The sequence below is a fragment of the Mustelus asterias genome, unplaced genomic scaffold (genome assembly GCF_964213995.1).
Source record: "Mustelus asterias unplaced genomic scaffold, sMusAst1.hap1.1 HAP1_SCAFFOLD_495, whole genome shotgun sequence".
NCBI classification, from domain to species: Eukaryota; Metazoa; Chordata; class Chondrichthyes; order Carcharhiniformes; family Triakidae; genus Mustelus; species Mustelus asterias.
This window is the reverse complement of record NW_027590447.1, coordinates 1-123,447: the sequence shown is the minus strand read 5'-3', so window position 1 is coordinate 123,447 and position 123,447 is coordinate 1. Positions and strand designations below refer to the sequence as shown.

At 50.3% G+C, this 123,447-nt stretch overlaps 4 protein-coding genes and 1 long non-coding RNA gene across 6 annotated transcripts in view; all 5 read left to right on the top strand.

Annotated features, from left to right (window-relative positions):
* Window positions 1-3,706, top strand: part of LOC144486867 (proteinase-activated receptor 4-like) — a 22,810-nt gene extending 19,104 nt beyond the window's left edge. The window contains exon 3 of the mRNA XM_078204889.1: window positions 3,689-3,706. Within this exon, the coding sequence (XP_078061015.1) occupies window positions 3,689-3,706 (18 nt within the window). The remainder of the gene's footprint in view (window positions 1-3,688) is intronic.
* Window positions 3,707-8,136: 4,430 nt separating this feature from the next.
* On the top strand, window positions 8,137-17,920 carry LOC144486859 (proteinase-activated receptor 3-like). 2 transcript variants are annotated; one of them, XM_078204877.1, is made up of 2 exons: window positions 8,137-8,305; window positions 16,691-17,920. In XM_078204877.1, exons 1-2 carry the CDS (start codon window positions 8,230-8,232, stop codon window positions 17,767-17,769), a joined length of 1,155 nt encoding a protein of 384 aa, XP_078061003.1. In that variant the 5' UTR covers window positions 8,137-8,229; the 3' UTR covers window positions 17,770-17,920. The 2 variants fall into 2 exon arrangements, with proteins under 2 accessions (XP_078061003.1, XP_078061004.1); XM_078204878.1 differs by having other exon boundaries at window positions 8,138-8,305; window positions 16,709-17,920.
* An 822-nt stretch (window positions 17,921-18,742) lies between these two features.
* Window positions 18,743-19,754, top strand: LOC144486858 (uncharacterized). The gene is made up of 2 exons (XR_013496345.1): window positions 18,743-18,940; window positions 18,972-19,754. It is a non-coding gene; the product is annotated as an uncharacterized LOC144486858 (long non-coding RNA).
* Window positions 19,755-46,133: 26,379 nt separating this feature from the next.
* On the top strand, window positions 46,134-78,124 carry LOC144486860 (proteinase-activated receptor 3-like). Its single transcript, XM_078204880.1, has 2 exons — window positions 46,134-46,353; window positions 74,712-78,124. The coding sequence occupies exons 1-2, from the start codon at window positions 46,272-46,274 to the stop codon at window positions 75,839-75,841; spliced, it is 1,212 nt and encodes a 403-aa protein (XP_078061006.1). The 5' UTR covers window positions 46,134-46,271; the 3' UTR covers window positions 75,842-78,124.
* An 11,526-nt stretch (window positions 78,125-89,650) lies between these two features.
* On the top strand, window positions 89,651-105,458 carry LOC144486866 (proteinase-activated receptor 3-like). The gene is made up of 2 exons (XM_078204888.1): window positions 89,651-89,725; window positions 104,509-105,458. Exons 1-2 carry the CDS (start codon window positions 89,698-89,700, stop codon window positions 105,456-105,458), a joined length of 978 nt encoding a protein of 325 aa, XP_078061014.1. The 5' UTR covers window positions 89,651-89,697.
* The last annotated feature ends 17,989 nt before the right edge of the window (window positions 105,459-123,447 follow it).

Below are 123,447 nucleotides of genomic sequence, written 5' to 3'. Positions count from 1 at the left end.
AAAAATCCGATTCGGACGCTCCAGTTAGTGAGGAGCTAAGTGCCGAGCATCCGATGGCTCTCTGCTTGAGATCGGGGGGGGGGGGGGGGTGGGGGGGGGGGGGGGGTGTGGAGGGGAGGGGGAGGGGGGGTCTGCTGCCACTCTGCCTGAGATCGATGTGGGGGAAGGGCACTGCGATTGGTCTGGGTGGTGGGGGTGGGGGGGAGGGTAAGGGGGTCAGTAATGTTGTGAGGGTGGGGCAATGTCTGTGGGGGTCAGTGGGAGGTATTATCCGACCCGGGAGCGATGTGGCAGGGGAGCCGCGTTTTATCATTTTTTTTCTGCGCGTGCGCAGTTGGAGGCGCCGATCGGAGCTGCAGGATTTCGGGCACGTTAAGCCCCGCCCACAGGCTTGTGCAGCGCGATTCGGAATCACTGATATTTTTTCAGGCAGAGTGCGTATTGGGGTGTCTGAGAACGGGACTAAAAGTCGGATCTGAAACACTCCCAGATTCAAGTCCGCCCAGAGCTTAGAATTAAAATGGTAAAACAGGGCCCACAGATTCTGACAGTTCAGTGAATCTCACCGCAGAAAATCAAACTTTGTCTTAATGTTTAATTTGTTCATTTTGTAACGGAATCTAATGTTATTCAATGTCAGACTGTAATGGAAGATGATCATTTCTGATCCAATGTCCTGACCCTGAGCTTGACTCTCTGTAAATAAGACGGATCGATGAATAAAATATACTTTATTCAAACTAGAAATGTGATTAAAATGGATTTGAATATAGTGTAAATTCTGAGCAGACTGGGTGCGGGTCTCCAATGCGTGAGGCTTTGTCAAAGGGAGGGGAGGGAGGAGGATTTGGGTTTTAGCATTATTACAGCACTGACCAAGTCCATTCAGCCCATTTTTCACAGTAGCACAAAGCTCCTTGCTCTGCAGCCAGTTAACCTGGCCAGGGAACAGAGAGATAGTGAAATTTGACATGTATGGACTGGTGGAGGTGGATGATGGATCGGAGGCTCTCCGGTGACTGGCAGTCAGTCTGTGTTTACCAGTCAGCTAAACATTCAACTAAATCCTGTCTCTCTAATAATCCCTTGGCAACGGTTACATCACCTTCTGACTGCACTCCTGATTGATTTTAAATCCTTCTGAAATTCTAACTATTTTATTCACAATGAAACTTAATTTTTATTCTTTCCTGGGATGTGGGGTCCTTGCTGCAGCAGCATTTATTGCCAATCCCTAATTGCCCCCTGTCCCGAGGGGTTTGAGAGCATTTCACTCCGAGAGGATACATGTCAGGACTGGGGCTTTCCTTCCTATTAATCATTTGATTGCAGCAGTGCTTCTGTCATTTAGAACGGTGAAGATATTAATTCAATATCTGCCTTTAACCATTCACACGCTGATTGCAAAGAAATTGAACTTTCCCGAGTTTAGACAAAAGGGAACCATCTATGGGTGCAGCATCAATGTTCCTGCCATTGCTGCTGCGCACGTAATCAAGAGACACTCACTCACAGACACACACTCATACAGACACACACAGACACACAGACGCATATACACACACAGACACACACACAGAATTACAGAAGATGGGAGCAGGAGGAGGCCATTTGGCCCTTCAAGCCTGCTCCACCATTGTCCAACTCAATAGCCTAATCCTGCTTTCTCCCCATAACCTTTGATCCCATTCACCCCAAGTGCTATGTCCAGCCGCCTCTTGAATACATTCAATGTTTTGGCATCAACTACTTCCTGTGGTAATGAATTCCTCAGGCTCACCACTCTCTGGGTGAAGAAATGTCTCCTCACCTCCGTCCTAAATGGTCTATCATGAATCCTCAGACTGTGACCCCTGGTTCTGGACTCCCCCACCATTGGGAACATCCTCCCTGCATCTACCCTGTCTAGACCTGTTAGAATTTTATAGGTCTCTATGAGATCCCCCCTCATTCATCTGAACTCCAGTGAAAACAATCCTAACCTAGTCCATCTCTCCTCATACATCAGTCCCGCCATCCCCGAAATCAGCCTGGTAAACCTTCGCTGCACTCCCTCGAGAGCAAGAACATCCTTGCTCAGAAAAGGAGACCAAAACTGCACACAGTCCTCTCGGTGTGGCCTCACCAAGGCCCTGTATAATTGCAACAACACTTCCCTGCTCCTGTACTCGAAACCTCTCGCAACGAAGGCTAACATACCATTTGCCTTCTTTACCGCCTGCTGCACCTGCATGCTTACCTTCAGTGACTGGTGCACAAGGACACCCAGGTCCCACTGCACACTCCCCTCTCCCAATTTACAGCTATTCAGGTAGTAATCTGCCTTCTTGTTTTTGCTTCCAAAGTGAATAACCTCACATTTATCCAAATTATACTGCACCTGTCCAGATCATTCTGAAGGATCTCTGCATCCTCGTCACAGTTCACCCTCCCACCCAACTTGGTTTCATCTCCAAACTTTGAGATGTTACATTTTGTTCCCTCATCCAAATCATTAATATATATTGTGAATAGCTGAGGTCCCAGCACCGATCCCTGTGGCACCCCACTAGTTACTGCCTGCCAATTTGAAAAGCACCCATTAATTCCTACTCTTTGTTTCCTCTCTGCCAACCAGTTTTCTATCCATCTCAATACACTTCCCCCAATCCCATGCGCTTTAATCTTGCACGATAATCTCTTGTGCGGGACTTTGTCAAAAGTTTTCTGAAAGTCCAAATATACTACATCTACTGGTTCTCCCTTATCAACTCTACTAGTTACATCTTCAAAGAATTCCAACAGATTTGTCAAGCATGATTTCCCCTTCATAAATCCATGCTGACTCTGTCTGATCCTGCCACTGCTTTCTAAATGCTCCGCTATAAAGCCCTTGATACTCCAGGCACACACACACACAGACATACACACGCACACACACATACACACACACACACAGACACACACACACACACACACAGATGCGCACACATATATATACATGCATCTATATCCAGGCATACACAGACACACACTCATCCTGTCTTTGTTTGAAGGATAACTTTATGGAAATTCAGATGCTGAGGTTTGCTGCACGTTCAGTAAATCCTTGAGCTAGTTCTTGACATCAGTGGGAGTAAAGTTCCATAGGGAGTTGTTGAAGTGGAAACTTTCCTGCTTCTTGACTGTGATAGAAAGACTCAACAAACTTCGTTTCGACTAAATAACTTTGTCTTTATTTACGAAAGACTGCATGCAGTATTTGGCTGAAACTTGAGTTCAGAGAGCAGTTGGTACAACTTGCTAATTCCTCCTCAAGTCCGCAATTACATAAAGAATCAGTTCAGTATTTATACATAATCATTATCAGTTTGCGTGACCAGAGCATATTCAGGAATTCGGTTAGTAATAGAATCATAAGCAATGTCATTAATCATGTCATAACTTGCTGACCTCCTAGAACTCTTTGTCTCATTATTCATACCCTTATCTTGTCCTTTGATGGAACAGAAGGAGGTCGGTGACTCCTTCATCCCTGACCTTATCTTGTTTTATTTACTCACACAGTCTTAAAGTTATGCAGAGTCGGCCTTGCTTATATTGTACCAAATAGCTGACCAATTTCCCCATCATGCTATTCCTTAATTCATACAACTTCACAGAGTGACTTTGGCATGTCTTAATTGTAATCCATTTTGGAAATTTCCAGAAACTGGTTAACTTGTAACACCAGACATCAGGTGACTTGCTGCAGTGTTCTAGATATAACTATCTTCATTTGTTACCTTCCTTCTAACAGAAGGTCAAAATTGGGGATGTTCGCTGATGATTGCACAATGTTCAGCACCATTCACAACTCCTCAGATACTGAAGCAGTCCATGTCCAAATGCAGTGAGACCTGGACAATATCCAGGCTCGGGCTGACAAGTGGCAAGTAACATTGATGCCACACAAGTGTCAGGCAGTGACCATCTCCAACAAGAGAGGATCTAACCATCACCCCTTGACATACCATGGCATCGCCATCGCTGAATCTCCCACAATCAACATCCTGGGGATTACCAGAAACCGAAATGGACCAGCCATACAAATACTGTGGCTACAAGAGCAGGTCAGAGGTTGGGAATCCTGTGCCAGGTTACTCACCTCCTGAAATAGAAATAGAAATAGAAACCCTACAGTGCAGAAGGAGGCCATTCGGCCCATCGAGTCTGCACCAACCACAATCCCACCCAGGCCCTACCCCCACATATTTTACCCGCTAATCCCTCTAACCTACGCATCTCAGGACTCTAAGGGGCAATTTCTAACCTGGCCAATTAACCTAACCCGCACATCTTTGGACTGTGGGAGGAAACCGGAGCACCCGGAGGAAACCCACACAGACACGAGGAGAATGTGCAAACTCCACACAGACAGTGACCCGAGCCGGGAATCGAACCCGGGACCCTGGAGCTGTGAAGCAGCAGTGCTAACCACTGTGCTACCGTGCCGCCCCTGACTCCCCCAAGCCTGTTTGTCACCAACAAGGCACAAGTCAGGAGTGTGATGGAATACTCCCCAGTTGCCTGGATGGGTGCAGCTCCAACAACACTCGGGAAGCTTGATACCATCCAGGAAAAAGTGACCTCCTTGATTAACGTCCCTGTCATTAACAGCCACTCCCTCCACCACTGCCCTACACCGGTAGCTATGTGTACCATCCACAACAGTGAGGGGCAACCTAGACCAGTGAGTGGCCCTCTGCCATCTCAGTGGGTCAAAGATAGAAACTGGGCTTGTTCACCAACCGTGACCCCCATGAATCAAATTAAATACGTTTAATACACGCTGAATACTTCATTACGAGTTATAGAAAATGCTTAATCATTTATACGTTAATAGAACTCTCATCAACTTTAAATGGTAAAAACAGAAGAAATATTGACACTTTGGACACAGAGGGACCGCATGGCTCTCACACTCAATGTTATGAGCAATCAGCACCCACCTCACTTCACTCACTGCTGGATAAAAGCAAATTACTGCGGATGCTGGAATCTGAAACCAAAGTGGTGCTTCTAATATGTGCTCCTTTTTCCTCAACCGTGGATTCCCATCTACAGTTGTTGACAGGGCCCTCAACAGCGTGCGGCCCACCTCCTGCACCAAGGCCCTCACCCCCTCCCCTCCCTCCCAGAACAAGGACAGAGTCCCCCTTGTTCTCACATTTCACCCCACCAGCCTCCGCATGCAAAGCATAATCCTCCGCCATTTTCACCAACTCCAGCGTGATGCCACCTCCAAACACACCTTCCCTTCACTCCCTCTGTCAGCATTCCGCAGAGACTGTTCCCTCCGGGATAACCTATTCCCCTCATCCACTATACCCAACACCTCTCCGTCACCCATGGCACCTTCCCATGCAATGGCAGAAGGTGTAACTCCTGTCCCTTTACCTCCCCCATGTTCACCATCCAAGGCCCAAAACACTCATTCCAGGTTAAGCAGCGTTTCACCTGCACCTTTCAATTTGGTGTATTGCATTTGCTGCTCCCAATGTGGTCTCCTCTATATCGGAGAGACCAAGCGTAGACTGGGTGATCGCTTTGCTGAGCACCTTCGGTCTGTGCGCAATCAGGATCCTGACCTTCCGGTTGCTGCCATTTTAACACACGATCCTGCTCCCACGCCCACATGTCTGTCCTTGGCCTGCTGCAATGTTCCAGTGAAGCTCAACGCAAACTGGAGGAACAGCATCTCATCTTCCAGCTCGGCACTTTACAGCCTTCCGGTTTCAACATCGAATTCAACAACTTCAGATGATTCGCTCGACCCCACCTCGATCTCTTTGTTTTCATTCTATTTTATTTAATTTTTTTCTGTTCTCTACTTTTATTTCTTTATTGTCTTTCTTCATTTCTCTTTCCCCCCCCCCCCGACTCTTTCCCTAAACTTTACCCCCCTTTCCTTACCTTGTCCCCCCTTTGCTTCTCCTTTTCTAAATTTTATCTCTGTCCCATCCATTCCCTCCCCCCCACCAAACATCTCCATTTTAGCTTCTCTGCCGTTTGGCCATTCACACCCTTTATTCTCTCTATGGGTTGCCATTAGCAGCCTTTCCCCTGGTTTCTGTGGCTATGACTCATCTTTCATTCCCTCCCCCTGCAGTATAAATATCTTCCACTTTCTCTGCCTTTTAGCTTCGACAAAGGGTCCTCTGGACTCGAAACGTCAGCTCTTTTCTCTCCTTACAGATGCTGCCAGACCTGCTGAGATTTTCCAGCATTTTCTATTTCACTTCACTCACCCTTGCTTTTCGTGTGAATCATTTCACAGAGACACCGGTAAGAAAAACACTACATGGATGGGAATCAGCGGAATGTGCCAGCCCTGCGCCAGGGCAACGGCCAACACAATGTCTGGTGGGGCCGCACTCCAAACCCAGATGGGCCACATGTGGTCCCGGGTTGCAGGTGGCCCGCTGGTGGTCTCCAAGATGTGCTGCAGGAACTCATCAAGAGCAGGCTTGTCCACCCTCTTTGCTCAGGGGGGGACAGGGGGAATGTTTACATATTTTTCCCACTCAAGGGGTCAATCAGCTTTAACGTGGACCTCTTAGAACACGAGCTCCCTGATTGAGGCAGTAATGTGTTGGCCTATCAGGGAGCCCTGTATAATGCAGAGTGACGGGGTTTATATTCTGTACAAGGAAACTCTTGTCTGAGTGTTGCTAACTATGTAAATAAATCTAAACTTGGTGAAGGGACACCCGCCTCGGAGAAATTATTTCATCAGCGAGTTTTGGAAAGATGAGGTTCAGCACGACGATAAACGGAATCTCAACAAATTGCGGAGGTTTTAAGGAAAGAAACAATTGCTGAGCAAAAATACAACAAAATCAAACCAATAAACAGTTCCCTTCAGAAAGAGAAACTAATAAAAATCAGCTGGCTGCGAGAGGAAGCTTTTGAGGGAGTGGGAATCCCTGAGAGTGGACAAGTCGCCGGGGCCGGATGGATTGTTCACTATGAGGCTGATGGAGGTCAGGGAGGAAACAGCAGATGCTCTGAGGATTATTTTCCAATCTTCACTGGACACAGGGGAGGTGCCGGAGGGCTAGAGGAATGCAAATGTGGTTCAGTTGTTTAAAAAGGTGCGAAGGAATTGCCAAACAATTACAGGCCGGTTAGTCTAATATCAGTTGTTCGGATCAATCCTGTGAGATTGGATAAACTGTCACTTAGAAAGACATGGACTAGTCAGGGACGGTCAGCACTGCTTCGTTAAGGGAAAGGCAGGCTGTACAAATTTGATTGAATCCTTTGAGGGAGTGACAAGAAGGATTGATGGGGGCAGTGCAGTGGAAGTTGTCTACATGGATTTTAGTTTGGCATTTGACAAGATCCCACATGGCAGACTGGTCAGAAAAGCAAAAGCCCGTGGGACGCAGGGTAATGTGGCGAATTGGATCCAAAGTTGGCGCAGTAACAGGAAACAGAGGATAACGGTCGATGGCGCCCTTGCGAATGGAAAGCTGTTTCAAGTGGCCTTCCACGTGCTTCTATAAGTGAGTGAGTCACACTCACACACCCTCACACACACCCTCACACTCACACACACCCTCACACACACCCTCACACTCATACACCCTCACAAAGACCCTCACACGCACCCTCACACTCACACACCCTCATACACACCCTCACACACACCCTCACACAGATCCTCTGTCCAAACCTCTGGATTCCTCGTCCAATGACAGCATCTTCTGTGGCCAATGCACCATGGGTACTGGGACACCCAGGACAGGAAATTTGGAGAATTGTTGCCCTCAGCAATGTCTGGGTGGAGTCATTCAGGCTCCTATTGGCCTCAAAAAGCCCCGTCTGAGTCCAGTCCCTAAGTGTTTAACCTGGTAACTCAGTGTCACACTCATTTCATTTCTTCGTTTTTAACCAGTACATTTCCGTTTCTGCAAAAAATGTGTAAATTAATTAAAAGCTAAAGTGTAAGAACAGGGAGATTTGTGGGTTAATTTTCCCACTGCTGCTAATTGATGATTAGAACGAGGCAGAATTTGTGGCTTCTGGAGTTGCTGAGGGTTTGTGATAAAGAGCAGCGTTAATGCCTGAATATGACGCATGTTCCCATCTGAGGGTGACAGATTTCCCAGAGTCTCATCATCATCTCCCAGAATAAAAGACCTTGGAACCAGTCAATCCAGAGCCAGCTGGTGTCCCGAGAATGAGCTGTGTGGTTCGGGAACTATGGACTTCACTGGAATATTCCACACACTCGCTCTCTCAGTTTTCACATGTGCAGGCCTGGCTCATTCAGACGAAGGTAAGACTTTCTGTTTCCCAGGGTCAGGCCAGGCAGTACGTAAATCTGCATCCAAAACAGCAGAAACAAGAAATGACCGTTCCTCTTGATGTTTAATCTGTGCCTTCCCCTGTTCCGAAATTCTCAATCACTCTCCATGATACGGAAAATAGCCGTCCTCAATTCAACATTGAACTCACACTACACCCAACCTGTGCTCAAACTGAACAGCATGCAGCCCCTGGAAAGTGTTGAACTATACAGCGTAGAGGGAGCTTTACTCTGTATCTAACCCCCGTGCTGTCCCTGTCCTGGGAGTGTTTGATGGGAAGTTCCGCACACATGAGGACGGCCTCAACCAGGATATTGGGTTCATGTCACACTATCTGTAACCCCCACAGCTTGCCTGCACTTGCAGAGTCTCACTGGCTGTCCTGTCTGGAGACAATACACATCTCTTTAACCTGTATTAATGCTCTCTCCACTCACATTGTTTGTACCTTTAAGACTTGATTAGCTGTAAGGATTCGCATTCCAACCATTATTCTGTAAATTGAGTTCGTGTCTTTATATGCCCTGTTTGTGAACAGAATTCCCACTCACCTGGAGAAGGAGCTTAAGGCTCCGAAAGCTTGTGGCTTTTGCTATGAAATAAACTTGTTGGACTTTAACCTGGTGTTGTTAAACTTCTTATAGTGTTTGATGGGGACAGTGTAGAGGGAGCTTTACTCTGTATCTAATCCCGTGCTGTACCTGTCCTGGGAGTGATTGATGGGGGACAGTGTAGAGGGAGCTTTACTCTGTATCTAACCCCGTGCTGTACCTGTCCTGGGAGTGTTTGATGGGGGACAGTGTAGAGGGAGCTTTACTCTGTATCCAATCCCATGCTGTACCTGTCCTGGAAGTGTCTGATGGGGGACAGTGTAGAGGGAGCTTTACTCTGTATCTAACCCCGTGCTGTACCTGTCCTGGGAGTATTTGATGGGGACAGTGTTGAGGGAGCTTTACTCTGTCTCTCATAGAGTCATAGAGGTTTACAACATAGAAACAGGCCCTTCGACCCAACTTGTCCATGCCAACCTTTTTTTTAAACCCCTAAGATAGACCCAATTCCCCGCATTTGGCCAATATCCCTCTATACCCATCTTACCTATGTAACTGTCTGGATGGTTTTTCAAAGACAAAATTGTACCCGCCTCTACTACTACCTCTGGCAGCTTGTTCCAGACGCTCACCACCCTCTGTGTGAAAAAATTGCCCCTCTGGACACTTTTGTATCTCTCCTCTCTCACCTTAAACCTATGCCCTCTAGTTTTAGACTTCCCTACCTTTGGGAAAAGATATTGACTATCCAGCTGATCTGTGCCCCTCATTATTTTGTAGACCTCTATAAGATCACCCCTCAGCCTCCTACGCTTCAGAGAAAAAAGTCCCAGTCTATCCAGCCTCTCCTTATAACTCAAACCATCAAGGCCCTGTAGCATCCTAGTAAATCTTTTCTGCACTCTTTCTAGTTCAATAATATCCTTTCTATAATAGGGTGACCAGAACTGCGCACAGTATTCCAAGTGTGGCCTTACCAATGTCTTGTACAACTTCAACAAGACACTCCAACTCCTGTATTCAATGTTCTAACTGACGAAACCAAGCATGCCGAATGCCTTCTTCACCACTCTGTCCACCTGTGCCTCCACTTTCAAGGAGCTATGAACATGTACCCCTCGATCCCTTTGTTTTGTAACTCTCCCCAACGCCCTACCATTAACTAAGTATCTAACCCCGTGCTGTACCTGTCCTGGGAATGTTTGATGGCGACAGTGTAGATGGAGCTTTACTCTGTATCTAACCCTGTGCTGTAACTGTCTTGGGAGTGTTTGATGGGGGACAGTGTAGAGGGAGCTTTACTCTGTGTCTAACCCCATGCTGTATCTGTCCTGGGAGTGTTTGATGGGGACAGTGTAGAGGGGGCTTTACTTTGTATCTAACCCTGCGCTGTAACTGTCCTGGGAGTGTTTGATGGGGACAGTGTAGAGGGAGCTTTACCCTGTATCTAAACCCGTGCTGTATCTGTCATAGAACATAGAACAGTACAGCACAGAACAGGCCCTTCGGCCCATGATGTTGTGCCGAGCTTTATCTGAGACCAAGATCAAGCTATCCCACTCCCTATCATCCTGGTGTGCTCCATGTGCCTATCCAATAACCGCTTAAATGTTCCTAAAGTGCCTGACTCCACTATCACTGCAGGCAGTCCATTCCACACCCCAACCACTCTCTGAGTAAAGAACCTACCTCGGACATCCTTCCTATATCTCCCACCACGAACCCTATAGTTATGCCCCCTTGTAATAGCTCCATTCACCCGAGGAAATAGTCTTTGAACATTCACTCTATCTATCCCCTTCATCATTTTATAAATCTCCATTAAGTCTCCCCTCAGCCTCCTCCGCTCCAGAGAGAACAGCCCTAGCTCCCTCAACCTTTCCTCATAAGACCTACCCTCCAAACCAGGCAGCATCCTGGTAAATCTCCTCTGCACTCTTTCCAGCGCTTCCACAACCTTCTTATAGTAAGGTGACCAGAACTGCACACAATATTCCAAATGTGGTCTCACCAAGGTCCTGTACAGTTGCAGCATAACCCCACGGCTCTCAAACTCCAACCCCCTGTTAATAAAAGCTCACACACTATAGGCCTTCTTCACATCTCTATCCACTTGAGTGGCAACCTTCAGAGATCCGTGGATATGGACCCCAAGATCTCTCTGTTCCTCCACAGTCTTCAGAACCCTACTTTTGACCCTGTAATCCACATTTAAATTTGTCCTACCAAAATGAATCACCTCACATTTATCAGGGTTAAACTCCATCTGCCATTTTTCAGCCCAGCTTTGCATCCTATCTATGTCTCTTTGCAGCCTACAACAGCCCTCCACCTCATCCACTACTTCACCAATCATGGTGTCATCAGCAAATTTACTGATCCACCCTTCAGCCCCCTCCTCTAAGTCATTAATAAAAATCACAAAGAGCTGAGGACCAAGCACTGATCCTTGTGGCACTCCGCTAGCAACCTGCCTCCAGTCTGAAAAATTTCCATCCACCACCACCCTCTGTCTTCGATCAGATAGCCAGTTACCTATCCAATCGGCCAACTTTCCCTCTATCCCACACCTCCTCACTTTCATCATAAGCCGACTATGGGGGACCTTATCAAACGCCTTACTAAAATCCATGTATATGACATCAACTGCCCTACCTTCATCAACACACTTAGTTACCTCCTCAAAAGATTCAATCAAATTTGTGAGGCACGACTTGCCCTTCACGAATCCATGCTGACTATCCCGGATTAATCCGCATTTTTCTAAATGGTCGTAAATCCCATCCCTAAGGACCTTTTCCATCAATTTACCAACCACCGAAGTAAGAATAACTGGTCTATAATTACCAGGGTCATTTCTATTCCCTTTATTAAACAGAGGAACAACATTTGCCATTCTCCAGTCCTCTGGCACCATCCCCATGGGCAGTGAGGATCCAAAGATCAAAGCCAAAGGCTCTGCAATCTCATTCCTTGCCTCCCAAAGAATCCTAGGATATATTTCATCAGGCCCAGGGGACTTATCGACCTTCAGTTTATTCAAAACTGCTAGTACATCCTCCCTCCGAACATCTACTTCCTCCAGCCTATTAACCTGTAACACCTTCTCTTCCTCAAAAACATGGCCCCTCTCCTTGGTGAACACTGAAGAAAAGCATTCATTCATCACCTCTCCTATCTCTACTGACTCCATACACAAGTTCCCACTACTGTCCTTGACCGGCCCTGACCTCACCCTGGTCATTCTTTTATTCCTCACACAAGAGTAAAAAGCCTTGGGGTTTTCCTTGACCCGACCCGCCAAGGACTTCTCATGTCCCCTCCTAGCTCTCCTAAGCCCCTTTTTCAGCTCATTCCTTGCTAACTTGTAGCCCTCAATCAAGCCGTCTGAACCTTGTTTCCTCATCCCTACATAAGCTTCCCTCTTCCTTTTCACAAGACATTCCACCTCTTTTGTGAACCATGGTTCCCTCACTCGGCCATTTCCTCCCTGCCTGACAGGGACATACCTATCAAGGACACACAGTATTTGTTCCTTGAAAAAGTTCCACTTTTCATTCGTGCCTTTCCCTGACAGTACACTGTCCTGGGAGTGTTTGATGGGGACAGTGTAGAAGGAGTTTTACTCTGTATCTAACCCCGTGCTGTACCTGTCCTGGGAGTGTTTGATGGGGACAGTGTAGAGAGAGCTTTACTCTCTATCTAACCCCGTGCTGTACCTGTCCTGGGAGTGTTTAATGGGGACAGTGTAGAGGGAGCTTTACTCTGTATCTAACCCCGTGCTGTACCTGTCCTGGGAGTGTTTGATGGGGACAGTGTAGAGAGAGCTTTACTCTCTATCTAACCCCGTGCTGTACCTGTCCTGGGAGTGTTTGATGGGGACAGTGTAGAGAGAGCTTTACTCTCTATCTAACCCCGTGCTGTACCTGTCCTGGGAGTGTTTGATGGGGACAGTGTAGCGGGAGCTTTACTCTGTATCTAACCCCGTGCTGTACCTGTCCTGGGAGTGTTTGATGGGGACTGTGTAGAGGGAGCTTTACTCTGTATCTAACCCCGTGCTGTACCTGTCCTGGGAGTGTTTGATGGGGACTGTGTATCAGGGAAACATATAAAATCGGAGCAGGAGGCAGCCATTCAGACCTTTGGACCTGCCCCACTATTCATTATGTTTATGGCTGATCATCCAACTCAGTAACCTGAAGCAATCTTCCCTCCATGTCCTTCGATCCCCTTCGCCCCAAGAGCTCTATCTAACCGCTTCTTGAAAATATACTATGTTTTGGCTTCAACTGCCTCACCACTCTCTGGGTGAAGAAATCTTTCCTCATTTTCCTAAATCAGTTTACCCCGTATTCTCAGACTGTGACCCCTGACTCTGGACTCCCTCACCATCGGGAACATCCTTCCTGCATCTACCCTGTCTAGTGCTGTTAGAATTTTATAGGTTTCTGTGAGATCCTCCCTCATTCTTCTGAACTCCAGCGAACATAATCCAAACTGACTCAATCTCTCCTCATACGTCAGTCCCACCATTCCAGGAATCAGCCTGATAAACCTTCACTGCTCTCCCTCTAGAGCAAGAACATCCTCAGGTAAGGAGTCCAAACTTGCTCACAATATTCCAGGTGTGGTTTCACCAAGGCCTTGTATAATTGCAGCAAGACATCCCTGTTCCTGTACCCAAATCCTCTCGCTATGAAGGCCAACATAAAATTTGCCTTTACTGCCTCCTGCACCTACATGCTTACTTTCAGCGACTGATGCATTAGGGCAGCAAGGTCCCATTGCACATCCTCTCTCTCAATCTATAGCCATTCAGACAATAATCTACCTTCCTTGTTTTGCTGCCAAACCTCACATTTATCCACATTATACTGCATCTGCCATGCATTTGCCCACTCACTCAGTCTGTCCAAATCACACTGAAGCATCTCTGCATCCTTCTCACAGCTCACCCTCCCACCCAACTTTGTGTCATCTGCAAATTTGAAGACATTACATTTAATTCCCCCATCTAAATCATTACTATATACAGTGAATAGCTGGAGTCCCGGCACCGATCCCTGCGGTACCCCACTAGTCACTGCCTGACATTCGGAAAAAGACCCATTTATTCCTACTCTTTGTTTCCTGTCTGCCAACCAATCCATCTCAGTACACTTCCCCCAATCCCACACACTTTAATTTTACACACTAATTTCTTATGTCTAAATTAGCCACATCCACTGGCTCCCCCTCATCAACTCTACTCGTTACACCCTTGAAGAATTCCAGTAGATTTGTCAAGCATGATTTCCCCTTTGTAAATCCATGCTGACTCTGTCCGTTTCTGCCACGGTTTCCAAATGCTCTGCTATTAAATCTTTTATAATGGATTCTAGAACTTTCCCCACAACCGACATCAGGCTGACTGATCTATAGTTCCCTGTAATCTCTCAAACTCCCTTTTTAGATATGGGGTTACATTCGCTACCCTCCAATCTGTAGGAACTGTTCCAGAGTCTGTAGAATCTTGAAAGATGACCACCAATGCATCCACTATTTCTAGGGACACTTACTTAAGTACTCTGGGGTGTAGAATATCAGACCCTGGGGATTTATCTGCCTTCAATCCCATCAATTTCCCCAACACCATTTCTCTACCAATACTGACCTCCTTCAGTTGCACCCTCTGAGACAGCCTTGACCCGAGCACCAGGGAGGCAACGTACCATCCTGGAGTCTCATTTGCAGCCATGGAAACGCCTGTCTATTCCCCTTACAAATTAATCCCCTGTAACTATTGCACTGGCACACGTTTTACCCCTCCCCTCTGCAGCAGAACCAACCATGGTGCCATGGATTTGGTTGTTGCTGTTTTCCCCTGAAAGGCCATTCCCTGCAACAGTATCCAAAGCCGTATATCTGTCTTGCAGGGGAATGGTCACAGGAGCTTCCTGCACTGCCTGCCTAGCTCTCCTGCTCTGCCTGGTGGTCGCCCATTCCCTTCCTGCTTGTGGAGTCTGAGCCTGTGGTGTGACCACCTCTCTATTCATGCTATCCACGATACTCTCCACCTCATGGATGCTCCACAGTGTCTCCAGACACCGCTCCAGCTCCGAAATGCAAGCTTCCAGGAGCTGCAGCTGGAGACACTCTTGCACACATGTTGGCACTGGGCACTGGAAATGTTCCTGGCTTCCCACATACAGCAGGAGGCACATGCCACAACTATGAGCTCCCCTGCCATGACTTATTGACAGGCTTCAGGACAATAGATTCAAACGTGTCCAGGCTCTTGGAAGCTAAAATGTGTTGCAGGGAAAAGTGAGGTATTGCATCGCGGGGCGAGGAATGAGGAGAAGTGGTAGAATTCTAAAGGAGGTGCAAGAAGAGTGAGACCGAGGGGGGTGGTACTAGGGGGTGGTACTAGGGGGTGGGGCTAGGGCAGGGGGCTAGGGGGTGAGGCGAGGGTGGGGGGCTAGGGGGTGGGGCTGGGGTGTGGGGCTAGAGGGTGGGGCTAGGGGGTGGGGTTAGGGGGTGGGGTTAGGGGGTGGGGCTAGGGGGTGGGGCTAGGGGGTGGGGCTAGGGGTGGGGTTAGGGGCTGGGTTAGGGGTGGGGCTAGGGCATGGGCTAGGGGGTGGGGCTATGGGTGGGGTTAGGGGTGGGGCTAGGGGGTGGGGCTAGGGCATGGGGCTAGGGGTGGGGCTAGGGAGTGGGGCTCGGGGTGGGGTTAGGGGGTGAGGTTAGGGGGTGGGGATGGGGGCTGGGGCTCGGGCGGGGGGCTAGGGGGTGAGGCTAGGGTGGGGAGCTAGGGGGTGGGGTTAGGGGGTGGGGTTAGGGGGTGGGGCGACAGGGTGGGGCTAGGGGGTGGGGCTAGGGGGTGGGGCTAGGAGGTGGGGCTAAGGGGTGGGGCTCGGGGTGGGGTTAGGGGGTGGGGCTAGGGAGTGGGGCTCAGGGTGGGGTTAGGGGGTGAGGTTAGGGGGTGTGGCTAGGGGCTGGGGCTCGGGCGGGGGGCTAGGGGGTGAGGCTAGGGTGGGGAGCTGGGGGGTGGGGTTAGGGGGTGGGGCGACAGGGTGGAGCTAGGGGGTGGGGCTAGGGGTGGGGCTAGGGGGTGGGGCTAGGGGGTGGGGCTAGGGGTGGGGCTAGGGGGTGGGGCTAGGGGGTGGGGCTAGGGCATGGGCTACAGGCTGGGGGTAGGTGGTGGTGCTGGGGGTTGGGGCTAGGGGGGTGGTTGTGAACATAAGGAGTTTGAGGTGATTCGACAGGTTAAGAATGTTAATAAATGATCCTCAGATCTCACTAGATTCACATTCAGCTTTCACCAAATGATTGAGTTTGTCCTGAGCCTGTCCTGAGCCTGTCCTGAGCCTGTCCTGAGCCTGTTATAAATGAGGTCGAGATTAGCGCTCAATCTGCCACACTGTCTTGCTCCGTCTCCCTCTCTCTCTCTCTTTGCTCTCTTCCTTCAGCAGTCTGTGACGCCTTGCAATCTCCAACCCTTCACCTTTCCAGTGTGATATCATTGATCATTTCAGCCTTGCACCGGTATGATGGGCTGAATGGCCTCGTTGTATCATTGTATGATTCCAGCATCACTGCTGCCTTTGCAAAAACACTCATTCCCCTCAACCCCTTGATTTTTATTCACTGAATCTTCCAACATGGAAGTGATTCCCCTTCCCTGTTAAGGGTCGTGTTATTGATGGTGAAAGAGACTTCAGACTCTGAGAGGTCAAAGTAAAGAAATGGAGCGGAGAAGAATCTTTGAAAAGATTGGGGAATATTACAGACTAACAGCAACCTCTCATTCTAATCCTTCAGTTTCTATTCTCTGCATAGAGTCCTCGGGATCCAGTTCACTTGGAAGAGTGCTTGTGCTTGAAACAATTACAGCAAAGTTCTCAGAAGATCCGAAACACTTTGTCAATAAATCGGGGAAGTATCACCTACACAGCAGCCTAACCACAGCCGTCACCCCAGCCCTTTACATTATCATCTTTGTAATTGGCCTTCCGACCAATGGGATGGCCTTTTACAATCTCATTACTGAGGTCCAGCGGCTGCCAACCACCATCTTCCTGATCAACCTGGCCACTGCCGACCTTCTCCTGACCCTCGTGCTGCCCTTCAAGATCTCCTACCACCTCCTGGGCAACGACTGGCTCTTTGGCGAGGGTCTGTGCCGGACAGTGACCGCCTTCTTCTATGGGAACATGTACTGCTCCATCCTGCTGCTGACCTTCATCAGCATCGACAGATACTTTGCTCTGGTCCATCCCTTTCTCTCCAAGCGTTTCAGGGACAATCGCTTCGCTGTGTGTTGCTGCTCAGTTATTTGGCTGCTTGCTCTCATCTCCATGTTACCCTTCCTTCTCCAGAGACAGACATACCCAATCCAGGATCTGAACATCACCACCTGTCACGATGCTTTGCCAAGGAACTTGCAGTCTGGTTATTTCTTTTATTACTTTGTGTGTTTGGTTGTGTTTGAGTTCCTCATTCCGTGTCTTGTTACTATATTCTGCTACGTGTCGATAATCAAAACACTGGTGGCCAATGATAGTAAATATACAAAGGCTATCAGAGCGATGTTGTTGGTGCTGACCGTGTATTTAGTCTGTTTCACTCCCAGTAATATAATTCTGCTGATCCATTACTCAGAGTTTCGGCTGACAGACAGCAGTGAGCTGTATTTAGTTTATATGCTGTTTCTGGCGCTGAGTGCTTTCAATTCCTGTATCGACCCGTTTATTTACTATTACATCTCCGATGAGTTTAGGGCGAAGGTGAGAAGCTCTAGATTGTTTCGGAAAGTTAAAGGTGAAGGCTCCAGGAAAACACTGATTCACACAGACACCTCGTCAGCATCCAGGACCTTGGGAGCAGCGAGGCGAGTTTAACTGGAATGGGAATGAACGGGAATGTGTGAACGGTTCAGATCCAGAGAAACCCAAGGATTCAGATAGGGAATTTCCTGAGAGTCAAAAAAGCAGTGGGATTAGTTTGGGATTCATACAGGGCTGTGGGGAGAGAGCGGGGCAGAGGGATTAGTTTGGGGATTGATACAGGGCTGTGGCGAGAGAGTGGGGCAGTGGGATTAGTTTGGGGATTGATACAGGGCTATGGGGAGAGCGCGGGGCAGTGGGATTAGTTTGGGGATTGATACAGGGCTGTGGGGAGAGAGCGGGGCAGAGGGATTAGTTTGGTGATTGATACAGGGCTATGGGGAGAGCGCGGGGCAGTGGGATTAGTTTGGGATTGATACAGGGCTATGGGGAGAGAGTGGGACAGTGGGATTAGTTTGGGATTGATACAGGGCTATGGGGAGAGCGCGGGGCAGTGGGATTAGTTTGGGGATTGATACAGGGCTATGGGGAGAGAGCAGGGCAGTGGGATTAGTTTGGGATTGATACAGGGCTATGGGGAGAGAGCAGGGCAGTGGGATTAGTTTGGGGATTGATACAGGGCTATGGGGAGAGAGCGGGGCAGTGGGATTAGTTTGGGATTGATACAGGGCTATGGGGAGAGAGCAGGGCAGTGGGATTAGTTTGGGGATTGATACAGGGCTGTGGGGAGAGAGCGGGGCAGAGGGATTAGTTTGGTGATTGATACAGGGCTATGGGGAGAGAGCGGGGCAGTGGGATTAGTTTGGGATTGATACAGGGCTATGGGGAGAGAGTGGGGCAGAGGGATTAGTTTGGGGATTGATACAGGGCTATGGGGAGAGAGCGGGGCAGTGGGATCAGTTTGGGATTGATGCAAGGCTAGAGGGAAAGTGTGGGGCAGTGGGATTAGTTTGGGGATTGATACAGGGCCACGGGGAGAGAGCGGGGCAGTGGGAATAGTTTGGGATTGATACAGGGCTATGGGGAGAGAGCGGGGCAGTGGGATTAGTTTGGGATTGATGCAGGGTTAGTGGGATCAGTTTGGGATTGATGCAAGGCTAGAGGGAAAGTGCAGGGCAGTGGGATTAGTTTGGGATTGATGCAGGGTTAGTGGGATCAGTTTGGGATTGATGCAAGGCTATAGGGAAAGTGCGGGGCAGTGGGATTAGTTTGGGATTGATGCAGGGTTAGTGGGATCAGTTTGGGATTGATGCAAGGCTAGAGGGAAAGTGCGGGGCAGTGGGATTAGTTTGGGATTGATGCAAGGCTAGAGGGAAAGTGCGGGGCAGTGGGATTAGTTTGGGGATTTGGGATTTGCCTACATTTGTCCTGTGATTACCTATAGTTTGTACATTTCTATGTAACTCACTGTTTCACTCCAGAATCTGTCTCTCTTTCTCCCTAACATTTGAAAATACTTTCTGGAATTATTTTGGTCTCTCTCCAGTTCTGTTCTCAGCTTAATATTTCAGCCTCTCCTTCACTTCAAAGGGAGATGAATGCAGCAGTAAACCACATTCCACATCCACTAGATGATCCCAAACTCCTGGAGCCTTCTCCATTTTAGTCATATCTCAGACTCTCGTTCTCTACTCAATGTCTTACCCCAAAGAACTTCTGAACTGCGTTCAATCTCCTCACTGCTGATAAATATCTGAGGGTAAATTCTCGTGGGAATTTCTCTGCTGGCAGCTTTCCAGGGAGCCTTGGTGAAATGGAATGTTTTCCTTGACTAACTAAGAATCTTTTCTTTACCACAGTAATGAGAAAGGGACTTCCTTTGACCCCTTGTCCAAACTGCAATCCCAAATGAAAGAGCTGTGAGTCTGAAAGTTCCAGAGTCCCGGCTGAGTCTAAATTACTGAATTTATCTCCCTGCTTCCAATTCCTTCCTCACCAGTATTCCGAAAGCTTTATATTTTTACAATGTTTGGACAATATTTTACTGTTAATGTGACAGTTGATTTGTAATTTGATTTATTAAACCAAATTTGCTCATTGTGTCTTTTCCTTGTAACTTTAATCAGTGGAGTCTGTTGTGACATTCCAGAATCGTCAAGTGATTGTCCGGAACAAAAGGTCGTTATTGATCAGAGAAACTTGCAGTCCTGGGCTGCCCAGGAGCACAGCTCCGGTCTCTATGATGTTAACTACATGGCTGCTCGATGACTCTGCCCGAGAGAGGCCGTCACCCTCTGGGGCGACCGCCCATTCTCAGTTCTCATTGGCCCCTCAATTCAGGTGACCCTCTTCTGCTGCGCTCTCTTAAAGAGACAGGCACGACATACGCAACATCCCTCCCCCTTTATCTTTCCTATGCAATCTTCAAACTCTATCCACTCCACACGCATTGTAAATAAACATTATACAACATTTGTCAATTGATGTGCTGATTATTCAATGGAGGGACCTTGAGGTTTGTATTTAACATAACACTACTGGAAAGCTTCAACTATGCAATGTTCCAAATATAACCTTGTGTGGGATTCTCCTGTACCCCAGGCTTGTTGCTTCCTGAGTTCCGTGCTAGATTGTGCGCTGAGCAAAAATTACGTATTTTACTCTGGACGGTGTCATTCTCCAATCAACTGTTGATCCTTGTCTCCTTCACACACCTCACTCTACAATACACGTCATCACAGTAGAACACAATCTTACAGTTTTTACACAATCTCTATGTGCCGTTTGTGAAGGAAGCCCTCGGTGTATTCTAGTTCTGGTATTTTGGCCATGTGCGAAAGTATCTTCTCTTCCTAACATTTCTATTTGACATCTTTACTGTTGACCATTTTATCAGATTGGTTCGTGTGCATTTCCATTAGTGTAACCATTGTTCTGGAATGTAGTTTCAATCTCTTTCTCTGATTGAAAACTCATCTGGGTCACTAATGTCCTTTAGGGAAAGAAATCTGCCGTCCTTACCCGGTCTGGCCTACACGTGACTCCAGAGCCACAGCAATGTGGTTGATTCCGAACTGCCCGAGGGCAACTAGGGATGGGCAATAAAGGCTGGCCCGCCAGCGACGCCCATAATCCACTAAATTGCTGCTCTGTCTAGTTCTCTTTAGCTCATCGCAGTTGAATGGCTTCATTTACCACCCTGGTGAAGACACCAGCCGGCCAAGGTGACTAAGAAGGCATTTTGCCTGCTTGCCTTCATCAGCCGGGGCACTGAGTACAGGAGTTGGGAAATCATGTTGTAGCTATATAAAACCTTGGTTAGGCCGCATTTGGAGTATTGCGTGCAGTTCTGGTCACCACACTACCAGAAGGACATGGAAGCTTTGGAGAGAGTATAAAGAAGATTCACCAGGATGTTGCCTGGTCTCGAGGGTGTTGGCTGTGAGGAGAGGTTGAATAAACTAGGATTGTTTTCACTGGAAAGATGGAGGCTGAGGGGAGACCTGATAGAGGTCTGCAAAATGATGAGAGGCACAGACAGGGGTGGATAGACAGAGGCTTTTTCCCCAGGGTTGAAATGTCAATTACAAGGGGGCACAGATTCGAGGTGAGAGGGGGAAAGTTTAAGGGAGATGTGTGGGGGAAGTTTTTCATGCAGAGAGTGGTGGGTGCCTGGAATGCGCTGCCAGAGGGGGTGATGGAAGCAGGCACATTAGCAACATTTAAGAGGCATCTGAATGGGTACATGAATAGGGAGGGAATAGAGGGATACGGACCGAGTAAGGGTAGAAGGTTTTTTTCAGTTAGGGCAAAATGATCAGCACCGGCTTGGAGGGCCGAAGGGCCTGTTCCTGTGCTGTACTTTTCTTTGTTCTTTCTGCTGCTAAAATAAAACCTTACTAATAAACGTAACTCATACTGATAAATCTTACTAATACTTAACACATGTCACTAGCTATAATAAACTTTACCTGAAAATAAAAGATTAAGGGTAATACTCACCAACTCCTCCCTTGTTATTGATTAATACTTGATATTTTTATCAGTTCTCCTGGTTGGACGGAAGGTTAGCTGCCTGGATAGTCAGTGTGTGTTTATCTGTCTACTGACAGCTTCCTGTGCTCTGCTAAAGTGCACAGTTTATCCTCCCCAATTATCGTGTCAGTACTTCAGCCTGTGTGGAACCCAAATTCATTGAACTCATCACCTTTCACCTGTGTTCTTAAACCTTTCATTTCTGGCTGCAGTTTTTAATCTTGTTTAAAGGTTATCAATTGGCTCTGAAGCCTTGAAATTGATTTTTGTAGATCCAATGATTCGGTTCAGGGTGGACTTTTCACAAGTTGTGTTTCGGTCCTCTTTAGGAAGATCCCAGCCGCTGAATAAATTGAATCTGAAGTCTCCTGACGACGGGAGGGTCAGAACCAATCTTATCTTTGTCGATACCTTTCAGATAACCACTGTAAAGTTTGGAAATGTCCCCGTGACATAACCAGCCTCCCAGTGCATCGTGGGCTGTTGCTAAGTGGTAATTTCTCTGCTGGTCAGTTTTTCTTTTTGTCTGTTTTAAGTTTCTCTTCTGGTGCTGATGTGGGTCAGTTTTCCAAATCAGCTGTAAATTAACGATGAATTCTTTCGGTTTACTCACAGGCACTCGCTGCCACCGTGCTGTGTATTCTTGCTGCCTTTTGCTCCCGGAATGTTGGTAAAAATTGGACTTTAATCTTGGAAAGATCAAAAGCTCTTCATTTTCATTCTGCTGCTTGGTAGAAAAGAGAGAGCAGATTGTTCTGTGCCACTTCACGTGAGTTTCTTACACAGCTGTGAACTGTGACCCCCTGGAGTATTTACATTAGTTCCTCTAAGAATATATGACAGGAATTTCCCCTCACTGCTGGATCGGGGTAGAGGGATGGGAGGGTATCAGTCCCCTGTTTACATTGGCTGCCTTCTGTCCACACTGACACATGAGAAAGTACATTTTTATTTCCGAAATCAGTCAAAAACAATGGAAAAACAATCAGTGCGAATCCAGGGCTGCAAATGCGTGCGTGAGAAATGATTGTCTTTGGGACAAAGTTTTTCATAATCTCCGATAACAGAACAGGGAGGGAATGATCGCAAAATCAATCTGTAACTCGCATTGTTTAAATTTGGTCGTTAAAGTTAGTTCTTCCCAAAATATTGTTTCAAATGAGTTCAGATATTTGAAGCTTGATACAGACAGAGCTCGGATTTAATATAAAAAGAGTTCCTATTATTCTCAATTCTCTTTCCTGTTTCTGAATCGAGATGTTTCTCTCTAATTTATCTAAACTTGGTCTTCACCAGAAATTACCCTCTCACAGGATGTGGGTGTCACTGGAGAGAGCAAAAACATAAATAATTGCCCATCCTGAATTGAGAAGGTGGCAGTGAGCCGCCTTCCTGAACCAATCCATGTGATGTAGGTACACCCACAGTGCTGTTAGGGAGGTGGTTCCAGGGTTTTGACTCAGTGACAGTGAAGAAACGCCTGATATATTTCCAAGTCAGGATAGTGAGTGCCTCGGAGGGAAATCTCCAGGTGATGGTGTTCCCAGGTATCTGCTGCCGTCCTCCTACTAGATGGCTGTGGGTTTGGAAGGTGCTGCCCAAGGAGCTTTGGTGAGTTGCTGCAGTGTGTCTGGTAGACGGTACACGCGGCTGGCACCGTGTGTCGGTGGTCAGGAGATGAATGTTCAGGTGCTGGACTGCGCTGCACTGTTGCTGCCCCCACTCCGCCTCCCCCCTCCCCACCCCCGTCACCCACGACCCCCCCCACCCCCGTCACCCACGACCCCACCCACCCACACCATTGCCCCCTCCTGTCACCCACACCCTCTCACCTCCCCCATCCCCCCGTCATCCGCACCCTCCCACCCACACCATCCCCCACTCCCGTCACCCACACCCTCCCACCCTCATCATTCCCCCTCCCCCCACAAGAACCTTCACACTGTCACCCTTAAACCCTCCCCAGCAGCTTCCTGTTGGAGTCTGAACAATATCCCCTTTGTGATCGACAACCGCCACCTTCACCCCACCCACCCCCACAATCCACTCCACCCCGCAGCCCGTCTCCCGCAGCCCCTCCCCTGCAGCCCCTCCCCTGCAGCCCCTCCCACGCAGCCCCTCCCCCACAGCCCCTCCCCTGCAGCCCCTCCCCCGCACCCCCTCCCCTGCAGCTGTGCCCCCAGCCCCTCTCCCGCAGCAGCTCCCCCTGTGGGCCCTCCCCCCTGCAGCCCCTCACCCCTGCAGCCCCTCCCCCACAGTCCCTCCCCCGCAGCCCCTCCCCCCACAGCCTCTCCCCCACAGCCCCTCCCCCACAGCCCCTCCCCCTGCAGACCCTTCCCTGCAGCCCCTCCCCCACAGCCCATCCCCCACAGCCCCGCCCCCTGCTGCACATCCCCCACAGCCCCTCACCCGCAGCCCCTCCCCCACAGCCACTCCCCTGGAGCCCCTCCCTGCGGCCCCTCCTCTAGCAGCCTCTCCCCTTCAGCCCCTCCCCTGCAGCCCCTCCCCTGCAGCTCCTTGCCTTCAGCCCCTCCCCTTCAGCCCCTCCCCCGCAACCCCTCCCCCACAGCCCCTCCCCCGCAGCCCCTCCTCCACAGCCCTTCCCCCACAGCCACTCCCCTGGAGCCCCTCCCTGCAGCCCCTCCCCCCACAGCCCCTCCCCTGCAGCCCCTCCCCCAGAGCCCCTCCCACCCTCCCGCGCAGCCCCTTCCCCGCAGCATCTTTCCTCTCACGCTGCGACCCTCCTCTAGATGTCCACACCCTCACATCCTCTTCATTCCTCTCCTCCTTGTCTATTACCTCCCCCCCCCCCCCCCCCACCCCCAGCACAGAGCCTCTGCAGCTGGATTCCAATCCAGATGTTCCCACTCCGAGATCTTCTCTCTCTCCTTTTGCCTCCCTCTCACTCAGTGCCACACCCCGGGCCCCCTGAGGCTCTGGAAGCTGAAGGCCACCATCGTCCCCTCACCCCCACGAGCTTCCCCAGGCTGGACCGATGTGAGTCCCCCTGGTAGTACAGCCAATCAGGCGGGGCGGTGTGCGGGGGCGAGCGGAATTGGTTTCGGGTTGGTCGATGAAGTGCTCAGATTCTCCTCCAAATGTGGAACTTGAGGCAGAGAACAGAATCCAGGACCGACCTTCCCATCCCTTTCTTAAAGACAGGAGCCCGGATTGTGGCTCTCAGTCGGGTTCAAGCCTGGTCACGGCTGGTAAATGGGAAGGGCCTGCGCTGATTAGGTGTTAGATAGAGCGAGGATCGGCAGCTACAGCTCACTCCCCACAGGGGGCCCAATGCAGTTAACCTAAGGACAGAGCGATAGAAACAACCTAGAGGCAGCCATTTGGCCTTTCAAGGGTTAGAATCATGGGGGAGGGTCAGTTTAAAAATGAGGGTGTGCCGTTTATAGCTGAGATAAGGAGATTGTCTCTCCTGAGGCTGATGAGTGTTTGGAATTGCTTTCGCCAAAGGGCGGGATCACTGAATCTATTCATGGAAGAGTTTGGAAATTGTGAATAGATGGGGAATACAGGGTCATGTGGGACAGGAAAGAATGTGCAGCTGAGGCCACAGTCAGACCAGACATAGAATCACAGAATCACACAGCACAGAAAAGGCCCTTCAGCCCATCGAGTCTGCACCGACACATTAGAAACACCTCAACTTCCACCTAATCCCATCTGCCAGCACTTGGCCCATAGCCCTGAATGTTATGATGTACCAAGTGTTCATCCAGATACTTTTTAAAGGATGTGAGGCAACCCGCCCCCACCACCCTCCCAGGCAGCACATTCCAGACCGTCACCACTCTCTGAGTAAAAAGGTTTTTCCTCACATCCCCCCTAACCTCCTGCCCCTCACCTTGAACCTATGTCCCCTTGTGACTGACCCTTTAACTAAGGGGAACAGCTGCTCCCTATCCACTCTGTCCACGTCCCTCATAATCTTGTTCACCTCGATCAGGTCACCCCTCAGTCTTCTCTGCTCCAACAAAAACAACCCAAGCCTATCCAACCTCTCTTTATAACTGAAATGTTCCATCCCAGGCAGCATCCTGGTGAATCTCCTCTGCACCCCCTCCAGTGCAATCACACCCTTCCTATAATGTGGCGACCAGAACTGCACACAGTGCTCCAGCTGTGGCCTCACCCAAGTTCTATACAACTCCAACATGACTTCCCTGCTTTTGTAATCTATGCTTCGATTGATAAAGGCAAGTGTCCCAGATGCAATGTTCACCACCTTATTAACACGCCCTTCCGCTTTCAGAGACCTGTGGACAAACACAACAAGGTTCCTTTGTTCCACAGAACTTCCTGGTGTCCCACCATTCATTGAATTCTTCCTTGTCAAATTACAGGATCTTGGCTTTACTAAACTGTCGCGCCCGCCCCCACTACCGGAGAAGCAAGAAATGAAAAGAGAGGATCCCAGATGAAAAGAAAGAAAAGTTTTTGAGTCTTCACCAATCTGGAACAGTAGAAATATCTTGTTGTCCGCGTGTTAAACTGGTTCCGACAGGCCGGGCTGAATCTCTCCCTTTAGTGGAGATGTCTGATTGGTCTTGCCGGGGCTGAGGATGACAAGAGGTGATTTGGATAATCAGCTGCTCCGGACCTGGGGGAAGCAAATGTTCTTCCTGGGGTGGAACTGGATTGACGGGCCCAATGGCCTCCAGCTGTTATTATATGTGAAGTATTTGACACAACCAATGGGGGAGGATGTAATTAAGTGGGAATGATCAGGTGGCATGGTGGCACAGTGATTAGCACTGCTGCCTCTCAGTGCCAGGGACCTGGGTTCGATTCCAGCCTCGGGTCACTGTCTGACCTGAGTTTACACATTCTCCCCGTGTCTGCATGGGTTTCCTCCTGATGCTCTGGTTTTCTCCCACAAAGACCTGCTGGTTAGGTGGATTGCCAAGTTAATGCATGGGGGCGGAGGGGAGGGTCTGGGTGGAACGTGCTGCCTGGGGTGGTGGTGGAGGCAGATACGATAGAGGCGTTTAAGGGGCTTTTAGATAAGCACATGAATCTGCAGGGAATGGAGGGATATGGACCAAGGACAGGCTGAAGGAATTAGTTTAATTTGGCGTCATGTTTGGCACAGCATGGTGGGCTGAAGGGCCTGATCCTGTGCTGCACTGTTCCATGGTCTATGTTCATAGCTATAGTGTAAGGATTTGATGATTCCGTGGACTGTACTGGGCAAGCAGTGATAATGGGACAGTTTATCTTCCATATAAGTCTCAGTGTAACATCTCTGACACTGCAGCACTCCCTCAGTCACTGCACTCGCTATATCAGCTTGTGGCTCGGAAACCACAACTTTCTGACTACAGAATGAGACAAAACTGGGCTGGAATTGTGGAAAATTACAGTATCAAAGAATTGTATTTTTAACTTTAGCCCATGACACACAAATGTCCATTTCTGAGAAACAATTTGTTCAAACTAACACGGAACACGGAACACGGAACACAGGAAACTGTGAAAAGTGATAAGAATTCCAGCAGACCACAAACAACCGGGCAGCCAATAGAAACGCAGCCAAAAGAAAGTAAAATGTGTGTCAGATGAATTGTTGGTTTCAACCAGTTGCGTCTGTGAGTGTGTGAGTGTGAGTGAGTGTGTCTGTGCGTGTGTGAGTGTGAGCGAGTGTGTCTGTGTCTGTGTGAGTGAGTGTGTCTGTGTCTGTGTGTGTGTGTGAGAGTGTGTGTGTGTGAGAGTGTGTGTGTGTGTGTGTGTGTGTGAGTGAGTGTGTGTGTGTGTGTGAGTGAGTGTGAGTGTGTGTGTGTGTGTGAGTGAGTGTATCTGTGTGTGTGTGTGAGTGTGTGTGTGTGTGTGTCTGTGTGTGTGAGTGAGTGTGTGTGTGTGAGTGAGTGTGTGTGTGTGTGAGTGAGTGTGTCTGTGAGTGTGAGTGCGTGTGTGTGAGTGTGTCTGTGTGTGTGTGTGAGTGAGTGTGGCTGTGTGTGAGTGAGTGTGTCTGTGTGTGTGTCTGTGTGTGCGTGTGTGAGTGAGTGTGTCTGTATGTGAGTGAGTGAGTGTGTGAGTGTGTCTGTGTGTGTGTGTCTGTCTGTGTGTGAGTGTGTGTGTGAGTGTGTGTGTGAATGTGTGTGTGTGAGTGTATGTGCATGTATGTCTCTGTGTCTGTGCGTGTGTGTGTGTGTCAGAGTCATAGAGGTTTACAGCATGGAAACAGGTCCTTTGGCCCAACTTGTCCATGCCGCCCAGTTTTTAAGCTAGTCCCAATTGCCCACGTTTGGCCCATATTCCTCTTTACTCATCTTACCCATTCAACTGTCTAAATGCTTTTTAAAAGACAAAATTGTTGTATCTCTCCCCTTTCACATTAAACCCATATCTTCTGGTTTTAGACTCCCCTACCTTTGGGAAAACATTGAATGTATTCAAGAGGCGGCTGGATATAGCACTTGGGGTGAATGGGATTAAAGGTTATGGGGAGAAAGCAGGATTAGGCTATTGAGTTGGACGATCAGCCGTGATGGTGATGAATGGCGGAGCAGGCTCGAAGGGCCGAATGGCCTCCTCCTGCTCCTATCTTCTATGTTTCTATGTTTGACCATCTACCTTGTCTCTGCCCCTCATTATTTCATAGACTCTATAACATCACCCCAAAGCCTCCTACGCTCCTGGGAAAAGAGTCCCAGTCTATCCAGCCTCTCCTTATAACTCAATCCATCAAGTCCCAGTAGCATCCAAGTAAATCTTTTCTGCACTCTTTCTAGTTTAATAATATCCTTTCTATAATAGGGTGACCAGAATTGCACACAGTATTCCAAGTGTGGCCTTACCAATGTCTTGTACAACTTCAACAAAACGTCCCAACTCCTGTATTCAATGTTCTGACCAATGAAACCAAGTATGCCGAATGCCTTCTTCACCACTCTGTCCATCTGTGACTCCACTTTCAAGGAGCTATGAACATGTACCCCTAGATCTCTTTGTTCTGTAACTCTCCCCAACACCCTACCTTTAACTGAGTAAGTCCTGCCCTGGTTCAATCTACCAAAATGCATCACCTCGCATTTGTCTAAATTAAACTCCATCTGCCATTCGTCAGCCCACTGGCCCAATTGATCAAGATCCCGCTGCAATTGGAGATAATCTTCCTCACTGTCCACTATGCCACCAATCTTGGTGTCATCTGCAAACTTACTAACCATGCCTCCAAATTCTCATCCAAATCATTAATATAAATGACAAATAACAGTGGACCCAGCACTGATCCCTGAGGCACACCGCTGGTCACAGGCCTCCAGTTTGAAAAACAACTCTCTACAACCACCCTCTGGCTTCTGTCATCCAGCCAATTTTGTATCCATTTAGAAACCTCATCCTGAATCCCGTAAGATTTAATGTTACGCAACAGCCTACCATGCGGTACCTTGTCATAGAGCCATAGAGTCATAGAGGTTCACAGCATGGAAACAGGCCCTTTTGCCCAACTTGTCCACGCCGCCCTTTTTTTTTAAACCCCTAAGCTAGTCCCAATTGCCCGTATTTGGCCCATATCCCTCTGTACCCATCGTACCCATGTAACTATCTAAATGCTTTTTAAAAGACAAAATTGTACCTGCCTCTACTACTGCCTCTGGCAGCTTGTTCCAGACACTCACCACCCTCTGTGTGAAATAATTGCCCCTCTGAACACTTTTGTATCTCTCCCCTCTCACCTTAAACCTATGCCCTCTAGTTTTAGACTCCCCTACCTTTGGGAAAAGATATTGACGATCTAGCTGATCTGTGCCCCTCATTATTTTATAGACCTCCATAAGATCACCCCTGAGCCTCCTACGCTCCAGACAAAAAAGTCCCAGTCTATCCAGCCTCTCTTTATAACTCAAACCATCAAGTCCCGGTAGCATCCTAGTAAATCTTTTCTGCACTCTTTCTAGTTTAATAATATCCTTTCTGTAATAGGGTGACCAGAATTGCACACAGTATTCCAAGTGTGGCCTTACCAATGTCTTGTACAACTTTAACAAGACGTCCCGACTCCTGTATTCAATGTTCTGACCGATGAAACCAAGCATGCCAAATGCCTTCTTCACCACTCTGTCCACCTGTGACTCCACTTTCAAGGAGCTATGAACATGTACCCCTAGATTTCCTTGTTCTGTAACTCTCCCCAAGGCCCGACCATTAACAGAGTAAGTCCTGCCCAGGTTCAATCTACCAAAATGCATCACCTCGTATTTGTCTAAATTAAACTCCATCTGCCATTTGTCAGCCCACTGGCCCAATTGATCAAGATCCCGTTGCAATTGGAGATAACCTTCCTCACTGTCCACCATGCCACCAATCTTGGTGTCATCTGCAAACTTACTGACCATGCCTCCTATATTCTCATCCAAATCATTAATATAAATGATTATCTTTATCCTTGGATAATATATGGACGCAGCACTGATCCCTGAGGCACACTGCTGGTCACAGGCCTCCAGTTTGAAAAACAACTCTCTACAACCACCCTCTGGCTTCTGTCAAGAAGCCAATTTTGTATCCATTTAGATCCCTCACCCTGGATCCCATGAGATTTAACCTTTTGCAACAACCTACCATGCGGTACCTTGTCAAAGGCCTTGCTAAAGTCCATGTAGACAACAACAACTGCGCTGCCCTCATCTAACCTCCTGGTTACCCCTTCAAAAAATTCAATAAAATTTGTGAGACATGATTTTCCACTCACAAAGCCATGCTGACTGTCCCTAATCAGTCCTTACGTCTCTAAATGCCTGTAGATCCTGTCTCTCAAAATACCTTCCAACAACCTTCCCACCACAGATGTGAGGCTCACTGGCCTGTAGTTCCCAGGCTTTTCCCTGCAGCCCTTTTCAAACAAAGGCACAACATTTGCCACTCTCCAATCTTCAGGGACCTCACACATGACTATTGATGATTCAAATATCTCGGCTAGGGGACACACAATTTCCTCCCTAGCCTCCCACAATGTCCTGGGATACACTTCATCAGGTCCCGGGGATTTATCTACCTTGATGTGCTTCCAGCACCTCCTTCTCTGTAATATGTACACTCCTCAAGGCATCACTATTTATTTCCCCAAGTTCCCTAATATCCATGCTTTTCTCAACAGTAAATACTGATGAGAAATATTCATTTAGGATCTCACTCATCTCTTGTGGATCCGCACATAGATGACCTTGTTGATCCTTAAGAGGCCCTACACTCTCCCTTGTTACTCTTTTGCCCTTTATGTATTTGTAGAAGCTCTTTGGATTCTCCTTTGCCTTATCTGCCAAAACAATCTTGTGTCCCCTTTTTGCCCTCTTGATTTCTCTCTTAACTATTCCTACACCCCCTATACTCTTCAAAGGATTCACTTGATCCCAGCTGCCTCTGCATGTCATGTGCCTCCTTCTTCTTCTTGACCAGGGCCTCAATATTCCGAGTCATCCAGGGTTCCCTACTTCTGCCGGCCTTGCCCTTCACTCTAAGAGGAATGTGTTTACCCTGAACCCTGGTTAACACACTTTTGAAAGCATGCCACTTACCAGACGTCCCTTTGCCTTCCCACAGACTCCCCCAATTAACTTTTGAAAGTTCCTGCCTGATATCATCAAAATTGGACTTGCCCCAATTTAGAATTTTAACTTTTGGGCCAGACCTATCATTCTCCATAGCTATCTAAAAACTAATAGAATTATGGTCACAGGTCCCAAAGTGATCCCTCACTAACACTTCTGTCACCTGCCCTTCCTTATTTCCCAAGAGGAGGTCAAGTTTTGCCCCGTTCCAGTCGGGCCATCCACATACTGAATGAGAAATTCCTCCTGAACACACTCAACAAATTTCTCTCCATCCAACCCTCTAATACTATGGCTGTCCCAGTCAATGTTGGGAAAATTAGGATAATTAGGGAGGCAGAGGTGGCCATAGACAGACGCTTCATGGATATAGTTACTCCAGGAAAGGAAAATAGATGAGTGACAGTGAGAGGGGCTGGGAGGAAGCAGTCAGTGCAGGGATCCCCTGTGGTCGTTCCCCTTAGCAACAAGTATTCCGCTTTGGATACGGTTGAGGGGGACGACATACCAGTGCTGAGCCGCAGTGAGCGGATCTCCAGCACTGAGTCCATCCCTGTGGCTCGGGAGGGTAAGGGGGAGAGCGGGAGGGCAATAGTTATTGGGGACTCGTTAGTCAGAAGGATAGATAGGAGGTTCTGTGGCAGCAAAAGAGACTCACGGATGGTATGTTGCCTACCAGATGCCAGGGTCCGTGACGTCTCGGACCGTGTTTTCCGGATTCTTAAGGGGGAGGGGAAACAGTCACAAGTCGTGGTCCACATTGGCACCAACGACGTAGGTAAGAGAAGGGATGGGGATTTAAAACAGGAATTTAGGGAGCTGGGCTGGAAGCTGAGAGCCAAGACAAAACATGTGGTCATCTCTGGTACGTTGCTGGTGCCACGTGATAGCGAGTTGAGGAACAGGGAGAAAGTGCAGTTAAACATGTGGTTGCAGGGATGGTGTAGGAGGGAGGGTTTCAGCTATGTGGATAATTGGAACACATTCTGGGGAAGGTGGCACCTGTACAAACAGGATGGGGTACACCTGAACCAGAGGGGCACCAATATCCTGGGAGGGAAATTTGCTACGGCTCTTCAGGGGGGTTTAAACTAATTTGTCAGGGGGGTGGGAAAAGGAGTTGTAGTCCGGAAGTCAGTGTTGAGGGTAGTGAGGTATTGGGGAAGATATCAAGGTCAAGGGTGGGTACCAGTAGGCAGGAAGGTGGGTTGAAGTGTGTCTACTTCAATGCAAGGAGCATCCGGAACAAGGTAGATGAACTTGGGGCGTGGATTGGTACTTGGGACTACGATGTTGTGGCCATTACGGAGACATGGGTAGAACAAGGACAGGAATGATTGTTGGATGTTCCGGGGTATAGATGTTTCAGTAAGTGTAGGGAAGCTGGTAAAAGAGGTGGAGTAGCAGCATTGTTAATCAAGGATAGTTTAACGGCTGCGGAAAGGCACTTCGAGGGGGATCTGCATACTGAGGTAATATGGGCTGAAGTTAGAAATAGGAAAGGAGTGGTCACGTTGTTAGGAGATTTCTATAGGCCCCCAAATAGTAATAGATATGTGGAGGAAGAAATTGCTAAGCAGATTATGGATAGGTGTGGGGGTCACAGGGTAGTTGTCATGGGGGACTTTGACTTTCCAAATATTGATTGGAACCTTTATAGGTCAAATAGTTTGGATGGGGCAGGTTTTGTACAGTGTGTGCAGGAGGGTTTCCTGACACAATATGTGGATAGGCCGACAAGAGGTGGGGCCACATTGGATTTGGTACTGGGAAATGAACCGGGCCAAGTGTTAGATTTGGTTGTGGGAGAGCACTTTGGAGATAGCGACCACATTTCGGTGTCTTTTGTTATTGCAATGGAGAGGGATAGGGCCGTACGGCAGGGCAAGTTTTATAATTGGGGGAGGAGTAATTCGGATGCGATTAGGCAAGAATTAGGGGGCATAAGATGGGAACAGAAACTGTCAGGGAAAGGCACGAATGAAAAGTGGAACTTTTTCAAGGAACAAATACTGTGTGTCCTTGATAGGTATGTCCCTGTCAGGCAGAGAGGAAATGGCCGAGTGAGGGAACCATGGTTCACAAAAGAGGTGGAATGTCTTGCCAAAAGGAAGAGGGAAGCTTATGTAGGGATGAGGAAACTAGGTTCAGATGGCTCAATTGAGGGTTACAAGTTAGCAAGGAATGAGCTGAAAAAGGGGCTTAGGAGAGCTAGGAGGGGACATGAGAAGTCCTTGGCGGGTCAGATCAAGGAAAACCCCAAGGCTTTTTACTCTTATGTGAGGAATAAAAGAATGACCAGGGTGAGGTTAGGGCCGGTCAAGGACAGTAGTGGGAACTTGTGTATGGAGTCGGTAGAGATAGGAGAGGTGATGAATGAATACTTTTCTTCAGTGTTCACCAAGGAGAGGGGCCATGTTTTTGAGGAAGAGAAGGTGTTACAGGCTAATAGGCTGGAGGAAGTAGATGTTCAGAGGGAGGATGTACTAGCAGTTTTGAATAAACTGAAGGGCGATAGGTCCCCTGATGAAATACATCCTAGGATTCTTTGGGAGGCAAAGGATGAGATTGCAGAGCCTTTGGCTTTGATCTTTGGGCCCTCACTGTCCACGGGGATGGTGCCAGAGGACTGGAGAGTGGCGAATGTTGTTCCTCTGTTTAAGAAAGGGAATAGAAATGAGCCTGGTAATTATAGACCGGTTAGTCTTACTTCGGTGGTTGGAAATTGATGGAAAAGGTCCTTAGGGATGGGATTTACGACCATTTAGAAAGATGCGGATTAATCCGGGATAGTCAGCATGGATTCGTGAAGGGCAAGTCGTGCCTCACAAATTTGATTGAATCTTTTGAGGAGGTAACTAAGTGTGTTGATGAAGGTAGGGCAGTTGATGTCATATACATGGATTTTAGTAAGGCGTTTGATAAGGTCCCCCATGGTCGGCTTATGATGAAAGTAAGGAGGTGTGGGATAGAGGGAAAGTTGGCCGATTGGATAGGTAACTGGCTGTCTGATCGAAGACAGAGGGTGGTGGTGGATGGAAAATTTTCGGACTGGAGGCAGGTTGCTAGTGGAGTGCCACAGGGATCAGTGCTTGGTCCTCTGCTATTTGTGATTTTTATTAATGACTTAGAGGAGGGGGCTGAAGGGTGGATCAGTAAATTTGCTGATGACACCAAGATTGGTGGAGTAGTGGATGAGGTGAGGGGCTGTTGTAGACTGCAAAGAGACATAGATAGGATGCAAAGCTGGGCTGAAAAATGGCAGATGGAGTTTAACCCTAATAAATGTGAGGTGATTCATTTTGGTAGGACTAATTTAAATGTGGATTACAGGGTCAAAGGTAGGGTTCTGAAGACTGTGGAGGAACAGAGAGATCTTGGGGTCCATATCCACAGATCTCTGAAGGTTGCCACTCAAGTGGGTAGAGCTGTGAAGAAGGCCTATAGTATGTTAGCTTTTATTAACAGGGGGTTGGAATTTAGGAGTCGTGGGGTTGTGCTGCAACTGTACAGGACCTTGGTGGGACCACATTTGGAGTGTTGTGTGCAGTTCTGGTCACCTCACTATAAGAAGGATGTGGAAGCGCTGGAGGGAGTGCAGAGGAGATTTGTCGGGATCCTGCCTGGTTTGGAGGATAGGTCTTGTAAGGAAGGGTTGAGGGAGCTAGGGCTGTTCTCTCTGGAGCGGAGGAGGTTGAGGGGAGACTTAATGGAGGTTTATAAAATGATGAAGGGGATAGATAGAGTGAACGTTCAAAGACTATTTCCTCGGGTGGATGGAGCTATTACAAGGGGGTATAACTATAGGGTTCATGGTGGGAGATATAGGAAGGATGTCCGAGGTAGGTTCTTTACTCAGAGAGTGATTGGGGTATGGAATGGACTGCCTGCAGTGATAGTGGAGTCAGACACTTCAGGAACATTTAAGCGGTTATTGGATAGGCACATGGAGCACACCAGGATGATAGGGAGTGGGATAGCTTGATCTTGGTTTCAGATAAAGCTCGGCACAACATCATGGGCCGAAGGGCCTGTTCTATGTTCTATGTTAAAATTAAAATCTCCGACTATTACCACCCTATTTTTCTTGGAGCTATCTGTAGTCTCCTTACATATTTGCTCCTCAATTTCCCGCCGACTATTTGGGGGCCTATAGTACAACCCTATCAAAATGATTTCCCCCTTCTTATTTCTCAGTTCTACCCATATAGACTCAGTGGCCGAACCCTCGGATATTTCCCCTCTCAGTACGGCCGTGATGTTTTCCCTGATCAAAAGTGAAACTCCCCCTCCTCTCTTATCTCCTGTTCTATCTTTCCTATAGCATCTGTACCCTGGAACATTGAGCTGCCAGTCCTGTCCCTCCCTTAGCCATGTTTCAGTCATTGCTATAATATCCCAGTCCCACATACCCATCAATGTCCTGAGTTCATCTGCCTTGCCCGTCAGGCCTCTTGCATTGAAATAAATGCAGTTTATTCTGGATTTCCTTTGCTCTCTGTCTTGCTTTTGCCTGATCTGTCTGGCACTAGGACTACTGACACTGCCTTCACTACTTAATGCGCTCTCTTTAACTTCCGTGCTGTCCTTAACCTTCTCTTCTGTCTCCCTACTGCTTTGGATCCCACCCCCCTGCCAAACTAGTTTAAATCCTCCCGAGTGGCTCTAGCAAATCTCTCCACCAGGATGTTAGTCCCCCTCCAGTTCAGGTGTAACCCGTCCCTCTTGAACAGGTCACCCCTTCCCAAGAAAAGATCCCAATGATCCAAAAATCTAAATCCCTGCCCCCTGCACAAGCTGTCAAGACACGCATTCATCTGCTTAATCTTCCTATTCCTACTCTCAAAGGCCTTGCTAAAGTTCATGTCAACAACGTCAACTGCACTGCCCTCATCTACCTTCTTGGTTACCCCTACAAAATACTCAATCAAATTCATGAGACATGATTTTCCACTCACAAAGCCATGCTGACTGTCCCTAATCAGTCCTTGCGTCTTTAAATGCCTGTAGATCCTCTCTCAGAATACCTTCTAACAACTTACCCACTACAGATGTGAGGCTCACTGGCCTGTAGTTCCCAGGCTTTTCCCTGCAGCCCTTCTTAAACAAAGGCACAACATTTGCCACGCTCCAATCTTCAGGCACCCCATCTATTACTATCGATGATTCAAATATCTCTGCTACGGGACCCGCAATTTCCTCCCTAGCCTCCCACAATGTCCTGGGATACACTTCATCAGGTCCCAAGAATTTATCTACCTTGATGCGGTTTAAGACTTCCAGCACCTCCTTCTCTGTAATATGTACACTCCTCAAGACATCACTATTCACTTCCCCAAGTTCCCTAACATCCATGCTTTTCTCAACAGTAAATACTGATGAGAAATATTCATTTAGGATCTCACCCATCTCTTGTGGATCCGCACATAGATGACCTTGTTGATCCTGAAGAGGCCCTACTCTCTCCCTTGTTACTCTTTTGCCCTTTATGTATTTGTAGAAGCTCTTTGGATTCTCCTTTGCCTCATCTGTCAAAACAATTTTGTGTCCCCTTTTTGCCCTCGTGATTTCTCTCTTAACTCTACTCCTACACCCTCTATACTCTTCAAGGGATTCACTTGATCCCAGCTGCCTATGCATGGCATGTGCCTCTTTCTTCTTCTTGACCAGGGCCTCAATATTCCGAGTCATCCAGGGTTCCCGACTTCTGCCGGCCTTGCCCTTCACTCTAAGAGCAATGTGCTTACCCTGAATCCTGGTTAACTTTTGAAAGCCTCCCACTTACCAGACATCCCTTTGCCTTCCCACAGACTCCCCCAATTAACTATTGAAAGTTCCTGTCTAATATTAGTGTGAGTGAAAGTGAAAGTGAGCGAGTGTGTGTGTGTGTGTGTGGGGGGGGGGGGGGGGGGTGTGGGTGTGTGTGTGTGTTAATGTGCGTGTGTGTGTGTGTGTATGTGGGGGGTGGTGTGTTAGTGTGTGTGTGTGTGAGCATGTGGGTGTGTGCGCTTGTGTGTGTGTTAGTGTGTGTGAGTGTGTTTGTGTGTGTGTGGGTATATGTGTGTGTGGGTGTGTGTGTGTGGGGGGGGGGTGTATGAGAGAGTGGGCGTACGTGTGTGTGGGTGGGTGAGTGAGTTTGTGTGAGTGTGTGTATGTGAGTGTGTGTGTGAGTGTGTGTGTGAGTGTGTGTGTGAGTGTATGTGTGGGTGTGGGTGTGTGTGTGGGTGGGTGTGTGTGTGTGGGTGTGTGTGTATGAGTGAATGTGTGAGAGTATGTGTGTGAGTATGTGTGTGTGTGAGTGTGGGTGTGTGAGAGTGCGCGGGTGTGCGAGTGTGTGTGTGGGTGTGCGAGTGTGTGTGTGTCTGTGTGTGTGCGTGAGTGTGTGAGAGTGTGTGTGTGGGTGTGTGTGTGCGTGAGTGTGTGAGAGTGTGTGTGTGGGTGTGTGTGGGTGTGTGCATATTGTGTGTGGGTATGCGTTTGTGTGTGTGGGTGGGTGTGAATGTGTTTGTGGGTGTGTGTGTGGGTGTGTCTGTGAATGCATTTGTGGGTGTGTGTATGTGTGTAGGTGTGTGTGTGGGTCTGTGTGTGTGTGAGTGTGGGCGTGTGTGTGTGTGGTTGTGTGTGTGAGTGTGGGAGCGTGTGTGTGGGTGTGTGTGTGTGGGCGTGTGTGTGGGTGTGTGTGTGGACGTGTGGATGTGAGTGTGGGTGTGTGTGTGGGTGTGTGTGTGTGGGTGTGTGTGTGTGCGTGTGTGTGTGTGCGTGTGTGTGTGTGCGTGTGCGTGTGTGTGTGTGCGTGTGTGTGTGTGCGTGTGTGTGTGTGCGTGTGTGTGTGCGTGTGTGTGTGTGCGTGTGCGTGTGTGCGTGTGCGTGTGTGGGTGTGTGTGTGTGGGTGTGTGTATAGGTGCGTGTGTGTGTTTGTGGGTGTGTGTGTGTGAGTGCGCATGTGGGTGTGTGTGTGGGTGTGTTTGTGTGTGTGTTTGTGTGGGTGGGTGTGTGGGTGGGTGTCTGTGTGTGGGTGTCTGTGTGTGGGTGTCTGTGTGTGTGTGCGTGTGTGTGTGCGTGTGTGTGTGTGCGTGTGTGTGTGGGTGTGTGTGTGGGTGTGTGTGGGTGTGTGTGCGTGGGTGTGTGTATAGGTGTGTTTGTGGGTGCATGTGTGTGTTTGTGGGTGTGTGTGTGTGAGTGCACATGTGGGTGTGTGGGTGGGTGTGTGGGTGGGTGTGTGTGTGTGGGTGTGTGTATGTGTGAGTGTGTGTGTGGGGGTGTGTGAGTGGGTGTGTAGGTGTGCGTGTGGGTGCGTGTGGGTGTGTGCTTGTGGGTGTGTGTATGTGTGTGTGTGTGTGGGAGTGTGTGTATGTAGATGCTTTTGAGGGTGTGCGTGTGTGGGTGTGTGTGGGTGTGTATGTGTATGGGTGTGTGTGTGTGTGTGTGGGTATGTTTGTGGGTGGATGTATGTGTGTGCGTGTGGAGGGGTGTGGGGGTGTGTGTGTGGGTGTTTTTGTGTGTGTGTGTGTGTGGGTGTGTAGGTGTGTGTGGGTGTGCGTGTGGGTGTGTTTGTGGGTGTGTGTGTGTGTGTGTGGGTGTGTGTGTGGGTGTGTGTATGTGGGTGTGTGTGTGTGTATGGGTGTGTTTGTGGGTGTATGTGTTTGTGTGTGTGTTTGTGGGTGTGTGTGCGTGGGTGTGTGCGTGGGTGTGTGCGTGGATGTGTGCGTGGGTGTCTTTTTGTGTGTGTGGGTGTGTTTGTGGGTGTGTATGTATGTGCGTGTGTGTGTGTGTGCGGGTGTGTGTGTATGTGGGTGAGTATGTGGGTGTGTGTGTGTGCGTGTTTGTGGGTGTGTGTGTGTCGCTGTGGGTGTGTGTTTGTGGGTGTGTACGTGGGTGTGTGCGTGGGTGTGTGTGTGGGTGTGTGTGGGTGTGTTTGTTGGTGTGTGTGTGTGTGTTTGTGGGTGTGTGCGTGGGTGTGTGCGTGGGTGTGTGCGTGGGTGTGTGCGTGGGTGTGTGTGTGCGTGTGGGTGTGTGTTTGTGGGTGTGATTGTGGGTGAGTGTTTGCGTGTGTGGGTATGTGTGTGGGTGTGTGTGTGGGTATGTGTGTGGATATGTGTGTGGGTATGTGTGTGGGTTTTGGAGTCAGTCAATATTCGGAGACGAGGAAACAAAGGGGAAATTGTTGGAAATATTAAAAAGTGGGAATAAGAAACAGGAGGTGTGAGGCCGTGTCGCCGCTGCTTCTGAGTCACAGCTTTCCTCATTCCTCAACAGAAATGAAGAAAGGAATTCCTCTCAAATTACTTTAAATGGGCATAAATTAATAAATTGCTTTGAGAAATGTTTTGCTGTGCTATCAGCCAATGAGGCTGTGAGACGCTTGTTTACCAGGATAGTGGGATTGTAAACCTGGTCAAGTCTGAATGCTTCAGTGTGTGACCACCCCGGGGACCAGCCCTGGGTCTCACTATCCGATACCGGAGAAAGCCATTCCAGATCGATGGCAGCGAGGAAGTTTAGAAAAGGAGCAGAATCCAACGAGTATTTCAGATGATAAAATGGTCAATATTCTGGGTTTGATTTATTCTCTTGAGGGTGAGGGTGAGGGGGGCGGGGGGGGGGGGGGTTGAGTTGAGCGCACAGTGGGATCACGCCGACTCCCCACTTGTTAATAGAGAGTTTTAAAATTTATTCATTCAAGGATCTGGGCGTCGCCGGCTGGGCCAGCATTTATTATCCATCCCTAATTGCCCCTTGAGAAGGTGGTGGTGAGCTGTCTTCTTGAACCCGCCGCAGTCTCTGTGGTGTAGGTACACCCACTGTGCTGTTAGGGAGAGAGTTCCAGGATTTGGACCCAGCGACTGCGAAAGAACGGTGATATATTTCCAGCGTGGGGTCACTTAAGGAATCTGTCTATCACTTGCTGTTTATGCTGTTTGGCACACAAGTAGTCCTGTGTAGCTTCACCAGGTCGGCACCTCATGTTTAGGTATGCCTGGTGTTGCTCCCAGCATGCCCTCCTGCACTCTCCATTGAGCCAGGGTTGACCCCTGGCTTGGTGGTAATGGTAGAGTGGGGGATGTGCCGGGCCATGAGGTTACAGATTGTGGTTGAGGACAATTCTGCTGCTGCTGATGGCCCACAGTGCCTCATGGGTGCCCAGTCTTGTGTTGCTGGATCTGTTCAAAGTCTATCCCATTTAGCACAGTGACAGTGCCACACTGCATGTTGGAGGGTATCCTCAATGTGAAGACAGGACTTTGTCTCCACAGGGACTGTGCAGTGGTCACTCCTCCCGATACTGTCATGGACAGATGTATCTGTGACAGGCAGGTTGGTGAGGTTCAGTATGTTTTTCCCTCTTGTTGGTTCCCTCACCACCTGTCGCAGTCCCGGTCTAGCAGCGATGTCCTTTAGGACCCGGCCAGCTCGGTCTGTGGTGGAACTACTGAGCCGCTCTTGGTGATGGACATTGAAGTCCCCACCCAGAGTGCATTCTACACCCACCACCCTCAGTGCTTCCTCCAAAGTGGTGTCAACATGGAGGAGCTGATTCACCAGCTGAGGGGACGGTGTGTGGTAATCAGCAGGAGGTTTCCTTGCCCATGTTTGACCTGGTGCCTCAAGCTTTGAACATTTCCAGAGCTCCTCCCACCATCCCTCCCTCCCTCCGTCCTTCCTCCCTCTCTCCCTCTCTCCCTGCCGCCTGTATGTCTCCATGCTGTTGCCACCTATGCTGGGTCAGTCCTGTCAGTGGGACACAGAATACCAGGAATGCTGGTGGAGGTGTCTGGGACATTATCTGTAAGGTATGATTCCGTGACTATGTCAGGCTGTTGCTTGCCTAGTCTGTGAGATAACTCTCCCAATTTCAGCACAAGCCCCAGATGTTAGTAAGGAGGTCTTTGCAGGGTCGACAGGGCTGGGTCTGCCCAGATTGATACTCAGTGCTCTTACCAGGTTTGATTTTGTCAGCTTGAGTGGCTTCTTCAGCCACATTGCTGTGGCTCTGGAGTCACATGTAAGAAGGATGTGGAGACACTGGAAAGAGTGCAAAGGAGATTTACCAGGATGCTGCCTGGTTTGGAGGGTAGGTCTTATGAGGAAAGGTTGAGGGAACTTGGGCTTTTCTCTTTGGAGCGGAGGAGGTTGAGAGGAGACTCGATAGAGGTTTATAAGATGATGAAGGGGATAGATAGAGTGAACGTTCAAAGACTATTTCCTCGGGTGAATGGAGTGGTAACTAGGGGGCATAACCGTAGGGTTCATGGTGGGAGATATAGGAAGGATGTCCGAGGTAGGTTTTTTACTCAGAGAGTGGTTGGGGTGTGGAATGGACTGCCTGCGGTGATAGTGGAGTCAGAAACTTTAGGGACATTTAAGAAGCTATTGGATAGGCACATGGAGTACTTCGGGATGATAGGGAGGAAATAGCTTGATCTGGGTTTCAGACAAAGCTCGGCACAATACCGTGGGCCGAAGGGCCTGTTCTGTGCTGTACTGTTCTATGTTCTATGTAGGCCAGACTGGATAAAGATGGCAGATTTCCTTCCCTAAAGGAGATTGGTGAATCAGATGAGTTTTTCCAACAATCAGTGATGGCTCCATGATCACCATTATTGAGACTAGATCAAATTCCAGGTTATTTTGTTCCACCAACTGCTGCAGTGGGATTGGAACCTGTTATATATTTAAAGGGTTCCAGGTTGCTTTAAGAGCTGATCACATGATTTGATGGTGGTGTCGTTGGGGTGTTGCAGAGATACTTTCAGTTTGTCCTCTGTACAGGCACGAGGTTCTAGAATAAATCTGTTGTTGTTAGTTTGAATGGATGTGTGTGTAAACCATGCCTTTTCTTTGTGAAACCCACAACCCCGAACATCATTAGGACATTACAGAAAAAAAACTGGCGACGAGTTTCATCGACAACATGGAGAAGAGAAAGTGAAGCAGTTGAGGCTACCTCATTGAATGTTTTTAAGGCAAGGATAGATAAATTTTTGAACAGTAAAGGAATTAAGGGTTATGGTGAGTGGGCGGGTAAGTGGAGCTGAGTCCACGAAAAGATCAGCCATGGCGGAGCAGGCTCGAGGGGCCAGATGGCCCACTCCTGCTCCTAGTTCTTATATTCTTAAATGTACGTTCCTCACACTTTGAATATTAGAAGGCTGGGGAAAGGTCAACAACAGGATTAAAGTGTCAGGAAGGTCAGGTAAGGTAAAAGCTGTCTATGGGGTTTTAAAAGAGAATGGTGAGATCTCAGGCAGCATCTGGCATATTTGAAAAGAAGCTGGAGTTGTTTAAAAAAAATACAACAAGTCAACAGCCTCCAGAGTGAAAAGGGAAGGACTGGAAAGACAGTAAGAAAAATAAAAGTGTATTCTGAGCAGTCTCGAGTTGCTGGTGCCTGCATGAGAAATGATTGGTCAGTTAGGATGTGTGGGGCCTTTCAATGAAGGAAATGAATCATGGGGTTCCTATTCAGAGCGGTTTCAGGGCTTTGTACAAGCGAATAAAATCGCAAACAAGTTGCTGGTACCAGCTTTTCTCAGTACAATAGGAAGTAAAGCCTACAATTTGCTCTGGAAGCTGGTTCATCCGGCAAAGCCTGGAAGCAAAACTTAGATGACTTGACAAATATCCTTGAAGAGCATTACTCTGCAAAGCCACTGATCATCACGGAACAGATCAATCGGGCTGCCCCCATAGGACCCACACCTTAGGCCCGCCCTGACATGGTCCCGCCCCTTCAGGCCACACCCCTCAGGTCTTGCTCCTCAGACCCGCCCTGCAAACTCCGCCCCCAGGCACTACCCGGTGGGCAAGTCCAGGTGGGCAGTGCCAGGGTGCCAGGCTGGCACTCCCCAAAGGGCACCCTCCTTGCCCTTGACCTCTTGGGGGCCTCAATGGCCTTCAGTTCTATGGGCAAGGCCCCATTCTGGGGGGACCATAGGCGATCCTCGCCGGAGAGGACCTCTCCCAGGGAGGCCACAGCGGCAAATCAGTCCAGGCATCACAATTGCTCACTTATCACATGGAAATGAGAATGGATGTGTGTAAACCATGCCTTTTTTTCAGCCACTCACGGAAATAGGCGGGAGGCTGAATGCGTCGGAAATCCAGTGCCGGTAAAATCGCGAGAGGCGAGGAATTGGGAATGAAAATCACACCCGGAATAATTTGACCTGTGTGGTAAAGGAGAGGGACGCTGGATATTTTAATGGTTGCCTGGTTACTTTTTGAGTTGATTATATGAATTGATGGTGATGTCATTGAAGTATTTCAGAGATTCCTGCTTTTAGTTTCAGTTTGTGTTCTGCACAGGACAGAATCTCCGTGTGCAAACCACGGGGCGATTCCCCCATCCTGCTGCGCATGTGGGGGACGGGGTCTTGGGGGCGGTGTCTAATGGAGCGGGCCCCAGGGGGCGATCGGTGGGAGTGGGGGTTACCGCTGTCATTTTGCCATCGGGATCGGTGGGGGAAGGAGGGAGGCCAGCAGTCTGGCTGGGGCTGGTGTTAGCCGGGGGTGGGGAGCGATCAGCCAGCTGCGGGGTCGGCACTGCGGGGAGAGGGGTGGGTAACTGTCAGGGGGGATTGTGGGAGGTGTCTGGAGACCAGGGCTGGTTGGGAGGTGGGGCGGGGGGCGGGGGGGTGGGGGCGGCGGTCAGGGTTGGGCCAAGAAATGTTCGGGGGGGGGGTCCAACGATTCGGCCGTGATGGGGGGGTGGGGGTGGCAAGCCCGCGCCGTGTGGGTCGCGGGCCTGACCAGCGATTGGGAGGCCGGTAGCGCGGGGTCACTGCGCTGCGCCGATCCCGGCACTGACAGATTTCAGCCTCTCCATGGTGAATACACCCACCCCCTGAAATCTAATGAGATTCTGGCTGGGGATCTCTGCAGTGCACAGAGTGCGGGAGATTATAGTCTGAACTCCCAATGGAAAAAACGTGATTAACTGGCAAATGGAGTTTAACCCTGATAAATGTGAGGTGATTCATTTTGGTAGCACTAATTTAAATGTGGATTACAGGGTCAAAGGTAGGGTTCTGAAGACTGTGGAGGAACAGAGAGATCTTGGGGTTCATATCCACAGATCTCTGAAGGTTGCCACTCAAGTGGATAGAGCTGTGAAGAAGGCCTATAGTGTGTTAGCTTTTATTAACAGGGGGTTGGAGTTTAAGAGCCGTGGGGTTATGCTGCAACTGTACAGGACCTTGGTGAGACCACATTTGGAGTATTGTGTGCAGTTCTGGTCACCTCACTATAGGAAGGATGTGGAAGCGCTGGAAAGAGTGCAGAGGAGATTTACCAGGATGCTGCCTGGTTTGGAGGGTAGGCCTTATGAGGAAAGGTTGCGGGAGCTAGGGCTGTTCTCTCTGGAGCGGAGGAGGCTGAGGGGAGACTTAATAGAGGTTTATAAAATGATGAAGGGGATAGATAGAGTGAACGTTCAAAGACTATTTCCTCGGGTGGATGGAGCTATTACAAGGGGGCATAACTATAGGGTTCGTGGTGGGAGATACAGGAAGGATATCAGAGATAGGTTCTTTACGCAGTGAGTGGTTGGGGTGTGGAATGGACTGCCTGCAGTGATAGTGGAGTCAGACACTTTAGAAACATTTAAGCGGTTATTGGATAGGCACATGGAGCACACCAGGATGATAGGGAGTGGGATAGCTTGATCTTGGTTTCAGATAAAGCTCGGCACAACATCGTGGGCCGAAGGGCCTGTTCTGTGCTGTACTGTTCTATGTTCTAACTTCAGTTTTCCCGCAAAACAAAGAACAAGAACAAAGAACAATACAGCACAGGAACAGGCCCTTCGGCCCTCCAAGCCCGCGCCGCTCCCCGGTCCAGGATTGAATCCTGAATCCAGGATCCCCGCCCAATTTTCCAGCCTATCTACATCCTAATATCCTATCCACCGAGCTGTCCCTCACAGCTACGATGTTTTGTTCATCACAACCTATTAACTCACCCCCACCCCCCCATTCTAGACCATGTGATCTCCAGGGAGAGGCGAAAACCCAGAGCAAATTTGACACTTAGGATTTTTTTGAGAGAATCCTGGCCCACATCCTTTTCTTTTGGTTTATAACCCACAACCCCGAACATTGTTAGGACATTCCAGAATCTTTGCCCGGGTTCTCGAGTTCCAGTCCAGTGACATCACCAATGCACTACTCTGGGGTTTGGAGAATTAAATTATCTTTTCCCATGCTGGTTTTCTCCCGTGTTTGGATCCGATTTGCTGAAACTCCCTCCCAGATAATCTCTGGTTTCCAGAATTAAAGGTCAGCAAATGGTATCAAATATGGATACGTGTGAATATCCCAGCCAGGATGTCGGAGGGTAATGAATGTTGCCTATTTTGGCAGCTTTTTGCATTGTGAATCTCTCTCTCATTTCCCCGCCGTGTCCAATAGTTCTGAGCTCTCTGAGTAAGTAAATGTGTTGAACAGAGATAAAAGAAAATAAATTTAACCTCTTGCAGTTTGTTCATGTTTCAATTCTCTCCAGTGCTGGGCAGAGCTGGACTCACAAAAAACCCTCTTCAGTTGGGGAAGTGTTTGGAGTTCTATTAAATTCCTCTTCATTCTGTGCTTCAGAAATGGATGAGGTTTCGGGACTTGCATTCGTTGCTGAGTTAATGAGGAACATTTAACTCAGAATGATTCTTCTTGGCATTCCAAAGCCCACAATAAACATAACTCTTGTGCTCCAGCCTATAGAACCCGGAGCATGAGAGACAGGACAGACCCAAACCTGACTCCAACATTTCAAAGATGGACATTGTGGAAAGAATGTTTATAATGTCAGCCCTGTGTTTAGTGGCCACTTCAGCCGAAACCCTGACAGGAAACCAGGATCGGAGAGATAAACTGTATCAAGTTGACCAGTTATGTTTATACAAGTTGAGATCGTTCATTAGTTCCGTGCCTTTTCCAGTTTCCTCCCCGCTCGCTAGTCTGAGACATCTCACATTATCAGCTGGGAACCTGTACTGGAGACTCGGAGGAATCGCTCGGTGAAATGAATTATCATTTGCTGTTTCTGATTCTCACTGTCACGGCTTTGAGCAGTGAAACAGTTTGTTATTCTGTGGATTATGACGGTAAGAGTTTTCCCATTTCATCACTCTGTAACAATGTCAGCGATGGGGCGGCTGGGTTTGGGATCTTTAGCGGATCTTTTGTTTTTTGTGGCAGGAGAAGAACTTCTGAAATGCTTCAGGATAAATATCTTCACAGCAACACTGTCAACATCAAAGCACTGAGGACATTCCCAGCACTTTACACAGCGAAGCAGCAGAGGGGATAGAGCCCCCCTTTGGGGGGCGGGGGGGGGGGGGAGTGATTCAGGAAAGAGGTTTTTGAGGAGAGTTAGAATCTGGTAATGAGGAGTAGCTCAGATTGAGGGATGCTGGGATGGAGGAGGTGGAGGGGGCAAGGGGGTGGAGGGGGAGAGGGGTGGAGGGACTGAGAGGTGGAGGGGGAGAGGGGTGGAGGGGGAGAGGGGTGGAGGGAGTGAGGGGTGGAGGGGGAGAGGGGTGGAGGGGGAGAGGGGTGGAGGGAGTGAGGGGTGGAGGGGGAGAGGGGTGGAGGGGAGAGGGGTGGAGGGAGTGAGGGGTGGAGGGGGAGAGGTGTGGAGAGGGGGAGAAGGGGTGGAAGGGGAGGAGGGGGTGGAGGGGGTGGAGGGGGCAAGGGGGTGGAGGGGGTGAGAGGTGGAGGGGATGAGGGGATGGAGGGGGCGAGGGGGTGAGGGAGTTGAGGGGGTGAGCAATGGAGGGGGTAAGGGGGTGGAAATGGTGGAGGGGGTGAGGGCTGGAGGGGTAGAGGGGGCAAGGGGGTGGAGGGGATGGAGGGGGCAAGGGGGTGGGGGGGCAAGGGGGTGGAGGATGGGGGTGAGGGTGGGGGTGAGAGTGAGGGTGTGGCTGGGGGTGAGGGTGGGGCTGGGGGGTGTGGGTGGGGGTGGAGTGTGGGGATGGGGGTGGGGGTAGCGGTGGGGTTGTGGGGTTGGGATGAGGGTGGGGGTGAGGGTGGGGGTGGGGGGTGGGTGTGAGGGTGGTGGTGGGGGTGAGAGTCAGGGTGTGGGTGAGGGTGGGGGGTGAGGGTGGGGGTTGGGGGTGAGGGTGGTGGTGGAGGTGAGAGTCAGGGTGGGGGTGAGGGTAGGGGTGGGTAGGGTAGGGTTGGGGGGTGGGGGTGTGAGTGGGGGGGTGGGTGAGGATGGGTGGGAGGATGGGGTTGGGGTGGGGGTGAGAGTGAGGGTGGGGATGGGGGTGGGGTTTGGGGTGGAGGTGTGGCCACGGTTGGGTTTGAGGGATACGGTTGGCTCGATTGCGTCGGTTTGGAAACTCTGGGAAGCAGCTGGAACCGGGGGCAATTTGCAAAGTTTGGGGGAATCGGCCCTTGGGGAGGTTTCGGGAAATTTATTCAATGAAATGAGGGAGAGAAGAGAATGAAAATCGAGTCCGAACGAGCAGCTGGGTGAGATTCAGAAAGGGGAGAAATCGATCCTGGATATCTTTAAACTGAGAGATAAAAACATTCCATGTGGCAAAGATCAGCGGGAAGCCCGAGGATTGGGGAAGTTTTAGAAGCCTGGATGGAGAATTTGCTCACTAAACAAAGGCAGAGAGTTGGGATAAGGGGGATTTTCAGGGTTGTAATTAGTGAAATCCCGAAGGGGTCAGTGCTGGGGTCACAATTATTTACAACGTACGGTAATGACCAGGTCGAGGGAAGTTAATGTACTATTGCCCAGTTTGTGGATGACACAGAAATAGGTGGGAAGGCGAGTGGTGAGGATGATACAGAGTGTGCAGAGGGATAAAAACAGGTGAAGTGAGTGGGCAAAACTTGGCAGGTGGGAGATAATGTAGGAAAATGTGGAGTGATGCACTTTAGTGGGAAGAATAAAGGAGCTGGACATTATTTAAATGCAGAAAGACTGCAGAAAACTGTGGCACCGAGGGATTGGGGGGTCCTTGTGCTTAAATCAAGGGAATCGAGGGTTATGGGGATAAAGTGGGAAAGTGCAGTTGAGGATTATCACATCACATCAGTGATTATCTCATTAAATGTGGAGCAGACTCGATGGGCCGAATGGCCTACTGCTGCTCCTACAGCTTATTACTAAAAAGAAAGTGACATGGGGCAGGATTTTAAGGCCTCGCTCGAGCGAGACCGGAAATTCCTGCCCGAGGCCTACGGACATTTCCATTGCCCGCCCCTCGCCCGCTCTGATTCCATGGTGGGTGAGGTGCTAGAGTTCCGACGATGCTGTCAAAACTTGTTATCCTGAACTCATCAGGACTGATTCATAAGAGTACCAAATCTCAAAGGGAACAGCAATTTATATTATGTGAATGATTGACAAGTGGACACTGATTGGTGGAGGCATTGCCAGATAGAATGCATCAGGAAACAGTTAACTGCCAAGCTTTTGTTAAAATTCAAACTAAGCAAGTTGACTGATTACTCAAGGCATTGCCATGGGAAATGAACAAGGGAATGTTTGTCTGCCAAACTTCTGTTTAGTTGAAGAAAGCGCAATGTGTGGATCTGTTCCATCTGCCTGCCAAGAACAGGGCCCTGTGTGTGAATATATGTCGATTTTAGCATGGGTAGGTGAGTCACACTGTGAGCCTGATTGATAATCTTAAATTGGTCATCATTGTAATTCTTAGCACAATTCGGATTGTTCATTAAATATTGTCCAATCGTGGAATCACATCGAATGTTGGACGCTACGAGTGGAATTTTTCTGTCCCGGCCGCCATGGGAATTGTAATGGGCGGGGGCGGACCATGCAAAGGTCTGTTGACCTCAGTTGGGAATTTCTGGCCTTGGGGCGAGCACAGTTGGAAAATCCCACCCTACATGTGGTTGATGTAATTTATATGGATTTTAGCAGAGCCTGTGACAAGGTCCCACATAGGAGACTGATTGAGAAAGTTGAAGCACACGGAATTCAGGGAAACTTGGCGAGATGAATTCGAAACTGGCTCAGAAGTAGGACACAGAGGGTGATGGTAGAAGGCTGGTTGAGTGACTGGAGTCTGGTGCCCAGTGGTGTACCACAAGGTTCAGTACTGGGACTCTTGTTTGTTATATATATAAATGATATAGATGAGAATGTGGGGGGACTGATAAGCAAGTTTACAGACAACAGTGAGATTGGCCGGGTAGTTAATAGCGAAGAAGGTCATAAGTTACAGGAAAAGATATAGATGGGTTGGTCAAATGGGCAGAGCTGTGGCAGATGGTATTTAATCCTGATAAGTTCAAGGTGATGCACTTTGGAAGAAGCAACAAGTCAAGGGAGTATTTAATGAATGGCAGGACACTGGGAAGCTCAGAGGGACAGATGGATCTTGGGGTACTTACTCACAGATCCCTGAAGGCGGCAGAGCAGGTGAAGAGGATAGTTAAGAAGGCACATGGGACACTGGCCTTTATCAGTTGAGGCATAGAGTATAAGGGCTGTATTGGAGCATTGGATAGGCCACAGCTGGAGTACTGTGTGCAATTCTGGTCACCACTCTACAGGGCGGCACAGTGGCACTGCTGCCTCACAGAGCCAGTGACCCGGGCTCGATTCCGGCCTCAGGTGACCGCCTGTGTGGAGTTTGCACGTTCTCCCCGTGTCTGCGTGGGTTTCTTCCGGATGCTCTGGTTTCCTCCCACACTCCAAAGCTGTGCAGGTTAGATAGATTGGCCAGGGATAGGGTTGGGGGTGAGAGAAGGACAGATATTCTATCAGAGATTCGGTGCAGACTTGGTGGGCTGAATAATCTCTTCTTTACTGTAGGGATTCAATGATTCTCTGAAGAAGGATGTGATTGCTCTAGAGGGGGTACAGAGGAGGTTCACCAGGATGCTGCCTGGGACGGAGCATTTGAGCTATAGGGAGAGACTGGATAGGCTTGGATTGTTTTCTCTGGGGCAGAGAAGGCTGAGGGGGGACATGATTGAGGTGTATAAGATTATGAGGGGCATGGACAGAGTGAATAGGGAGGGGTCAGTCACGAGGGGACAGAGTTTTAGGGTAAGGAGATTCAGAGGGGATTTGAGAAAAACATTATCACTCAGGGGGTGGTGGGTATCTGGAAAGCACTGCCTGAGGAGGGAGTGGAGGCTGGAAACTTTACAACCTTTAAAAAATATTTGGACGATCAAAACATTGAAGGATTTGGGACAAGTGCAGGAAAGTGGGATGAGTGTGACTTTAGCGATAGATATTGTCGGTGCTAACTCGTTGGGTTGAAGGGCCTATTCTGTGCTGTATGACTGTTGGGAAAAGCAGTCTGTAGCTTGCTGGTTGCATTACTTCCAAAGATTCAGGACCCTCTCTCCCCAGGGACGACCCCCAACCCCCGCTCAGGGAGCCCTCCCCCACTCCAAGCCCCCTGTATGGCCACTGTCCCTGACACTGTACCAGAGGGAGTGTCCCTGCTGCCAGATCCCTGTTGTAACCCCCGTGGATGTGACGCCATGCCGCTTGGTTGTGGGGGAGGGAGGGGAATCCTTATGGGGTGTAATACAGCGGGGACGCCCATTACTGGTATTTCATGAGGTTCCTGAGCTTTCATGGTGGGAACCCCATTATGTCATGCAGACTATTGAATAGCAAGATCCCGCCAGTGTGAAAGCCGTTTGGGACTCTGCCCTCCAATCCCAACATCTGGCACCATTCCTGCCCCTGGGAAAACAGGGCTGGAATATCACCCCCCACCCCCCCTCCCCTCCCCCGGTTTTGAATTCTGCCGGCAGGGGGCGGGCTGGGGGTGGGTCTGTATTCTGTAACCATTTGGTTAATTTGATTGGCCAATCGGGGGAATCGATGTGGAATCGGATATCGATGAGTTAAAAGCAGGAAGGGGGAAAAATTCACAAAGTTCCACCAAAGGCCACTTTGAATAACCTATAAATAGTCTGAAATGATTGAAATTTCAATAACCTCTGCTGACAGATTGTAATCCTGGATTTGAATACAAAATACACACAAACTCACAGTGCAATGATGCAAATTAGCCACAGCTGCTTTTTACACAGATTCGAAAGATTTATTTGCTGAATTCTGAAATCCTTTAATTATTTTAGACTTGAATCTTGATTTTATTTCTATCCCAGCTGCTGTCTGTATCTCAGCAATTACCACAATTTGTTTTATTTCTGCAACCACAGCTGATCAAACATTCCTCTCTCCCTTAATAAAACAATTCAAACAAAATGAGACAGCGTCTGAGAGAGGAAAGGGGAAGAGTTAGGGGGAGGACTGAGATCCGTGAATGGACACAGGATTGGCTGGGCTGCTCTTTCTATCCTGAAGGAAATGTTTAAAATTCAGCAGCTCCGAGAAACTATAGAATGTTCCAGAGCAGCAGGAGGCCATTCGGTCCATCGAGTCTGCACTGACCACAATCCCACCCCAGACCCTAACCCAGCAACCCCACACATTTACCCCACTGATCCCTCAAACCTCCTGCCCTGAGGTTTCCAGATTCCCGGAGCTCAAATCAGCCAAATCCTTAAAACCAGTGACCAAGGTAAACAGAACTAACAGAGGTTGGCACTGACCGAGACTGGCACAGTCCGAGACTGGCACTGACCAAGATGGACACGGTCTGAGACTGGCACTGACCGAGACTGGCACGGTCCGAGACTGGCACTGACCAAGATGGACACGGTCTGAGACTGGCACTGACCGAGACTGGCACGGTCTGAGGCTGGCACTGACCGAGACTGGCACGGTCCGAGACTGGCACTGACCGAGACTGGCACGGTCCGAGACTGGCACTGACCAAGATAGACACGGTCTGAGACTGGCACTGACCGAGACTGGCACGGTCCGAGGCTGGCACTGACCGAGACTGGCACTGACCGAGACTGGCACTGACCAAGATGGACACGGTCTGAGACTGGCACTGACCGAGACTGGCACTGACCGAGACTGGCACTGACCGAGACTGGCACTGACCAAGATTGGCACGGTCCGAGACTGGCACTGACCAAGATGGACATGGTCTGAGACTGGCACTGACCAAGATGGACATGGTCTGAGACTGGCACTGACTGAGGCTTGCACTGACCGAGACTGGCACTGACCGAGACTGGCACTGACCGAGACTGGCACTGACCAAGACTGGCACGGTCCGAGACTGGCACTGACCGATGCTTGCAATGACCGAGACTGGCACTGACCGAGGCTGGCACTGACCGAGGCTCGCACTGACCGAGACTCACACTGACTGAGACTGGCACTGACCGAGACGGGCATGGACAGAGACTGGCACTGACCAAGATTCGCACTGACCGAGACTGGCACTGACTGAGACTGGCACTGACCGAGATGGGCATGGACAGAGACTGGCACTGACCGAGACGGGCATGGACAGAGACTGGCACTGACCAAGATTCGCACTGACCGAGACTGGCACTGACTGAGACTGGCACTGACCGAGACGGGCATGGACAGAGACTGGCACTGACCAAGATTCGCACTGACCGAGACTGGCACTGACCGAGACTGGCACTGACCGAGACGGGCATGGACAGAGACTGGCACTGACAATGTCAGCACCATGACCCTGTTTTTTACACTGAAAGCAAAGATTCCATCTCAGCGGATCCACACTGAGTTCCACTCAGAATTCCCCCGTCTCCTACAACAAAGTAACTCGAGACAGACAGTGCCAGACTTGGGGTAGACAGTGCCAGACTCGGGGCAGACACAGCCAGACTCGGGGCAGATAGTGCCAGACTCGGGGCAGATAGTGCCAGACTCGGGGCAGATAGTGCCAGACTCGGGGCAGACAGTGCCAGACTCGGGGCAGATAGTGCCAGACTTGGGGCCAACAGTGCCAGACTTGGGGCAGACAGTGCCAGACTTGGGGCAGACAGTGCCAGACTGCCCTTGAGACATGACTCATTTTGATCATTGTTACTACAGTTGTGTTGCTGAATTGTGCCACAGAGTCGGTGGCACAGTGCTCAGCGCTGCCGCCTTGGAACATAGAACATTACAGCGCAGTACAGGCCCTTCGGCCCTCGATGTTGCGCCGACCAGTGGAACCAATCTAAAGCCCCTCTAATCTACACTATTCCAATATCATCCATATGTTTATCCAATAACCATTTGAATGCTCTTAATGTTGACGAGTCCACTACTGCTGCAGGCAGGGCATTCCACGCCCTTTCTACTCTCTGAGTAAAGAACCTACCTCTAACATCTATCCTATATCTCTCACCCCTCAATTTAAAGCTATGTCCCCTCGTGCTAGCCATCACCATCCGAGGAAAAAGGCTCTCACTATCCACCCTCTCTAATCCTCTGATCATCTTGTATGCCTCTATTAAGTCGCCTCTTAACCTTCTTCTCTCTAACGAAAACAACCTCAAGTCCCTCAGCCTTTCCTCATACGATTTTCCCACCAGACCAGGCAACATCCTGGTAAAAGCGCCAGGGACCTGTGTTTGATTCCCGGTTTGGGTCACTTTCTGTGTGGAACATAGAAACAGAGAAAAACTACAGCACAAAACAGGCCCTTCGGCCCCACAAGTTGTGCCGAACATATCCCTACCTTTAAGGCCTACCTATAACCCTCCATGTGGAGTTTGCATGTTCTCCCCGTGTCTGCGTGGGTTTCCTCCGGGTGCTCTGGTTTCCTCCCACAGTCCAAAGATGTGCAGGTTAGGTGGATTGGCCATGCTAAATTCTCCCTCAGTGTACCCGAACAGGCGCTGGAGTGTGGCGACTTGGGGATTTTCACAGTAATTTCTTTGCAGTGTTAATGTAAACCTTATTTGTGACTCATAAATAAACTTTAAGCTACAAAGCCCCGGGTGCAGTGTTTGTAAAAACAGCAGACACCAGGAAGATGACTCAAATTCCCCGGTGTGAATGGAGGTCCACAATAAATCCCACCTGAACCCAGGCTTTTTAAACAAACGATGGAATTATTCATCACACAACCAGACAACGAGGCAGCAGCAAGAAAGATAACCATCGGAAACGAGGTGTTACCCACAGTCAACACACCGATTCCCTCTGAGGAATCCCAGGAGGATGGTACCAGTCTGCTCAGTGACCAGCTCTTTGTAAAGGTGAATTTCAGAATGAAGCATTTCGAGTTAATGCCGTGTGGAGAATCTGTCCGTGCCGAGAATGTGACCTCTCGGAAGCGGAGATCTCTGAAAGGTAGGGGAGCTGCTTTCAGCAACAACAACTGAATCTTTCCAAAAAGTCTTTTGATTCCAAAAACCTGTCACCAGCGCGATGCAGCTATTTGGTTGTACAGCCCGAAGGCACGCGTTCTGGTGGTCAGCGTCACAAGGTTCCACACGGAGCTGGTGGAGATCCTTTGTGGAGGGTGACCATTGGAAATGATTTGGTGCCGGATGAGTCTGTGAGCCAACCAGCCGACAACGACTTCTGGGAAAATGGACAGAGCTGTGCCTTGGAATCTGCTACAAACCTGGCAGCAAATTGGTTCCTTCAGACGCACGGAATGGGTTCCCCAAGCTGAGGGAAGCTGTGGCCACCTCGCGGAATCTACAACGTAAAATGTGCAGATATCGGTGGAGATGATGTCCAATCAACACAATGTAACCAACTTCAGGAGGAAGCAGCGAATGATCCACCACTGGAGGTATCTTTGGCAAAGGCTGGATATCCAATACAATGGCTGGGATCTTACCACCGTCCATACCGGCAGGATTTTCCCATCCCGCCGCGGGGAACAGGGATTTGGCTGTCCGCCAAATTCTCTGCCTTGGCCGCAGTGGGAGCGTGGCGAGAACAAAGAACAAAGAACAAAGAACAATACAGCACAGGAACAGGCCCTTCGGCCCTCCAAGCCCGCGCCGCTCCCCAGTCCAGGATTGAATCCTGAATCCAGGATCCCCACCCAATTTTCCAGCCTATCTACATACCAATATCCTATCCACCGAGCTGTCCCTCACAGCTACGATGCTTTGTTCATTACAACCTATTAACTTACCCCCACCCCCCCATTCCAGACCATGTGATCTCCAGGGAGAGGCGAAAACCCAGAGTGAAAAACCCCAGGGCCAATATGGGGAAAAAAAAAATCTGGGAAATTCCTCTCCGACCCCCTGAGGCGATCGAAACGAGTCCAGGAGATCACAATGGCCCCGATCGGAAAATGCTTCCCAACCCTAGTCATTTCCACTTCCACGAACACCATATGAATCCCCTGCCCCCTAGACAGGTTCCCAACTATCCGCAGTATCACTCTGTACTGGCACCAGCAAGATGATCGTAGAATGAAGCCTTGAAACGAGAAACCAGGAACAATTAGCCCGCGCCGCTCCCTGGTCCAAACTAGATCACTCTTTTGTATCCCTCCATTCCCACTCCGTTCATATAGCTGTCTAGATAAGTCTTAAACGTTCCCAGTGTGTCCGCCTCCACCACCTTGCCCGGCAACACATTCCAGGCCCCCACGACCCTCTGTGTGAAATATGTCCTTCTGATATCTGTGTTAAACCTCCCCCCCTTCACCTTGAACCTATGACCCCTCGTGAACGTCACCACCGACCCGGGGAAAAGCTTCCCACCGTTCACCCTATCTATGCCTTTCATAATTTTATACACCTCTATTAAGTCTCCCCTCATCCTCCGTCTTTCCAAGGAGAACAACCCCAGTTTCCCCAATCTCTCCTCATAACCAAGCCCCTCCATACCAGGCAACATCCTGGTAAACCTCCTCTGTACTCTCTCCAAAGCCTCCACGTCCTTCTGGTAGTGTGGCGACCAGAACTGGACGCAGTATTCCAAATGCGGCCGAACCAACGTTCTATACATCTGCAACATCAGACCCCAACTTTTATACTCTATGCCCCGTCCTATAAAGGCAAGCATGCCATATGCCTTCTTCACCACCTTCTCCACCTGTGACGTCACCTTCAAAGATCTGTGGACTTGCACACCCAGGTCCCTCTGCGTCTCTACACCCTTTATGGTTCTTCCATTTATCGTGTAGCTCCTCCCTACATTATTCCCACCAAAATGCATCACTTCGCATTTATCAGGATTGAACTCCATCTGCCATTTCCTTGCCCAAATTTCCAGCCGATCTATATCCTTCTGTAGCCTCTGACAATGTTCCTCACTATCTGCAAGTCCTGCCAGTATTGTGTCGTCCGCAAACTTACTGATCACCCCAGTTACTCCTTCTTCCAGATCATTTATATAAATCACAAACAGCAGAGGTCCCAATACAGAGCCCTGCGGTACACCACTAGTCACAGGCCTCCAGCCGGAAAAAGACCCTTCCACTACCACCCTCTGTCTTCTATGACCAAGCCAATTCTCCACCCATCTAGCCACCTCCCCCTTTATCCCATGGGATCCAACCTTTTTCACTAGCCTACCATGAGGGACTTTGTCAAACGCTTTACTAAAGTCCATATAGACAACATCCACGGCCCTTCCTTCGTCAACCATTTTGGTCACTTCTTCAAAAAACACCACCAGGTTCGTGAGGCATGACCTCCCTCTCACAAAACCATGTTGACTATCGTTAATGAGTTTATTCCTTTCTAAATGCGCATACATCCTATCTTTAAGAATCTTCTCCAACAACTTCCCCACCACGGACGTCAAGCTCACCGGCCTATAATTACCCGGGTTATCCTTCCTACCCTTCTTAAATAACGGGACCACATTGGCTATCCTCCAATCCTCTGGGACCTCACCTGTGTCCAGTGACGAGACAAAGATTTGCGTCAGAGGCCCAACTATTTCACCTCTCGTCTCCCTGAGCAGCCTTGGATAGATTCCATCAGGCCCTGGGGATTTGTCAGTCTTTATATTCTCTAACAAACCTAACACTTCCTCCTTTGTAATGGAGATTTTCTCCAACGGTTCAACACTCCCCTCCGAGACACTCCCAGTCAACACATCCCTCTCCTTAGTGAATACCGACGCAAAGTATTCATTTAGGATCTCCCCTACCTCTTTGGGCTCCAAGCATAAGTCCCCACTTTTGTCCCTGAGAGGTCCGATTTTTTCCCTTACAACCCTTTTGTTCCTAACGTATGAATAAAATGCCTTGGGATTCTCCTTAATCCTGTCTGCCAAGAACATTTCGTGACCCCTTTTTGCTCTTCTAATTCCCCGTTTGAGTATTTTCCTACTTTCATTATACTCTTCCAGAGCTCCCTCCGTTTTTAGTTGCTTGGACCTAACATACGCCTCTCTTTTCCTTTTGACCAGTCCCTCAATTTCCCTGGTTATCCACGGTTCTCTAATCCTACCCTTCCTATCCTTCTTTTTTACAGGCACATGCTTGTCCTGTAGCCCTAACAACCATTCCTTAAAAGACTGCCACATACCAGATGTGGATTTACCCTCAAACAGCCTCTCCCAATCAAGAGCTGCCAATTTCTGCCTGATCCCAATAAAGTTAGCCTTCCCCCAATCCAACACCTTACCCTTGGGACACCACTCATCCTTTTCCATCACTATCCTAAAGCTAACAGAATTGTGGTCACTATTTGCCACATGTTCCCCGACCAAAACTTTGAAGACCTGACCGGGTTCATTCCCCAGCACCAGGTCCAGTATAGCCCCCTCTCTAGTTGGGCTGTCCACATATTGTTCCAACGAACCCTCCTGTACACATTTTACAAATGCCTCACCATCCAGAGTCCCTGCCCTCAGCGATTTCCAGTCTATACCAGGGAAATTGAAGTCTCCCACTACAACAACCCTATATTTCCTGCACCTATCCAGTATCTCCTGACATATCCATTCTTCCACTTCCCTTGGGCTGTTGGGGGGCCTGTAGTACACCCCCAACATAGTGACTGCGCCTTTCCTGTTTCTAAGCTCCACCCAGAGTGACTCGCTACACGACTCCTCCGAATTGTCCTCCCTCTGCACCGCTGTAATATGCTCTCCAACCAATACCGCTACTCCCCCACCTCTTTTGGCCCCTCCTCTGTCTCGCCTAAAACACTTGTACCCTGGAATATTCAGCTGCCAGTCCTGTCCCTCTTTCAACCAAGTCTCCGTCACCGCAACCACATCCAAATTCCTCGTGCGCATTAAGGCCCCAAGTTCGTCTGTTTTACCTGCTACGCTCCTTGCATTGAAGTATAAGCACTCCAGACCCCCAGGCTCAGTGAGGTCGTCCTCCCCCAGAGTGCTCTTCTTCTTTGCCAGCCTTGTCCCAGCCCCAAGCTCGTCCCCAGCCACCACACTTATAGACCTAATAGTTTGATCCCCACCCCCCTGCCACACTAGTTTAAACCCCCCCGAACTGCATTAGCAAAGCTCCCAGCCAGGATATTTGTGCCCTTCCAACTTAGTTGTGACCCCTCCCTCTTGTACAGGTGCCATCCTCTCCTGAAAACCTCCCATTGGTCTATGAAAATAAAGCCCTCCCTCCTGGACCAGTCCTTTAGCCAGGCATTCATTTGAACCAACTCCCTATTCTTATCTTCACTGGCACGAGGCATTGGGAGCAGCCCAGAGATGGCCACCCTAGTGACCCTACTTTTTAACCTATTTCCCAACTCCCTGAATTGCTCCCTTAGGACCCCCCTACTCTTCCTATCTACGTCATTTCCACCAATGTGTATAATGACATCCGTTTCTTTATCTTCCCCTTTTAAAATGCCTCCTATCCGCTCGGAGACATCCGTGACCCCAGCACCAGGTAGGCAGACTACCATCCTGGAGTCCCGTTCGCCCCCACAGAATCGCCTGTCTGTCCCTCTAACTGACGCATCCCCCACCACTATCGCTCTCCTAACCCCTCTCTTCCCTTTCCGGGCCACAGAGCCTGACTGTGTGCCAGTGACCTGGTCACTGTGTCTTACCCCTGGAGAGGCACACTCCTCCACACTATCTAAAACAATGTACCTGTTTTGGAGTGGGACAACCACAGGTGACCCTTCTTCTAACTGTCCACTCCCCTCCCCTCTCACACCTGTCACCAAGCCCTTCCTATTTTGAGACACCTCTGGAGACCTCCCTTGTACTTTACCCTTCTGCCCTTTACTCCTCCTAACTGTGACCCACGTGTCATTCTCCCGATGCCCCGGTGTAACTAGTTGCCTATAACTGCTGTCAATTTTTCTCCCATTTTCCCTGATTAGGCTAAGGTCAGCGATCTGCAGCTCCAGTTCCCTAACACGGTCTCTCAAGAGCTGCAGTTCCACGCACCTGGCACATATGTGAACCTCTGGGAAGCTCGGTGTTTGCAGAAACTCCCACATCCCACATCGGAAGCACTGAACTGGCCGATCACTCATACCTGCCCTTATCCTTTATAGGGTTGGGTAAAAAATAACTAGCCTTGCCTTGCCCTTTTAGCCCAAGCCCTGTGAGCCAAAGCCCTTATAATGCACACTCTGCTCCCCACTCACTCCACTGCCCGCTCCCGACGCTGCCCGCTGTATAGTGCAGACGGCTTTTTATGCTCCCGGCGAACCCCCCAGGTAACTGCCTTTTATACTCAGACTCAACCTCCCAGAATCCCCTTCAGCTGACCTCACTTCCTCAATTCAAAACCCTGAAAAAAGCCCGCGAAATATACTAGGAATACCCTTAAATGAATAAATGAATAATTAAATCTCTTCTTAGCTTACTCTCAGCACTCCTGCTAAGACTCTCTCCCCCACTCTCACTCCAGTTAAACAAAGAGATCGAACCCCCCAGGTAACTGCCTTTTATACTCAGACTCAACCTCCCAGAATCCCCTTCAGCTGACCTCACTTCCTCAATTCAAAACGGGCGATAAGATCGCACCCAAGGAGTTTCACAAACCCTCGGGCGGTTTTGGCCATTCAGAGATGATTAGATATTTCAGAAGACGTAACTTTCAAGGGAAAACAAGTGTTTGTATTGGATTCTTTTCGAAAAGACACATTGTCACGGTTACACCGGGGAGTGAACGAGGTGTCTGGCAAAGTATACTGTGTATTGACCAAAGAGCAACAGGGATATTGGGAGACAAAGTGAGGAAGCGTGAAGCACGTCAGCCACATCGATGGAAAAGCCTCACAAACTTCCATCAGAGTCTTGATCTAAAATCGCAACAGATTTACTCAAGCTCCATCCTGACGCTTTCCTCTCGTTACTAATCACTTTGCCAAGTTTCCAATCATCAAGTACATCCATGGCAGAGACACCGGGCGGAATTCCCAGCCACGCTCGCCTCAAAACCAGAAAATTCTGCCAAGGTCAATGGATGTTTGTATGGACTGTCCCCCTGCCCACGGGTGGCATGGGAAATCTCCCCCACTGAGCTCAACCTTCAACTCCTTTGGATGCCTGAGGAGAGATATCGACAATCGGCCTCTGGATACTGGCAGACATTTTACAGGCACGTGAGTTTAATGGGGCATAAAGCATGTGACAACTTCACAGGCTCCCCCAGATCCAGAGCTCGTAATTACCGAGTGACTGCTGTGAACTTTCAGGTCAGTATCACCCTGAAACACCATCATCAACGGAAACCATGTTCAAAAGGCAGCTTAAGACAACATTACAAAGCCATTGCCCGTCCCGTTTCTCAGAGGGGAAATTTCTAGAAATACAAGAGATAATGAAAAGGTTGTGCAACCAATGTCCAGGTGTCCAGGCTGCACAGAGGACACAGGGTTCAAGGCGCACCTCCTAGCCAGGGAAGGTGGTTACCTACGGATGTACCCAGAGTCTGCAATCAGCCTCCAGCCTGTGAAGACACAACCCTGATTGGACAGCATTAAGATGGATCAGAAGCCAGCAATGGGAATTGTACCACAGTGTAGCACCCAGCTATCAAACTGTGTCTAGAACTGTCCAAAGGCGGACTTGGAGAGGACATTGTGGAACATCACCATGGAAACAATCTCTGACAATACTGTCACTGAAAGCCAACATGTGACCAGTGATCAGTAAGTTTGCGGACGACACAAAACTGGCAGGACTTGCAGATAGTGAGGAACATTGTCAGAGGCTACAGAAGGATATAGATAGGCTGGAAATTTGGGCAAGGAAATGGCAGATGGAGTTCAATCCTGATAAATGCGAAGTGATGCATTTTGGTGGGAATAATGTAGGGAGGAGCTACACGATAAATGGAAGAACCATAAAGGGTGTAGAGACGCAGAGGGACCTGGGTGTGCAAGTCCACAGATCTTTGAAGGTGACGTCACAGGTGGAGAAGGTGGTGAAGAAGGCATATGGCATGCTTGCCTTTATAGGACGGGGCATAGAGTATAAGAGTTGGGGTCTGATGTTGCAGATGTATAGAACGTTGGTTCGGCCGCATTTGGAATACTGCGTCCAGTTCTGGTCGCCACACTACCAGAAGGACGTGGAGGCTTTGGAGAGAACAGAGGAGGTTTACCAGGATGTTGCCTGTTATGGAGGGGCTTGGTTATGAGAAGAGATTGGGGAAACTGGGGTTGTTCTCCTTGGAAAGACGGAGGATGAGGGGAGACTTAATAGAGGTGTATAAAATTATGAAAGGCATAGATAGGGTGAACGGTGGGAAGCTTTTCCCCGGGTCGGTGGTGACGTTCACGAGGGGTCATAGGTTCAAGGTGAAGGGGGGGAGGTTTAACACAGATATCAGAAGGACATATTTCACACAGAGGGTCGTGGGGGCCTGGAATGTGTTGCCGGGCAAGGTGGTGGAGGCGGACACACTGGGAACGTTTAAGACTTATCTAGACAGCTATATGAACGGAGTGGGAATGGAGGGATACAAAAGAGTGGTCTAGTTTGGACCAGGGAGCGGCGCGGGCTAATTGTTCCTTGTTTCTCGTTTCAAGGCTTCATTCTATGATCATCTTGCTGGTGCCAGTACAGAGCGAGACTGCGGATAGTTGGGAACCTGTCTCGGGGGCAGGGAATTCATATGGTGTTCGTGGAAGTGGAAATGACTAGGGTTGGGAAGCATTTTCCGATCAGGGCCATTGTGATCTCCTGGACTCGTTTCGATCGCCTCAGGGGGTCGGAGAGGAATTTCCCAGATTTTTTTTTCCCCATATTGGCCCTGGGGTTTTCACTCTGGGTTTTCGCCTCTCCCTGAAGATCACATGGTCTGGAATGGGGGGGTGGGGGTGAGTTAATAGGTTGTGATGAACAAAGCATCGTAGCTGTGAGGGACAGCTCGGTGGATAGGATATTGGTATGTAGATAGGCTGGAAAATTGGGCGGGGATCCTGGATTCAGGATTCAATCCTGGACCGGGGAGCGGCGTGGGCTTGGAGGGCCGAAGGGCCTGTTCCTGTGCTGTATTGTTCTTTGTTCTTTGTTCTTTGTTCTTTGTGACTATAACAAGTAATTAGGAAGGCAGATGGCCTTTAACACACGGGGATTTTGGTACAAGAGTAAACATATCTTATTGCAAATATATATCGCCTGGGTGTATTGGGTACAGTTTTGGTCTCCTTACCTAAGGAAAGATAGACTTGCCATCAAGGGATTGCAACAAAGGTTCACCAGACTAATACCTGGGCTGGAGGGGAAGGGGTTGCCCTATGAGGAAACCTGGGCCTTTATTCTCTGGAGTTTAGAAAAATCAAAGGTAATCTCATTCCAACGTTTAAAAACCTGACAGGCTGGCTTGGTTAGATGCAGGAAGGATGTTCCCCCCTGTCTTGGAGGGAGCTAGAACCAGGGGGGGGCACAGTCTCCGAATAAGGAGCAGGCCATTCCGAGATGATGAGGAATTTCTTCATTCAGAGGCTGGTGAATCTTTGGAATTCTCTGTCACAGAGGTCTGTGGAATCTCAATCATCCAGTCTGTTCTAGATAGAGATCGATCGAGGAGTGTGGGGGTAATGCAGGAAATGGTGTTGAAGATCAGCCGTGATCACATTGAATGGCAGAGTGCATTCGAAGGGCTGAATGGCCTCCTCCTGTTCCCATTTCCTATGGTCTTAATACAGGATCCCAACATATCGACCAGTCAAGAACACTCGTGATAAATCTCAATCTCAGGAAGGTGAACCCATTACAAGACTGCGGAGGATTGTTAAAGGGGATGTTGTGATATCGCTTTAAGAGGCAATATTCTAATGAGTAATTAGCCAAGATGTAAAGCATGTGACCATTGGAGGTTGTTCCGCGGAGCTTTGTGTCTAGTGAGCAGTGAGGGAATTATAAACGTACTTTCCGATTAATAGCTGTGGAATCTTTATAAAATCTGTTTGTGGAGAAATTCTGTATGAAATCTTCAAATAAACCAAAATAGAAATCCGGGTGGTGGGATTGCAGTGACAGCGGATACACTGCAGTCAGAAACTCAGCCCCTGGCTGGGATATTCAGACCCACTGACCTTGTTCACACAGAGGGAATCTTCCTCCTGTACCGTCAGGTGGGATCTGAGCACAGGGGCCTAATTGAAAAGAGTGGAGTGTAGGTATCGCTCTCAAACACAGCTACCAAGTGGTGCGGCACGGTGGCACAGTGGTCAGCACCGCTGCCTCACAGTGCCAGGGATCTGGGTTCGATTCCCAGCTCGGGTCACTGTCTGTGTGGAGTTTGCACATTCTCCCCGTGTCTGCGTGGGTTTCCCCCGGGTGCTCCGGTTTCCTCCCACTCTCTGAAAGACGTGCTGGTTAGGTGGATTGGCCGTGCTAAATTCTCCCTCAGGGGGACTAGTAGGGTAAATACGTAGGGTTATGGGGATAGGGCCTGGGTGGGATTGTTGTCAGTGCAGACTGGATGGGCTGAATGGCCTCCTTCTGCACTGTAGGGTTTCTATGGAGTAAAGACTTCCATCTATACCACACGTCTCAGAAGCACCACATGTTTAAAATGCTTCAGAGGCAATGAAATCCTTTTTGAAATGCAGTCACTGTTGTAATGCAGGAAATGTGACAGCCAATCTATGCACAGCAAGATCCCATAACAGACAAGGTTACAATGAGCAGATCATCAGTTTTATATCATGTTGATTGAGGGATAGATGTTGTCTCGGACACTAAGGAATACTCGCCCTCTCTTCACGATAGTGGCCAGGTGATCATCTTTACCTCATTGGCAGCTGGGGCCTGAAACAACAACAGCTCGTCCTTCAGGACTGCACTGGAACATCAGCTTTGAATGTTGTGGTGGAAACCTACAGTGAGATTTGGAAACCCGCAGTGAGATTTGGACCCGATTGTTACTCACTGATGCTCACAATGCTGTGTGAAATTCCATTGGTTCAGAGCTAGGAAGAGCATCAAATCCTCGCTCTAAGCTGATATTGGGATTGAATCATTCGAGGTTCCAGCGCCGCTTCTTATTGTAGGACAGAATGAGACTTGGATTTAAATCTGGAAATGCTGAGATTTCTACTCCAGGAGTCTGGGAATGTGTTAAAATCCAGAATAGGACCAGGATTGTGAGAGGAATGTTTTCAGAAAGTGCATCGTACCACAATTCCAGATCTCGGCACCTGAGTTTACAGAGAGATCCGCAATAGGGAATTCCATTTACAAACCAACCATTTTCCATTTTTACAGAAGAATTTATCTTTGGTTGTTTTGTAATCGTGTCACAGAAAAAATCTGCAAACAATATTCTCCATCCTTCTCAATATTCTAAAGTTCTAAAAATCAAACTGCACAAATTTCCTGAAAATAATGACATGAAGAATGTTGGTGTTAGTGCACTTGATAATTTTCACATTATACAGCCAGCAACTCCCCATCAAACAATCCCAGGACAGGTACAGCACGGGGTTAGATACAGAGTAAAGCTCCCTCTACACTGTCCCCATCAAACACTCCCAGGACAGGTACAGCATGGGGTTAGATACAGAGTAAAGCTCCCTCTACACTGTCCCCCATCAAACACTCCCAGGACAGGTACAGCACGGGGTTAGATACAGAGTAAAGCTCCCTCTACACTGTCCCCATCAAACACAGTAAGAAGTTTAACAACACCAGGTTAAAAAACCTGTTGGACTTTAACCTGGTGTTGTTAAACTTCTTACTGTGTTTATGCCAGTCCAACACCGGCATCTCCACATCATCAAACACTCCCAGGACAGGTACAGCACAGGGTTAGATACAGAGTAAAGCTCCCTCTACACTGTCCCCCATCAAACACTCCCAGGACAGGTACAGCACGGGGTTAGATACAGAGTAAAGCTCCCTCTACACTGTCCCCCATCAAACACTCGCAGGACAGGTACAGCACGGGGTTAGATACAGAGTAAAGCTCCCTCTACCCTGTCCCCCATCAAACACTCGCAGGACAGGTACAGCACGGGGTTAGATACAGAGTAAAGCTCCCTCTACACTGTCCCCCATCAAACACTCGCAGGACAGGCACAGCACGGGGTTAGATACAGAGTAAAGCTCCCTCTACACTGTCCCCATCAAACACTCGCAGGACAGGTACAGCACGGGGTTAGATACAGAGTAAAGCTCCCTCTACACTGTCCCCATCAAACACTCGCAGGACAGGCACAGCACGGGGTTAGATACAGAGTAAAGCTCCCTCTACACTGTCCCCATCAAACACTCGCAGGACAGGTACAGCACGGGGTTAGATACAGAGTAAAGCTCCCTCTACACTGTCCCCATCAAACACTCGCAGGACAGGCACAGCACGGGGTTAGATACAGAGTAAAGCTCCCTCTACACTGTCCCCATCAAACACTCGCAGGACAGGTACAGCACGGGGTTAGATACAGAGTAAAGCTCCCTCTACACTGTCCCCCATCAAACACTCCCGGGACAGTTGATCAGAAGCTCAGTCCATCAGGGGCGCTTCACAGTCCAGCTGGTTGTGATTCAGCAGCAAAGGAAGACTGGTTTCGACTTCCCTGAGTCTGACTCTCTTCTTGTACAGACACATCACTTCCCATATTTCCTGACTTTCTCTGAGATCAACACTTGGTTCTGCAATCGGCTGACTTGCCTGTTCATTACTTTGAGCAATGAGAACCCTTGCAGCTGGCCAATTGCAGTCAGCTGCGGCACTTACTGTCGAGACAACTCACACCTCCTTCAATGATCCAAGTGCGTCTTTAGAATCTTATCTGAACTTACACTTTGGTTCTGGCCACAACACCCCAGACCCAACTCGGTCCATTGCCAAAATATTTTACAAAGACTGGACCATCTATCTGGAATGTTCTCTCAATCCCCGACTGATCGCGGGTCCTTTTCTGCAGACTCTGCCTTGACTCTACCCTCCTGGCAAACCTGGAACCACCAGGACCACCCTATCCCCAAACTCCGACCGTCAGCAGCTTAGCAGGAACTATTGCCATGGCTGAACCCAGGGTGGTCTACCCGGGGTGACCTTCCCGGGCTGGTCTACCCTGGGTGGTCTACCCGGGGTGGTCTACACGGGGTGGTCTACCCGGGGTGACCTTCCCGGGCTGGTCTACCCTGGGTGGTCTACCCGGGGTGGTCTACACGGGGTGGTCTACCCGGGGTGGTCTACCCAGGGTGGTCTACACGGGGTGGTCTACCCGGGGTGGTCTACCCGGGGTGGTCTACATGGGGTGGTCTACCCGGGGTGGTCTACCCGGGGTGGTCTGCGCATGGTGGTCTGTGCCAGGTGGTCTGTGCCGGTTGGTCTGCACGCGATGGTCTATAGGGGTGATCTATGGGGGGGTGGTCTATGGGGGGTGGTCTGTGCAGTGTGGTCTGTGAGGGGTGGTCTACGCGGGGTTGTCTACGTGGGATGGTCTGGGGGTAGTCTATGGGGGTGGTCTATGGGGATGGGATATGGGGTGTGGTCTATGGGGTGAGATATGGGGGGCGGTTGATGGGGGTGATCTATGGGGTGAGATATGGGGGGCGGTCGATGGGGGTGATCTATGGGGTGAGATATGGGGGGCGGTCGATGGGGGTGAGATATGGGGGGTGGTCTATGGGGGTGAGATATGGGAGGTGGTCTATGGGAATGGGATATGAGGGGTAGTCTATGAGGGGTGGTCTGTGCAGGGTGGTCTGTGTGCGGTGGTCTACAGGCAGGGTGGTCTCTGGAGGGTGGTCTGTGTGCAGTGGTCTATGGGGGGTGGTCTATGGGGGGTGGCCGATGGGGGTTGGTCTACGTGCAGTGGTCTTCCCAGGGTGGTCTATGGGGGTGGTCTGTGCAGGGTGGTCTATGGGGGTGATCTATGGGGGGTGGTCTTTGGGGGTGGTCTATGGGGGTAATTTATGTGGAGTGGTCTTTGGTGGGTGATCTACGGGAGATGGTCTATGGGGGGTGGTCTTTTGTGGGTGGTCTATGGGAGATGGTCTATGGGGGGTGGTCTTTGGTGGGTGGTCTATGGGAGATGGTCTATGGGGAGTGGTCTTTGGTGGGTGGTCTACGGGAGATGGTCTATGGGGGGTGGTCTTTGGTGGGTGATCTACGGGGGGGGTGGGGTGGGGGGGGGCGGTCTGCACCGGGTGGTCCTGTAGCAAGCAGGAATCTTGCTAACTTTGCCGGTGATCATTACTTCACATCACTGAAGGTTTTACCGCGTGTTTGTGAATTGATTGGACAATGGGTGACACAGTGCTGTTTGGCTGCTTACCATTGGATGTCAGGGACGTTTGGAGCTCGGCTGCTCCATTGTCCAAAACAAGCACTCCTGTTAATCAGTGGCTGGCAAAGCACTGCCCCAGTTTCCCAGTTGTTGCACAGGAAGTTGTGGATTTATCTCGGGTTCCTCTGTCCATTCCTAACAGGTAGTCATGATGTGGAGATGCCGGCGTTGGACTGGGGTAAACACAGTAAGAAGTTTAACAACACCAGGTTAAAGTCCAACAGGTTTATTTGCTACCAAATAAACCTGTTGGACTTTAACCTGGTGTTGTTAAACTTCTTACTGTATTCCTAACAGGGACATGTGTCAGTGAGCAGATCAGAAACTCCGAGGTATTTTATGAAGTTAGCCAAGACTCCAACTTTTACTTTTGATTTTGACAGTAGGGTGAGCGTAATGATTCCAGTGACCCACTAGGGAGCTTTTAACAAAGCAAACTTTATTTAAGAACTCAGTTAGAATATCACAGATTATTCATTCATGGGCATCGCTGGCTGGGCCCAGCATTTATTGCCCATCCCTAGTTGCCCTTGGAGGGCAGTTGAGAGTCAACCACATTGCTGTGGCTCTGGAGTCACATGTAGGCCAGACCAGGTAAGGACGGCAGATTTCCTTCTCTAAAGGGGACATGAGTGAACCAGATGGGTTTTTCTGACAATCGACAATAGTTTCACGGCCATCAGTAGATTCTTAATTCCAGATATTTTTATTGAATTCAAATTCCAGCACCTGCCGTGGCGGGATTCGAACCCGGGTCCACAGGACATGAGCTGAGTTTCTGGATTAATAATCTAGCAATAATACCACTGGGCCATCGCCTCTCCTAAATATACGAAAAGATGAGTTAGGAATGCAAAGTGGACATTGCAGAAAACAGACAGGAGGGAGTTTGTCTGTGAGAGAGGACGAAGCTTTCTGATTCCAGGAGAAAATGTGAAAAGTGTTCAGAACCAGAAGGATTTGCAAAGTTTAATGAGGGGGGGACACACTTGTGCTGCTTGGTGGAGGGGGGGACCAGCAGCAATCAGTGTTTATAATCCATATACTTGCAGATGATACCAAGTTGGGCGGGAGGGTGAACCGTGACGAGGATTCAGAGATCCTTCAGAATGATGTGGACAGGTTGGGTGAGTGGGCTAATCAATGGTGGATGCAAATTGCCACTGCGCCTCTGGATGCAAAAGTACAGAAAGGTTGATTTGTGGCTTCTCAGAATACAGACACAGAATGGAGTGGCAGTTTATGCAACGTGGACAACCAGAGCAACCCTACTTAGCTTTGCTATTGTACTAACTTACAGTGGAAGTATCACAACTGTAACATCTGGTATAGTTTCGCTTTCCATCCTGGCCTTTGAAGTAGTTTTATGGTTTTGTTTAGAAAACAGATGCAGTATAAATTGGATAAATGTGAGGTTATTCACTTTGGAAGCAAAAACAAGGAGGTAGATTACTACCTGAAAGGCTGTAAATTGGGAGCGGGGAGTGTGCAGCGGGACCTGGGTGCCCTTGTGCACCAGTCACTGAAGTTAAGCATGCAGGTGCAGCAGGCGGTAAAGAAGGCAAATGGTGTGTTGGCCTTCATTGCGAGAGGTTTTGAGTACAGGAGCAGGGATGTGTTGTTGCAATTATACAGGGCCTTGGTGAGGCCACACCGAGAGTATTGTGTGCAGTTTTGGTCCCCTTTTCTGAGGAAGGATGTTCTTGCTCTCGAGGGAGTGCAGCGAAGGTTTACCAGGCTGGTTCCGGGGATGGTGGGACTGATGTATGAGGAGAGATTGATTAGGTTAGGATTGTTTTCGCTGGAGTTCAGACGAATGAGGGGGGAATCTCAGAGAGACTTATAAAATTCTAACAGGACTAGACAGGGTAGATACAGGGTGGATGTTCCCGATGGTGAGGGAGTCCAGAACCAGGGGTCACAGTCTGAGGATTCAGGGTAGACCATTTAGGACGGAGATGAGGAGATATTTCTTCACCCAATAAGTGGTGAGTCTGTGGAATTTATTATCACAGGAAGTAGTTGATGCCAAAACAGTGAATGTATTCAAGAGGCGGCTGGATATAGCACTTGGGGTGAATGGGATCAAAGGTGCTGACCCTCTGACAGTGCAGCACTCCCTCAGTATTGACCCTCTGACAGTGCAGCACTCCCTCAGTATTGACCCTCTGACAGTGCGGCACTCCCTCAGTACTGACCATCTGACAGTGCGGCACTCCCTCAGTACTGACCCTCGGACAGTGCGGCACTCCCTCAGTACTGACCCTCGGACAGTGCGGCACTCTCTCAGCACTGACCCTCTGACAGTGCGGCACTCCCTCAGTATTGACCCTCTGACAGTGCAGCACTCCCTCAGTACTGACCCTCTGACAGTGCGGCACTCCTTCAGTACTGACCCTCTGACAGTGCGGCACTCCCTCAGTACTGACCCTCTGACAGTGCAGCACCCCCTCAGTACTGACCCTCTGACAGTGCGGCACTCCCTCAGTACTGGGCCTCTGACAGTGCAGCACTCCCTCAGTACTGACCCTCTGACAGTGCAGCACTCCCTCAGTACTGACCCTCTGACAGTGCGGCACTCCCTCAGTACTGACCCTCTGACAGTGCGGCACTCCCTCAGTACTGACCCTCGGACAGTGCGGCACTCCCTCAGTACTGACCCTCTGACAGTGCGGCACTCCCTCAGTATTGGCCCTCTGACAGTGCAGCACTCCCTCAGTACTGACCCTCTGACAGTGCGGCACTCCTTCAGTACTGACCCTCTGACAGTGCGGCACTCCCTCAGTACTGACCCTCTGACAGTGCAGCACCCCCTCAGTACTGACCCTCTGACAGTGCGGCACTCCCTCAGTATTGACCCTCGGACAGTGCGGCACTCCCTCAGTACTGACCCTCTGACAGTGCGGCACTCCCTCAGTACTGACCCTCTGACAGTGCGGCACTCCCTCAGTACTGACCCCCTGACAGTGCGGCACTCCCTCATTACTGACCCTCTGACAGTGCGGCACTCCCTCAGTACTGACCCTCTGACAGTGTGGCACTCCCTCCGCACTGACCCTCTGACAGTGCGGCACTCCCTCAGTACTGACCCTCTGACAGTGCAGCATTCCCTCAGTACTGACCCCCTGACAGTGTGGCACTCCCTCCGCACTGACCCTCTGACAGTGCGGCACTCCCTCAGTACTGACCCTCTGACAGTGCGGCACTCCCTCAGTACTGACCCGCTGACAGTGCGGTGCTCCCTCAGGAGTGACCCTCTGACAGTGCTGCACTCCCTCAGTACTGACCCACTGACAGTGCAGCACTCCCTCAGTACTGACCCTCTGACAGTTCGGCACTCCCTCAGTACTGACCCTGACAGTGTGACACTCTCTCAGTACTGACCCTCGGACAGTGCAGCACTCCCTCAGTACTGACCCTCTGACAGTGCTGCACTCCCTCAGCACTGACCCTCTGACAAAGCAACACTCCCTCAGTACTGACCCTCTGACAGTGCGGCACTCTCTCAGTACTGACCCTCTGACAGTGCGGCACTCCCTCAGTACTGACCCTCTGACAGTTCGGCACTCCCTCAGTACTGACCCACTGACAATGCAACACTCCCTCAGTACTGACCCTCTGACAGTGCGGCACTCCCTCAGTACTGATCCTCTGACAGTGCGGCACTCCCACAGTACTGACCCTCTGACAATGCGGCACTCCCTCAGTACTGACGCTCTGACAGTGCGGCACTCGCTCAGTACTGACCCACTGGCAGTGCGGCACTCCCCCAAAACTGAACCTCTGACAGTACGGCACTCCCTCAGTACTGACCCTCTGACAGTGCAGCACTCTCTCAGTTCTGACCCTCTGACAGTGCAGCACTCCCTCAGTACAGACCCTCTGACAGTGCAGCACTCCCCCAGTACTGACCCTCGGACAATGCAGCACTCCCTCAGTACTGACCCTCTGACAGTGCAGCACTCCCTCAGTACTGACCCTCTGACAGTGCGGCACTCCTCAGTACTGACCCTCTGACAGTGCGGCACTCCCTCAGTACTGACCCTCTGACAGTGCGGCACTCCCTCAGTACTGACCCTCTGACAGTACGGCACTCCCTCAGTACTGACCCTCTGACAGTGCAGCACTCTCTCAGTTCTGACCCTCTGACAGTGCAGCACTCCCTCAGTACTGACCCTCTGACAGTGCAGCACTCCCCCAGTACTGACCCTCTGACAATGCAGCACTCCCTCAATACTGACCCTCTGACAGTGCAGCACTCCCTCAGTACTGACCCTCTGACAGTGCGGCACTCCTCAGTACTGACCCTCTGACAGTGCGGCACTCCCTCAGTACTGACCCTCTGACAGTGCAGCACTCCCTCAGTACTGAGCCTCTGACAGTGCGGCACTTCCTCAGTACTGATCCTCTGACAGTGCGGCACTCCCTCAGTACTGACCCTCTGACAGTGCGACACTCCCTCAGTACTGACCACCTGACAGTGCGGCACTCCCTCAGTACTGACCCTCTGATAGTGCGGCACTCTCTCAGCACTGACCATCTGACAGTGCGGCACTCCCTCAGCACTGACCCTCTGACAGTGCGGCACTCCCTCAGCACTGACCCTCTGATAGTGCGGCACTCTCTCAGCACTGACCATCTGACAGTGCGGCACTCCCTCAGCACTGAACATCTGACAGTGCGGCACTCCCTCAGCACTGACCCTCTGACAGTGCGACACTCCCTCAGTACTGACCCTCTGACAGTGCAGCACTCCCTCAGCACTGACCCTCTGACAGTGCGGCACCCCCTCAATACTGACCCTCTGACAGTGCGGCACTCCCTCAGTACTGACCCTCTGACAGTGCGGCACTCCCTCAGAACTGACCCTCTGACAGTGCGGCACTCCCTCAGCACTGACCCTCTGACAGTGCGGCACTCCCTCAGTACTGACCCTCTGACAGTGCAGCACTCCCTCAGAACTGACCCTCTGACAGTGCGGCACTCCCTCAGTACTGACCCTCTGACAGTGCGGCACTCCCTCAGCACTGACCCTCTGACAGTGCGGCACTCCCTCAGCACTGACCCTCTGACAGTGCAGCACTCCCTCAGTACTGACCCTCCGACAATGCAGCACTCCCTCAGTCCTGACACTCTGACAGTGCGGCACTCCTTCAGTACTGACCCTTTGACAGTGCAGCACTCCCTCAATACTGACCCTCCGACAGTACGGCACTCCCTCAGTACTGACCCTCTGACAATGCAGCACTCCCTCAGTACTGACCCTCCGACAATGCAGCACTCCCTCAATACTGACACTCTGACAGTGTGGCACTCCCTCAGTACCGACCCTCTGACATTGCAGCACTCCCTCAGTACTGACCTTCTGACAGTTCGGCACTCCCCCAGTCCTGAGGGAGTGCTGCACTGTCAGAGGATCAGTGCTCAGGGAGTGCCGCACTATCGGAGGGTCAGTGCTGAGGGAGCGCTGCACTGTCAGAGGGTCAGTGCTGAGGGAGTGCCGCACTGTCAGAGGGTCAGTGCTGAGGGAGTGCTGCACTGTCAGAGGGTCAGTACTGAGGGAGTGCCGCACTGTCAGAGGGTCAGTGCTGAGGGAGTGCCGCACTGTCAGAGGGTCAGTGCTGAGGGAGTGCTGCACTGTCAGAGGGTCAGTGCTGAGGGAGTGCTGCAATGTCAGAGGGTCAGTACTGAGGGGGTGCCGTACTGAGGGAGTGCCGTACTGTCGGAGGGTCAGTGCTGATGGAGTGCCGCACTGCCAGAGGGTCAGTACTGAGGGAGTGCCGCACTGCCAGAGGGTCAGTACTGAGGGCGTGCCGCACTGTCAGAGGGTCAGCGCTGAGGGAGCGCCGCACTGCCAGAGGGTCAGTACTGAAGGGGTGCCGCACTGCCAGAGGGTCAGTACTGAGGGCGTGCCGCACTGTCAGAGGGTCAGCACTGAGGGAGTGCCGCACTGTCAGAGGGTCAGTACTGAGGGAGTGCTGCACTGTCAGAGGGTCAGTACTGAGAGAGTGCTGCACTGTCAGAGGGTCAGTACTGAGGGAGTGCCGCACTGTCAGAGGGTCAGTACTGAGGCTATGCTGCACTGTCAGAGGGTCAGTACTGAGGGAGTGCTGCACTGTCAGAGGGTCAGTACTGAGGGAGTGTCACACTGTCAGAGGGTCAGTGCTGAGGGAGTGCTGCACTGTCAGAGGGTCAGTACTGAGGGAGTGCCGCACTGTCAGAGGGTCAGTACTGAGGGTATGCTGCACTGTCAGAGGGTCAGTACTGAGGGAGTGCTGCACTGTCAGAGGGTCAGTACTGAGGGAGTGTCACACTGTCAGAGGGTCAGTGCTGAGGGAGTGCTGCACTGTCAGAGGGTCAGTACTGAGGGAGTGTCACACTGTCAGAGGGTCAGTGCTGAGGGAGTGCCGCACTGTCTGAGGGTCAGTGCTGAGGGAGTGCCACACTGTCAGAGGGTCAGTGCTGAGGGAGTGCCACACTGTCAGAGGGTCAGTGCTGAGGGAGTGCTGCACTGTCAGAGGGTCAGTACTGAGGGAGTGTCACACTGTCAGAGGGTCAGTGCTGAGGGAGTGCCGCACTGTCAGAGGGTCAGTACTGAGGGAGTGTCACACTGTCAGAGGGTCAGTACTGAGGGAGTGCCGCACTGTCAGAGGGTCAGTGCTGAGGGAGTGTCACACTGTCAGAGGGTCAGTGCTGAGGGAGTGCCGCACTGTCAGAGGGTCAGTACTGAGGGAGTGTCACACTGTCAGAGGGTCAGTACTGAGGGTGTGCTGCACTGTCAGAGGGTCAGTGCTGAGGGTGTGCTGCACTGTCAGAGGGTCAGTGCTGAGGGAGTGCTGCACTGCCAGAGGGACAATGAGCTGCTTTTGTAAAACCTTTGAATCCGACTTTTAATCATCTAATATGATCGCAAATTCGATAAATTTGATGTCTTTAATCTTTCTATTTTCTGCTTTAGATTACAATGAGAATTCCAGTGATCATTCCCAGGGCAGCAGGGCAAATTGTCAATGCTCCAAAATGGACAATTATACGAGGAGCTTTCAAGGTATCACAGAACGCTTGAATGGCTCGAATGAGACACTGCAGACTGTGGGCAAGAGAGCCAAGATGTTCCTGACCGGTCCCATCACCACAGCTGTCATCCCTGCCCTCTGCATCCTCGTCTTCATCACTGGCCTCCCGGCCAATGGGCTTGCTCTCTGGATCATGATAACCAAGATCAGGAAATTACCGTCCACCATCTTCCTGATCAACCTGGCCACTGCCGACCTTCTCCTGACCCTCGTGCTGCCCTTCAAGATCTCCTACCACCTCCTGGGCAACGACTGGCTCTTTGGCGAGGGTCTGTGCCGGACAGTGACCGCCTTCTTCTACGGGAACATGTACTGCTCCATCCTGCTGCTGACCTTCATCAGCATCGACAGATACTTTGCTCTGGTCCATCCCTTTCTCTCCAAGCGTTTCAGGGACAATCGCTTCGCTGTCTGCGGTTGTTGTGTGATTTGGGTCATTGCTGTTCTCTTGGTTTTACCCTTTCTTTTTGTGGAGCAGCTGTACACAGTCCAGGATCTGAACATCACCACCTGTCATGATGTATTACCGTTGGAACGGCAGACTGTTTATTTTTTCTATTACTTTTTGTGCCTGGTTATTGTGGGATTTCTAATTCCTTGTTGTATTACTGTCTTCTGCTATGGGTCTGTAGTCCAAACATTGATAGTTACTGAAAAGAGGTACATTCGAGCAGCGATTGTGACTGCTTTAATCTTGCTGGTCTACGTCCTTTGTTTCACTCCGAGTAACATCATTTTACTCATTCATCATTCTGAGTACCACCTGACGGACCGCAGAGATCTGTATATGTATTACGTGGCCTGTCTGGTCCTCAGCTCTTCCAGCAGCTGCATTGACCCTTTCATTTACTATTACCTTTCGGATGAATTTAGAGCCAAAGTGAGACAGGTGATCTTCTGTCAGAAAGGAAAAGGCAGGGAATTCTCTGGGAAAACATCCCAAGAACTTCTCCGCACGACCATTACCTACTCATCACACTCACAGCACCGAGTGTCGATGGGCAACATCTGAGATCAGAGAGAAACCGCCAGAACTCAGGATAACCTGCTGATTGGATAACCCAGCTGAGAGATTATTTTCCCCCTGTCCAACTCAGTAATCACCAGATGTGCGGGTTAGGTTGATTGGCCGGGTTAAAAATTGCCCCTTAGAGTCCTGGGATGCGTAGGTTAGAGGGATTCGCAGGTAAAATATGTGGGGGTAGGGCCTGGGTGGGATTGTGGTCGGTGCAGACTCGATGGGCCGAATGGCCTCCTTCTGCACTGTAGGGTTTCTATGATTCTATGATTAGAAAATGTCCAAATCTCCAGTGACGTTCCGAATTCCAGTTTCCCCCCCAGTGTCATCAATTTGGAATTCTGAAAAGGGAAATGTTTCTTTCTTTTCAGTTTGCTGGAAGTTCACACAGGCCAAGGTTAAGGAGGGGGTGGGGGGGGTGGGGGGGGGGGGGCGGGGGAGGGGGAAAGGAATCCAACCTCCAGACACAAGCACTGGTGTGTACCCCATGTCCCACCCTCTTTGCAAAACCCCTGCTGCAAGGTCTGTGCTTCAATCACTCAGTTTGATTGTTCATCTCACAGTCTCAGCAACTTCTGACATTGTCCTGCTCTCCTTTGCTTCAGACCCCTGACCTTGAATGTTATCTCGGTGTTCCCACACGCTGGACCCTCCAGACACCAGGTTCAATCTGTCTCCATCTACCCTCGCTTACACCTTCAAGGTTTTAAATATTTCTATCGATCTCTGTGTCAATATATCTTACTGAGGGTTTAATGTTTTGATGTTGTCCCCTTGATGTGTAAACACTAAATCAGAACACCCTGAACCACTCAGATCAGCAGCTTGAGGAAGATGATCATTGGTAGAAAGGTGGGTTCCACGGAACATGTCTGTGGACGTCCGTCACTGACTGGACATTTGTGTCAGAGCACTGTGATGGTGAGGGAAATTAGCCAAATCTTCAACATACTTATCTGATCAGAGTTGCGGAATGGCTCAACAGCCAATCCTTAGTTTGTACACGCTTTTAGTTCATGATCTGTCCCTTTGGTATTTTTGCTTTTGGCTGGAGATAATAAGCTGTTAGTTAATCAAGCCCCAGCAAGCCTATAGCTGGAAGAAAACCCCCCGTGTTTAACAGGATGAACATAACGAGATTTCATCAAATGTCCCGGCAGTCGGGATGGCACTGCTTCCAGAATGGGAAACGGAGGAGTAGCTTGTGAACCATAGAATACCCACAGTGTGGAAGGAGGCCATTCAGCCCATCGAGTGTGTACTGACTCTCCAACAGAGCATCTTACCGAGGCCCTACTCTTGTAGCCCCACATATTTACCCCGCTAACCCCTCTAACCTACACATCCTGGGACACTAAGGGGCAATTTAGCATGGCCAATCCACCTAACCTGCACATCTTTGGACTGTGGGAGGAAACCCACGCAGACATGGGGAGAATGTGCAAACTCCACACAGGCAGTGACCCAAGCTGGGAATCGAACCCGGGTTCCTGGAGCTGTGAGGCAGCAGTGCTAACCACTGTGCCACCCAGCGGGGGAGTGTTGCTCGAGTCTGAAACAGGAGAATAGGTGGAGAACAGACAGTGAAATAAAACCAATGGACGAATATCGGGAGGGTCAGGGAAGTATTGGTGGCAGCAAAACCTCAGCAATCTTCCTGGGATCAGGAGGAAGCATCGGAGATCCACAGGGCAGGTTATCATTGGCTGGAAACCAGAGATCAGGAGGATCTGTGCAGCATGTTCACACAGATACAAATCTTCATGGTTGCTGTGTGGGACTGGCTGTGTGCTGGACAGGGGACATGGTGCCACTCTGTGGTGGGATTCAGTACTGCAGCCAGCCTTCTTACTCACCAGCCAGGAGCTGCATTTGTCTGTGTCAGAGAGGATGTTTTACAATGTCAGAAATTGGCACAGCTTCTCAACAGAGATCCCCAAAATCCAGCAAGGGATTCCAGTGAAATCAGGCACTGAGCCCAATTCAATCCCAGCCCGGAGCTGCACACAATTACCCTCAATCTGCTTCACTGGTGAAAGATCCAGACTCCCCCCACCCTCCCCACCGCCTCCCAAACCCTCCCCCTCTCCCCCTCTCCCCACCGCCTCCCAAACCCTCCCCCTCTCCCCCTCCCACCCCCTCCCCTCTCCCCACCCTCCCTTCCTCACCAACTTTCACCCCTCCCTCTCCCCCTTGATTCCCCCTCCCTCTCTCCCCTCCCTCTCTCCCCCCTCCTCTCCCTCTCTCCCCTCCCTCTCTCTCCCCCTCCTCTCCCTCTCTCCCTCCCTCTCTCCCCCTCCTCTCCCTCTCTCCCTCCCTCTCCCCCTTGATTCCCTCTCCTCTTCTCTCCCTCTCTCTCTCCCTTTCTCCCCCCTCCTCTCCCTCTCTCCCCTCCCTCTCCCCCCCCTCCTCTCTCTCTCTCCCTCCCTCTCTCCCCCCTCCTCTCCCTCTCTCCTCCCCCTCTTCCCCCCGCCACCCCCCCTCTCTCCCCCCCTTTCCCTCTCTCCCCCCCTCTCTTCCACCCCCTCTTCCCCCCTCCTCTCCCTCTCTCCCCCCCTTCCCCCCGCCACCCCCCCCCTCCCTCTCCCCCCTTTCCTTCTCTCCCCCCTCTCTCCCACCCCCTCTTCCCCCCCTCCACCCCTCTCTCCCCTCCCTCTCTCCCCCCTCCTCTCCCTCTCTCCCCCCCTCTTCCCCCGCCACCCCCCTCCCCTCCCTCTCTCCCCCCCCTTTCCCTCTCTCCCCCCCTCTCTCCCACCCCCTCTTCCCCCTTCCACCCTCTCTCCCTCCCTCTCTTCCTTTCCCACAGTGGAAGAGTTTGGTTCTGATTTAAGGTTCACAGATAAGCTGCCGGCATCTCCGCTGTGGGTGTGAAGGGCTGGTTCTAACCGTCTGTTTCTGGGTCTCGGCTGCTGACATCGTAAAACTGCTGTAAATGTCTCTCTATTTATCTCAATATTATATAACCCTCCCAAAGGCCCAGTGATTCACTCAGTAATCATTATTCTCTGGTATAAATTCTCTGTTTGTATATGACATTGTGTAATCTTGTGAATAAAAGCAGCTTCAGCCCAGTCTCAGTGTCTGTTCAGTGGGAAACATTCTCACTCTCATCACTTTCAGAACATGCTGCCTCTCTCTGAGAGTGACACAGACAGGAAGCTCTGAGATTCTGCAGACAACACCCTATACCGGGAAACTGGGGGGAACCCCCACCTCCGCACAGGTATTAACCACCCCTCCCATCCCATCATAACTCACAAGAGAATGGCAAATGTTGTGCCTTTGTTTAAAAAGGGCTGCAGGGAAAAGCCTGGGAACTGCAGGCCAGTTAGCCTCACATCTGTGGTGGGTAAATTGTTGGAAGGTATTTTGAGAGACAGGATCTACAGGCATTTAGAGACGCAAGGACTGATTAGGGACAGTCAGCATGGCTTTGTGAGTGGAAAATCATGTCTCACAAATTTGGTTGAGTTTTTTGAAGGGGTAACCAAGAAGGTAGATGAGGGCAGCGCAGTTGATGTTTTCTACATGGACTTTAGCAAGGCCTTTGACAAGGTACCGCATGGTAGGTTGTTGTACAAGGTTAAATCTCACGGGATCCAGGGTGAGGTATCTAAATGGATACAAAATTGGCTTCTTGACAGAAGCCAGAGGGTGTTTGTAGAGAGTTGTTTTTCAAACTGGAGGCCTGTGACCAGTGGTGTGCCTCAGGGATCAGTGCTGGGTCCACTGTTATTTGTGATTTATATTAATGATTTGGATGAGAATATAGGAGGCATGGTTAGTAAGTTTGCAGATGACACCAAGATTGGTGGTATAGTGGACAGTGAAGAAGGTTATCTCAGATTGCAACGGGATCTTGATCAATTGGGCCAGTGGGCTGACGAAAGGCAGATGGAGTTTAATTTAGACAAATGCGAGGTGATGCATTTTGGTAGATTGAACCAGGGCAGGACTTACTCAGTTAATGGTAGGGCATTGTGGAGAGTTACAGAACAAAGAGATCGAGGGGTACATGTTCATAGCTCCTTGAAAGTGGAATCACAGGTGGACAGAGTGGTGAAGAAGGCATTCGGTATGCTTGGTTTCATCGGTCAGAACATTGAATACAGGAGTCGGAACGTCTTGTTGAAGTTGTACAAGACATTGGTACGGCCACACTTGGAATACTGTGTGCAATTCTGGTCACCCTATTATAGAAAGGATATTATTAAACTAGAAAGAGCGCAGAAAAGATTTACTAGGATGCCACCGGGACTTGATGGATTGAGTTATAAGGAGAGGCTGGATAGACTGGGACTTTTTTCTCTGGAGCGTAGGAGGCTGAGGGGTGACCTTATAGAGGTCTATAAAATAATGAGGGGCATAGATCAGCTAGATAGTCAATATCTTTTCCCAAAGGTAGGGGAGTCTAAAACTAGAGGGCATAGGTTTAAGGTGAGAGGGGAGAGATACAAAAGTGTCCAGAGGGGCAATTATTTCACACAGAGGGTGGTGAGCGTCTGGAACAAGCTGCCAGAGGTAGTAGTAGAGGCAGGTACAATTTTGTCTTTTAAAAAGCATTTAGACAGTTACATGGGTACGATGGGTATAGAGGGATATGGGCCAAATGTGGGCAATTGGGATTAGCTTCGGGGTTTTAAAAAAAAAAGGTTGGCATGGACAAGTTGGGCCGAAGGGCCTGTTTCCATGCTGTAAACCTCTGTGACTCTATGACACCCATTCCGAGAATTTGCGGTTAAAACAGTTCCCGTTTCCAGACAGAATTCCAAGGTCATGTCCATTACTTATTTGAATAAATGTGGAATTCTGAGCTGTTTGATGTTGTTCTGTAGCGGGTTTCCAATGCAGCACTGACGTAATTCTCACTGATCCGTACAGTGCAGGAGTCTTTCTCCCATTCCCACCACCGCAGAGAAAAGCTGCCAATTCCTGGTACTGTTCATTAACCATCGGCACAGCTCAGGGCCTCCGGTCGTCCCGGAAACAGCAAGACCCGGAAAATCCTGAGGCCTTGCAAAGTCAACCATTACAATCAGAACTCAAATTCCTGGCAGACGGAGGAGGGGGCAAAGGGTCTGTTACAGAGAGAATCTTCCCCTCTGGGACTGACTGCCCTTCTCGATAGCCGAGTACAACAGGCTCTCCCCATGGAACCCCCTTCTCCCCAAACACTCCCCCTACAGAGAGGCACTGGACTGAGGGGAGTGGGTGGATTGGTCCATTGTCCTGAGATTGGAATTCCTGGTGTTTATGGGTTAGAAATCTGATCCAATCTTCCGAAGGGAAGCACTTGAGGATTGGGCTGGAATTTTCCCAAAGTCCAGTGCTGATGTAAACCCAACAAGGTTCCCTCTGGGCGGTAGGATGGGTGAACAAGCTCGCTGTGCTTTCTGGTTCAGTGAGAAGCTTGGTGTGGTCCTTGGTGGGGCGCCCATGCCAAGGTGGACAGGCACGAGTGTAACTACAGCAGAAACTGCTGGTCCTGGGTCGCTAGGCAACTACCCACCTCAGAGGCTGGGTTGTGCTTGCTCCCTGGAGCCCCGACATCGGACGGAACATGGACAGACTCCGCCATCCTTCAGCCCAGTTTGCTGGTGGCATCTGACCTCTCCGCCTGATGTTCCCCTGCCTGTCTCTACATTCCTCTGGAAGCCAGTTTCAGGCTCGGCTGGGGCCTGGTCTCCAGAAGCCCCCCCCCCCCCCCCCCCCCACCGAGCGTCAGGGAGCTCGCTGTCACTGTCTCAGTTTGCTGGGAGTGAATGTGAGAGAGCGTCTGTCAGAATGCTGTCCAAATATGCACCGGAATTCTACCGCCCCATCCTCCAAGGAATCGGAGCGGGCGAGGGGCGAACACGGAAATGTCCTTTGACCTCGGGCGGGAATTTCTGACCTCGCTTTAGCAAGGCTGTAAGATCCGCCCATACAGGCCTTCGACCCCCCATGGGATAGCAGCTAGAGGAATGGCCTCCTGCTTCCCCACCCAAAGGGAGGAGGAGAAGCAGCCAGGCTCCCCCGGGGCACCCAGCCAGCACCCTCTGAGAGTGTTCTGCCACCCCAATTCCCCTCTCCAGTCACCCCATCTGAGGAGGGTGAACCTGCCCCAGAGCGGGCTTGGGTCACCAGAGAACATCCACCAAGGTTATCTCAGATAACAATCAGCGGGATATCTCCATCTCTGCGGTGATGTCGGGGCTGCATCTTGACATATTCACAGGGTGAGAGAAATTAAGAAGTTTTGAATGCGTAACGGTGGCAGTGTTTGAGATTTTTACTCCTGTAAATATCGCGGTGTTAGTCCTTCTCCAAGCTTCAGGAATTCAATTGAAATTAAACGTGATTCAAAGGCCCTCCTTCCTCTCATTAGAATTATAGTCAGCCACACGATCTTGCGATCTCCGGCCCTCCTTATATCTGAGAAAGAATCGAAGCATTGAATGGTCTCCATAAGAAGAAGGAGCAGAAGTAGGCCATTTGGCCCATCATCTCTGCTCTGCTATTCAGTGAGATTGTGACTGATGTGATAATCCTCCACTTCACTTTCCCGCCTTATCCCCATAACCCTCGATTCCCTCACTGATTAGAAATCTGCCTGTCTCAGCCTGGGACATACTCAGTGACCCAGCCTCTACAGCCCCTGCGGGAAAGAATTCCACAGATTCACTCCCCTCTGAGAGAAGAAATTCCTCCTCATCTCTGTCTTCAATGGGTGACCCCCTCACTCTGAGATGATGCCCTCTGGTCCTTGACTCTCCCACAAGGGGAAACAATCTCTCAGCATCGACCCTGTCAATCCCCCTGAGAATCCGATATGTCTCAATAAGGTCGCCTCTCATTCTGCTAAACTCCAATGAGTACAGGCCCAACCTCCTCAACCTCTCCTCGTAAGAACATCCCTCCCTACCCGGGATCAACCCCGTGAACCTTCTCAGGGCTGCCTCCAATGCCAGTATATCTTTCCTTAGATAAGGAGACCAAAACTGGTCACAGGGGCAACACAGTGGCACAGTGGTTAGCGCTGCTGCCTCACAGCGCCAGGGACCCGGGTTCAATTCCCGGCTCAGGTCACTGTCTGTGTGGAGTTTGCCCGTTCTCCCCGTGTCTACGTGGGTTTCCTCCGGGTGCTCCGGTTTCCTCCCACAGTCCAAAGATGTGGGGGTTAGGTGGATTGGCCGTGCTAAATTACCCCTTAGTGTCAGGGGGGACTAGCTGGGATAAATGCATGGGGCTATGGGGATAGGTCGGTACAGACTCGATGGGCTGAATGGCCCCCTTCTGCATTGTAGGATTCTATGATTCTACTCCAGGTGTGATCTAACTGGTGCCTTGTCATGTTTTAGCAAGACTTCCCTATTTTTATACTCCATTCCCTTTGAAATAAAGGCCAACATCTCCTTCCATCTCCAAGCCCAGGAATCCAGTGTCAAGCCCTTGACCCCACCACCCACCCCCCCCTCCCCCGCCTCAGTCTAGACATGGCATCCAGTTGCAGGGCAGTCAGCCCGACTCCTTGTACCACCATTTTATTCATACGTCAATACAAGACTTTGGGCCTTCCTTTTCTGTTCGCTGCCAGTCTCTTGTCATACTCCCTCTTTGCTTCTCTTTTTTGCTTCTTCGCCTCATCTCTGAACCTTTTGAATTCAGCCTTATTCCCAATAGAATTTCTACCTGAGATCTGTCAGATGTCCATCTTCTCTGCTTTGCCCTGATTGCTATTTCCTCTGTCCTGCCTTTTTCCCTTTGGCGAGAATCAGGCCTGAACCATCTCTTTTATGAAGGGGAGCTCCTGTGTTTAACCAGCTACTGCTTTCCTTGCTCCAATTTACTCAGCTCAGATCCAGTCTTATTATTCATTATTTTTCCCATGATACAATGACCATTCTTTGCTAAATGTTTCCGCGCTGACACTCGATCCACTTGTCTCAGCTCATCTCCAAGAACCAGGTTTCGCAGTGCCTGATTGGACACATCCTGCTGCAGAATATTTTCCTGGACACACTTTAGAAACACTTGACTCTCTCTGCACGTTTCCCTGCGACATTATCCCAGTCCACGTTAAAACTCCTCCTTATTTTTTGCGTCTCTCTGTAATTTCCTTGTAAATTTGTTCCTCTCCATCCTTCCCACTCATTGGTGGTCTGTAGCCTCGATCATTGAACGGTGGGGCAGGCTTGTCGGGCCTGCGGCCTACTCCAGTTTCTGTTTCCTGTGTTCTCGTGTGTACACCGAACAATGTCACTGCCCTTGAGCCCTCTGGACATGATCTTTCTCCAGCGATGCTGTGCTCTCCTTAACCAATACCCCACCCTCCTCCTTTTCCTCCTTTCCTATCTTTTCTGAACACCTTGTACTCAGGAATATCTCACACCCAGTCCTGCCCATCCATGAGCCAGGTCCCTATTATCGCCACAGCATCAGATTTCCACATTGCGATCTGTAACTCACCCTGTCCATTTAGAGACCTGTACAGTAACCACGATTTAGACTTTATTACTTCCTTCCTCACTCTGTCCCATCTATTAACTTACTATTCCCTACTCTAGTGCCATCTGTCTCTCCCAGAATTGGGTGTACCATGGTATTCCTCTCTGACATAATCTCCTGGTTCCCACACCTCGGCCGAGTGAGTTTAGAACCTCCCCAACGTCATTATAAACACGCCCCAACAGGAACTCAGTCTCAGCTCCGCTCAGGAGAAACTCCTCGGGCCTGTACAGATTGCATCCCCCCAGAGCCAGTCCCAGTGTCTCAAGGAGCTAAAGCTTTTCCTCGATCACACATTCACCTCTCATACCTCCCTATTTATATATTTGTGTATGTGGCACATGGAGTCAGCGGGACATTGCCCCTTTTGATGATCTGCTGGTTAATTTCCAACTGAGCTCCCTAAATTCAGACTGGAGCCAGACATCCCCCTTTGACCCGTGTCCTCGGTCCCAATGTGGACGATAACTATCGGTTCCCTGTCAGGGTGCTTTGCAGCTGCTTAATGGCACTATTTGCCCTGGCAGTAGGGAGGCGCTACACTCTCACGTATTCCCCTGACTATTGAATCACCGATCATTATTGCTCTTCCTGTCCTGTCCCCCCCTCCCCCACCCCCGGGGCAGCTCAGCCACTCGCGCTGCCACAGACTTGGCTCTGGCTGCACTTCCCAGAGGGACCACCCCCACCCACACCCCCACCCATACCCCCACCCCCACCCACACCCCCATCCCCACCCCCACCCACACCTCCACCCGCACCCCCACCCACACCCCCACCCCGACCCACACCCCCACCCACACCCCCGCCCTCACCCCCACCCCCACCCACACCCCCATCCCTACCCCCACCCCCACCCACACCTCCACCCACACCCCCACCCCCACCCACACCCCCACCCCCACCCACACACCCACCCCCACCCCCACCCCCACCCACACCTCCACCCATAACCCCACCCCCACCCACACCCCCATCCCCACCTCCACCCCCACCCACACCTCCACCCACACCCCCACCCCCACCCACATCCCCACACCCACCCACACACCCCCCCCACCCACACCCCCACCCACACCCCCACCCACACCCCCACCCACACCCCCACCCACACCCCCACCCACACCCGCACCCCCACCCTCAGCCCCACCCACACCCTCACCCCCACCCCCACCCACACCCCCACCCCCACTCACACCCCCACCCACACACCCACCCACACCCCCACCCACACCCACCCCCCCACCCCCACCCACACCCCCACCCCCACCCACACCCCCACCCCCACCCCCACCCCCACCCCCACCCACACCCACACCCCCACCCACACCCCCACCCACACCCCCATCCACACCTCCACCCATACCCCCACCCCCACCCACACCCCCATCCCCACCTCCACCCCCACCCACACCTCCACCCACACCCCCACCCCCACCCACATCCAACCCCCACCCCCACCCACACCCCCACCCACAACCCCACCCACACCCCCACCCACACCCCCACCCACACCCCCACCCACACCCCCACCCTCACCCCCACCCCCACCCTCACCCCCACCCACACCCCCACCCACACCCCCACCCCCACCCCCACCCCCACCCCCAATCACACCCCCACCCACACACCCACCCACACCCCCACCCACACCCACACCCACCCCCCCACCCCCACCCCCACCCACCCCCCCACCCCCACCCCCACCCCCACCCACACACACAGCCCCACCCACACCCCCACCCACACCCCCACCCCCACCCCCACCCACACACCCACCCCCACCCACACCCCCACCCACACCCCCACCCCCACCCCCACCCTCACCCACACACCCACCCCCACCCCCACCCACACCCCCACCCCCTTCCACACCCCCACCCTCAGCTTTGGAGAGAAGCTTTGGAGAGAGTGCAGAGAAGGTTCACCAGAATGCTGCTTGGTCTCGAGGGTGTCGGCTATGAGGAGAGGTTGAATAAACTGGGATCGCTTTCACTGGAAATACGGAGGCTGAGGGGAGACCTGATTTACAGTATAATTCCCACCTAAACTTGATCCTCCAAATTGCATCACCTCGCATTTGTCCGGATTAAACTCCATCTGCCACTTCTGTGCCCAAGTCTCCAATCTCTCGATATCCTGTTAAATCCTCTGACAATCCCCGGCACTATCAGCAACTCCACCAATCTTCGTGTCATCCGCAAACTTACTGATCAGACCACCCACATTTTCCTCCAGATCATTTTTATATCCTACAAACAACAGAGGTCCCAGCACCGATCCCTGCGGAACACACTAGCTACAGAGCTCCATTCTGACAAACACCCTTCCACCGCTACTCAGTCTATAACCAAGCCAGTTCTGTATCCATCTCGCCAGCCCACCCCGAATCCCATGAGATTCTAGTTTTTGTACCAGTCTGCCATGTGGGACCTTGTCAAACGCCTTACTAAAGTCCATATAAACTGCATCCACAACCCTTCCCTCATCAATTATCTATGTGTCGCCTCTTCAAAAAACTCAATCAAGTTGGTGAGACATGACCTTCCCCGTACAAAACCATGCTGTCTGTCGTTAAGTAGAACATTTTCTTCCAGATGTGCATATATCCTGTCCCTCGGTATCTTCTCCTAAAGCTTCCCCACCACTGACATCAGGCTCACCAGCCTATAATTTGCTGGATTATCCCTGCTTCCTTTCTTAAACAAGGGAACAACATTAGCTATTCTCCAGTCCTCTGGAACTTCAGCTGTGGTCAAAGAGGATGTGAAGATATCTCTTAAGGCCCCAGCTATTTCTGCCCTTGCCTCCCGCAGTAACCTGGAATAGATCCCATTTGGCCCTGGGGACTTGTCTACCTCAATACAATTTAGGATACCCAACACTTCCTCCTTCGATATATTGACATTCTCTAGAGTGTTCACACACCCATTCCTGACCTCAACATCCGTCATGTCCTTCTCCTTGGTGACTGTCCAGCAGAGATGGCAGAGAGATTTCACTGAGGAGCATTCTGGGAGAAGTCGATGCAGTCACCGCGACTGTACGGTGGGTAGCAGAAGAACTGTGTCACGGAACAGTTAAACCCAAGACACTAAGTTAGTGTTTCCCTCCCTCCCTCCTCCTCTAACCAAAGGAAAAAGGCACTGTTAGGAGGACAAGCAAAGTAGAAGCAAGGTAAGATTCTTATTCTGAAATCTTTCGTAATTGTATAAGGGCATAGATGGCACTTAGGGCAGTGATATGCTCCTCCTGCCAGATGTGGGAAATCAGGGAGCATCTGGTATCCCTGACGACCATGTCTGCAGGAAGTGTAACCAACTGCAGCTCCTCACAGACCACGTGGTTCAGTTGGAACAGCAGATGGACACACTGCAGTGCATACAGGAGGCAGAGAGTGTGATAGACACTAGCTTCAGAGAGATGGTCACACCATAGATCCAGACAGGTAGATGGGTGACCACCAGCAGAGGCAGGCAGGTAATTCCGGAGTCCTCTGTGGCTATTCCCCTCTCAAACAGGTATACCATTTTGGATACTGTTGTCATAGAAATCATAGAAACCCTACAGTACAGAAAGAGGCCATTCGGCCCATCGAGGCTGCACCGACCACAATCCCACCCAGGCCCCACCCCCATATCCCTACATATTTTACCCGCTAATCCCTCTAATCTACGCATCCCAGGACACTAAGGGGCAATTTTAGCATGGCCAATCAACCTAACCCGCACATCTTTGGACTGTGGGAGGAAACTGGAGCACCCGGAGGAAACCCACGCAGACACGAGGAGAATGTGCAAACTCCACACAGACAGTGACCCAAGCCGGGAATCGAACCCAGGTCCCTGGAGCTGTGAAGCAGCAGTGCTAACCACTGTGCTACCGTGCCGCCCCCGTGGGTATAGCCTGTCAGGGGGAGATACCATCAGCAGCCAGGCCTGTGGCACCACAGCTGGTTCTGCTGTAGAGCAGGGTCAGGCAAAGAGCAAGCGAGTGATAGTACAGAAAACAAAGAAAAGTACAGCAGAGGAACAGGCCCTTCGGCCCTCCAATCCTGTACCGATCATGATGCCCTAACTAAAGAAAAGGCCTTCTGCCTTTACTCAGTCCGTATCCCTCTCTCCCCTCCCTATTCATGGACCCATTCAGGTGCCTCTTAAATGTTGCTAATGTGCCTGCTTCCACCACCCCCTCTGGCAAATGCCTTACTAAAGTCCATATAAACCACATCCACAGCACTTCCCTCATCAATTCTTTTTGTCACCTCTTCAAAAAACTCAATCAAGTTGGTGAGACATGACCTCCTCCGTACAAAACCATGCAGCCTGTCACTATCTAGTCTATTTTCCTCTATATGTGCATATATCCTGTCCCTCAGTATCTTCTCCATATGCCTTTTTCACCACCCTACTAACATGCCCTTCCACCTTAAGAGATCTGTGGACAAACAAACCAAGGTCCCTTTGTTCCATAGAACTTCCTAGTGTCCTACCATTCATTGAGTACTTCCTTGTCAAGTGACTCCTTCCAAAGTGTATCACCTCACACTTTTCAGGGTTAAATTCCACCTGCCACTTATCTGCCCATTTGACCATTCCGTCTATATCTTCCTTTAGCCCAAGACACTCCGCCTCACTGTTAACCACCCGGCCAATCTTTGTGTCATCCGCAAGTTTACTAATCCTACCCTCCACATATTCATCAATGTCATTTATATAAATGATGAATAATAGGGGGCCCGACACAGGTCCCTGTGGCACGCCACTGGACACTGGCTTCCAGTCACTAAAGCAGCCTCCTGTCATCACCCTCTGTCTCCTACAACTGAGCCAACTTTGAATCCACTTTATCGAATTACCCTGGATCCCATGTGAATTTATCTTCTTTACAAGTCTCCCATGTGGAACCTTGTCAGAGGCTTTGCTGAAATCTTCCAAAGTGTTGAGACTTGTTCATATGTTTCTAAAAGATAACAAGTCATCCGGATGTCTTTGACTTCCTCAAGCTTCCCACTCACTCGCTGCAAACAGAGCTGGCCTTTCAACAGAAACTTTGTTTAGTGCTGAACTCTGGCCAATGGATTGCAATTTCACAGCTTTCTGCTTCAGTTACCTCTTCCACTGAATTATTATTTCGCATTATCTTTTTTTCAAATTTTGTTCTTCCGTCCCACAGCATCTAGTGTGAATTTTGTTTTTTTCCTGTTTTCTAAGTTTGTGACCCAGAGAAAGCCCTTACAGGAAATGTGAGCATCCTTACATCATCTCTGTTAGAATTGCTTGTTGCAAAAGGTTCAGTTTGTTCAGTAACAAGACGTAACGGTGACACATCTCTCTCTCCAAGTTCCACTCTGCAGTTTGGCAATGTATTATTCTCCCAGATTGGCTAATGGTAGGTTTCCTGTGTCATTCTGCTTTAATCGATGTTATATTTGGCTTTTTGGCTTTGGGAGATTTACCTGCTGGACCCAGCAAGGAAAGGGTAACAGGCCAGGCAGTGTTTGCCTGGATGTCAGTGCCGTTGTTCACAGCAGGACAAGTGAGATAGGTTTGGAGGCAGCCCAGGAGTCAGTCTGCAAACTTCCAGCATTGTGAATGTTTGGGAGTGAGAGAGGACCAGAGGGATTGCCCAGGAACTGAATTTTAATGTCATTGCTAACAACTGAGTAACTTCCCTTTTCTGGGTGTGGACGCTTTATCCCCATCCCAATTGCCCCTTGAGAAGGTGAGGATGAACTGCTTTCCTGAACCCGTTGCAGTCCCTGTGGTGTAGGTACACCCACAGTGCTGTTAGGGAGGAAATTCCAGGATTTTGACCCAGTGAAAGAGCGGCGATATATTTCTAAATTGGGGTAGTCTGCAATGTAAAGAAAACGGTTGATTGGGTTCTCATATATGTGCTACCCTTGTCCTTCTGTGGATGGCACGGTGGCACAGTGGTTAACACTGCTGCCTCACAGTGCCAGGGACCCAGGTTTGATTCTGGCCTCAGGTCACTGCCTGTGTGGAGTTTGCACATTCTCCTCGTGTCTGGGTGGGTTTCCTCCGGGTGCGGCACGGTAGCACAGTGGTTAGCACTGTTGCTTCACAGCTCCAGGGACCTGGGTTCGATTCCCGGCTCGGCTCACTGTCTGTGTGGAGTTTGCACATTCTCCTTGTGTCTGCGTGGGTTTCCTCCCGGTGCTCCGGTTTCCTCCCACAGCCCAAATATGTGCGGGTTAGGTTGATTGGACATGCTAAAATTGCCCTTAGTGTCCTGAGATGCGTAGGTTAGAGGGATTAGTGGGTAAATATGTAGGGATATGGGGGTAGGGCCTGGGTGGGATTGACGGTGCAGACTCGATGGGCCGAATGGCCTCTTTCTGTACTGTAGGGATTCTATGATTCTTCTATGCTCCAGCTTCCTCCCACACTCCAAAGGTGAGCAGATTAGGTGGATTGGCCATGGTAAATTGACCCTAGTGTCAGGGGGATTAACAGGGTAAATATGTGGAGTTATGGGAATAGGGTCTGGATGGTATTGTGGTTGGTGCAGACTCGATGGGCCGAATGGCCACCTTCTGTACTGTAGGGATTCTATGATTCTAGGTTGTAGAGGTCAGGGATTTGGAAAGGGCTTTTCAAAGATCCTTAGTGTCTCTTGCTTTCCCCTGACAATATCCTGGGGCTGAGGTGATAGACCATCTCCCTTTGTGCCAGTATAACTCCAGCCAGCGGAGGGTTCCCCCCTACTCTTTGATGCCACACTCGGTCAAAGGCTGTCACTCTCACCTCACGCCTAGAGTTCAGCTCTTTTGTCCATGTTTGAACCAAGGCTGTAATGAGGTCAGGAGCTGAGTGACCCTGGCAAAACCCAAACTGGGCGATAATCAAACATTTGCCATTATCCTGAATGAGGGTGAGTTTTCTGACTTTTGCTGAGGTTCTGCTTTTGAGAATGAGTCGAGTATTCCAACATGTTTCCAGTTTTAGTTTTGTGTGGAGACGATGGCATCGTGGTGATGTCGCTGGGCTAGTAATCCGAGGCCCAGGTGAAGCTCTGGGGACGCAGATTCAAACCCCTCCACAGCAGCTATTAGAAGGGGTGGGGGGGGGGGGCGTAGAGACTCAGGCTGCCTGGGAGGCCGACTGCTGAGCTCTTGGGGCACTACTGCGCAGGTGCCCCCATCTCCCAGTGTACACAGTGCACTGGGAGATCTGTCAGCACCCCTCACCCCCGCCCGTGGCACCACCCGCCTCGATCCCCACCCAGACGGTCAACTGACCCCTTCCCCACCCCCCATGGAACTCCCTCCCACCCCCCCCCGCCTCCCCCCCATCATGGCCCTGCATCTGAGGGAGGGTTAAATATTAATGACATGCTAAACATGTCGCTGATATCTAAATCAGCCCCTTCCCCTTCCCAGCACGAGGCTGCTTTCGTTCAGCAGAACGGGGCCAATAAGATTGCAAGAAAGTGAATCTCCAGGCGTGAACCCGATCTTCCTACTCGCTGATCGAGGAGCGGGGAGAGCTGGCAAGATCCTGCCCATTGGCTATTGAGTTGCTGCCCTGTTTCCCTGCCATTGTTGAACGTGACCTTAATGTCCGGGGTGATTACTCTGTGGTGGACTTCAGTTGTGCCTTTGTCCTACCTGGACCACCGTTGTTGTGTTTGTCATGCCTGGACACATCCCCTGCCGGCTCCTCCCCTTGTCACCTAGTATAAAGGTGGCTGTCTCCTCCCCCTTGTTCAGTTCGGGTCGGTTACCTGTTGGGATGTGCTCCTGATTCTGTTATGAATAAAAGCCTACAGTTGTATTGGCACACAGGTAGTCTTTTGCCCAATTGATAGCGCATCATACTCCCAATCCCTCCTCCACCAATCAGCGTCAAGCCTGTGAGGAGCTGTGGAAATCCCGCTGGAAGCTGAGTGGAGGCTCAGTGAACCGGCTGATATTATTTAGTGATTCCTGGGAAGAGGCTGGTAGAATGGTAACAGACTGGGTTATAGAACATAGAACATAGAACAGTACAGCACAGAACAGGCCCTTCGGCCCACGATGTTGTGCCGAGCTTTATCTGAAACCAAGATCAAGCTATCCCACTCCCTATCATCCTGGTGTGCTCCATGTGCCTATCCAATAACCGCTTAAATGTTTCTAAAGTGTCTGACTCCACTATCACTGCAGGCAGTCCATTCCACACCCCAACCACTCTCTGCGTAAAGAACCTACCTCTGATATCCGTCCTGTATCTCCCACCACGAACCCTATAGTTATGCCCCCTTGTAATAGCTCCATCCACCCGAGGAAATAGTCTTTGAACGTTCACTCTATCTATCCCCTTCATCATTTTATACACCTCTATTAAGTCTCCCCTCAGACTCCTCCGCTCCAGAGAGAATAGCCCTAGCTCCCTCAACCTTTCCTCATATGACCTACCCTCCAAACCAGGCAGCATCCTCGTAAATCTCCTCTGCACTCCTTCCAGCGCTTCCACATCCTTCCTATAGTGAGGTGACCAGAACTGCACACAATATTCCAAATGTGGTCTCACCAAGGTCCTGTACAGTTGCAGCATAACCCCACGGCTCTTAAACTCCAACCCCCTGTTAATAAAAGCTAACACACTACAGGCCTTCTTCACAGCTCTATCCACTTGAGTGGCAACCTTTAGCGATCTGTGGATATGGACCCCAAGATCTCTCTGTTCCTCCACAGTCTTCAGAACCCTACCTTTGACCCTGTAATCCACATTTAAATTTGTCCTACCAAAATGAATCACCTCACATTTATCAGGGTTAAACTCCATTTGCCATTTTTCAGCCCAGCTTTGCATCCTATCTATGTCTCTTTGCAGCCTACAACAGCCCTCCACCTCATCCACTACTCCACCAATCTTGGTGTCATCAGCAAATTTACTGATCCACCCTTCAGCCCCCTCCTCTAAGTCATTAATAAAAATCACAAAGAGCAGAGGACCAAGCACTGATCCCTGCGGCACACCGCTAGCAACCTGCCTCCAATCCGAAAATTTTCCATCGACCACCACCCTCTGTCTTCGGTCAGACAGCCAGTTGCCTATCCAATCGGCCAACTTTCCCTCTATCCCACACCTCCTCACTTTCATCATAAGCCGACCATTGTGATGTTGAGGACACACCGGGGCAGTTTTCCACATTATTGAGTAGATGCCAGTGTTAACTGACTGGGAGCGCCAGAGGTCAAAGGTGTTTCCAGGGCCCTTTGACCTGGCCGTATCGAGTCACTAGGCCTGATCCTATTTTCTTGTGGAGGGAATCACAGAAAAGCCACAACTCAATGGAGGCAATTTAACCCATTGTGTCTGTGCCAGCTCTTTACCAAGTTGCACTCACCTGTCTTTGCCTGTAGCCCCACAGATCGATTCTCACCAGATAATTATCCAATCCTCTTTTGAAAGCCCTGGTCAAATTTGCCCCCGACCGGAGTCTCATTCCTGATTCTAACTGTGAGCAACATTAAAATATTCTCCCTCCTTCTGTCTCTGGTTCCTTCACCAATCAGTTTAAATCTGTGCCATCTGCTTATTAAACACCTTTTGGACATCCCTGTTCACAACATCAACAGTATTATCAACTCTCTCTGTCCCCTCTTAAAACAGGTCAAACAGCCAATTAGTGTTGGATTTTTATAATTAATTCACATTTATCTTCCTAACTGTTCATTTTGACCGCCATTATCATTTGTAAAAGCTTTTCCATTGCCAAGATTAAAGAGACTAGCCTGAAGTTATTGGATTTTCCTTGTACTCTTTTTGAACAAGAAAGTAACATTTGCAATTCCCAGTCCTCTGGCACTAACTCTGTGTGCCAGGAGCATTCACAGATTATTGTCAGTGTCTCTGCAATAGAACAGTACAGCACAGTACAGGCCCTTCGGCCCACGATGTTGTGCCGAACCTTTTCCGAAACCAAGATCAAGCTATCCCACTCCCTATAAGCGCTGTTATTTTTAACTTACTTTTTCGCGGGTTTTTTCTTTAAAAATATCTAAACCCGGAAGTGGTCGCGCAGGGAGGTCTGGGAGAGAGAGATTTTTTTTTTTTTTTTCCCCAATAAATTGGAACAGAGAGGAATCCCGATACTCTACACTTGTAGAGTATCCCACCCTCCCTCCTCCTCTAACCTAAAAAAAAAGACCCAGTGAGAGCAGGGCTTTGGAGAAAACAGGAGGAGGAAAGGTAAGTTTAAAATTTTCATTCACTTTTTTTTTCCCTGTGTGTTTAAAGGGGCAATTATGAGTGTGAGGCCAGTATGTTGTTCCCAATGTAGGATGTGGGAGGTCCTGGAGGCTCCTAGCCTCCCGGAGGACCATATCTGTGCTGGGTGTGTTGAGCTGCGGTTCCTAAGGGACCATGTTAGGGAACTGGAATTGCAGCTCGAGGACCTTCGCCGGGTTAGGGATAGTGAGGAGGTCATTGACAGGAGCTATCGGCAGGTGGTCACACCGGGACCACGGGAGGAGGGTAACTGGGTAACAGTGAGGAAGGAGAAAACTCAGTTGATGGTGAGCACCCCGGTGGATGTGCCCCTTAATAATAAGTACTCCTGTCTGAGTACTACTGTGGAGGACAGCCCACCTGGGGGAAGCAGCGGTGGCAGTGTCTCTGGAGCTGAGCCTGGCCCAGTAGTGCAAAAGGGTAAGGAAAGGAGGGTAGTGCTAATTGGGGACTCTACGGTGAGGGGGTCAGATAGGCGTTTTTGCGGACAAAGACGGGACTCTCGGATGGTGGTTTGCCTCCCTGGTGCAGGGGTCCGGGATGTCTCTGGTCGAGTCCCAGAAATCCTGAAGGGGGAGGGAGAGGAGCCGAAGGTCGTGATGCATATAGGTACTGCTGACATAGGTAGGAAGAGGGAAGGGGTCATGAAAAGAGAATATAGGGAGTTAGGTAGACAGCTGAGAAAGAGGAATGCAAAGGTAGTAATCTCGGGATTGCTGCCTGTGCCGCGGGAGAGTGAGAACAGGAATCGGTGGAGAATGAATGCGTGGCTGAGGGACTGGAGCAAGGGACAAGGATTTGGGTACTTGGATCATTGGGACCTCTTTTGGGGCAGGTGTGACCTGTTTAAAAAAGACGGGTGGCACTTGAATCCCAGGGGGACCAATATCCTGGCGGGAAGGTTGGCTAAGGCTACTGGAGAGACTTTAAACTAGAAAGGTTGGGGGGAGGGAATCGAAATGAGGGGACTGAGAGTGAGGAGGTTAGCTCGCAAATAGATAAGGAATGTAAACAGGGTAGGAGGGAGGTTAGACGAGTGATGGAGAAGGGAAGTGCTCAGGCTGAAGGTCTGAGATGTGTCTATTTTAATGCCAGGAGTGTAGTGAATAAAGTGGATGAGCTTAGAGCGTGGATTGCTGCTTCGAATTGTGATGTGGTGGCCATTACGGAGACTTGGATGTCTCAGGGACAGGACTGGGTGCTTCAGGTGCCGGGTTTTAGATGTTTCAGGAAGGACAGGGAGGGAGGCAAGAGAGGGGGGGGAGTGGCACTGTTGATCAGGGATAGTGTCACGGCTGTAGAGAAGGTGGACGCCGTGGAGGGATTGACGACGGAGTCTCTGTGGGTGGAGGTTAGGAACAGGAAGGGGTCGGTAACGTTGCTGGGTGTTTTCTATAGGCCGCCCAATAGTAACAGAGATGTTGAGGAGCAGATGGGGAAACAGATCCTGGAGAGATGTAGGAATAACAGAGTTGTCGTGATGGGAGATTTTAATTTCCCAAACATAGATTGGAATATCCCTAGGGCTAGGGGTTTGGATGGAGAGGAGTTTGTTAGGTGTGTCCAGGAGAGTTTCCTGACACAGTATGTGGATAAGCCTACTAGAGGAGAGGCTGTACTTGATCTGGTGCTGGCTAATGAACCTGGACAGGTGGAGGATCTCTCGGTGGGTGAGCATCTTGGGGATAGCGATCATAATTCTATCTCCTTCACGATAGCATTGGAAAGAGATAGGATCAGGCAGGCTAGGAAAGTGTTTCTCTGGAGTAAAGGGAAATACAGTGTCATCAGGGAGGAAATTAGACGGGTAAATTGGAAGGAGGCATTCTTGGGGAAAAGTACCGAAGGAAAGTGGAGGATTTTCAAGGAATGTTTGTCTGGAGCTCTGCATGACAACGTTCCGATGAGACAGGGGGGTGTTGGTAGGGTACGGGAACCGTGGTGCACGAAGGTTGTGATGAACCTGGTGAATAAGAAAAGAGAGGCGTACAGAAGGTTCAGAGAGCTAGGAGGTGTTAAGGATTTAGAGGAGTATACGGGATGTAGGAAGGAGCTTAAGAAGGAAATTAGGAGAGCGAGAAGGGGTCATGAGAAGGCCTTGGCGGGTAAGATTAAGGAGAACCCCAAGGCTTTCTACAAATATGTCAAGAGTAAAAGGATGAGATGTGAAGGCATAGGACCCTTAAAAGGTGAAGGGGGAAAAGTTTGTGCGGAACCGTTAGAAATGGCGGAGCTGCTTAATGAATACTTTACCTCGGTATTCACGGTGGAAAGGGATCTGGGTGGTTGTACTGCTGGTTTGCGGTGGACAGAAAGGATCGAGCATGTGGACATAAAGAAAGAGGATGTGTTGGAACTATTGAATGGCATCAAGGTTGGTAAGTCGCCGGGACCGGATGGGATGTACCCCAGGTTACTGTGGGAGGCGAGGGAGGAGATTGCGGAGCCTTTGGCGATGATCTTTGCATCGTCGATGGAGACGGGAGAGGTTCCGGAGGATTGGAGGATTGCAGATGTGGTCCCTATATTCAAGAAAGGGAACAGGGACAGCCCGGGAAATTACCGACCGGTGAGTCTAACCTCAGTGGTTGGTAAGTTGATGGAGAGGATCCTGAGAGACAGGATTTATGATCATCTAGAGAAGTTTAGTATGATCAAAAGTAGTCAGCACGGCTTTGTCAAGGGCAGGTCGTGCCTTACGAGCCTGGTTGAGTTCTTTGAAAATGTGACCAAACACATTGACGAAGGAAGAGCGGTGGATGTGGTCTATATGGACTTCAGCAAGGCGTTCGATAAGGTCCCCCATGCAAGACTTCTTGAGAAAGTGAGAGGGCATGGGATCCAAGGGGCTGTTGCCTTGTGGATCCAGAACTGGCTTGCCTGCAGAAGGCAGAGAGTGGCTGTGGAGGGGTCTTTCTCTGCATGGCGGTCAGTGACCAGTGGAGTGCCCCAGGGATCTGTTCTGGGACCCTTGCTGTTTGTCATTTTCATAAATGACCTGGATGAGGAAGTGGAGGGATGGGTTGGTAAGTTTGCTGACGACACCAAGGTAGGTGGTGTTGTGGATAGTTTGGAGGGATGTCAGAAGTTGCAGCGAGACATAGATAGAATGCAAGACTGGGCGGAGAAGTGGCAGATGGACTTCAACCCGGATAAGTGTGTGGTGATCCATTTTGGCAGATCCAATGGGATGAAGCAGCAATATAATATGAAGGGTACCATTCTTAGCAGTGTAGAGGATCAGAAGGACCTTGGGGTCCGGGTCCATAGGACTCTTAAATCGGCCTCGCAGGTGGAGGATGCGGTCAAGAAGGCGTACGGCGTACTGGCCTTCATTAATCGAGGGATTGAGTTTAGGAGTCGGGAGATAATGCTGCAGCTTTATAGGACCCTGGTTAGACCCCACTTGGAGTACTGCGCGCAGTTCTGGTCACCTCATTACAGGAAAGATGTTGAAGCCATTGAAAGGGTGCAGAGGAGATTTACAAGGATGTTGCCTGGATTGGGGGGCATGCCTTATGAGGATAGGTTGAGGGAGCTTGGTCTCTTCTCCCTGGAGAGACGAAGGATGAGAGGTGACCTGATAGAGGTTTACAAGATGTTGAGAGGTCTGGATAGGGTAGACTCTCAGAGGCTATTTCCAAGGGCTGAAATGGTTGCTACGAGAGGACACAGGTTTAAGGTGCTGGGGGGTAGGTACAGAGGAGATGTCAGGGGTAAGTTTTTCACTCAGAGGGTGGTGGGTGAGTGGAATCGGCTGACGTCGGTGGTGGTGGAGGCAAACTCGTTGGGGTCTTTTAAGAGACTTCTGGATGAGTACATGGGATTTAATGGGATTGAGGGCTATAGATAGGCCTAGAGGTGGGGATGTGATCGGCGCAACCTGTGGGCCGAAGGGCCTGTTTGTGCTGTGGCTTTCTATGTTCTATGTTCTATCACCCTGGTGTGCTCCATGTGCCTATCCAATAACCGCTTGAAAGTTCCTAAAGTGTCCGACGCCACTATCACTGCAGGCAGTCCATTCCACACCCCAACCACTTTCTGAGTAAAGAACCTACCTCGGACATCCCTCCTATATCTTCCACCATGAACCTTATAGTTATGCCCCCCAGTAACAGCTACATCCACCTGAGGAAATAGTCTCTGAACGTCCACTCTATCTATCCCCCTCATCATCTTATAAACCTCTATTAAGTCGCCTCTCATCCTCCTCCACTCTAAAGAGAAAAGCCCTAGCTCCTTCAACCTTTCCTCATAAGATCTACCCTCCAAACCAGGCAGTGTCCTGGTAAATCTCCTCTGCACTCTTTCCAGTGCTTCCACATCCTCCTTATAGTGAGGTGACCAGAACTGCACACAATATTCCAAATGTGATCTCACCAAGGTCCTGTACAGTTGCAGCATAACCCCACGGCTCTTAAACTCCAACCCCCTGTTAATAAATGCTAACACACTATAGGCCTTCTTCACAGCTCTATCCACTTGAGTGGCAACCTTTAGAGATCTGTGGATATGGACCCCAAGATCTCTCTGTTCCTCCACATTCCTCAGAACCCTACCTTTGACCCCAATCTCCACCATTGCTTCCCTCAGTGCCTTTGTCACGTGTCTATGGTGAGGCCCACGGCAAGTACGTCTTTCCTTCGGTAAAGAGACCAAAACGACACACAATACTCCAGGTCTGCTCTCACCAATGTTCTATAGTCACGGTAAGACATCTTTTCTCCTGTACTCCAATCCTCAGGTTTATTTGGTAGCACGAGCTTTCGGAGTGCTGCCCCGAAAGCTTGTGCTACCAAACAGACCTGTTGGACTTTAACCTGGTGTTGTGAGACTTCTTACTGTGCCCACCCCAATCCAACGCCAGCATCTCCACATCACATCCCCTTGTAATGAAGGCCAGCATATCATTTGCTGCCTTAGTTGCTTGTTTCACCTTCTCTCAATAACTGATGGACAAAGTCATCAAACTTTCCTTGGAGTTCTCCACTTCCCAGCCTCTCTCTATTTAAGAATTATTCTGTATTTCTCTTTTTCCCACTGAAGTGGAAACCTCACATTTCTCCATGTTGTATGTTATCTGCTAAATATTTGCCCACTCGCTCAGCCTGTCCAAACCCCCTTGAAACTTCTTTGCATCCTCCTCACAACTCACACTTTCACCTCATTTTGTGTCATCTGCAAACTTGGAAATAGTATATTTAATTCCCGCATTCAGATCATTGTCATAGATTGTGAATTGTTCTCTCAAACTACTTCTCCCAAAGGGTTGTGAATCTGTGGAATTCGCTACCCCAAAGTGCAGTGGATTCTGGGACAGTGAGTAAATTTAAGGAGGAGTTAGACAAATTTTTAATTGGGAATGGGTTGAAGGGTTACGGGGAGAAGGCAGGAAAATGGGGATGAGGAGCATATCAGCCATGATCGAATGGCACAGCAGACTCAATGGGCCGAATGGCCTAATTCTGCTCCTATACCTTATGAACCTTTGAACTTATGAATAGCTGGAACCCAAATTCTGATCCTTGTGGTAACCACTAGTCACAGCCTGCCCACCTGAAAATGACCCATTTATTCCTCAAAGAACAAAGAACAATACAGCACAGGAACAGGCCCTTCGACCCTCCAAGCCCCTGGTCCAAACTGGACCATTCTTTTGTATCCCTCCATTCCCACTCCGTTCATGTGGCTATCTAGATAAGTCTTAAACGTTCCCAGTATGTCCGCCTCCACCACCTTGCCTGGCAGCGCATTCCAGGCCCCCACCACCCTCTGTGTAAAATATGTCCTTCTGATATCCGTGTTAAACCTCCCCCCCCCCCCCTCACCTTGAACCTATGACCCCTCATGAACGTCACCACCGACCTGGGGAAAAGCTTCCCACCGTTCACCCTATCTATGCCTTTCATAATTGTATACACCTCTATTAAGTTTCCCCTTATCCTCCGTCTTTCCAGGGAGAACAACCCCAGTTTACCCAATCTCTCCTCATAACTAAGCCCCTCCATATCAGGCAACATCCTGGTAAACCTCCTCTGTACTCTCTCCAAAGCCTCCACGTCCTTCTGGTAGTGTGGCGACCAGAACTGGACGCAGTATTCCAAATGCGGCCGAACCAACGATCCATACAACTGCAACATCAGACCCCAACTTTTGTACTCTATGCCCCGTCCTATAAAGCATGCCATATGATTTCTTCACCACCTTCTCCACCTGTGACGTCGCCTTCAAGGATCTGTGGACTTGCACACCCAGGTCCCTCTGCATATCTACACCCTTTCTGGTTCTGCCATTTATCGTATAGCTCCTCCCTACATTATTTCTACCAAAATGCATCACTTCGCATTTATCTGGATTGAACTCCATCTGCCATTTCTTTGCCCAAATTTCCAGCCTATCTATATCATTCTGTAGCCTCTGACAATGCTCCTCACTATCTGCAAGTCCAGCCAATTTTGTGTCGTCCGCAAACTTACTGATCACCCCAGTTACACCTTCTTCCAGATCGTTTATATAAATCACAAACAGCAGAGGTCCCAATACAGAGCCCTACGGAACACCACTAGTCACAGGCATCCAGCCGGAAAAGGACCCTTCCTCTACCACCCTCTGTCTTCTGTGGACCAAGCCAGTTTTCCACCCATCTAGCCACCTCCCCCTTTATCCCTCCTCCGAGTTTTCTGTCTCTTAACCAGTTCTCAATCCGTGTTGGTATTTCACCCCCCACTTCCTCCATCCCCAATCCATGAGCTCTAATTTTGTTTACTAACTTCTTGCGTGACCTTATCAAAAGCTTTCTGAAAATCCAAATATACAATATCCACAGGTTCTCCCGTATCTACTCTGCTGGTTACATCCTCAAAAATCTCCATGTTTATTAAACATGATTCTCTTTCATAATTCCAGGTTGCCTTTGAGACAATCCTGCCTTTATTTTCTAAGTCTCCTGTTGTCACATCCTTTATATTAGATTCCAGCACTTTCCTCACTCCCTGATGTTAGACCAACAGGTCTTGGTTCTCTCTCCCTCCTTTCCCAAATAGTGGGGTGACATTTGCCATCGTACAGTTGAACATGTGGCTGAAGAGCTGGTGTAAGAGGGAGGGCTCTAGATCTATGGATCACTGGGATCTTTTCTGGGGAAGTTGGGACCTGTACAAGAAGGATGGGCTGCACCTGAACTGGAGGGGTACCAATATCCTGGGTGGGGGGAGGGGTTGGGGGGGGGGGGGGGGAGTTGCTAGTGCTGTTCGTGAGGGTTGAAGTTAGTGTGGCAGGGGGTGAGAACCAGAACAGCAAACCAGCAAGTATAGGGACTGGGGAGAAAGTGTGGCTGCGATAAACACAGCGCAGAGTAAGAGCCGGCAGAGGGAGGCCGCGGGGCTCAGCAGGACTGTAAATCTGGAGTGCGTTTGCTTCAATGCAAGCAGTATAACAGGTAAAGACAGATGTCTTCACTGTTTGATACGCGACAATCAAGCACGAGGTACAAGGCTTCAGCGATTGAAGGCTTTTATTGACAAACAATGGAACTATCTAACACGAGTACACCAATCCAGACTGGAGGGGTCCCGCCTGAGCAGAGAGTCTTATACCTCTCCCCAGGAGGCGGGGCCCGACCGGGATGTGCCATAACAACATCTACCACAGGTATATTAATCCCACAGTGTAAACACCCTAACCCAACAACATTATAACAACCCCCACAGTGGCAACACCCTAACCCAACAGTAACATTGGAATAACCCCACAGTGGTAACCAACGATGGTTCACCACACTGTTTATGTAAATTCTGGCCCCTCGCTGCCACACTCTGATTATCATTCCCTGGGTTAGCTTCTGCTGTTGCTCTGAGAGATCCCTTTAACTTACTCAATCCTCCTCAACATGGTTCCTTCTTCCCCTGCCCCCCGACTATTTAGTTTAAATCCCTCTCTACTTCCCGAGTTTTACAGCTTGCTAGAGCACTGGCCTCCCATTTCCCCAGATGCTGCCAGAGCCTCACTCACTGGAACCCAGTCCTCCCAAACCAGCCATTCAAACACCTTTCTGAATGTATTTACTGTAATGTCACGTGGCTCAGGTAATAATTCTTTACGATTCTGCTTGTTAATTTGGTGACTTGCTTCTCGTACTCTTTATGTCGAATCTCTTTCCTAGTTTTACTGACGTTGTTGGTATCTATGTTAAAAAGGTAAAGTCGCCATAGTCCCAGGTGACCACAGGCTGCTCTCCTCTTTGAGGGGACGGGTGGTGATTTAACCTGAGGGTCACCACACCTCAGGCCAGGGGCAAGGCTGAGAAGGCGGGACCTTCATGAATAACCTCGGACGGTACGGGAATTGAACCCACCTTGGTGTCACTCTGCGTCACAAACCAGCTGTCCAGCCATTGGAGCTAACCAGCCCCCATGCTGCTGCCTACATGGGACACACTGATGGGATCCTCCTTCTCCCACGGCAAGTTCCTCTCCAGCCCGGGGCAGATGTTCAGAATCCTGGCACCGGGCAAGCAACACAGCGAGTGGATTCTCGCACACTGCTACAGAGAACAGTGTCAACCCTCCTGACTGTACTGTCCCCTAACACCATGACATTCCTTCCCGCTGCCCCATTGATGGTTTCCTGTACCCTGGTGCTGTGGTCAGTCTGTCCTCACTCTTCTCCAGACAAGCTGCAGGAAACTCAAACCTGCAAAGGGGAAACTCCTCTGCTTCCATTTTCATCATCCTTTCATTGTCCGACTCACAACCACACTCTGATGTCCCTGACCAATCAGATTCTGCAAACCCAAACGGTGTGACTGCTTTCTAAAGCAATGGACCATGATGCATTGCAGTGTCTGCAGCTCAGCCTCCGTCTCAGCAACTCAGAGCCAGAGTTCCTCACTGTGCAGACACACAACACTCAACACTTTAAATGGCAGAACCACAAAGGGTGTAGAGACGCAGAGGGACCTGGGTGTGCAAGTCCACAGATCCTTGAAAGTGACGTCACAGGTGGAGAAGGTGGTGAAGAAGGCATATGGCATGCTTGCCTTTATAGGACGGGGCATAGAGTATAAAAGTTGGGGTCTGATGTTGCAGATGTATAGAACGTTGGTTCGGCCGCATCTGGAATACTGCGCCCAGTTCTGGTCGCCACACGACCAGAAAGACGTGCAGGCTTTGGAGAGAGTACAGAGGAGGTTTACCAGGATGTTACCTGGTATGGAGGGGCTTAGTTATGAGGAGAGATTGGGTAAACTGGGGTTGTTCTCCCTGGAAAGACGGAGGATGAGGGGAGACTTAATAGAGGTGTATAAAATTATGAAAGGCTTAGATAGGGTGAACGGTGGGAAGCTTTTCCCCAGGTCGGTGGTGACGTTCACGAGGGGTCATAGGTTCAAGGTGAAGGGGGGGAGGTTTAACACAGATATCAGACGGACATATTTTACACAGAGGGTGGTGGGGGCCTGGAATGCGCTGCCGGGCAAGGTGGTGGAGGCGGACACACTGGGAACATTTAAGACTTATCTAGATAGCCACATGAACGGAGTGGGAATGGAGGGATACAAAAGAATGGTCTAGTTTGGACCAGGGAGCGGCACGGGCTTGGAGGGCCGAAGGGCCTGTTCCTGTGCTGTATTGTTCTTTGTTCTCATGTAGTTACTCCAGTAACAACAGCAGCTCCCACAGGTTGCTGCCCTCACCTGTCCTGCCATCTTTATTGTTTTAATTAAATTTATCTTTCTTCATTAGTTACTCTTTGATAAAATTCCCTGAATCACTAAACTCCCAGCCTCACACTCTGTGCCGAAGCAGCACTCAGAGTCCAGCATTTTATGCCTGTAGATAAACAATGACGAGGCAACTCTGCTAAAGCACGCTAAACCATCAATGTTAACTCTTTAATGAATGAGTTACGGATAAACAATCTGCTTCATGTTTTTAGCTGACGGTGGGGTTCCGTCCTCGGGAGGCCTCCCTGCAGTGCTTGGTCCAGATTCCCATGCTGTTATCAGTAACCAGAACAATCATCAGCTGACTGGTCCCATCACCACAAGGCTGATCCCTAGTTTTTACATCCTTGTGTTTGGCGTCGGGCTCCCAGCAAACGCTCTGGCCCTTTGGACAATGGCTGCAAAAAGAAAGAAACCATCCACCATCTTCCTGATCAACCTGGCCACTGCCGACCTTCTCCTGACCCTCGTGCTGCCCTTCAAGATCTCCTACCACCTCCTGGGCAACGACTGGCTCTTTGGCGAGGGTCTGTGCCGGACAGTGACCGCCTTCTTCTACGGGAACATGTACTGCTCCATCCTGCTGCTGACCTTCATCAGCATCGACAGATACTTTGCTCTGGTCCATCCCTTTCTCTCCAAGCGTTTCAGGGACAATCGGTTTGCCATTGGCATCTGTGCTGTTGTTTGGGTGACAGTTACGCTTTTAGTTTTGCCTTTTCTTTCAGTTCAACAGTCTTTTGAGATCCAGGAGCTGAACATCACCACCTGTCACGATGTGTATCCGAAGGATAAGCAGCCTATGTATTTCTATTACTGGTTGATTGTTATAATATTAGGATTTGTCATTCCAAGCCTTGTCACTATATTTTGCCACAGTGCCGTAATCAGATCTTTAACAGTTAATGATATAAAGTACAAAAAGGCAGCAAAAATCACCCTCTTTGTGCTGTTTATCTATCTACTGTGTTTCACTCCCAGTAACATAGTGCTGTTGGTCCACCAATGGATCCCTGAACTGCATAAATATTATATGTTCTTACTGTGCCTCTGCAGCTTTAACAGCTGCTTTGATCCTTTCCTGTATTATTATATTTCGGAGGATTGCAGAAAGCAAGTCAGAAAGGTGTTTGGATTTCAGACAGTTGGTGAACGAAAATAAAGAACAGTACAGCACAGGGACAGGCCCTTCGGCCCACCAAGTCTGTGCTGTCACATGACGCCTTTCTAAACGAAAGCCCTTTTGTCTCTACGCGGTCCGTATCCCTCTATTCGCTGTATCTGTAACAGGTCTCACAACACCAGGTTAAAGTCCAACAGGTTTATTTGGCAGCAAAACCCACTGGCTTTCGAAGCGCTGCCCCTTCGTCAGGTGAGTGGGATTTCAGTTCACAAACAGGGCACAAAGACACAAACTCAATTTACAAAATAATCTGTCAATGCATGTGTCAGGATGCCTCTTAAACGTTGCTGTTGTATCTGCTTCTCCCACCTTCCCCGGCAGCGCATTCCAGGCACACTTACCGCCCTCTGTGTAAAAAACCTGCCTCTCACATCTCCTTTAAACTTTCCCCCTTTTACCTTGAACCCATGTCTCCGAATAATTAATTTTTCCACCTGGGAAAAGGACTCTGACTCTCCGTCCTATCCGTACCTCTCATCATTTTGTAAACTTCTATCAGGATGCCCCTCAGCCTCCGAGTGAAAACAAACCAAGTTTCTCCAATCTCTCCTCATAGTTCATACCCTCCAAACCGGGCAACATCCTGGTAAATCTTTTCTGAACTCTCTCCAAAGCCTCCACATCCTTCTGGTAGTGTGGCGACCAGAACTGTGCACAATATTCCACATGCGGCCTAACTAAAGTTCTATACAGCTGCAACATGACTTGCCAATTTTTATACTCTATGCCCCGACTGACAAAGGCAAGCATGCCTTTCGCCTTCTTGATCCCTTATCAACTTGTGTTGCTACCTTCAGGGAACTGTGGACCTGTACACCCAGATCCCTCTGTACCCTCTGTACGTTAATGCTTCTAAGGGTTTTGCCATTTGCTGTATAGTTCCCTCCTGCATTAGACCTTCCAAAATGCATCACCTTGCATTTGTCCAGATTAAATTCCATCTGCATTTCTCCGCCCAAGTCTCCAGCCTATCAATATCCTGCCTCATCCTCTGGCAATCCTCCTCACTATTCATAACCCTTCCAATCTTTATGTTGTCTGCAAACTTATTAATCAGACCACCTACATTCTCCTCCAAATCATTTATATAGATTACAAACAACAGGAGCCCCAGCACTGATCCCTGTGGAACACCACTGATCACTGATCTCCAGTCAGATAAACACCCTTCCATCACTACTCTCTGTCTTCTATGACCAAGCCAGTTCTGTATCTATCTTACCAGCTCACCGTGGATCCCATGTGACTTCACCTTCTGCACAGGCCTGCCATGAGGGACCTTGTCAAAGGCCTTGCTAAAGTCCATGTAGAAAACATCCACTGCCCTGCCCTCATCAATCCTCTTTGTCACTGCCTCAAAAAACTCAATAAAGTTTGTGAGACACGACCTCCCCCGCACAAGCCATGCTGCCTATCGCTAATAATTCCACATTTTTCCAGATGTGAGTACATCCTGTCCCTAAGAATCTTCTCCAATAATTTCCTTATCATTGACATAAGGCTCACTGGCCTGTAGCTTCCCGGATTATCCCTGTTTGCCCTTCTTAAATAAAGGGGCAACATTGGCTATTCTCCAGTCCTCTGGGACTTCTCCTGTGACTAAAGAGGGTACAAAGATTTTGTACAAGGCCCCAGCATTTCCTCCCTCGCCTCGCTCAGTATTCTGGGATGGATTCCATCAGGTCCTGATGACTTGTCTCCCTTTATGCTTTTCAAAACCCCCAGCACCTCCTTTCTTTTTAGGTCGACAGGCCCAAGAATATCAACACACCCCTCTCCAGACTCACCACCCACCATGCCCTTCTCCTTTGTGAATACTGATGCAAAATATTCGTTCAGGACCTCACCTACTCCCTCCGGCTCCACGCATAAACTCCCTCTTTTGTCCTTGAGTGGACTTAACCGTTCCCGAGCTACCCTCTTGCTCCTTATCTATAAAACGCCTTGGGGTTTTCCTTAATCCTGTTTGCCAAGGACATTTCGTGGCCCCTTTTAGTCGGTAGTTTGTGCTTGGCAGTTACTTGATAAACGTGTTCTGGTTTCCCCACTTGTGAGTCAAGGTGGGAACATAAATAATGTCATAAACTGGAATGGAAATACCTGCCCCCCCAACACCCCCCCCCAACCCCCCAAACCCCCTTCAGCCCCTCAGCCCCCCAGCCCCCCAATCCCAACCCCCCCAAAACCTCCCCAACCCCCCTCAGCCCCCCAGCCCCCCAATCCCCCCAAAACCTCCCCAACCCCCTCAACTCCCCCCATCCCCCCACCCCAACCCCCCCAAAACCTCCCCAACCCCCTCAACTCCCTCCTCAACGCCCCATCCCCCCACCCCCAACCCCAACCACCCCCAAAACCCCCCCAACCCCCTCAACTCCCTCCTCAATGCCCCATCCCCCCACCCCCAACCCCAACCACCCCCAAAACCCCCCCAAAACCCCCCCAACCCCCCTCAGCCCCCCAGCTCCCCAAACCCAACCCCCCCAAAACCTTCCCAACTCCCCCAACCTCCTCAACCCCCTCCTCAGCCCCCCATCCCCCCACCCCAACCCCTCCCCAACCCCCGCAACCCCCAACCCCTCCCCAACCTCCCCAACCCCCTGACTCCCCCAACCCCCCCACCCCTCGAAAACCGCCAAACACCCCCCAACACCCCCATCCCCCCACCCCTCAATGACCCCAACACCCGCAACCCCGCACAACCCCCCAAACTCCCCCCACCCCCCCAACAACCCCCAACCCCCCCCTCCCACAATCCCCCCAACCCCCACACACCCCAACCGCCCCAACCCCCACACCCCCCCAACCTCCTCCAACCCGCCACCCCCCCCAACCCCCAAACCTCCCCCCATCCCCCCCAATCCCCATCCCCTCTGGTATACCTGCCTTCCACCCCGAGTACCTCTCCTCCCGCTCCCCCCCCTCCCGCCGCCCCCCGCCCCGCCTCCACACACACGGTATTATAATGGGTTTTAATAGTTATGGTGATCAGTGAGTGATGTGTCTGATGATGTAACAGTGTCGTTGATGATCATGTGATTTGAATAGTTTGTATTCCTGGGAGACGTTCCGATTCTGAGACCTTTTCCTGTAAATCGAATCAATAAAGAAGTTTGAGTCTAAATCACAATTACTCGAAACGAGATAATCACCGACGCGCGAATCCCCATTCCCACCCGATTCCCAGGAAGTTTCTACTGGAGGCTGGAGAATTCCCGCGAGGATCGAGTGTGATCTTGCTGTCTGGGATGGGGATTGGGGGGGATGGGGGGAGGTTTGGGGGTTGGGGGGGGTGGCGGGTTGGAGGAGGTTGGGGGGGTGTGGGGGTTGGGGCGGTTGGGGTGTGTGGGGGTTGGGGGGATTGTGGGAGGGGGGGGTTGGGGGTTGTTGGGGGGGTGGGGGGAGTTTGGGGGGTTGTGCGGGGTTGCGGGTGTTGGGGTCATTGAGGGGTGGGGGGATGGGGGTGTTGGGGGGTGTCTGAACATAGAACATAGAACATTACAGCGCAGAACAGGCCCTTCGGCCCACGATGTTGCACCGACCAGTTAAAAAAAAAAAAAAAAAACTGTGACCCTCCAACCTAAACCAATTTCTTTTCGTCCATGAACCTATCTACGGATCTCTTAAACGCCCCCAAACTAGGCGCATTTACTACTGATGCTGGCAGGGCATTCCAATCCCTCACCACCCTCTGGGTAAAGAACCTACCCCTGACATCGGTTCTATAACTACCCCCCCTCAATTTAAAGCCATGCCCCCTCGTGCTGGATTTCTCTATCAGAGGAAAAAGGCTATCACTATCCACCCTATCTAAACCTCTAATCATCTTATATGTTTCAATAAGATCCCCTCTTAGCCGCCGCCTTTCCAGCGAAAACAATCCCAAATCCCTCAGCCTCTCCTCATAGGATCTCCCCTCCATACCAGGCAACATCCTGGTAAACCTCCTCTGCACCCTCTCCAAAGCCTCCACATCCTTCCTGTAATGTGGGGACCAGAGCTGCACACAGTACTCCAAGTGCGGCCGCACCAGAGTTGTGTACAGTTGCAACATAACGCTACGACTCCTAAATTCAATCCCCCTACCAATAAACGCCAAGACACCATATGCCTTCTTAACAACCTTATCTACTTGATTCCCAACTTTCAGGGATCTATGCACACATACACCTAGATCCCTCTGCTCCTCCACACTATTCAAAGTCCTCCCGTTAGCCCTATACTCAACACATCTGTTATTCCTACCAAAGTGAATTACCTCACACTTCTCCGCATTAAACTCCATCCGCCACCTCTCGGCCCAACTTTGCAACCTGTCTAAGTCTTCCTGCAAACTACGACACCCTTCCTCACTGTCTACCACACCACCGACTTTGGTGTCATCAGCAAATTTGCTAATCCACCCAACTATACCCTCATCCAGATCATTAATAAATATTACAAACAGCAGTGGCCCCAAAACAGATCCCTGAGGTACACCACTTGTAACCGCACTCCATGATGAATATTTACTATCAACCACCACCCTCTGTTTCCTATCCGCTAGCCAATTCCTGATCCAATTTCCTAGATCACCCCCAATCCCATACATCTGCATTTTCTGCAGAAGCCTACCATGGTGAACCTTATCAAACGCCTTACTAAAATCCATATATACCACGTCCACTGCCTTGCCCCCATCCACCTCCTTGGTCACTTTCTCAAAAAACTCAATAAGGTTAGTAAGGCACGACCTACCTGCCACAAAACCATGCTGACTATCACCTATCAATTCATTACTCTCCAAATAACTATAAATCCTATCCCTTATAATTTTTTCCAACATCTTGCCGACAACAGAAGTGAGACTCACCGGTCTATAATTCCCGGGGAAGTCTCTGTTCCCCTTCTTAAACAATGGGACAACATTCGCTAACCTCCAATCTTCTGGTACTATACCAGAGGCCAACGACGACCTGAAGATCAGAGCCAGAGGCTCTGCAATCACTTCTCTTGCCTCCCAGAGAATCCTTGGATAAATCCCATCCGGACCAGGGGATTTATCTATTTTCAGACACTCCAGAATATACTGCACATCCTCCTTATCAACTGTAATACTGTCTATTCTACTCCCTTGCAACCCAGTGTCCTCCTCAGCTATATTCATGTCCCCTTGCGTGAACACCGAAGAGAAATATTGGTTCAATGCTTCACCAATCTCCTCCGGTTCCACACATAACTTCCCTCTGCCATCTATAACTGGCCCTAAACTTGCCCTAACCAACCTTCTGTTCTTGACATACCTATAGAACGCCTTAGGATTCTCTTTAACCCTATCCGCCAAAGTCTTCTCATGTCCCCTTTTAGCCCTTCTAAGCTCGCTCTTCAACTCCCTCTTGGGCAGGGTTGGCGCACCAATGTCCTTGCTCAGGCCGACATCCCCGGCACAAAGCACTGACCGCGCTCGCCACATTAGAACATAGAACATAGAACATTACAGCGCAGTACAGGCCCTTCGGCCCTCGATGTTGCGCCGACCAGTGAAACCAATCTAAAGCCCCTCTAATCTACACTATTCCAATATCATCCATATGTTTATCCAATAACCATTTGAATGCTCTTAATGTTGACGAGTCCACCACTGCTGCAGGCAGGGCATTCCACGCCCTTACTACTCTCCGAGTAAAGAACCTACCTCTAACATCTGTCCTATATCTATCACCCCTCAATTTAAAGCTATGTCCCCTCGTGCTAGCCATCACCATCCGAGGAAAAAGGCTCTCACTATCCACCCTATCTAATCCTCTGATCATCTTGTATGCCTCTATTAAGTCACCTCTTAACCTTCTTCTCTTTAACGAAAACAACCTCAAGTCCCTCAGCCTTTCCTCATACGATCCACATGCCGGACATGAGACGCCTGAAACCAGCACTTAGCTCAGAGCTTCGGCACGATGAGCGAGCCCCGGGACACAGGAAACGCATCAGAGACACCCAGGAATCCCTGGCCTCCTGAACGGGAGGAAAAGCACCGTGAAGGAGCGGAACATCTCGTGTTTCATCACCCAGAGCAAGCTGAAGCCAAGCATCAACAGTGAAAGGAGTGCCCATCTACCCAGGCACCCCCCACCCCGGCACCCACCCACCCGGGCACCCACCCAGGCACCTCCACCCGGGCACCCACCCACCCAGACACCCATCCATACTGGCACCCACCCACCTGGGTACCCACTCATACAGGCACCCACCCACCCACCCAGGCACCCACCCAGGCACCCACCCACCCGGGCACCCACCTGGGCATCTACCCACCCAGGCACCCACCCACCCAGGCACTTGGGCACCCACCCATAGGACCATCGAAAATTACAGCTCAGAAACAGGCCTTTTGGCCCTTCTTGTCTGTGCCGAACCATTTTTTGCCTAGTCCCACTGACCTGCACTTGGACCATATCCCTCCACACCCCTCTCATCCATGAGCCCGTCCAAGTTTTTCTTAAATGTTCTTAAATATTTTTCTAAAATGTTAAATTTACCACTTTATCCAGCAGCTCATTCCACACTCCCACCACTCTCTGCGTGAAGAAGCCCCCACCTAATAGAACATAGAACAGTACAGCACAGAACAGGCCCTTCGGCCCACGATGTTGTGCCGAGCTTTATCTGAAACCAAGATCAAGCTATCCCACTCCCTATCATCCTGGTGTGCTCCATGTGCCTATCCAATAACCGCTTAAATGTTCCTAAAGTGTCTGACTCCACTGTCAGTGCAGGCTGTCCATTCCACACCCCAACCACTCTCTGCGTAAAGAACCTGCCTCTGATATCCTTCCTGTATCTCCCACCACGAACCCTATAGTTATGCCCCCTTGTAATAGTCTTTGAACGTTCACTCTACCTATCCCCTTCACCATTTTATAAACCTCTATTAAGTCCCCCCTCAGCCTCCTCCGCTCCAGAGAGAACAGCCCTAGCTCCCTCAACCTTTCCTCATATGACCTACCCTCCAAACCAGGCAGTGTCCTGGTAAATCTCCTCTGCACTCTTTCCAGCGCTTCCACATCCTTCTTATAGTGAGGTGACCAGAACTGCACACAATATTCCAAATGTGGTCTCACCAAGGTCCTGTACAGTTGCAGCATAACCCCACGGCTCTTAAACTCCAACCCCCTGTTAATAAAAGCTAACACACTATAGGCCTTCTTCACAGCTCTATCCACTTGAGTGGCAACCTTCAGAGATCTGTGGATATGGACCCCAAGATCTCTCTGTTCCTCCACAGTCTTCAGAACCCTACCTTTGACCCTGTAATCCACATTTAAATTTGTCCTACCGAAATGAATCACCTCACATTTATCAGGGTTAAACTCCATTTGCCATTTTTCAGCCCAGCTTTGCATCCTATCTATGTCTCTTTGCAGCCTACAACAGCCCTCCACCTCATCCACTACTCCACCAATCTTGGTGTCACCAGCAAATTTACTGATCCACCCTTCAGCCCCCTCCTCTAAGTCATTAATAAAAATCACAAAGAGCAGAGGACCAAGCACTGAGCCCTGCGGCACTCCGCTAGCAACCTGCCTCCGGTCCGAAAATTTTCCATCCACCACCACCCTCTGTCTTCGATCAGACAGCCAGTTACCTATCCAATCGGCCAACTTTCCCGCTATCCCACACCTCCTTATATTCATCATAAGCCGACCATGGGGGACCTTATCAAACGCCTTACTAAAATCCATGTATATGACATCAACTGCCCTACCTTCATCAACACACTTAGTTACCTCCTCAAAGAATTCTATCAAATTTGTGAGGCACGACTTGCCCTTCACGACTCCGTGCTGACTATCCTGGATTAATCCGCATCTTTCTAAATGGTCGTAAATCCCATCCCTAAGGACCCTTTCCATCAATTTACTAACCACCGAAGTAAGACTAACCGGTCTATAATTTCCAGGGTCATTTCTATTCCCTTTCTTAAACAGAGGAACAACATTTGCCATTCTCCAGTCCTCTGGCACCATCCCCGTGGACAGTGAGGACCCAAAGATCAACGCCAAAGGCTCTGCAATCTCATCCCTTGCCTCCCAAAGATTCCTAGGATATATTTCATCAGGCCCAGGGGACTTATCGACCTTTAGTTTATTCAAAACTGCCAGGACATCCTCCCTCCAAACATCTATTTCCTCCAGCCTATTAGCCTGTAACACCTTCTCTTCCTCAAAAACATGGCCCCTCTCCTTGGTGAACACTGAAGAAAAGTATTCATTCATCACCTCGCCTATCTCTACTGACTCCATACACAAGTTCCCACTACTGTCCTTGACCGGCCCTAACCTCACCCTGGTCATTCTTTTATTCCTCACATAATATTCCCTTTAAACTTTTCTCCTTTCACCCTTAACCCATGCCCTCTGGTTTCTTTCTCCCCTAGCCTCAGTGGAAAAAGCCTGCTTGCATTCACTCTATCTATACCCATCAAAATCTTATACACCTCTATCAAATCTCCCCTCAATCTTCTACGCTCCAGGGAATAAAGTCCCAACTTATTCAATCTCTCTGTGTAACTCAGCTTCTCAAGTCCCGGCAACATCCTTGTGAACCTTCTCTGGACTCTTTCAACCTTATTTACATCCTTCCTGTAACTAGGTGACCAAAACTGTACACAATACTCCAAATTCGGCCTCACCAATGCCTTCTATAACCTTACCATAACACTCCAACTTTTATACTCGATACTCCGATTTATAAAGGCCAATGTACCAAAGGCACTCTTTATGACCCTATCCACCTGTGATGTCACTTTTAGGGAATTCTGTACCTGTATTCCCAGATCCCTCTGTTCAACTGCACTCTTCAGAGTCCTACCATTTACCCTGTATGTTCTACTTTGGTTTGTCCTTCCAAAGTGCAATATCTCACACTTGTCTGCGTTAAATTCCATTTGCCATTTTTTAGCCCATTTTTCTAGTTGGTCCAAATCCCTCTGCAAGCTTTGAAAACCTTCCTCACTGTCCACTACACCTCCAATCTTTGTATCATCAGCAAACTTGCTGATCCAATTTACCACTGATGCGCGATTAAATCACTCGGGAGGCTAGATTGTACCCGGGAAATAAAGGCTTTTATTACTAACAAGAATGGAGCACACTATATACAATACAATCCCAGACTAAAGGGTCACCAGGCAGTGCAGTGACCTTTATACTTCTCCAGGTAGGCGGAGCCAACTGGAGTGTACCACAGAACAATATCAACAGGTAGAACAGCCCAACCCTAACCCCAACAGTGACAACAGTAACATATCTACAAATACCCATAGTGCTGACCATCTATGGCTCAGCACTCATAGTGGTAACCAACTATGGTTCACCACATTCACCCCTCCTTTAAAACAAAGGCCGGCGGGGCAAAAAAAACAGAACAACTGTTCATATATTCACAAGTTCAGTCGTATTGGAGGACCGCACCGTCTCTGCGACCTCCTCAACACTGGCGGTAACACCGGTTCTGGTGACCGTGGTGACCTTCTCTCCAAGGCGGTGTCCAGTGACTCCTCCAGTTCCTCATGGACGGGTGGACTACGAGGTGGCGACAATCTACTGGACTCGAGCACGCCTCGAGGTGGCGACAATCTCCTGGACTCAGGCAAGCTGTACACAGGAGTAAGAGGATTAAGTGGTGGTCCCGATACTGCCCGCGCCGTGTCAGGAGGGGAGATAAAGGTCAAGGGGTCCCTAACTAGGGGTGTGGGAGCGACTGGGGTTTCCAAGTCCCCTGCAGGCACCAGATCTCTAATAGAGACCGTGTCCTCTCGCCCGTCAGGATATGCCACATAGGCATATTGAGGGTTGGCGTGGAGGAAATGGACCTGTTCAACCAAAGGGTCGGACTTGCGGGTCCTAACATGCCGCCGCAGGAGGACAGGTCCTGAGTACATCAACCAAGACGGCAGTGAGGTCCCAGAGGAAGGCTTCCTAGGGAAGGAAAACATCCTCTCATGTGGAGTAGCGTTGGTTGCCGTACACAGGAGGGAGCGGATGGAATGGAGCGCGTCAGAGAGTACCTCTTGCCAACGGGAGACTGGAAGACCTTTAGACCTCAACGCCAGTAAGACAGCCTTCCAGACTGTAGCATTTTCTCGTTCAACCTGTCCGTTACCCCTAGGGTTGTAACTAGTAGTTCTACTTGAGGCAATCCCTTTTGAGAGCAGGTATTGCCTCAAGTCGTCACTCATAAATGACGAGCCCCTATCACTGTGGATATAGCTGGGGTAACCGAACAGGGTGAAAAGATCCCGTAATGCTTTGATAACCGTGGCAGCGGTCATATCTGAACAGGGAATGGCAAAAGGGAATCGTGAGTACTCGTCAATCACGTTGAGGAAGTACACGTTCCGATCTGTCGAAGGGAGGGAGCCCTTGAAGTCCACACTCAGTCTTTCAAAAGGGCGAGTGGCCTTAATGAGGTGTGCCCTGTCAGGTCGGTAGAAGTGTGGCTTGCATTCAGCACATACCTGGCAGCTTCGGGTTATGGACCTGACATCATCCACTGAGTAGGGTAGATTCCGGGCCTTTACGAAATGGAAGAGCCGAGTGATCCCCGGATGGCAGAGATCATTGTGGAGAGCCTGCAATCGATCCTCCTGCACACTTGCACATGTTCCACGCGACAGGGCATCTGAGGGCTCATTGAGCTTCCCCGGACGGTACATAATATCATAGTTGTAGGTGGAGAGTTCGATTCTCCACCTCAGGATTTTATCATTTTTGATCTTACCCCGTAACGTGTTGTTGAACATGAACGCCACGGACCGCTGGTCCATGAGCAGGGTGAATCGTTTTTCCGCCAAGTAATGGTGCCAATGCCGAACGGCCTCCACAATGGCCTGGGCCTCTTTTTCCACCGCAGAGTGACGAATTTCAGGGCCTTGGAGGGTGTGAGAGAAAAAGGCGTCGGGCCTGCCCACCTGGTTAAGTGTGGCGGCCAGAGCGAAATCAGATGCATCACTCTCCACCTGGAAGGGGATGGACTCATCAACAGCGTGCATCGTGGCTTTCGCGATGTCGGCTTTTATCCCTTCAAAGGCTAAGCGAGCCTCTACTGCTGGGGGAAAAGAGGTAGACTTGATGAGCGGACGGGCTTTGTCCGCATAATTGGGAACCCACTGTGCATAGTATGAAAAGAAACCTAAGCATCTTCTCAGTGCTTTGATACTAGTGGGCAGGGGAAGTTCAAGGAGGGGACGCATACGGTCTGGATCAGGGCCAAGGACCCCGTTTTCCACCATGTATCCGAGAATTGCTAGGCGGCGCTTGCTAAATACGCACTTCTCCCTGTTGTAAGTCAGATTCAGGCGAGACGCAGTGCGTAAAAATCTAAGGAGATTGGCATCGTGGTCCTGCTGGTCATGGCCGCAGATAGTGACGTTATCCAGGTACGGGAAGGTAGCCCGCAGCCCGTTCTGCTCCACCATTCGGTCCATTGCACGCTGGAAGACCGAGACCCCATTCGTGACGCCAAAAGGAACCCTTAAAAAGTGGTAAAGACGACCATCCGCCTCAAAGGCCGTGTATTTTCGGTCCTCTGGGCGAATGGGGAGCTGGTGGTAAGCTGACTTCAAGTCAATGGTGGAGAACACCCGGTACTGCGCAATCTGGTTGACCATGTCAGATATGCGCGGGAGAGGATACGCATCCAGCTGCGTGTATCTATTAATGGTCTGACTATAGTCTATGACCATCCGGGGTTTGTTTCCAGTTTTAACCACCACGACTTGCGCTCTCCATGGACTAGTGCTAGGTTGAATGATTCCTTCCCTGAGGAGCCGCTGAACTTCAGATTGAATAAAGATCTGATCCTCAGCGCTGTAACGCCTGCTCTTGGTTGCGATGGGCTTGCAGCCTGGCACGAGATTCTCGAATAAGGATGGTGGGGTGATTCTGAGTGTCGAGAGGCTACACGTGGAGCGCGCTGGGCAATTTGGAGGCTGCTGTGCTCCCACTGAAAGTGGAGGGAGTGGCCCATCGTACTGCAGGGTTACACTCCTCAGGTGGACCATAAAGCCTAGTCCCAGGAGTATCGGAGCGCAAAGGTGTGGTAACACGAGGAGCCTGAAGTTCTCGTAAACTGTGCCCCGCACCGTGAGGTTGACCACACAGCTCCCTAGCACGGTAACAGACCGGGACCTCGACGCCATCGAAATTGTCTGTCTGACAGTCCGTACTCGGAGACTGCACCGTTTCACGGTGTCAGGGTGAATGAAACTCTCCGTGCTCCCACTGTCAAACAAACAATGAATTTGGCGTCCATTTACCTCTATGCCCATCATGGACTTGTCGAGTCTGTGAGGCTTGGCCTGGTCCAGGATGATTGACGCCACCGTTCTTGAGTGCAACTGCAGGCAGCTGAGATGGTTGATGATGATGACCCCTGCTGGTCGTCTGCGGTCGGTGCCGACCAAAATGGCTGCGCCCATGGATCGCACGTGGTCGGTGGCGCTAAAAGTGGCGGCCCCTACAGGTCGCACATGTTTTGCGTCTTCGTCGTCAGGAATGGCGGCGCTCTGGAATCGCACGTGGTGGAAGACCTCGAAGACGCTGGAGACAAGGAGACAGGCTCTGGAGAATCACACGCCGCGCTGCTATGCTTGGAGGGTGGTTTGGTCCTGCAGACTTTGGCATAGTGCCCTTTCTTTCCACACGCAGAGCAAAATACCGTTCTAGCTAGACATCGCTGCCGAGGGTGTTTCGCCAATCCACAGAAGTAACACCGCGGGCCTCCTGGAGCTGCCGCCGTTGTCAGGTCCGAGGTTGAAAGCACAATCGCGCAGTTTTTCAGAGCCGCTGGGTAAAGTTGAGTCGGTGGCTGTACTTGCCACGATGTTCCCACGTGGTCGGTGGGGTACGTTTCTAGACTTCTGGAGGCCGTTTCCATTGTGTCAGCCAATTCCACCGTTTTAGCGAGGTCTAGGTTACCTTGCTCTAGCAGCCGCAGGCGAATATACGATGAGCCGATTCCCGCCACGAACACAGAACACAGAACACAGAACAGTACAGCACAGAACAGGCCCTTCGGCCCACGATGTTGTGCCGAGCTTTATCTGAAACCAAGATCAAGCTATCCCACTCCCTATCATCCTGGTGTGCTCCATGTGCCTATCCAATAACCACTTAAATGTTTCTAAAGTGTCTGACTCCACTATCACTGCAGGCAGTCCATTCCACACCCCAACCACTCTCTGCGTAAAGAACCTACCTCTGATATCCGTCCTGTATCTCCCACCACGAACCCTATAGTTATGCCCCCTTGTAATATCTCCATCCACCCGAGGAAATAGTCTTTGAACGTTCACTCTATCTATCCCCTTCATCATTTTATACACCTCTATTAAGTCTCCCCTCAGCCTCCTCCGCTCCAGAGAGAACAGCCCTAGCTCCCTCAACCTTTCCTCATATGACCTACCCTCCAAACCAGGCAGCATCCTGGTAAATCTCCTCTGCACTCTTTCCAGCGCTTCCACATCCTTCTTATAGTGAGGTGACCAGAACTGCACACAATATTCCAAATGTGGTCTCACCAAGGTCCTGTACAGTTGCAGCATAACCCCACGGCTCTTAAACTCCAACCCCCTGTTAATAAAAGCTAACACACTATAGGCCTTCTTCACAGCTCTATCCACTTGAGTGGCAACCTTTAGAGATCTGTGGATATGGACCCCAAGATCTCTCTGTTCCTCCACAGTCTTCAGAACCCTACCTTTGACCCTGTAATCCACATTTAAATTTGTCCTACCAAAATGAATCACCTCACATTTATCAGGGTTAAACTCCATTTGCCATTTTTCAGCCCAGCTTTGCATCCTATCTATGTCTCTTTGCAGCCTACAACAGCCCTCCACCTCATCCACTACTCCACTAATCTTGGTGTCATCAGCAAATTTACTGATCCACCCTTCAGCCCCCTCCTCTAAGTCATTAATAAAAATCACAAAGAGCAGAGGACCAAGCACTGATCCCTGCGGCACACCGCTAGCAACCTGCCTCCAATCCGAAAATTTTCCATCGACCACCACCCTCTGTCTTCGGTCAGACAGCCAGTTACCTATCCAATCGGCCAACTTTCCCTCTATCCCACACCTCCTCACTTTCATCATAAGCCGACCATGGGGGACCTTATCAAACGCCTTACTAAAATCCATGTATATGACATCAACTGCCCTACCTTCATCAACACACTTAGTTACCTCCTCAAAAAATTCTATCAAATTTGTGAGGCACGACTTGCCCTTCACGAATCCGTGCTGACTATCTCGGATTAATCCGCATCTTTCTAAATGGTCGTAAATCCCATCCCTAAGGACCCTTTCCATCAATTTACCAACCACCGAAGTAAGACTAACCGGTCTATAATTTCCAGGGTCATTTCTATTCCCTTTCTTAAACAGAGGAACAACATTCGCCATTCTCCAGTCCTCTGGCACCATCCCCGTGGACAGCGAGGACCCAAAGATCAACGCCAAAGGCTCTGCAATCTCATCCCTTGCCTCCCACAGAATCCTAGGATACATTTCATCAGGCCCAGGGGACTTATCGACCTTCAGTTTATTCAAAACTGCCAAGACATCCTCCCTCCGAACGCATCTCGGATCAAGTCGTTCATATACTGGGCCGCCGACACTGGCTTGCAATTGCAGGCTCTAGCTAGCTGCTGAAGTTCGCGCAGGTACTGTCCCGTCGTTTCGCCGGGCTGCCGCCGTCGAGTGGCTAGAAGGTGTCGAGCATGGATCTCATTTGGCGGTTTGTTGTACAGCTTCTTAAGTAGTTCGATGGCCCCTTTGTAGTCTTGGGCATCGCGGATTGATGAGTATACGGTGTCGCTTACCCTCGCGTGGAGGACCCGCAGTCTATCGGCGTCGTTTTGAATGGCTGTTGAGGCATCGATGTAGTCTTGAAAACACTTTAACCAATGGTCGAAAGTGTTCGACGCTCCTGCCGCACGTGGACCTAAAGTAAGCCGATCGGGTTTCAACATTTGCTCCATGGTTTTTTTTTTACCAAAATTTTGTGAGTAATAAAATTGATGCGCGATTAAATCACTCGGGAGCCTAGATTGTACCTGAGAAATAAAGGCTTTTATTACTAACAAGAATGGAGCACACTATATACAATACAATCCCAGACTAAAGGGTCACCAGGCAGTGCAGTGACCTTTATACTCCTCCAGGTAGGCAGAGCCAACTGGAGTGTACCACAGAACAATATCAACAGGTAGAACACCCCCAACCCTAACCCCAACAGTGACAACAGTAACATATCTACAAATACCCATAGTGCTGACCATCTATGGTTCAGTACCCATAGTGGTAACCAACTATGGTTCACCACAACCACATTATCATCCAGATCATTGATATAGATGACAAACAACAATGGACCCAACACCAATCCCTGCGGCACACCACTAGTCACAGGCTTCCACTCAGAGAAGCAATCCTCCACAACTACTCTCTGGCTTCTTCCATTGAAAGAAGTTTAACAACACCAGGTTAAAGTCCAACAGGTTTATTTGGTAGCAAAAGCCACACAAGCTTTCGAGGCTCTAAGCCCCTTCTTCAGGTGAGTGGGAATTCTGTTCACAAACAGAATTTATAAAGACACAGACTCAATTCTTCCATTGAGCCAGTGTCTAATCCAATTTACTACCTCCCCATGTATACCCAGCAACTGAACCTTCCAAACTAACCTCCCATGAGCGACCTTGTCAAAGGCCTTGCTGAAATCCAGGTAGACAACATCCACCGCCTTCCCTTCATCCACTTTCCTGGTAACCTCCCTGAAAACCTCTAATAGATTGGTCAAACATGACCTCCCACGCACAAAGCCATGTTGACTCTCCCTAATAAGTCCCTGTCTATCCAAATATTTGTAGATCCTATCCCGTATCACACCTTCCAATAACTTGCCCACCACTGACGTCAAACTTACTGGCCGATAATTTCCCGGATTTCTTTTGGAACCTTTTTCAAACAACGGAACAACATGAGCCACCCTCCAATCATCCGGCACCTCCCCCGTGAATACTGACATTTTAAATATGTCTGCCAGGGCCCCTGCAAGTTCAACACTATCTTCCCTCAAGGTCCCACCCGGGCACCCACCCACCCGGGCACCCACCCAGGCACCCACCCACTCGGGCACCCACCCACCTGGGCACCCACCAACCCGGGTACCCACCCCCCAGGCACCCAACCACCCAGGCACCCACCCACCCGGGCACCTACATGGGCACCCACCCACCTGGGTACCCACTCATACAGGCACCCACCCACCCAGGTACCCACCCACCCAGACACCCACCCACCCAGGCACCCACCCACTCAGGCACCCACCTGGGCACCTACCCACCCACCCGGGCACCCACCCACCCACCTGTGCACCCTCCCACCTGTGCACACACCCATACAGGCATCCACCTGGGCACCCACCAAACCCAAACCCCCAAAACCTCCCCAACCCCCCAACCCCCTCAACTCCCTCCTCAGCCCCCCAACCTCCCCACCACCAACCCCTCCCTAACCCCCGCAACCCCCAACCCCTCCCCAAGCGCCCCAACTCCCTGACACCCCTAACCCCCCCCACCCCCCAAATCCCCCAACACCCCCATCCCCCCAAGCCCGCCAACGATCCAACCTCCCAAACTCCCCCTACAACCCAAACACCCCCAACCCCCCCACTCCCACAGTCCCCCCAACCGCCACACACCCCCAACCCCCCTACCCCCCCCCCACCCACCCACGCACCCATATGGGCACCCACAGATTTGGGTACCCATCCACCCGGGCACCCACACACCCAGGCAAGGTGGGGGGGGGGGGTTTGGCTGGGGTGCAGGGGAGGGTGGGGGACAGGGTGGGGAAGGAGGGAAAGGTTGGTGGGAAGGGGGGAGGGTGGGGGGAGGATGGGAGGATGAGTGGGAGGGGGTAGGGTGGGGGAGTGGGACCAGGGTGGAGGTTGGGAGGGTGGGGTAGGGGAGAAGGGTGGGGGAGTGGGGCTGGGGGAGTGTGGGGGGGAAGGGTGGGGGGAAGGGTGGGGGGACGGGTGGTTGGTTTGGGAGAGGGTTGGGGGGAGGATTGGGGTGGGGGGGAGAGTGGGGGAGGGAGGTGGATGGGAGAGTGGGGGAGGGTGGGGGTGGGTGTGGGGGGGACGGGTGGGGGGAACTGGTGGGGGAATGGGGGTGGGCACGTTTACGCATTTCACCCATTCATGGTGTTGATCAGTGAATTTTGGAAAGATAAGGTTCAATAAACTGAATCTCAACAAATTGCGGAGGTCAGCGCCTGTCAGCCTGAAAATTGAGACTGGGCGGAAAAAGGCCCTTAGGTGGCCATTAAGCAGCCATGAAGAAGCCTTAATAAGGGCATGGTCAGATTTCCCACCTGATGCCTTGTTCATCTTACACTAAAATCACGACCAGATCAGAGTGGGTGGGATCCAAGAGAAAATTATGTCCAAGCAATTTGACATTCCCCCCCTCCGCCCCCCCGCCCCCTCCCCGGCCCCCCACCCCCCCCACCCCACCGCCCCCTCCCCCTGCCCCCCCGCCGCCCCCGCCCCCCCGCCCCCCCCCCTCCGCCCCCCTCCCCGCCCCCTCCCCGCCCCCTGCCCCCTCCTTGCCCCCTGCCCCCCCCCCGGCCCCCACCACCCCCCCGCACCCCCCCGCCCCCCCCACCCCTCCCCCCCAGCCCCCCCGGCCCCACCACCCCCCCGCCCCCCCCCGCCCCCCCCACCCCTCCCCCCCAGCCCCCCCCGGCCCCCCCACCCCTCCCCCCCGGCCCCCCCCTCCCCCCCCGGGCCCCCGCCGTTATATATTTAAGTTGCTGTATTATTGGTTCAAGAGTCAGTCACATGATTTGATGTTAATGTGATTGGGGTGTTTCATGGGCTCCTGCTTTTGTTTCATTTTCTACCCCGTTCAGGCGACAGCTCCTTCA

Bases quoted from the DNA above. Each gene is read 5' to 3' on its own strand.
- LOC144486859 (XM_078204877.1), top strand. From the start codon at position 8,230: ATGGACTTCACTGGAATATTCCACACACTCGCTCTCTCAGTTTTCACA. The intron at 8,306-16,690 runs GTAAGACTTTCT...CTAATCCTTCAG, and splicing joins CCTGGCTCATTCAGACGAAG to TTTCTATTCTCTGCATAGAG.
- LOC144486860 (XM_078204880.1), top strand. From the start codon at position 46,272: ATGAATTATCATTTGCTGTTTCTGATTCTCACTGTCACGGCTTTGAGC. The intron at 46,354-74,711 runs GTAAGAGTTTTC...TTTCTGCTTTAG, and splicing joins TTATTCTGTGGATTATGACG to ATTACAATGAGAATTCCAGT.
- LOC144486866 (XM_078204888.1), top strand. From the start codon at position 89,698: ATGTATTATTCTCCCAGATTGGCTAATG. The intron at 89,726-104,508 runs GTAGGTTTCCTG...TCATGTTTTTAG, and splicing joins TTCTCCCAGATTGGCTAATG to CTGACGGTGGGGTTCCGTCC.